At 49.8% G+C, this 142,224-nt stretch overlaps 1 protein-coding gene across 1 annotated transcript; it reads left to right on the forward strand.

The window, feature by feature from the left end:
• The first annotated feature begins 20,622 nt into the window (after positions 1 to 20,622).
• UNC5D (unc-5 netrin receptor D) lies at positions 20,623 to 105,694 on the forward strand. Its single transcript, XM_041424735.1, has 18 exons — positions 20,623 to 20,639; positions 44,523 to 44,671; positions 53,645 to 53,863; positions 58,907 to 59,050; positions 62,342 to 62,445; positions 78,364 to 78,544; positions 78,751 to 78,918; positions 79,351 to 79,515; positions 83,731 to 83,763; positions 88,333 to 88,518; positions 90,045 to 90,422; positions 92,134 to 92,218; positions 93,892 to 94,060; positions 95,020 to 95,247; positions 98,344 to 98,493; positions 101,375 to 101,539; positions 103,207 to 103,385; positions 105,493 to 105,694. The coding sequence occupies exons 1-18, from the start codon at positions 20,623 to 20,625 to the stop codon at positions 105,692 to 105,694; spliced, it is 2,922 nt and encodes a 973-aa protein (XP_041280669.1).
• The last annotated feature ends 36,530 nt before the right edge of the window (positions 105,695 to 142,224 follow it).

Below are 142,224 nucleotides of genomic sequence, written 5' to 3' on the forward strand. Positions count from 1 at the left end.
AATTCCTCAGTGTAAAACAGATCCACAACATCCCAATTCCTTCAGCTAAAACAATCCCACAACACCCCAATTCCTTCAGCTAAAACAATCCCACAACACCCCAATTCCTTCAGCTAAAACAAACCCACAGCATCTCAACAAACCCACAGCATCTCAATTCCTTCACGTAAAATCAACACACAGCACCTCAATTCTTCAGTTTAAAAATAACCTAAAGCACCTCAAATCCCTCAGCTAAAACAAACCCACAGCACCTCAATTCCTCAGTTCAAAGCAAACCCACAACACCTCAATTCCTCAGTTTAAAAAAAAAAAACCCAAAGCACCTCAAAGCCCTCAGCTAAAACAAACCCACAGCACCTTAATTCCTGAGTGTCAGACCCACAGCACCCTAATTCCTTCGGCTAAAACAAATCCAAAGCACCCCAATTCCTTCAGCTAAAACAAACCCACAGCATCTCAACAAACCCACAGCATCTCAATTCCTTCACGTAAAATCAACACACAGCACCTCAATTCTTCAGTTTAAAAAAACCCCAAAACACCTCAAATCCCTCATCTAAAACAGACCCACAACACCCCAATTCCTCAGTTCAAAGCAAACCCACAGCACCCCAATTCCTCAGGTAAAACAAACCCACAACACCCGAATTCTTCAGTTTCAAACAAACGCACAGCACCCCAATCCCTGAGTGTCAAACAGACCCAGAGCACCCCAGCTCCCTCCGGATCCTGGTTTGGGGCACTGGGATCCCCTCGGTGTCCCTGCTCTCCATCAATAGATGGAGCTGGCACCACACAGATCCTGGGAAGTCACTCCTGGGAGCCCACCGGGGCTCCTGCTGCCACCAGGATGAGGGAAGCACATCGAACAGAGCTGGCAGCCCTTTAAAACGGATCTGGAATTGTTATCCCACAAAAATGCGTATGGATGAGGAAGATAAGGGGTTTTTTAAGGACCAATTCATTAAGTTCTGATGAATTTCCATCTTATACCTGCTCCAGTGCTGGAGTTTATTGGGAGTAATGTTTTTATCAGCTGCCAACTCCCTTTGGTGACTTTTCTTTCATTATGGGGTTTTTTTGGGGGGTTTTTTGTGGTTTTTGTTTTTGTTTTTGTTTTTGTTTTTGGGTCTGGGAATGCATTTTAGGGAAGTTACTGATGACTCTGACATTTGCCCAGAAACTCTCTTTCTCACAGCTGCAGTTTGAAACCTATTTGGGGGTCTCAATTAACTCCTCCTTGTACAATTCTATTTTTTATTATGAATTTAACCACTATTACTGGTCGGAAACGTTACAAGTTCATTTGGAAGGGCTGAATTCCCAGAAATTTTGGGTTGTCTCTTCATCCCGGCGTGAGCAGGGGTGGGAGGGTTTTTTATTCTGCTGGTGGCTGTGAGGTCCCAGGAGCTGAGGTGGCTTTTGGGGGAGGACAGGAGCAGCAGCTCCTTCTGCTGCATCAGCTCTGGGCTGGTTACTGAGAAAGAAGGGTTGGTTTGGTGAAAAAAACACTGAAATGGGAGAAGCCTCGGGCTGCGACAGCTCTGCCTCACCTGGAGCTGCTGCGCTAAGCCCAGGAGCCACCCCGGGCAGTTTGGGATCCAGGATGGGATCAAGGCAAAGAAACCTGGCTGTGGCAATTCCCTGCCACGGGAATTATGTGCCAGGGGAGATCGTGAAACCAAAACTGGGAGAGGATGAAGCCTTTCCTGGGGAAACAGAGCTGGGATTGGGAAGGGGAGGCAGAGCTGGGGTTGGGAAGGGGAAGCAGAACTGGGTTTGGGAAAGGAAAGCGGAGCTGGGTTTGGGAAAGGAAAGCAGAGCTGGGTTTGGGTTTGGGTTTGGGTTTGGGTATGGGTTTGGGTTTGGGTTTGGTTTTGGGTTTGGGAAGCAGAGCTGGGTTTGGGAAGGGGAGGCAGAGCTGGGGTTGGGAAGGGGAAGCAGAGCTGGGTTTGTTTGGGAAAGGGAAGCAGAGCTGGGTTTGGGACGGGAAAGCAGAGCTGGGTTTGGGAAGAGAAAGGGAAGCAGAGCTGGGTCTGGGAAAGGGAAGCAGAGCTAGGTTTGGGAAAGGGAGGCAGAGCTGGGTTTGGGAAGAGAAAGGAAAGCAGATCTGGGTTGGGAAAGGGAGGCAGAGCTAGGTTTGGGAAAGGAAAGCAGAGCTGGCTTTGGGAAAGGGAGGCAGAGCTGGGTTTGGGAAGGGGAAGCAGAGCTGGGTTTGGGAAAGGGAAGCAGAGCTGAGTTTGGGAAGAGAAAGGGAAGCAGAGCTGGGTCTGGGAAAGGGAGGCAGAGCTGGGTTTGGGAAAGGGGAAGCAGAGCTGGCTTTGGGAAGAGAAAGGGAAGCAGAGCTGGGTTGGGAAAGGGAGGCAGAGCTGGCTTTGGGAAAGGGAGGCAGAGCTGGGTTTGGGAAAGCAAACACCGTCACTCTGCATTTTTAATGAACCATCCTGGCAGGCCCTCAGGAGCCATCATCCCCAGGAGTTAATTGATATTAAAGTTGGTGTTTCTCCTCTAATAAATTGCAGCAGAGAAGTGAAATTTTCCTAGGTGAGGCAGCAGCAGCAGCTCCTCCTTTTCTCTATGCGACCCGGGGAGAGGAAGGATCCCAGCGTGGTTTTCATCCTCTGCCCCCACAGGGAGCTATGGGGTTTGTTTGATACCATCCCCTTTGTTCTGGCAGGTAATCATGGGCTGGCCCGGATAGCATCACAAATCCGCTGCTTTCTGATAAGGGGATCTTTATCAGGGCTTCAGCAGCACCGGCCATTTCCAGGATGTGGCTTTAATTAAAATGACAATATGGGACAGCCAGGTGAGATTCCCCAGCCTGGCATCTCGGCAGCATCAGCCTGGAGAGGGACAGGGTAATAAATGGCTTTTATCTGGTGGAGGGAGAAGGCAGAGAAGGGTTCTGCTAACGCATTAATCAGCTGTTGCTGGATGGAACTTCACTTGGAAGTTGTAGGGGAAGGGAAGAACTCGTGAACTCTGCTGTTGGATCCCAAAAAGCCTAAAACCTAGAGCTGAAATGAACTGGGAGGCTAGAACTGAGCTGGTTTGGGACGGTTTGCACCTCTCCTTTTGGTCGTTAGTGATGGGAGCGTCAGGTTTTGTGATGCAGAACACAGGATTTTGGAGCACAGCATCCTCTGGGGCTGGGCTGGGACTGGCTGTGTTTTCACTGCAGAAACTGGGGCTGTAGGCAGCGCTCCCAGGGCTGCTTTGGAAAACAAAACGGGGCATTCCCGACTCACAGATTGGCACGTTGGTGATTCAGGGGTGAGGAAAGGCTGGATTTGCCCGGCTCTGAGAAAACAGCAGGAGGGGAGGGATCTGCTGGGCACTGCCCAGGGCATTGTGACACCTGGTGCCAGCCCTGCAGTGCTGGGGCTCAGGGGGGATCTCTGACCTCCGGCCTGCCCCAAATCTCCTTTGGCACCTTTGGATTTCCCACCTGGGAATCCCCAAATCCAGGGCAAGGCTCCTCATCTTCCTGTGGAACCAGGGCAGGGAGGGCGAGCCCGGCCTTATCAGCAGCACCAGGCTGCTTATCAAAAATCCCCCTCCCCTCCTGTCCCCACCCTCAGAGCCCCTCTGTGCCCGCTCCTGCTCCCCAAATTCCCGTGGATAAGAGCCCCCTGTGCCTCCCGTCCCATCAGGGAGCAGCAGGAGCTCACAGCCCTGGGGAGGGAGAAGGGCAGCAGGTGGAGAAGGAGGGTGGGGGGTTTAAAACCACACTGGACACAGCACCCTGTAGCTGTGATATTTTATTTAAAATCCTTTCCTAGGATTTCTCCCCTCCTGAGGAGCTGGGAACCCCAGGATAGAAACGTAAACAATAACTGTCTGCTGCTGTGGAATGCAACAGATGCATCTTCCATTGGTCCACGTGGATTGTTTTCAATTGATGACCAGTCACAGCCACCTGTGCCAACGCTGTGAGCAGTCACAGGGTTTTGTTATACATTCTATTCTATTGCTGTTCTTTGTAACCTTCTGATCTTTCTTTTCTCTCTGTTCTTTTAGTATAGTTTTAATGTAGTATTTTAGTATAATATTAACACAATAAACCAACCTTCTGAAGTGGAGTCAAGCCTCGTGTCTCCACACACAGAGTGTTTGCCTCAACAGCACGCAGCGCCACGGGGTTCTTGGTGAGGAGGTGTTGGTCATGGGCTGTGGGAGCTCAACACATCACTCTGAGTGTCCAGAGTCACCGCGAGAACCCTCGGGGGGCTCGGAAACCCTGGAATGTTGCCAAAAGTGTCTGGTGGCTTGACTTTGATCCACCTAAAGAGGAAAGATCTGCGTGTGAGGAAATGAAAAGTTCTAGGGTGTGAATAGTGTGTTTATGAGATGAAATATAGATTTTAGAAAATTAGGTACAGGGGGGTCATGAAGACAAGACGGAGGATTCAGGGCGTGGTCCTGGGTTCTTCTTTCTTCTTCATGTCTTCCATTTTGTGTGATGATGTTGGCACATTTGGATTGGTTCATGGTGAAGGTACACTTGTCTATAAGGGTGAAAAGTATTGGGAATTAAAGGCAAATATGATATACGTAATTTTCGCTATAAAAGACACAACCGTCCCGTGGCCGGGAGACAGTGCACTTGGCTGTCCTGCTGAACAGACCTCGGCTGGGCAGAGAGAAAATATTGTAGATAAGAATTAATAAACAAGATTGAAGACCGAAAACCTGAGAGTCCAGACTCATCCTTTGGAGCGCGGCCACCCAGAACCGCTTTTCCCAAATAACAGTGACAAATAACACAAATAACAACAAATAACACAAATAACAGCCAACCCCGACAACAGGCTGGGCTCCATGATCCGTTTGTGGCCGCAGCTCTCTTCACAGGGAGCAGCAGGCACAACTTCCCAAGGATTTTCCCTGGGAAGGCAGTGAGAAGCACAGAGAGAAGAAGAGAAAACAATTCTCTGTTCACTGCTCCTGTTTTCGCACACGCGGAATGCGTTACGGGGATTGTTTACCTGAAGTGATTTGTTAATTGGACACGAGTAAAAGTTGTTTTGAGCGGTGAGCCAGGCACTCAAAGCTGTGTCTGACTGCCTCAATCACAGTTTTTTCTTTAGTATTCTTTAGTATCTTTTTAGTGTGTAATTTACTATAGTATTAGTGTATTATACTATAGCTTAATAAAGCAACTGTTCAGCCTTCTGAATCACGGAGTCAGAGCACATTATTCCCCAGATTGGGATCCCCTTTCAACAACACTCATCCATCCTGGGATTCCGTGGGACCCCCTGAATTCCTCCCCAAGGCTCCCTCTGGGACGGGGCTGTGCAGCTCTCCAGGCAGGCGGGGAGCTCCGCACGAGCTCATTTCCCACTTTTGGAGCTCTCTTGCCTCTCCTCTGGGGCCCTTGCCAGCCTTTGAAGGCACAGAGGGAGCACTTCAAAGCAGGAGCTGCCCCCCAGCCAGTGCCCAAAGTTTTCCAGCACTAAGCATCTTCTAAATTGGAATTTCATTCTGTAACCTCCACAACGCAACCGCGGCGAGTTCTGTGAATATCCCAGAGAACAAGAGATGACAGTGGATGAAAAGGAATCAGCTGACTTAAGGGAAAATAATTACTTTTACTCAGCAAAGCTGAAGTTAATATTTTTGAAGCACTGAGTTGCCCGATAGAAACCTCCTCAGAGAAGTTTTTTCTGATTAATCTTAGCGTTTTTCCTTGCTTTACTTTGTTCCTTTGCGTGTATTTTGTATCTTTTAAAAGCTAAACAAAAGTGCTTCGTGTCATGATTGGCTTTGAAATGAGAGGTTAAAGGAAATCTCTGCTTGGCTGAGAATTTTTGGGGTTTATTCCCTTGCTGGGGATCACGTTCTAAAAGCCTGATGTGATGCTGTGCCTCGGTGACATAATTAATACGCACTGATGGGATTGGCTTTAATTTCTTTTTTCCTATCAAGGTCGTGTCACTTGCAGTGCAGATTTCCCTGACACCACGCTGGAAGAATTGGGTTTGTGTCTTACCCTGCAAAACTCCCGGATTTATTAAAATGTGGGTGTTTACCAGCATGGGAAACACAAACTTCCTACTAGAAAAATATCTGTGTTTTGATCTGAAAGCAGCAGTGTGCTGAACTGGAGCCCTGCACATTTCCTGGGTCTGGGAGAATTTTATTGCAAATCTCAGCTTGGCTCCAAACCCAAGAGCAATTTCCTGGCAGTCACATTCCCACCTTAAAATATAGTCCTGGTTTAGAAATGTGAGTCTCTTTGTCTTACTTCATTACAGCCACCCTTTAAATAATCAGTAATTACCAGCCTTTAACCTTTAGATCTAACCCGAGACAGCAGTTATTTAATATTATTTTACCTTAAGTGTTGAGGAAAGGAAGAAATCTGTATTTCAAAGCGATTTGGTCTTAGGGTTTTATCATATGATCTGGGCTTTTAACAGCTTCATAATTATTCCTACCTGGGCTGTCTCCTTCTGCCTCCCTTCCCACAAATCTTCTTTATAGCAGGATCAAGGAATTGTCTCCTTCAGATTCCTGGGCACAGGGCAGGAAGGGGAATTGAGGCATTAAAGGGGAATTGAGGCATTAAAGTGGACCCTGGCCCAAAACTGAAGGGAAAACCCCCTGGAAAACCCCAAAATTCCCAAATGTGTGCTCTTCAGTCCATGCTCTAGGGTTTGTTGTGTTACATCTTACACAAATTTATTGTCATGAGAGTTAAAATAGATCAGTGATGTCCCTGGATGATTCACCTGGGAATTTTGAGGAATGCTTGGCCTTGAAGCCTTCCTGTAGAGGTGGGGTGGGAGCAGGGCAGGTAAATCCCAGCCTTTTGGTCAGGAAAATCCAATTTCAGTGTCACAGCCGTCCCTGACCTGCCTGGGAATTGCAATCCCTGTGCAGGGAACACCTCTGGGGGCTCTGGTGCCTCCTAGAAACGTCAAGGGGCATTAAATGCACTTAATTCCTCTGATTTTTTGGAATGACAAACACCACAACTGTGGGAGAAAAGGAACCAAAGGTGAGTTTTATGCAATGTTTGGTTCCTGTGTGTAGGTATATCACACCAAAGACATAAAACGTTGAACTTTAAATACTTCAAATCTATTGTAGGCAAAACTTCCTACAAAAGGAAGTTCCTACAAAAGGATCCTTTATCTGCCAGCAGCTGGACCTGAGGATGTATTTCCATTCAGAAAAGCAGATTTACTGGTAATTCTTAAGAGACTCTCAAGATCTGATGAAATTTTTATATTTGCAGTAAGTTTTTCTGGTAAAACACCAACAGCTGGAGCCAGGTCTGGACAAACAAAGCAAAACCCTGCATCCCGCTTTGCTGGGCTCCTTTTCCTGAGCTCGGGGAGATTCCCTAAAGCCAGAGGAAATTCCTCTTTCTCTTTTACCCCCTTGCAGCGAGCCCAGAGCTCAGGCGTTCGTGCTGAGCAAATCTTTAAATCGGGTGGCCGAGCACGTTCCGGGGCCGGCTGCTTCCCTCTGCTGCACGCAGCCAGAAGTGCTGGGGAGCTCTCGGACAATTCCCTTTTCCTGACCCAGAGATGGGCAGCTGAGAGGCGTTTCCAAAGCTTTTATTCCATTTTCAGCCTCGCGAGGAGGGCGGGGGTGTTTTAATTCACGCCGCCACGATCAGAAGGGAAATATTTCCTAGTTACAAGACGCTGCCTCCTTCCCAGGCTCCTGGGGCTGCACAGGGCAGTGTCCAGAGGAAATTCAGGTTTTGTCATTGACCCCTTACACAATCCCAGGGTCTCTGAGGGTGGAAGAGCCCCCCAAGGTCACCAGGCTGTGCCCCATCCCCACCTGGTCCCCAGCCCAGAGCGTTCAGTGCCACCTCCCTGATTATCCACACCCCCGGGATGTGCCACTGGAGGTGGGAGCAAAGCAGGGATTTACGTGGACAAGTCTAAAAAAGGCCTGGAACTACATATTAATTAAATAATAATGAGTGCTGAAGTGGGAATTCTTCCTCGCCCAGCTGGAGGAAATGCTGCAGGTGAAATTTCAAGTGTGGCCGATTTTCCCCAAATTACAAATCCAAGAGCAAATCAGGTATGAAGATTATGACATTTTCTAAACACCGAGGTTTTAGCATTCCTAAAATCAATGAGTGAAATCCAGCTGTGACCTTCTCCCCCCTGGGGTGTAAATGCACATTCCTCATCCTGAGCTCCGCCAGCCACTTTTTTTTTCACAGCATTTTACTTTTTATCAGTTCCACTTTGCCCTGTGCTCTCTGTCGCTCTGTGGAACAAGAAAACACAGGGAAATGCAAATAATTGCATTGTATTTCATCTCGGATTAATGAATTTAAAAAATAATATAGATTTTCAGCTCATCAGAGCTGCTGGCTTGTGACAGATCAAATGAGGACTTCACTTGAAAGCAAGTGGCTGGGGATTGTTTAGAGAAACACCATGAGGGTTTTTAAAGAGTTTTTTCCTCATCTCTGAGGAGGATGAAGTTTATCCTTTGAAATAAAAGGGCTTTTATATATTTTTTTTATTATTTATTTATAGATATGGAAACAAAAGAACACAAAGCTTGAGGAGACTGCAAAATGCAAATGGGAGCTGCTCCCAAGGGCTGCAGTGCAGCCTGGGCTCGCTGGTTCAGGGCCACCAGAGGTGTTCTGATGAAATTCTGTGGCAATTCTCTGTGCCAGGGCTCCTTTGGGGACTGCATCCAGTTTGTGTCTCGCTGCTCGGGGCAGAAATTTGTTATTTTGTGAGATTTGCAAAGCCACACAAAAACACAAACTCCTGGGAAGCCCAGCCGCGAGGAGAGGAGGGAGGGGTGCTGCACAAGAGGAGAAGAAAACGATCAAACTTTCCTTTGGTGCCGTGAATTTTGAAAATTCCCTTATGAATTTGGAAATCCTGCAGTGTGAGCTGTGGGAATGTCACCTGAGAGGGGCAGGACGTCCCAGGAGGAGCCGTGAGTGCACAGAACCCCCTGGGCTGAGGAGGGAATCCCAGGGGCAGGGATGGGAAAGGGTTGCACGGAATATCCAAATATCCAGTCTGTGTTTTTATTGCAGCTTGCCAGAGCGGGATCCTGGATGGGGCAGGGATGAGGGAATGTTCAGAACTAAATCTCCAATATCTGATTTTATTCCAGGCCTGGCAGAGCGGGGCAGGGATGAGGGAATGTGTTCAGAACTAAATCTCCAATACCTGTTTTTATTCCCAGCCTGGCAGAGCGGGGCAGGGATGAGGAAATGTTCAGAACTAAATCATCTCCAGTCTGTTTTATTCCCAGCCTGGCAGAGTGAGATCCTGGACGGGGCAGGGATGAGGGAATGTGTTCAGAACTAAATCTCCAATATCTGATTTTTTTCCCAACCTGGCAGAGCAGGATCCTGGATGGGGCAGGGATGAGGGAATGTGTTCAGAACTAAATCTCCAATACCTGTTTTTATTCCCAGCCTGGCAGAGCAGGGCAGGGATGAGGAAATGTTCAGAACTAAATCATCAATACCTGTTTTTATTCCCAGCCTGGCAGAGTGAGATCCTGGACGGGGCAGGGATGAGGGAATGTGTTCAGAACTAAATCTCCAATACCTGATTTTTTTCCCAACCTGGCAGAGCAGGATCCTGGATGGGGCAGGGATGAGGGAATGTGTTCAGAACTAAATCTCCAATACCTGTTTTTATTCCCAGCCTGGCAGAGCGGGGCAGGGATGAGGAAATGTTCAGAACTAAATACCTGTTTTTATTCCCAGCCTGGCAGAGCAGATCCTGGACGGGGCAGGGATGAGGGAATGTGTTCAGAACTAAATCTCCAATACCTGTTTTTATTCCCAGCCTGGCAGAGCGGAGCAGGGATGAGGGAACGTGTTCAGGACTAATCTCCAATACCTGATTTTATTCCAGGCCTGGCAGAGCGGGGCAGGGATGAGGAAATGTTCAGAACTAAATACCTGTTTTTATTCCCAGCCTGGCAGAGCGGAGCAGGGATGAGGGAAAGTCCAGAACTAATCTCCAATATCTGATTTTATTCCAGGCCTGGCACAGAGGGGCAGGGATGAGGGAATGTTCTCTGTGAACACCAGCGGATCCTAAACTCCTCCACCTGTGTGAGTTTGGGACAGCAGGGGCAGCTGGCGGGTGTCCCAAACGCCAGGGCAGAGGAGGAGAAAGCTGAATTTCAGCAGTTTGGGGTATTCCCGGTGTCCTGAGGACACTTTTATCGGCCGGGCTGGGTCGGAGCCCTTCAGCGCTCCCGGAATTCCTGCGATTTGCCCTTGCCGGGGGGCTCTGCTCTCCCTGAATGATTTACCTGTCGCTCGGGTGTGAACACTTGCAGCTGCTCCCTGTGACGAACATCAGTGCTTCAGGTGCCTTTATTCTCTTTTATCCTGCTCACGCTCGGAGCAGCGGGGATGTTTTCACTTGCCAGAGCAGCAGAAGGAGGCAGCTGCCTTTCATCTGCGTCCCCAGCCCCTCTCTGACACGCAGGTGATGGAAATGCTGATTTATGGCACGGTGCAGGTGGGCAGCTCCGAGGGCATCCATCAAAGAGCCACCACCACGCTGAGCTCACCTGGCTGCAGAGCTTTGGGCAGAGACCCTTTGCAAGCCCAGCTGGAACGTCCTGCTGAGCCTCCAGGATATTTTATTTTATTCTTTATTTATTTATTTTAATTTTTAATTTTATTTTTTTATTTTACATTATTTTATTATTTCAGCCTGCAGCTCTCTGGGCTATTGACAACGATCTGGGTATTGGTATTTCCTCTGCAGCTGGGAAGTTCAGTGAGTTAATGAGGATTGCAGGAGCCTCCTCAGTGCCCAGCTGGCACAAGAACAAACCTGAGATGGGGGAAAAGGAGCCCAGGGGTTCCTGTGGGGTGCAGATTTTGGATTCTGAACGTTCCCAGGGCGTTCTCCAACTGGAATGAGGCTGCTGGGTCAAGGTGTGCAGGAAAGGCCAAACCAAAGCAACTTTCTCCTTTTTGGTTTTTATTTTATTTTATTTTATTTATTTTTTTCTGCTGGGGTTTTGATGCAGCTGCCTCAAAGCTGGGGCTCGGAGTTTGCAGGAAATGCAGGCTGCAGGTGTGGAAGGTGGACCGGGCCTCCCTTCCTGGAATCACTGAAGTGCCCTGCTGTGCACGGAGCTTCATTTCTCTGTTTATTCTGCATTATTGTTTATTCTGCAGCAGCGCCTAAAGGACAGATAACTTCAGCCTGAGCTGCAGCTCGGGAGGAGCTGCCTCTCCCCGAGATTTTATTTTTGTGGAATATTCTGCTTATTTCCATTTCCAAGTGCGCTGATTGAAGCCACAGCTGCTGCCCTTATTTCTACTTTTGCTCTCTCCTTCCCCATCAGAGCTGCGTTATAAACTGAGGACTCGGTATTTTTATCTGAAGCACCAAACACAGACTCCGTGGCGTAGGCAAAAATCCATAATTAGTGGGGCTCGAGGCAGAAGTGGCTGCACTGACGTGGGCAGGCTCGGGAGGATGCTCTGCCACGTGAAAACTTCCCCGTGGAGCTGCCCAGCTCTGCCCTTCCGTGGGGTTTTGGTTTGGTTCGGGGTTGTTTTATTATTATTTTTTTAAATTATTATTATTTTTATTTCCTTGGCAGCATCAAACACAGAGAAATGACCTAAAAGGCTGTTGAAGAAAATGTATTTTTCATATATTTGCTCCATGCCTTTGCTGCTCTGCTCCTCATTGAGAGCTGGAGCCTGACAAACACACGTTGGCGAGGCAATAAGGAATCTTCTGATGTGATGTGCTCACATATTGATTTTTTCCCCTTCCCTCTCTTAAAATTCTGTTTACAAATTCCTTTTGCTTTAATTATTTGTTTCCTCCTGAAGGCAGCACAAAAGGGCTGCAGGAGGAGCAGGTGCTGAGCCCTCTCTTCAGGAGATGGAACCAACCCTGCTGCATCCCCACTGCCTCTTCCAGGCAGCGACTGCAAAACATTTGGGGCTGACTGAGCCCCCCAAAACTTGAGAAACGAGCGGGGTTTGGGGTTGGGGAGGCTGGGATGGGGTGAGCTGGGTGCAGCTGCTCCAGCACGGATGGGGATGAGCCCCGAGCTCTGCCCCGTGGAAATGGAGCTGATCTCCAAAAGGGGGTGGAAATGGAGTTGATTTCCAAAAGGAGGATGGAAATGGAGTTTATTATTTCCAAAAGGGGGTGGAAATGTGAGTTGATTTCCAAAACAAAGGGCATGAACCCTGAGCTCTGCTCAACACATGATGGAAATGGAGTTGATTTCCAAAAGGGGGTGGAAATGGAGTTGATTTCCAAAAGGAGGATGGAAATGGAGTTTATTATTTCCAAAAGGGGGTGGAAATGTGAGTTGATTTCCAAAACAAAGGGCATGAGCCCTGAGCTCTGCTCAACACCTGCTGGAAACGAAGTTTATTTCCAAAAAGAGGATGGAAATGGAGTTTATTTCCAAAAGAAAGGGGATGAGCCCTGAACTCTGCTCAACACCTGATGGAAATGGAGTTGATTTCTAAAAGGAGAATGGAAACGGAGTTTATTTCCAAAAGAAAGGGGATGAGCCCTGAACTCTGCTCAACACCTGATGGAAATGGAGTTGATTTCTAAAAGGGGGTGGAAATGGAGTTTATTTCCCAAAGGAGGATGGAAATGGAGTTGATTTCCAAAATAAAAGGGATTACCCCTGAGCTCTGCTCTACACCTGATGGAAATGGAGTTTATTTCCAAAAGGAGAATGGAAACGGAGTTGATTTCCAAAAGGGGGATGGAAATGGAGTTGATTTCCAAAATAAAAGGGGAATGGACACAAAATTGCAACGTCTTGGCCGGGGATTCCGCCGTGCTCCCCTTCCACAGCCAGAATTCCCTGCAGGCACCACGATGCAAACAGGGCCTGGCTGCTCCTGCCCTGTGCTGAGGGAATCTCCACTCCTGAGCATCAAATCTCATTCTGTGCCTTCTCCTGCCCCGTTTCTGCAGGGTCTGTGTCCCACACAGCTCTGACACACCAGATTCCCGGTGATTTTGTCCCTTTCCTCTCCCCCTCTGCCCACTGGAAAGAAAACACCACAAATTCCCCAAATCCTGTGTCCTGGCTGGATCCAAGGGCAGAGCCTGGCAGAGCTGCCGTTCTTCATGGCCACAATTCCTCCTCCAGGTGCTGCCTCTGCTTCCCAACCTCTCCCTGGCTGGATTTATCCAGAGCAGAGCTTCACTCAGGCAGTTCCTGGGCTTGGACCCTCGTGGCATGTCCTGATCAGGCGTGTGATAAAAATATTGGTGTGCAATTAGCTGGGGAAGGGAAACTGCTGCTGCTGCTGGGGGCAAGAAACAGAATTTTAGATCACAGCCCCCTGCAATATTGATAACAACAGCCCAGGATGGGGGGTGGGCTTGGGGGGCTTTTTCATCCTGTTCCTGGGCACAGGGATGAGTTTAAACTGTGAGTTTAAAGGGTGAAACGATCTGGGGAGGATGGAAAGGGGCAGGGAGGGCACGGGGCCACCCTTGGGTGTCACCGCCTGGGTGTCACCGCCTGGCCTCGGGGCTGCGGGGGAGCCTTGGAGCTGCTTCCAGGGGCTCTCCCGGGGCGGGGCTGGAGGGTCCCGCACCTCCGGGGTGGGGACAGAGTGGGGCGGGGCCCTGGGCGTGTCCCTTTGCACCTGGGCGTGTACGTGTCCCAGCTCACCTGGGTGCCCCTCCCCCGCCGCACTTTGGGGGGAAGGGGGGGTGGGTGTCGCACGTCCCCATCCCCCCCCCACCCCACCTGCGCGCGCGCCGCCGGCAGGACCCGCCCCGCGCGCCCCTAATTGGCTGCGGGGGGAGGGGCGGCTCATTAGTGATGCGGGCGCGCGCCGCGGCCCCGGAGTCGGCGGCGGCCGGAGCGGGGAGCGGAGCCCGCACCGCGGCCCCGGAGAGCCGCATCCCCGGGAGCCGAGCAGCGAGACAGCGCCGGGGAGAGGAGCGGGGGAAAAAAACACCCCAAAACCGCCCAAAACCCCGGCTGATTCTCTGGCTGGAGCTCGGCTCCGCATCCCGGGGCTCCGCATCCCGCTGCTCCATCCACGGCTCCGCATCCCGGGGCTCCATCCCCGCTCCATCCCCGGTGCTGCGGGCTCAGCATGGGCGGAGGAGCCCCGCGCCTGCACCGGCGGCTGCTGCTGCTGCTGCTGCTGGGGCTGTGCAGCTGGACGGCCGCGCTGCGAGGTAAGCGGGGCTCGTCCTGCCCTCCCCAGGGCGACTGTGCGGGGCGGGGGTCTCGCACCGGTTGCTCCGGGGCCGGGGGAGAGGGAGCGATGCGGGGGGATGGCGGGGACCCGCCGGGAAAAACATCCGCTGTCCCAGCGCCGGGAGGATTCCCGCATCCCAGCGCCGGGAAAAACATCCGCTATCCCTGCGCCGGGAGAACCACCGGCATCCCAGCGCCGGGAGAAACACCCGCATCCCATCTCTGGGAGAAACATCCACATCCCGTCTCCCTGAGAAACACCCGCACCGCCGTGGGCACCGGAGGCGACGGCGCCGGGCTGCGCTGGGGGTCGCGGGATGATCCCGGGGTGGTCCCGGCCGTGGTCCCGGGGTGGTCGCGGCCGTGGTCCTGGGATGGTCCCGGGGTGGTCCCGGCCGTGGTCCCGGGGTGGTCGCGGCCGTTCGGGTCCGTGGGGCGCAGCGCATCCCCGCAGGCTGCGGAGCGCTCCGCGCTGTGCGCTGCAGCAGCCGCAGCAGCCGCGGGCATCCCGCGGAGCCGGGGCTGGCTCCGGCTCTGCTCCTGCCCGGACACCGCTCGGGCTGTCCCGGGACGGGCTCCGGGACCCCGCGGGCAGCCGGGTCTCATCCCCCGGGTGCCTCCGGCCGATGGCGGATCTGCTTCCCGTGTGCCAGCCAAGCACTGGAGATGCTCCGAGCCCGGTTTTTTTTGTGATTTTATTTCACTTTTCGCTGGTAAATCACCGGAGGGCAGTCACCTCTTCAGGGCAGCCAGGCAGAGGATGTCAGCAGCCCTCACCGCCCGGGTCCCGCACCTTGCCTGGGCTTCTCCCGGCGCTGGGAGTGCGGCGAGGTGCGGCCGGGGCTCTGTCCTCCCTGTCGGAGGAAGGCGCCTGCTGCGGTGCTCGGCTCTGCGATGTTCGGCTCAAACGCTCCTTTCTCGCAGCGCAGCGATCAGACTTTGCGGCTCCTCGCAGGTTCCTCACCAGCGGAGCTCTCCCTCTGCACGCCCGGCGTGTCCGCGCGTCCATTTTTCCTTCGGATGGAATTTATGGGCTCTGATCTCTGTAGGGGAGAGCATCCTCAGGTAGCCACGGGCTTGTGCCAGCTGGCCACAGGTGCCGAACCTCTCTGGCCGCCTCACCTGCCCGGACCTCTCCCTGAATTACGGCTCCAGCAGAGGAGGATTTTGTGCACCAGACAAAATGTGGTGTTTTGGGGGAGGAAAAAAACCCCAACCAACCCCCAGAACCCCACCAGCTTAGAGGGCAGTGAAATAAATGACGAGAGTAGAATGGAAAAGAATAATTCCCGGTTTTTATTATACTTTGATCGAGGAGCCCCGGTGCCTGTAGAGGGAACCGTGTGCCCAAATCAGTGATGGGGATGCTCGGTGCCTTCTGTGCCTCCCACCTGGGAACCTCTGGCAGCTCTTGCTCTGGGGGAAGCGCCGTCAGGAGCTGGAATTTCAGAGCACAGGGCTGGAGGATGCGTTTGGTGCTGCCAAGCAACAAATTCCAGCTCTTTAATTAAAACTCGCCAGGTTGGAGGTTTGGATTTCTGGGCTGGGGCAGAGTTTTGGGCATGGCTGTGAGGCAGAGCAGTGATTTTGGGGCACTTTGGTGGCGGTGCTGCCTGGCTGGAGCTCAGCTCCAAGCCCGGAGCTGGGAGGTTTTGGTTTATGAAGTTGTCTCAAAGCTGCCTCAGAGACAGATTGTGCTCAGGTTTCTGTTCTGAGCGGGGATTAAAGACAAATGGAGCGGTTGTAGAAACCCCTGGCAAGGCGTTTGAAATCTGTTGGAATGAATATACATGGATAGCTCTGGGCTTGTGTTTTTACAGGAAAAAAATCGCCCTGACAGGCTGCTAACTGGAGGAGAGAGTCACTAATATTTATTATCTCACCGGTGCCTCCAAACTCATTCTGAGCTGCACATCTCTGACTGGAATTCTGTGAATTCTGTAAATTCCCTGCTGCTTCTCGGTCCCCCCGAGCTCAGATCAGGGAGATCCGAGTGGGTTTGGTGCTAAACGAGCGTTGTTTGGCGATTTTCCTGTTGGGTTTGGTGCTAAACGAGCGTTGTTTGGGGATTTAACTGCTGATAAAACCAAGCCACCCGAAGGAATGGGGTGGGAGCTGTTGGAGCAGAGATCTCCGAGCGTTCCTGTTGTGGCTTTGGGGAGTTTTTAATTGCTTTTTTTTATTTTATTTTGGCCATGAGAAGCTCTGATCTCTGCTATTCAGAGAGCTGCGTGCTTACAGAGAAGAAATTTTTAAAAATTTCCAGAGAAACAAGGCTGGGTTTGGGTAAAACCAGCAGCTTGTGCTGGTGTGGGGATGAGCCTGGGGGTGTGGTGCCCTTTTGTCCTGCATTTAATGACGGGAATTGGATGAGCCCCCAGCTGTTCATCCTAAAGGGGCTGGGATTTGCAGCCACCAGGGGCTGCTGCTCCTTGGCTGTGCCCATTTCTGCTCCAGGGGCAGGTTTGGGGCAGTTTGGGGACATTCAGCAGCTCTGGGTGGGACATCTGTGCTGTGCCAGCCCCGGCTGAGGGCACAGGCCCTGTATCAATAATAACACAGGATAATTAATAGCACAGGATGATCAATAATAACACAGGCTAATCTCAATGATAACACAGGATAATCGATAATAACACAGGCTAGTATCGATAATAACACGGGATAATCAATAATAACACGGGATGATCGATAATAACAAAGGATAATCGATAATAACACAGGATAATCGATAATACAGGATAATTAATAGCACAGGATGATCAATAATAACACAGACTAACCTCAATAATAACACAGGATAATGGATAATAACACAGGCTAGTATCAATAATAACATGGAATAATCAATAATAACACGGGATAATCAATGATAACACAGGATAATCAATAATAACACAGGATAATTAATAGCACAGGATGATCAATAATAACACAGACTAACCTCAATAATAACCCAGGATAATCAATAATAACCCAGGATAATCTCAATAATAACCCAGGATAATCAATAATAACACAGGATGATCAATAATAACACAGGCTAATCTCAATAATAACCCAGGATAATCGATAATAACACAGAATAAACAATAATAACACAGACTAACCTCAATAATAACACAGACTAACAGGCTAGTATCAATAATAACACAGGCTAGTATCAATAATAACCCAGGATAATCTCAATAATAACCCAGGATAATCAATAATAACACAGGATGATCAATAATAACACAGACTAACCTCAATAATAACACAGGCTAATCTCGATAACAACCCAGGATAATCGATAATAACACAGGATAATCAATAATAACACAGGATGATCAATAATAACACAGACTAACCTCAATAATAACACAGGCTAATCTCGATAACAACCCAGGATAATCGATAATAACACAGGATAATCAATAATAACACAGGATGATCAATAATAACACAGACTAACCTCAATAATAACCCAGGATAAATGGTAATAACACAGGCTAGTATCAATAATAACACAGGCTAATCTCAATAATAACCCAGAATAATCAATAATAACACAGGATAATCAATAATAACACAGGGTAATCCAGTCCCTGATTGATTGATCTGCTCTCCAGGTGTTACCAACAGCCCAGCTGGGCTGTTGATAACCCAGGCCTGGGCTTGGCACGGGATAAACACAAACCCAGGCGGGACCTGGGTGCCCTTGGAGCCCCTCCTGGCCCTGCTCGAGCGGCTCCGTGCAGGAAATTCTGGATTTTGGCCTCGTTAGGACGAAGCGCTCATTAAATAACAAGCACACGCTCTGCTCCCAGCTGTCCTCCCACCCCCTGCAGTGCCCCATGTGGGCTCCCCTGTCAATATTTATATTCCTGAATTTCCCTTTTTTTGGTATTATTTAAACCTCCCAGGGAATGAGCTGCCCTTCCCTGGGGGTGCAGGGGCTGCCCCGTGGGGCCCATCCCCATCTCCCAGGGGTGCTGCAGGTGCTGGAGCTTTGCTGGCCTTTTTGGGGCTCTCAGCCTTTTGGAACAAGGATTATTTCCTCCAAACCACGGGAATTTGGGGGCTGGGTGTGCAGGAGTGCGAGGCTGGAGGGATTGCGTCGGGGCTTCTGCGTTTTCCCTGCGTCTGCGACGCGCTGGAACAGAATTTGGGAGAGGATTCAGAGTTTCTCTCTGACTTTGCACAGGAATATCTGCTCTGGCTTAGAGCACCGACCCTTTGTCAGGGTGTGTTCCAAACACAAATAATGTGATTTTTGCTGAGATGGAAAATGACAGAGCAGGGGAGGCCCCAGGCCCCTGGCTGTGGCTTTTCTGTATTTTTAGCCCTGCTTCTGGTTGAAGGTGGAGTGGAGGGAAGGAGCAGGATGTTGACACCAGAGGCTGCTGTTTCGGAGGCTTTGGGATGCTGCTGGAGCAGATGGTCACATTCATCTGCCTCAAACACAGAAATGCTTCATTTGCTATTTATATTTTTAATGCTCTGCTTGTGCCACGCGGGGCTGGGGGCAGGGGGTGGGGAGGCTTTGTGTCCCAGCAGCTCCCAGCAATAAATCACTTTTTGGAGCTGCCAGGGAGGAGCCTGAGCACCCAGAATTTACCTGCACAAAGGTGATGAAGGTTTCCATCACCTTCCCCTCCCCGCCTTTCGTGGCCTTTTGCACCACTCCAAAATGTTCTTAATTAAGAGATTTTTATTAAATCCAGTGACCTGTCCAATATTGTTCAGTGCCAAGTACTTCTAGGAATTTCCATGCAGTGAATTACCCTTAATTACACTTTGACATCATCATCCCTGATTAATTTTTATTTATTTTTTTTGCTGGCTGCTGCTGTGGGTAATTTTGCACGACCACTCACGGGGTCTGTCACTTTTATAAGTTCTGCTCCATTTGCATATTGGAGTTAATTGCCCAATTCCAGCTTTAGGTTATGAAGTCCCATCCTGCTTGTTTTTCCTCTCTCCAATTCAGTTGTTTATACTTTTTGGGCCTGGAGCTTGCCCTTGCTCTCAGGCTGGAAAAAGGAATTATTTTGTCTCCTCACCCTGTGAAGAGAACGTGCAAACACTTAACACCAAGCCCAGAATTACAGACTAATTACAGAATGTGAAAAATAAAAAAGCTCAAGGCATCGTTTCTGCAGGGAAATGTCCTCAGAGCAGGGAAATGTCCTCAGAGCAGGGAAATGTCCTCAGAGCAGGGGAACCTCCTCGTGCTCCTGCTGAGGCTTCTGAGAGCTGCAAAGCCTCTGCTGCAGACGTCTGGGGAGCAGGATTTGGGAGGATTATTGCTGTGAGATTTCTTTAAGAACTGATTATTCTGCAAAGACTTCTTCTCCTCTGGAAAATTACACAGTAACTGCTTGGAATTATTGGGGTTTGTTTTTTTTTTTTTTTTTTTTTTTTTTCTTCAGCAAACAGGCCCAAATTGTCCAATTCCAAGCTGGAATTGGACAATTAACTCCCAATATACAAATGGAGCAGAACTTCTAAAAGTGCCTTTTGTTCTGTTCTGACTTAGCCCCAGGGAGCCCAACATAAATCACATTTTTCCAGGATGAGTTCCACACCTGGAGGTGGGCAGAGCTGCTGCCATCGGAGTTTTCTGTGTGCCAGCCTGGCCCTGGCACATCAAACCCCCGGAGCAGCTCTGAGCACTCCAACTCCTGCTTTTAGGGCCACGGATATCCTCAGTGCCTGCTCTCGGAAAGGGAACTCCAGAGAATGTTCTCTGCCTCCTCTGCTTTTTATAAAAGCACTTTTTGGAGCCTGGAGCCCTCCAGTCTGCCTTGGTGGTGTTTAATGGCATTAAAGAGCTGGGTAAATTAAATACCAGCACGACTGGGCTGGGGCTGAGCCCTGGGAATGCCCCAGGAGCTCATCCTGCCTGGAAAACTGCTGGATTTAGGGCTGAGCTCCTCTAGGAGACACCCCTGGGCCAGAGCTGGAATAAAAGGGGGCTGGGGGTGGCAAATTGCTCGGGGAAGGCTCAACTCCCCATCCAGAAGCAGCAGCTCAATTCCCAATTTTCCTGGGCTCACTCAGCCTCTGCTCTCCTCGCTCCGACTTTTGGGAAAGGATTTTGGTGTTTGAGAGGTGAGGGAGAAAAAGAAAAGCTTCTAAAATGTGCTTATTGGAATGATTTCCCCTCCTGGACAGTGGCTTGGAGTGCTGGGAATAAAACAGCCCCTGATCCTTTTTGGGGGGATTCAGAGGGGGCAGGAGGTGAAACGTGCTGGGCTCTACAACCCCAGGCTGCTGGGAGTTCATGTCAGCTTTTTATTAAATAGCCCCAAATCAGCAAACCTCTGCAAGCTGTTTTATTAAATAGCTTTTTGTTAAATAGCCCCAAATCAGCAAAGCTCTGTAAGTGGCTGGCATTTGGTATAAAACAAAATAAAGTCAATTTTATGGCCGATGTCCCCACGGCTGAGGTAGGGGGGAAAGGCAGAGGATGAGCTGAAGGATTTTCCTCCTTTTCCCCTTCCCCACCTCCTGGAAAGGTGTGGGATGTTGGTGTTTGTCCTGCCCCCAAAAGCAGAGGATATTTCTGGGTTTCATGATTGCTCTGAGGGGGATCTGCTTCAAAAATCCCCAAAATCCAGGGAAATCCTGGCAGGGAAATTGGCCCAGCCCTGGCTCTGCTGCCGCCAGAGATTTCCTGTGATGCTCCCAGGGGTGACAGCGACTTCTGCAGCCCCACAGGAACAAAAACCTGCCCTCCTGCAGGCGATTTTCACTCATTTCCTAATTGTTCAGTCCGTGTCCAGGAAGGCAAAGTGGATCAAAGCCTAAATGAGAAGGAAATAACCAAACCTCGGCCCCTCCCTGCAGACCCAGGGGCTGGGATGGTGCAGGGCATCTCCAGGGGAGCAGCTTGAGCTGAATACCTTAAATTGCATTAAAATGAAAATGCAGGTGCAGAAATGGCCTCTCCTCAATGGCAGCTGCAGCATGGGGCTCCTCAGGCCTGTTTACCGATTTTTTAAACCCTGCTGAAGTTGGGGCTGAGGGTGGCAGAGGCTTTTCTGTGGCAGATTTGGTGAGAACCAATTAGTCCTGGAGAGCCACGGGCTCAGCTGGGAACAAAAGGGACTTTTTGGGAGCGTTTGAGGAGAATTTTGTCTAAAACTGGGGGATTAACACAACAAATGGAGCCCTGCACTCTTCCCTCTTGGTTTGCAGTGAAAGTGCTGAACTGCAGGGATTTCTATTCCTCTTTTCCTCCCTTTCCATGGGTTTGTATTCCTCTTTTCCTCCATTCCCAGGAGTTTGTATTCTTTTCCTTCTTTCCCAGGGATTTCTAGTCCTCTTTTCCTCTTTCCCCAGAGATTTTTATTCCTCTTTTCCTCCCTTCCCAGGAGTTTGTATTCCTCTTTTTCTCCCTTCCCATGGATTTCTATTCCTCTTTTTCTCCCCTTCCATGGATTTGTATTCCACTTTTCATCCTTTCCAAGAGACTTTTATTCCTCTTTTCCTCCTTTCCCAGGAGTCTGCATTCCCATTTTTCTCCCTTCCCAGATATTTCTATTCCTCTTTTTCTCCCTTTCCAAGGATTTCTATTCCTTTTTTTCTCCCTTTCCATGGATTTGTATTCCTCTTTTCATCCTTTCCAAGAGATTTTTATTCCTCTTTTCCTCCTTTCCCAGGAGTCTGTATTCCCATTTTCCTCCCTTCTCAGGAGTTTCTATTCCTCTTTTCCTCCTTTCCCAGATATTTCTATTCTCCTTTTTCTCCCTTCCCATGGATTTCTATTCTCCTTTTTCTCCCTTCCCAGGGGTTTCTATTCCTCTTTTCCTCCCTTCCCAGAGATTTGCATCCCTGTTTCCCTCCCTTCCCTGCCCAGGTCAGACCTTGGGAGTGGAAGTTTGGTTATCCCCAGGAGGCTTTGCCAGATGAAAAGCAGATTTTTGTTTCCAGAACGCTGCACAGACAGCGATCCTCTGTGCTTAATTAGGCTTCAGATAATTGGCACAACAGTGCTGCTTCACCTGGAGGTGCTGGAGCTTGGGGTTTTCTTTGTTCACACCCCCTCAGAATAATAAATAAATAAGTAAATAAATAAACCCAGCCTGCTGCAGGCTCCCTCCATCAGCTGCAGGGTGGATTTGTGGGCTCTCAGTGCGGACAATTAACACGCTCAGGGACTGCCCAGGGACCTAAACCCCAGCACCTTCTCTTTAATTAGCCCCAGAAGCTTCATTTCGTGCTTTTTGTGGATAAAAAAGACCAAACCCAGAACTTTGGGGTGAGCAGAGCCCTTCCTTGGCCATCCAAGAGCACCTGAGTGCTCGGGATTGGGGGGAAAAGCATCAGGAATCTTTATTTGGATTATTCCAGGCCCTGTTCCTGGTGGATCTGCCCGTTCCCAGAGCTCTCCTGAAAGCCCTAAAATCAGATTTCCTGTGCTGGCTGCAGGATTTTCCTGAAATGGGAGTGAGGGGTTTGGGGGGACTGGGAGTCTCCTCCTTTGGGGGACTGGGCCTGGGTTTGTGACCCCAAAACATTGCTGCCCAAATTCCCTGTCCTTTGGGATAAGAATTCCTGGCCACAGCCTCAGGAATGAGGGAAACTTTGGGGTAAAGGGCCCTGGGGTGTGACTTCCCCTTTTACCCTCAGCCTGAGAGCCTCAGGGGCTCCCCAGAACCCTCCTGGGGCTGGCAGCAAATCCCAACAAACAGGAAAAACCCAAAACGGGGACTCTGGAACAGGGAAAAAAACAAAATTAGGCACTCTGGAACAGGGAAAAAACCAAACCAGGGACTCTGGAACAGGAAAAACCCAAAATGGGGACTCTGGAACAGGGAAAAAACCAAAACCCAAACCCAGGGACTCTGGAACAGGAAAAAAAAACAAAATTAGGGACTCTGGAACAGGAAAAACCCAAACCAGGGACTCTGGAACAGGAAAGAAAACAATTCCAGGGACTCTGGAACAGGAAAAAACCAAAATTAGGGACTCTGGAACAGGGAAAAAAACAAACCAGGGACTCTGGAACAGGAAAAAACCCAAAACAGGGACTCTGGAACAGGGAAAAAACTAAACCAGGGACTCTGGAACAGGAAAACTGGCAGGAAAAAACGCCAAACCAGGGATTATGGAACAGGAAATCCTGACAGGAAAAAACCCAAACCAGGGACTCTGGAACAGGAAAACTCCCAAAACAGGGACTCTGGAACAGGGAAAAAACTAAACCAGGGACTCTGGAACAGGAAAACTGGCAGGAAAAAACGCCAAACCAGGGATTATGGAACAGGAAATCCTGACAGGAAAAAACCCAAACCAGGGACTCTGGAACAGGAAAACTCAACAGGAAAAAAACCCAACAACTGTGGACTCCAGACCAGGAAATCCTGGCAGGAAAAAAACCCAGAACAGGGACTCTGGAACAGGGGTAAACCAAACCCAGGGACTCTGGAACAGGGAAAAAACCAAAACAGGGGCTCTGGAATAGGGAAAAAACCAAAACCCAAACCCAGGAACTCTGGAACAAGGAAAAACCCAAACCCAGGGACTCTGGAACAGGGAAAAAACCAAAACAGGGGCTCTGGAATAGGGAAAAAACCAAAACCCAAACCCAGGAACTCTGGAACAAGGAAAAACCCAAACCCAGGGACTCTGGAACAGGTTAAAACCAAACCCAGGGACTCTGGAACAGGAAAAAACCCAAACCAGGGACTCTGAAACAGGAAAACTGGCAGGAAAAAAATCCAACAGCTGTGGACTCCAGACCAGGAAATCCTGGCAGGAAAAAAACCCAGAACAGGGACTATGGAACAGGGGAAAAACTAAAACACAGACTCTGGAACAGGAAAACTGGCAGGAAAAAACAGCAAACCAGGAATTTTGGAACAGGAAATCCTGACAGAAAAAACCCAAACCAGGGACTCTGGAACAGGAAAACTGGCAGGAAAAAACCCCAAACCAGGAATTTTGGATCAGGAAAACTCAGCAGGAAAAAAACCCAACAACTGTGGACTCCAGACCAGGAAATCCTGGCAGGAAAAAAACCCAGAACAGGGACTCTGGAACAGGGGTAAACCAAACCCAGGGACTCTGGAACAGGGAAAAAACCAAAACCAGGGACTCTGAAACAGGAAAACCCATCAGGAAAAACCCCAAACCAGGGACTCTGGAACAGGAAAACTGGCAGGAAAAAACAGCAAACCAGGAATTTTGGATCAGGAAAACCCATCAGGAAAAACCCCAAAGCAGGGACTCTGGAACAGGGGAAGTGCCAGCCAAGGGAGCCTGGGCTGGGCTGAGGCTCTGTGCTCAGGGCACAAGGAGGGTCTGAGCAGCACAGGGAGGTTTTTGGTGTTTTCTCATTTTTTAAATGAAATCTCTGGGAATATCCGCGGTGAGTTCCCCCTGGGTGGGCAGGGGCAGGTTCGGGGCTGGATCTCCGAGGTACGAACGGGACTCCAGAGTTCGCTCACGGTTGTCCTGCTGGGGTTTTTTTTTTTCCCTTTAAAGAGTGATTTAATTGCATGTGAATTGAGGTTTTTTCCGCTGGATTAGTGCTGTTAGTGCGTCCCATCAGCCACCAGCTCTGCCCCGCAGCCCTCCCTGACAGGACATCACTGTCCCTGTCCCCGTGCCGCGCCTGCCCTGGCTCTGCCGCCGCGGGTGGGAATGGGAATGTCACCAACTGCCACCGAGGGTGGGAATGTCACCCCGTGTGGGAATGTCACCAACTGCCACCCCGTGTGGGAATGTCACCCCGTGTGGGAATGTCACCCCCTGCCACGGCGGGTGGGAATGTCACCCCCTGCCACCGCGGGTGGGAATGTCACCCCGTGTGGGAATGTCACCAACTGCCACCCCGTGTGGGAATGTCACCCCCTGCCACCGCGGGTGGGAATGGGAATGTCACCAACTGCCACCGCGGGTGGGAATGTCACCCCGTGTGGGAATGTCACCCCCTGCCACCGCGGGGGGAATGTCACCCCCTGCCACCGCGGGCCCTGCAGCATCCCAGGCTGGAGCCCTGCCGTGTGCAGCAGTGTCCAAACCCCTCCGAGGCAGACCCCGGGCACGGAATCCTCCAAAACCAGCTCGGAACGGGCCCTCTCCTCACAGACAATTGGGGATAAAAATCCTCTGAGTGCTCGGGAGGAAATAATAAAAATAAAATAAAAATTAAAATAAAAATTTATAAAAATAATAAATTGATAATATCCACTTGTTAATTAATAATAATGATAATGAGGATGATAATTATGATGATAATGATAATGATAATAATAATAATAATAATAGTAATAATAATAATAATGTTGTGGTATTTGTGGGGTCCCCAGGATGAAGGAGGAATGATTGAATCTGACTTCATGTTTTTAAAAGGATATTAAATATAATATAATAAATATAATATAACAAATAAAATAAAAAATATAGTAAATATAATATAATATAGATATATAATAACAGACTTAGAAAGAATATTGCTGAAAAACTCGTGCCTTTTTAAAACCAAGCGACTGGCGTTTTTCACACAGAAGGAGCACTGAAGCTTTGGGCTGAGCCTGGGTTTGGGTCTGGCTTTAAACACTTCGAGCAGGCAAGGGCTGGCCTGGATGAATGAGAGCCAGGCGAATCTGCAGCTGGGCTAAATCTGCCTCTGCTGCGAGCTGGGGGTGCCAAAGGTTGCGTTTAAATGAGTGCTCAGTTAAAATGTTTTATGGGTGCCGAGTTTCTGCAAGCTCTTTGTTTTTTCGCTCTTTGTTTAACCTGGAAGGTGTCCTGAGGAACGTGGGGAGCTCTGGCAGTAAAACCCGCAGGAAATGGCAATTTGGTGATTTGTGGCCGTGTTTTCACAGGGTGTTTGTCAGGGGCAGGCAGAGCGCTGGAGGGACCACCCGGAGCTGTGCCAGGGCTGGGCTTTGTGTCAGTAAAAGACAAAAAAAGCCTCTGCACACACCAGCCCTGGGCCAGGTGATTTTCAGGTTAAAGCTGCTGGGCCAGAACCGAGCAATTATTGATGGTCAGAGGGAGCAAAACCTTTCAGAGCTCAGCCCTGGAAATGCCAATTCCTGCAGCTGCTCTGGGCCCTGCACTCTTGGGTTTGTTGTGATTTTTTTCTCCCTCTCTCCCCGTTCAAAGCAGTGATGCCGTGGGAGGAACACAGCTCTGAATGCAGAACAAATTATTGTCCTTAAAGAAGATAAAAGGGAAAATCGAGTGCTTGTCCAGGCCCCTGTTATCTGGCCCAGGAGCCAATTACTTAATTCAAGATGAGATTGGGTCTGGACAGTGAAAAGCTGCCCTGGTAACATCTGCTCTGAAAATTCACCTCTGGATCTGGATCCATTTTCTTCTCAGTACTCCGAGAGGATATTTGGCACGTACAAATTAAAAGCAATTAAGACACTTGTTGACCTCCCAAATTGTTATTTATTCATAACAATTTACATTGCCGCTGCTTGTAATTTAACTAATAATTCCATTCTAAATAATTGAAATAATTATTGTACTCCATTTAAAGTTGAATAATGTCCGTGGGAATAAATTGTGTGAAACAGTGGTGATCAATAACATGTCAAAAGGCAATCAATATTTAGGTCTCAGAGCTCTGCTAATGGATGGTGATATTAAAAAAAAATAACAACCTGCTTGAAGCACTGAAATTTCCTCCTGCTCTGAACGCCTGGATCAGAGTCCTGGCAGGGAGGCTTTGCAAACAAAGTCCTTGATTTTACACCTTTGAGGCACAAAAGCATCTTTAATATTAAAGGATCAAATGAGGGGGAAATTCCAGAGTCGGTGGGAAAGAATTTGCTGATAAAAACATCCCTCGTGGGGGGTTTGTGTCTAACCCAGCGTGGGTTTCACTGCAGCTTCCCCTGGGGCACCCCAGGGTGGGCTCTGAGGAGCAGCAGGGCTGGGGGGGGGCAGGGGGGAACCCCAAACTGCATTTCCCTGTTCCCAAACTGCATTTCCCTCTTCCTAAACTGCATTTCCCTGTTCCCAAATCCCGAGCTGCAGTTCCCTGTGGCTAGGGGGGGACAGGGGGGAACCCCAAACTGCATTTCCCTGTTCCCAAACTGCATTTCCCTCTTCCTAAACTGCATTTCCCTGTTCCCAAACTGCATTTCCCTCTTCCTAAACTGCATTTCCCTGTTCCCAAATCCCGAGCTGCATTTCCCTGTTCCTAAATCTCGATGTTCCCAAACCCCAAACTGCATTTCCCTGTTCCCAAACTGCATTTCCCTCTTCCTAAACTGCATTTCCCTGTTCTCAAAGTGCATTTCCCTGTTCCCAAACCCCGAGCTGCATTTCCCTGTTCCTAAATCTCAATATTCCCAAACCCCAAACTGTGTTTCCCTGTTTCCAAAGCCCAATGTTCCCAAACCCCAAATTGCATTTGCATTTTCCCTGTTCCAAACCCCAACGTTCCCAAACCCCAAAGTGTATTTGCATTTTCCCTGTTCCCAAACTCCAATGTTCCCAAACCCCAAAGTGCATTTTCCCTGTTCCCAAACGCCAATGTTCCCAAACCCCAAAGTGCATTTTCCCTGTTCCCAAACGCCAATGTTCCCAAACCCCAAAGTGCATTTTCCCTGTTCCCAAACGCCAATGTTCCCAAACCCCAAAGTGCATTTTCCCTGTTCCCAAACGCCAATGTTCCCAAACCCCAAAGTGCATTTTCCCTGTTCCCAAACGCCAATGTTCCCAAACCCCAAAGTGCATTTTCCCTGTTCCCAAACGCCAATGTTCCCAAACCCCAAAGTGCATTTTCCCTGTTCCATACCCCAGTGTTCCCAAACCCCAAGCTGCATTTCCCTGTTCCACCTGGGGCTGGGAGGGCTGGCGGTCAGGGGTGGCAGCAGCAGTGGCACTCTGGGGTGGCAGGGGGGACAGTCACCATCCCATTTGTCCCCAGGGCAGCAGCTCCTGCTGTGGAGGGTTTGGGGGAGCTCTGGGTCTCAGCCCCATGAGGGGTCCCTGGAATCTGAGGCTTCCTGGGGGCTCTGGCAAGGCTGAATGTTGGCTTTGCTCTCAATTTGTTGGTAATGTCAGGAAAATTAATCCACAAACATCAGAGGTTTGTGTCCAAAAAGGAGACAGAGGAGTCCTTTTACTTTATTCCAGTAAAGGGAGAGACTGTGGGGCATCCCCTGGGGTCTCTCAGATTTTTGGAGGATGCAGCCTTCCTTTTATCCCAGTTTCCTGGCTGCATTTCCCTTCTCTCTTTCCCCATTTCTGAGAGGTTCAGACTCCCCAGAACACCTGATACCAAAGATTCCCCTCTAATGTACAATCCTCCCTTTTAATTTTTAATTCTTATGGAATTTAGGGGTTTTCCCCATTGTTTCTTTCATCTTTTGATGTCCAGTTTCATTTATGAGCAACCCTAAAGTTTATTTGTAAAAGCAAAGATCTTTTTCCATTCGTCAATCAGTGGAATCCTCCCCATTGTTTCTTTTCTCTCCCAGTGCTGGTTTTATCCACCAGCAGACCCACAGCTTGTTGGGAAAGACAAATCCTCTGTTCCTCTCAGAAATCGGATTTGCTGGCAGCTGTGAAGATCCAGTGTCTGTAAAATGGTCTGGGCAGGGTCAGGACCCCCAAGTGGTTCCAGAAATCTCCATCCAGTTGATTCCTTTCTCTCCAGGTGCAGACCCAGCTGTTCCAGGTGCTGCTGTGAGGTGGGGGTGCAATTCTGGCAAGGTGGGACCAATCCAGGCAGGAATTCTGCCCTGAGCCGGGCAGAGCTCTGAATTTCCCTCCAGTGGAGCTGAGCAAGGATGGAATTGGAGTCTGGGGCTGTGCAGAGGGCAGGGGCTGCCCCAAACTGCTGAGACCCCTGGATGGCTTTGGGATGGCTCCCGTGGGATCAGGAGTTTCATTTTCCTCAGGGTTTGCTCCTGGCAAAGCCTGGGAGGAGCTGCTGGGTTTGCGTTTCCTTCCATTTTCCCTTCCCTTTTCCTCTTCCCTTCCCTTTTCCCCTTTTCCATTCCCTTTCCCCTTTCCCTCTCTTGGACCAAGCTGAGCTCTCTCTGTCCCTCTCTCCTGGCTCACCAGGACTGCTCAGGATTTTTCCCTCTGCACCGAGCAGCAGCCCTGGAATACCAACAATTTTCACGAGGAGCTGGGAGCTCTTCCCCCGACACCTCGGGGACAGCACCAGGTTCTTTGTAAACTCTTTAATGGCAACAATTTCCTAAATCAAAGCAATCTTCGCTTCCCCATTTACAATTTCATTTCCAAGCACTAAAGCCTCATAAAAGGGTTTACAGCACGGAGCCTTGGCTGCTGTGAAGTTTTCCAGCAGTGGTGCAGTGGCATTATCTTCAGTGGAGTATTTTATCTTTAAAATTACAAGGATTTGTTCTGCTCTCTTTTATGCAGAAATAGAATGCTAACAGATGCAAAGTTTATTTTTAAACTTGGCTAGGGGCTGGAAAAGCACATTTAGTGGAGGTGTCATTTGGTGCTCTGAATACATTTCAGGCTTTAATAGTAAAATGTTTCAAAAAATTACAGAGCTGATAATTTCTGTGGTGGAGGTGACACCGAGGGTGGACACCCAGAGTTCCTCCTCACGTTTCCTTCCATCCTTTCCAGCCTGGATGTCGCTGGAGAAGCAGGTTATTATTAATTATCATTATTATTAATGAACAGGAGAGGTGTGGATGCAGCCGTCCCTTCCTGGCTGTGGGGATGTGCAGCTCTGGCTGCTCCCAGAGGGGATTTTGGGCAGGACAGCAGCACTTTGGGGGATTATTTCCCTTTCCAAAGTGCCCAGCCTGGGATATTTCCATTTTCCTGCGGGAACTTTCACCAGTTCTGCCAAAAATCCTTTCCCTGTTTTGAGCTGGAATCTCCCTTTTAGGAGAACTCGCTGCTGCCCTGGGGAGAGGCTGCAGGGCTGGCTCAGGGAATGCCCCAAAGCCCCTGGCACCCCCAGAGCCCCGGGGAGGAAGATGGAAATTGGGAAATTGGGGAGCTGCAGCAAGGGCTCTGCTCATCCCTGCCAGGCTCTGCCTGACCCAGGAAAGGAGGATTTGTGTTCCCCACAGGAGGGGAGGGCTAATTTTCATTTTAATTAAATTTAAATTTAATTTTTATTTTATTTTATTTTTTATTCAAATTTTTATTTTATTTTATTTTAATTTTTATTCAAAATTTTATTTTATTTTGGTTTTAAATTGTTTGTTCAGGCTCTAGGAAGGTTCTGATGATTGGGGTAAATCCTCATCCCAGGTTTTGGGATAAATCCTCATCCTAGATTTTGGGATAAATCCTCATCCCAAGGTTTGGGATAAATCCTCATCCCAGGTTTTGGGATAAATCCTCATCCTGGGTTTGGGATAAATCCTCATCCCAGGTCTTGGGGTAAATCCTCATCCCAGGTTTTGGGTTTGAGGTTTTTGTTTGGTTTGGTGGCTTTTGGGGTTTTTTTGTCTTTTTCTTTTGTTTGGGTTTGAGGGTGGCTGCACATAAATTGATTTTTTTTTACTCCTGTAACACTGTTGGCTCGTTAAGGCTGGGCAATGTCACATTTTGAGGGCAAATAATGCCTGGAAACAGGACATTTTTGGTGCTATTAAGGCTGGGAAATGTCACATTTTGAGGGTGAATAATGGCTGGAAACAGGCCAGGGTGGGGAGGGGACGGCGAGGGACAATTTCCCAATTCCGGCAGATTTCAGCAGCTGTGCTGGGGCTGGATCCCCCAGCCTGGCTGGGCTGTGACCAGACAAACCCTGGTGGGAGATTAGGGAGGGAGGGAGGGAGGGAGGGAGGGAGATGCGCTTTGCTGTCCTTATCAACCCCTCATTTCCAGCCTTTAACACTCCAGGATTGAGGCTCATCCTCAAGGAGGAAAATGCTGGGATCAGCTTGGGCTAAGCCCATCTTTGTGTCTCCTGAGAGGGATTTTAAACAGAAAAGGAGCAAAACAGCGAGATTGTCAAACCCCCCGGGTTTCTTTTGAAGGTTTTTTTAGATTTTATTTCTTAAACCCAGGCCTGGTGTGTGGTTCTGGGGGTCAGAGCTGAGGGGGATGCTGGAATTCCTTGGCTGTGCCCAGATCCTGCCGTTTCTCCGGGTTGGTGCAGGGTCTCCTCTCCAGCCAGGCTGAGCTTTCCCATCTGTGCCTCTCCAGGGGGGTCAGGTGTGTGCTGTTCCCACCCACCCAGTGGGAATTTCTAATTTATTACATCTCAGTTAATTGGGAAAACCACCCTGTTGTCCTCATGAGCTGCCGGAGCTTCACAAATCCATGTTCATTGGGGGATGCCACAGAAACTTCAATGAACAGAAACTTCAGTTCCAAACGAACCTTAACTTCGTGAATCTACAACTTTAATTGTTGTGGATTCATGAAATTGTTATAAATAACAGTGAGCCAGAAAAACAAGGAATTCCCCACCTATCCAATTGGAATTTTTAATTTATTACATCTCAGTTAATTGGGAAAATGCTCCTTGGTCCCCATGAGCTGCTGGAGCTCCACAAATCCAGCACAGGTTCATTGGAGATGTCACAGAAACTTCACAGACTCCAAATTAACTTTCATCACTGTGGATTCATGGAAATTGTATTATAAATGACAGTGAGCTAGAAAAAAAAAAAAAAAGGGGTTCCTCACCTATCCAACAGGAATTTTTATTTATTACATCTCAGTTAATTGGGAAAACACTCTGGTCCTGGTGAGCTGGTGGAACTTCATGAATCCAGCACAGGTTCATTGGGGGATGTCACAGAAACTTCAGGAACTCCAAATGAACTTTAATCACAATGGATTCATGGAAATTATATTATAAATGACAGTGAGCCAGCAAAGCAAGGGGTTCCCCACCCACCCAGTGGGAATTTTTATTTATTACATCTCAGTTAATTGGGAAAATGCTCCTTGGTCCCCATGAGCTGCTGGAGCTCCACAAATCCAGCACAGGTTCATTTGGGGGATGTCACAGAAACTTCAGGAACTCCAAATGAACTTTACTGGTTGTGGATTCATGGAAATTATTTGTTATAAATAACAGTGAGCCAGCAAAGCAAGGGCAGCTGCAGGGAAGGAGTGCAGGAGATGCAGATTTTCCTGGCCACACCTGGGGATCGTGCCCAGGGCTCTGCCCCAGCCCTGCCAGGCAGTGCAGAGCGTGTGAGGCGGTGATTAAAGCTGGGTGTTAATTGTGGATCCGGAGCAGGATTCAGGCAGAGAGGAGCCTCAGCTGTCAGCTCCCAGCCCCTGGCATATGGTTCCATTAAGATAAAGGAACAAAAGGTAATTTACAGTAACAGATGGGCTTGAACTCTTTCTGGAGCTGCTGAATACTTTTTAATTTTTAATTTACGACGACTCTTGCGCGCAGCATTGGAGCAGCTCCTCTGTCGTGTTCTTTTAGAATCCACGAGCTGGGAAAATGTCTGTGAGGACTCACGGGGAGCTTTGTGTCTGCTGGGGGATGGAGCAGGGAGGGGCTGCCCAAGGCTTGTCACATTCCCATTTTCTGGAAAAATCCCTTTGCCCAGGATTTTTCTCCTGGGAAGCTGAGAAGCCTCAGAGAAAAAGGAAAACAATTTTATCTCATTTGCTTCTCCTGTGTTTTGCTCCTTTGGAATGTGGTTGGAGATTGTTTGCCCACAGGTGATTGTTTCATTGGTTTCATGTGAATTGTTTTCCCTCTTTGTCCAATCAGGGCCAGGCTGTGTCAGACTCTGGAGAGAGTCACGAGTTTTCATTATTATCTTTTAGCCTTCTGTAAGCATCCTTTCTGTATTCTTTAGTATAGTTTAGTTTAGTATTCTTTAATATAATATAGATCATAAAACAATAAATTAGCCTTGAGAACATGGAGAGTGATAAATCCTCCCAGTGCAGAGCTGGAGCATTGGAGAAATGTTTAACTGAGCAGGTACCAAACTGCCCTTGCAGCATCCCCATCCCCTCAGCCAGCTGGAACCAGCTTTGGCTGCTTCCAAACGCCACCAGAATCCAGGAATCGGCTTTTTTTGGGGATAGGAACTGCAGCTACCTTTGGAAAACAAACAAACCCAAAAGAAAAAGAAAAAAAAACCAAAAACCCAAAAAAGAAACCCCAAAAACAAAACAAACAAACAAAACCCACCCAAATAAACACCAAAAAAAAAAAAAACCCAAAAAACAAAACAAACAAACAGAAACCACCCAAACAAACAAACAAAAAACAACAACAAAAAAAAACCACAAACCACAAAAACCAAACAAAAAAAGAAAAACAAACAAACAAACAAAAAAACCCAACACAACCCAGGAATTGCGTGGATAGTTTGGGAAATAATGGAAAGTTTCCCAAGTGCCGTTGAGTTCATTGTGTGTTAGCTGGGCCCAGGAGAACAGCCACCACCTCCTGCAGTTGATTATGCAAATGTGGATAAATATGTGAATACCTATTCCAACTTTTTATCCTCTGCAATCTAATGTCTCCCCTGACACAATACTCTCAAATTATCTTCAGTGAGTAATGAAAAAAAAAAAAAAAAAAAGAAAAAAGAAAAAAACCACAAACCACAAAAACCAAACAAAAAAAGAAAAACAAACAAAAAAAACCCCAACACAACCCAGGAATTGTGTGGATAGTTTGGGAAATAATGGAAAGTTTCCCAAGTGCCGTTGAGTTCATTGTGTGTTAGCTGGGCCCAGGAGAACAGCCACCACCTCCTGCAGTTGATTATGCAAATGTGGATAAATATGTGAATACCTATTCCAACTTTTTATCCTCTGCAATCTAATGTCTCCCCTGACACAATACTCTCAAATTATCTTCAGTGAGTAATGACTTGCATTTAGCATTTTACACCAAACTGTCATATAGATCATTTTCTGTAATACTTTACATAAATTAGGAATCCTCCCCCGTGGAACGCGTGTGGCTGCCGGAGAGGTTTTTACAAGATTAAAAGTGCAAACAACACAATTCCGGTGTCATTTGGAAATCCGTGAAGTGGGAAACGTGGAGGTGACAGCGAATTACGGTGCCATCAGTCAGAGCCCTGCAGGGAGCCCCGCAGCCTTCCCCAAAATGGGATTTTTGCCTTTGGTGGGGCGGGCTGGTGGCTCGGGGTCGTTATCCCGATAATTGTTGTCCTGTTAATTGTTGTCCCGGTAATTGTCCCGGCTCTCCCTGGGAGCTCCTGAGCTCCCCTGAGCCAGGTGTGGGGCTCCGTGGGGTGGAGGGGATGATCCTGAGCGAGGGAGGCTCAGAGCAACTGGGAGCTGCTGAACTGGGCAAACTGGGAGTGCTGGGAGCTGCTGAACTGGGCAGGCTGGAGCTGCTGAACTGGGCAGGCTGGGGGTGCTGTACTGGGCAGGCTGGGAGTGCTGTACTGGGCAGACCGGGGGTGCTGTACTGGGCAGACTGGGGGTGCTGTGCTGGGCAGACTGGGCGTGCTGAACTGGGCAGACTGGGAGCGCTGAACTGGGCAGGCTGGGGGTGCTGTACTGGGCAGGCTGGGGCTGCTGAACTGGGCAGACTGGAGCTGCTGTACTGGGCAGGCTGGGGGTGCTGTACTGGGCAGACTGGGGGTGCTGAACTGGGCAGACTGGGCGTGCTGTACTGGGCAAGCTGGGGGTGCTGTACTGGGCAGACTGGGAATGTTGTACTGGGCAGACTGGGAGTGCTGTACTGGGCAGACTGGAGCTGCTGTACTGGGCGGACTGGAGGTGCCGATGGGCGCGTTTGTGGGAACGGGACCCCACCAGCCGGTATTTTCCCCCAAAGCAGCTAAATGCGGCTGAATCATCTGTTCCTTTGAGAGGCAGTGGGATTTTTGTTTCCTGTAATTATCATTTTAGCAACTTTCCGTGCCAGGCTAAACTTTGCTGCTCATTTTCCCTGCCGGGATTCTCCTTGTGCCGAGCCCTGGACCCGCAGGGTTTGGGGTTTAGGTTTGGGGCCATGCCGGCCCCAGAGCCGGATCGTTCCAGGATTGTTTTGTTCCAGGTGCCTCCGGGCTGGCCAGGAGGCAGCAAAAACCACCTCGACGTGCCTCAGTGTGGCACTAATGAATATTAAAGGCAGCAATCGTGCTGTCCCTGTCCCCTGACTGCTGTCCCGGCAGCAGCGGGGTTTACAGCCACCAGCACAGGTGATATTTCACAGGGACAATGCAGGGGCCATAAAAAGGGAGGTTTAGGAAACAAACAGGGCCAGGCCATCCAAATTCTCCCCAGGGCGGCTGTGTTTTGCTTTCCCTGTTTATGTGGCTACAGAGGAAGAGATAAAATTTTTATATTGCTTTTAACAAGAGATAAAAAGTGCTGGCAGTGTGACTGCTGTCCAGGGGACAGGGAAATGGGAACAACAGGGGAATGGGAATGACAGGGAAAAGGGAATAACTGCTGTCCAGGGGACAGGGAAAGGGAATGAGAGGGAAAAGGGAATAACTGCTGTCCAGGGGACAGGGAAAGGGAATGACAGGGGAAAGGGAATGAGAGGGAAAAGGGAATGAGAGGGAAAAGGGAATGACAGGGGAATGGGAATGACAGGGAAAAGGGAATAACTGCTGTCCAGGGGACAGGGAAAGGGAATGAGAGGGAAAAGGGAATAACTGCTGTCCAGGGGACAGGGAAAGGGAATGACAGGGAAAAGGGAATGACAGGGGAAAGGGAATAACAGGGAAAAGGGAATAACTGCTGTCCAGGGGACAGGGAAAGGGAACAACAGGGGAGAGGGAATTACAGGGAAAAGGAACGAGAGAGAAAAGAGAATTACTACTGTCCAGGGACAGGGAAATGGGAATGACAGGGAAAAGGGAATGACAGGGGAAAGGGAATGAGAGAGGAAAGGGAATAACTGCTGTTCCAGGGGACAGGGAAAGGGAATGAGAGGGAAAAGGGAATGACTGCTGTCCAGGGGAAAGGGAATGCCAGGAGCTTCAGGTGCAGCTCCAGGGATCTCGTCCTGCAGCGGGGACAAGGTGAATTTATCCTGGAATTTATTCCTCCCCTGGAATAAGCCCATTCCCCCGGCTCAGTTTGTGTTTTATTAACCAGTTTGTGTTTTATGAAGCACAGTCCTGGCCCAGGCTCAGCTGCAGCTCCCGTGGGCAGGGCAGAGGGCAGAGCAGGTCCCTGCCCGGGGCTGCAGCTCCCAAAATCGGTGTTTGCAGGCAGGAATGGCCCGGCAGGCTCGCGCAAAGGGCAGGGGCAGGGGGCACTTCTGCTTTTTGGTCAGGTTTGGCACCCCCAGCTCCTCTCCTGCCTCTGGAGCACAAAGCTCTGCTTAAGGCTGGGGACAAGGCTATCCAGACACGGCCAGCAGCCGCCATCAGGCTCCTCTCTGGCCTCCTTTTTATGGTTTTTTTTCCTCAAAAAGCACTTTTCTCACTCCCCTGACGATGCCACTGCCAGGCAGAGCTGTGCCCAGGTGAAAAGTCCCGCTCTTGAGCCAAAGAGAGAGCAGGCAAGAGTAAGGCTGTATCTATTCCAAACAAAACTGATTTAAATTCCAGGGTTTCAAACAGAAATGGGATAAAAACGAGGAAGAGATTTGTTACTCAGTCACTCTTTGACATCGCAGTCACTCACAAAAGGAACAGTCCATTGTTGCCTTAAAAACCAGACTGGATCCCAGTTTGTATGAGGATTTTTCTTGTAATTATGTAGAATTTCTGTGCCTTGCTCTCAGAAGCTCCAGCCAGAGACCAGCAGGACCTCATTAAGGATTGCTGAATGTGGTTTTTTTTCCTCCTTTTGCTACTTCCCTCCTGCTCCTTTTGTCCCTTTTCCCTGTGGGGTGTTGTGTTGTGCATTCCCGAGCGTGACAGGGGAGCACGTGGGGAATGAAAAGTTCTCCACAACCTTGAATTCGTGGCTGGACTCCAGAGCCAGGCACTGCTGGGTTTGCCAAGGATTTGCTGCATCCTGGCTGTGCAATTCCAGACAGGGAATGTGGTATTTGCGGGGTCCCCAGGACGAAGGAGGAATGATGAATCTGACTCTGTGTTCTTAGAAGGCTAATTTATTATTTTATTATATTATATTATATTAAAAAATACTATACTAAACTATACTAAAGAATACAGGAAGCATACAAACAAAAGGCTAAAAAGATAACAATGAAAACTTGTGACTTTTTCCAGAGTCCCGACACAGCTTGGCTGTAATTGGCCAATAAGTCAAAATAATTCACATGCAACCAATGAAACAATCACCTAGCACATTCCAAAGCAGCAAAACACAGGAGAAACAATCAGATAATTATTGTTTACATTTTTTCTCTGAGGCTTCTCAGCTTCCCAGGAGAGAAATCCTGGTGAAGGGATTTTTCCAGAGAATATGACAGTGACAAAGGAATCTTTCATCTCTGCTCAGAGGGTGTCCCTCAGCCCTGGAAATCCCTTGGATTAGTGATGATTTTGCTGCATTTGTCCTGTTCCTTGTGCTGTGCTGATGGAGAAATTCCCCCACAGGGAATTGCCACCTCCACCCTGGAATTCCAAATGGGATTTATCCACTGAAACCGTTGCTGCCCATCGTGCTTGTGGTGTTTGACTCCAGAGGGAAAAGGGATTTAATGTGCTCTGACAAACCCAAAAGGCTGCTCCTCACCTCTGCCAAACACTGCAAACTCCAGGCTTTGGGATTCACATTCCAGCACTGGGAATATTGGGGGTACCTGACCATGAATTGTTGCTTGGTTGGACTTTCTGGGGTTTCGTTTGGGTTTTTTTCAAAGCTGGTTCCGAATTTTCTTGAATTGAACCTCTGACCAGAGAGTGCTTGGCAAACCCGACCTCTGAGCATCCTTTTTTCCCCTTTTGCTTCATTTTATGGCCAGATTTTACACCACCACGAGGAAAACTTGTTAAATGTTCACCACCCAGTGCGCATTAGTTAAAAAGCAGACCAAGGGGGAGGTGGCCAGAATGGAAAATCCTCTCAGCCCTGCGAGAGCCCCTGCAGCAGAGCCCCTTCTCCTGCTTAATTCAGACACGGGGATTTCGTGGGGATTTTTTTTTCCCCCCCTCCCCTTCGATATTATTCTTAATTAGCCCTCAAAAAACAAGACAGGATGTGCCTTTTGGGGCTGAGCTCAGCCTAATTAACAGAGTATTCCACCAGATCTCGGGCTATTATTGCACTGCTGCTTCTCCCCTTAGGACACACATCCCCTGTTTGTGTAGTTAAGACTCGCCAAAACCATAAAAAGGGCCGAATTTGGAACTCCGGAGTTTTCAAACCCCTTTTAATGCTGCCAGAGGGGCAGCAGGGGGGTTTGAGCTGAGGGTCTGAGGCCAGCTGTGCCTGGGGATCCCTCCCCAGCACACGGAGCCTTTAATCCCCACGGAGTTAATTTATTTATTTACCGAATTAAGAGCCCAGCAAGCACAGCCTGGGTGGTGCTTCTGCACTTTTTACCCGCTCCTGCTCCCCTCCTGGTGAAGGAGGGTGGATGGGCTGAGGGCTGGGCTTTGGCAAAGGTGGGCTCGTCTCTGCTTTCTTCTCCTCGCAGGGACAGAGCAGCTCCTGCTGGGGCTGGGGGTGCCCGGGGGACCCCCAGGGCTGGCTCAGGGTGGGCACTGGGATCAGGTTTAACATCCAGCCCAGTGCTAGAGCCGGTTCTGGGTGTCCGTAAATCCCAAGACCTGTGTATTTCGTTCCTGGTTTTATAAGACACAAAACTTCACAGCAGAGGGGGCTGGCTGTGATTTCTGTCCTTTGTGGTTTATACTCAGCGTCCCCCAAATGCTGGCTGAGGGCACCCAGAGTGTGGCACTCCTGGGATTTGGGGTGGGCAGGCTCTGATCAATGGCTTTATTTGTGTTTGGTGAGGTCCTGATGGTGAACGTGCTGCCTGTGCCCACGGGTTGTGTTTCTCGCAAGAGATGATGGAGTTTTGTGATGAAAAACGGCTTTAAAATGTCACAGCACTGCCCTGATGAGGCCTGATAATGTTAATGGCATGCAGGGCTTGTTTTCTAAGCTTGTGTATTTAAGGTAACACCGCTCATCTTGGCACGTGGGCAAGAGCAAAGACAATCTCATTTTTACACTGAGTGTGTCTCATTTGTACCTGTTGATTTCTCAAGATCCAGAATGAAAGATGCCTGGATGGAGTTTAAATGTTGTTATATCTTCTTAAAACTCTATAAACCACATGTTAAGCACACGTGAGATCTGTCACTGCCCTGTTCCTGGATGCTTTCAGATCTTTTTAGTGAGCCTTTTCTTATGGAAATGCAGATTATTATCTCCATGTTGTTTATCTCCTCCTCGTTTCCAAATCAACCCTCGCTGTGATTTTGGCTATTTCCTGCAGCTCATGATTTCATAAATTCCTGTTCAGGCACTGCTGTTCCCTGCAAGAGGAGATCAGAGCTGTCAGACTTGACAAATAAATCTCCAAGTCTTGGAACAAAAGGGCTCCGAGTCCCCGAGCAGGCTGTGAGCGCGGGGTTAATAACGCTGCCAGAGGATGACTCAGGCAGCAGTGCAGTAACAAGTGATTTTATCATGCTGCAGATATGAAAAGGATGTTGTTCACAGGGCACTGGAGCAGGGCTCCTGAATAATTCCCAGTTCTTCCCAAGCTTTTGCTGACAGATGAGCAGAGCGTGGGGGCAGAGCCCGGCCGGGGCTGTTTGCTGCTCCCCGGGGGTTCTGCGGGGCCGCAGGGGGTGGCACGTCCCAGGGGGGCTTCTCCTCCCCTCCTAAAGCTCCAAGGAATAGCTTGGGGTGGAGGGGAGCAGCTTTCCATCCAGGGGCAGATCTGGGATGGGGTGAATGAGGAATGGAGGGATGGATGGATGGATGGATCCATGGATGGATGGCTGCAGCTCCTTGGAATGAGTTCTTGTTGCTCCTGGGACACTCAGGGAAGGCCTGGTGAGGATTTCTGCTCAGCAGCATCCATGGATGGATGGATGGCTGCAGCTCCTTGGGATGAGTTCTTGCTGCTCCTGGGACACTCAGGGAGGGCCTGGTAAGGATTTCTGCTCAGCAGCCTGTCCCTTTCCAAGGCACGGCCCCAGTGACATTCCCAGGGCTCTTTAGGATCAGCTTCCATCCAGGGACAGTTCTGGGATGTGGTAAATGATGGATGGATGGATGGATGGATGGATGGATGGATGGATGGATGGATGCATGGATGGATGGATGGATCCATGGATGGATGGATCCATGGATGGATGGATCGATGGATGGATGGATGGATCCATGGATGGATGGCTGCAGCTCCTTGGAATGAGTTCTTGTTGCTCCTGGGACACTCAGGGAAGGCCTGGTGAGGATTTCTGCTCAGCAGCCTGTAGGGACAGGCTGCTGAGCAGAAATCCTCACCAGGCACCAAGGCACGGCCCCAGTGACATTCCCAGGGCTCTTTAGGATCAGCTTCCATCCAGGGACAGTTCTGGGATGTGGTAAACGATGGATGGATGGATGGATGGATGGATGGATCCATGGATGGATGGATGGATCCATGGATGGATGGATCCGTGGATGGATGGATCCATGGATGGATGGATGGATCCATGGATCCATGGATGGATGGATGGGAATGGATCCATGGATGGATGGATGGATCCATGGATCCATGGATGGATGGATGGGAGCAGCTCTTTGGGATGAGTTCTTGCTGCTCCTGGGACACTCAGGGAGGGCCTGGTGAGGATTCCTGCCCAGCAGCCTATCCCTACCCAAGGCACGGCCCCAGTGACATTCCCAAGGCTCTTCAGGATCAGTTGGTCTTTAGAGGAAACCCTCTGCACTTTGTTTAGAGATGATGTCACAATCTGCTCTAGGAGTGGGGCTGGTGATGGTTCATTTTACTGATCTCAGAGTGCAGAAACCACACGGAAAAGGGGATTGCAGTCAATCAAAACAAATGCCCCTTTATTGAATGACCACAGGGGTGAGGCAGATGAGAGAAACTTTGGACAGAGACTTACAGACGAAACCCTCTGCACTTTGTTTAGGAGTGCAGCTCTTTGGGATTTCTTGCTGCTCGTGGGACACTCAGGGAGGGTCTGGGGATGATTCCTGCTCAGCAGCCTGTCCCTTTCCAAGGCACGGCCCCAGTGACATTCCCAAGGCTCTTCAGGATCAGTTGGTCTTTAGAGGAAACCCTCTGCACTTGGTTTAGAGGTGATGTCACAATCCGCTCTAGGAGTGGGGCTGGTGATGGTTCATTTTACTGATCTCAGAGTGCAGAAACCACACGGAAAAGGGGTGCCTCGGAGCAAAGCCCGGGGACGCCTGTGTCTGTGCCAGGCTGGCTGAGCTGCCGAGGAAGGGCTCTGTACATTATTAATAACAAATTGTCACCGCTGTCACTCCTCTCTGTTCTCCACTCCCAACATGAAACGTGGCACCGTGTGCTGCTCCCACGGGTGACAAAAAGCTGAGGCTGCAGCCCCAGAACAGATTTGCTGCTTTTGTTGGAGGTTTGTGTCCCTTGACTCTGCAGTGGCTGTGCCCTGCTGCGTCTCACTCTGGCTCGTCAGGGCATCCAGCTGGGAAGCAGCAGGAATTTGAAGTTCTCCAGCAGGAATTTGAAGTTTTCCAGCAGGGAAAACTCGCAGGGATGCTGCTCCATCACAGCTGGTGCCACGGGGGAGGAACAGGGAGGGAGGAATTCCAGCCTTCCCTCGTGTGTCTGAACCCAGCTCCAAATTCCGGGGGGCTCAGACACCCCCAGCAGTCCCGGAGTGCATTCCCAGATTACCTGGGGTGGGACAGGAGCTCAGCACAAGCTGAAGCCAAGCAGCTGCTTCAGCCTCCTTGACTTTTGAGCTGCAGTCTGAGACCTGCTCGGGGCTGAACTGGGGCTCAGTGCTGCTGGCACCACCTGGGGGCTATTTTTTGTTATCTTTTGTTATTTTGGGGGGTTTTTTTGGTTTTATTTTTTGTTGTTTTGGGGGGGTTGTTATTTTTTGTTATTTTTTTTTGTTAATAATTAATAATGTTTATAATTTTTATTTTAATATATATTTTGTTAATAGTTTTAATATTATTATATTATATATTATGTCTTATTATATTATCTATTATTATATATTTTTGTTAATAATTTTTGGGGGGGTTTTTTGTTGGTTTTTTTTTGTTTTGTGGGCTTTTTTGTTGTTGTTTTGGGGTGGGTTTTTTTTTGTTGTTGTGGGAGTTTTTTGTTGTTTTTGTTTTTGGGGTTTTTTGTCATTTTTTGTTATTTTCAGCTGCTCGCAGCACCAGGAAGGGAAGGTTCCATGCAGGGTTTGGATGAGCTGGCAGAGCTGAGCCAGCCTCACCTGCTGGCACCTCCCAAGGGTGTCTGTCTCAGCAAACTGAGAACTGGGAGAGCATCCCAAAAAGCAGGGATGGGGAGGGAATGCAGCGGGGTGTGAACGTCCACGTGGGGAAGGATGGAACCAGGGGGACACTGCTGGGTCACCGTCTGTTGGGAGCTCTTCATGTGTGCAGACACCGGGCTTGACTCCATGTTTTCAGAAGGCTGGTTTATTATCTTATGATATCTATTATATTAAAATGCTACACTAAAACTACACTGAAAGAACAGAGAGAAAAAGATCATTAGAAGGTTTGAAAGAATGCGTAATAAAATTTTGTGGCTGCTCACAGGTGGCTGTGATTGGTCATCGAGTGAAAACAATCCACGTGGAGCAATGGAAGAGGCACTTGTTGTATTCCACAGCAGCAGAGAGTTCTTGTTTGCATTTCTTTCCTGAGGCTCCTCAGGAGAAAAATCCTGGCGAAAGGATTTTTCAGAAAATGTCATAACTGCAGTCAATCCTGAGAGCTGGGCTGAGCTGCTCCCAGGGGAGCTGGATCCTCACCCAGCACTGGAGCCTTTATTGCACCCCATGAACCCCACGTGTCCCAGCACTGAGGAGCCCAACTGAAATATCCTGTCCAGGGAGCTGGAAGGAGATTTTCATGTCAGCCTCCATAATTTTTGGCGTGCTGGGGGAGAAAAAATGGGAGTGTTGTGGGATGTTATTGCTGCTTTTTGTTCTGAGAGCGGCTGGTGAGTTTGGGAGCGCAGAGGTGGCTGCTCGCCCTCTCGCCCTGTCCTGTTAGGGACAAAAAAAGCAGATTTTCATCAGGTTTCCAGCTCTGGGTGCTATGAACCCCCCCAGCATCCACTCCCAAGGTGTGTGTTCTGTATTTCTGAGCCATTCTGCTTTCAGTCCGACCGCTGCCTCTCCAGCCGTCAGCCTCCACTTCCAAATTGGAATATTCCTGCTCCTAATGCACGAAAACCCCTGCAAATGGGTGCTTGTTCAACATAAAAATTACCAGCAATTTGAGGATAAGTCATGGAGGATGTAATGACTTGTATTACAAGGTTCAGGAAAATTGAAGTGTGAATTGGGATCTGAAGGGGCGGCTTTGTTCTCTGCCAGGAGTTCAGTCCTGAGCAGGACCTGAGGAAAATCACTGCCCTCCCTTCCCTTTTTCTCAGAGCCTTTTATCTGCTGGAAAAGCTGTTTGGGTCGTTTTTTCCCACGCAGAAAAGAAATTGGGGTTGTTAGCTGAATGACAGCAGGGGAAATTCTGATTTCATGGAGGCCAAAAAAAAAAAAAAAGGAAAAGCAAAAATATTCCTTTAGAAATCAACCCAAAATCTCACCCTCAAAGTTTCCTCCAGTCTTAGGGGGTAAAGGAGGTGTTCTCAGGATGCTGGGCTGGCCCTTCATGAAACAGAGAAGCAAAAGGGGTTGGTCTTCCCTGATCCCACAGGCAGGAATTTTTTCCCATCAGCAAAAGCTGGAGATCCCAGAGTTACCTGCAGGCATCTTCGTGGAGATCTGGAACATTCTGTAGAATTTTGTAAAATTCTTTTTAAAAAATTGTCATAAAAACCTTGTAGCCATTAGCAAATCCTGGACCTCCCAGAGCTGGTGTCACCTGCAGGCACCTTCGTGGAGATCTGGAACATTCTGTAGAATTTTGTAAAATTCTTTTTAAAAAATTGTCATAAAAACCTTGTAGGGATTCTGTAAAAGATCAGAAACTGCAATGTCTCTGTGATTTTTATGAAAAATCCCTTCACCAGGACTTCTTCTCCTGGGAAGATGAGAAGCCTCAGAGGAAAAGAAAAACAATATTATCTGATCACTTCTCCCTGTGTTTTGCTGCTTTGGAATGTGGCAGGTGCATCTGTGATTGGTTCCATGTGAATTGTTTTTAATTAATGACTAATCCCAGTCCAGCTGTGTCAGACTCTCTGGTCTGTCACGAGTTTTTGTCATTAATTCTTTTCTGGCCTTCTGTCTGTATCCTTTCTCTGTAGTTTAGTATAGTTTTAGTATATTATTTCTTTTAATATAATATCATAATGTAATACATCGACCTTCTAAGAAGTATGGAGTCAGATTCATTCCTAGGACCCTCACAAACACCACCACCAACACTGCAATATTGAGTAAAACTGCTCGAAGCCAGGCTGGAAATGGGGAAGGGGGAGCTGGGACAGCAGGAAGGGCTTTGCTTGGAGGGGAGGTGGGGAAGGATGGGAGAGCTGGAGCTCTCCAAGGTGCCTGAGGATCTCAGGGCTCGGGAAATGAGGATCCTTTGGGATCCTTTGGTGTTGGCAGCACCGGTTCCTCTGCAGAGCCACCAGCTGGAAATCCGCCGGGTCTTTACCATGACAAAAGCGTTTTACCAGCCTAAAATGCCCTTCAGCGTGAGAAGCAGCATGGAGCAGGATATGGAAAAGATTTCTCACAAAAGTAGCTTGTGATTCAGATGGAAAATGTCAGGTTTTGAAAATTATTAATCTTTGTGCTGCACAAAACCGTCAGCTGTAGGGGCGGTGGGTGTGGGAGGCTCCTGCGGGAGAGCGTTTCCAAATGGGGCTTTTTTGGGGGCTGTTTTTCTCTTTCCCTTTGTTTTTTTGGGGGGTTCTTTTGTTCCTTCCCCCACGGGGGGCTGAGTAAACAGGCAGCTGAAGCTGCTGATGGGGACAGCAGCAGAAGTGACAGGGAGGGGAGGTGAGGTGGTGACAGCAGAGTCAGGGGAGCGTCACCAGCCCGGGCTGTGATTCACTGCCGAGGGAAATGGGGTGGGGGTAAGGGGAATGAGTTGGGAAATGGGAAAACAACTCCTGGGGGATGGTTTGGGGTGGGTTTATCACAGAAATGGGACTGGGATGGGGGATGAGCTGGGGAGGTCTCAGGTGGCTCCGTCCTGCTCACCCTGGGCTGGCTTTAGGCAGGAAAAAGGGGAAAGTTCCAGAAGATCCCTTGGGGGAAGCCCTGAGTGTGAGGCTGTGATGTCCTGGGGCAGGCAGCGAGGTTTTCTCCCTCCCAAACCAGGGGATGGTGGGGTTGGCTTTGCTCTCCTGTTTCCTGTGGGATATCTCACTGCTTTATCCAAAATTACCTGACTGGAAAGGGAAGGGTGAAAGAAGAACTGCAAAATATTCCCTTATCCAAACATTACCTGGAGGGCAGCTCCAAAATCTGCACGAAACAGCTGATGGGAGCTACAAACATCAATAAATCCAAGGCCTCACAGGTCTGTAACAAAATTATTTAGCAATATGCTTTGCTATTTAATTCTAGTTGCATGGAGGTGCTGTTTCAGGAAATCTTTGTGGCTGAATACCCTGAAAAAGCACAAAAGGAGCAGCCAGAACAGGCTGGGTGTGGAACCCAAAACTGCTCCAGTGCCCAGCTCCCCCTCCTTGTTTGCTGCGTTCAGCTGCTGCAAACACAACATTGAAATATTCCTTAAATGTCACTTGTTGCTTTGATGGAATTTACAGAGAGATCTAAAACATCTGTGGCTCAGTCTCTCTGCGCATGTAGAAAACATCAATTAATTGGATCTTTCCTGTTGTCAGGGACACTGGGCACTTCAAAAACTGGGCAGAAATCCCAAATTTGTTCTGTTAGAAAGAAAAAGCATTGTAAAATTTTACATCCCAAACTCTTATTGTTTAACTGCAGATAAAGTTTGTTTCCCCAGTCACAATGAAATAAAATTTCAGATCATGAAGATTCATCATTAAATTCAATTTGTGCAAAGTGCAACGAGGACTGGAAATTCCTGCCAATACAGCCAGTAGAGGATTTTACAGGAACTGGGAAATCTGGGTTCCAAATCTTCTCCTCTAAACTCCTGTTTAAATTGGGCACTGCATGTTGGAATTATGTCTATTAATACTTAATGGGCCCAATTTCCTCAGCAATTCAGAGTCACCTGGAGGAGCTGCAGCATTGCTCAGTCCAGTTTTAATGAGCTCGTCGGGGATTTCGGGCTCAGTTGTTGAGAGTTGCACTGTGATGTCTTACTCAGCCCTGAGTGTCCCTAAATTGTAATTCCCTCATTTATTATTGCTGTGCTCCCGAGCTCTCAGCACTGGAATGAAGCCCCGTTTTTGGAGCCTGGTTTCTCTCTCAGCCTGGCTGAAATGATGCTGAATTTCTCTCTGAGCTCCTTTTGTGGGGTTGTTTTTTACCAAATGAGCATTTCCGTATCATTGTCTCAGTAATTAAGATTAACTGAACCCAGATCTCATCAGAGGCAGGAATCCACATTAGCAGGTGAGACATGAAATTTGGAGCAGGAGAGGAGTTAATTTGGGGAGTCCCCTCCTTGCTTTGCTCACCCACTTCTCCTGGAGGTCTGGAGCCCACGGAGGGGTTTGTGGTGTGAATTCAGCTGGCTCAGGGTGAGCTCCGTGCTCTGCAGCCTCTCTGCTGGGCCACAAATGGCATTTTTGATGGCTCTGGACAGAAATGCTCTGCTCAGAGCTTCTGGCTGGAATTGTTGAGGGCAGCAGGTCAGGTCAGTCATTGAGAGAAGTCTGATATTCCTCACACACCCCGTGCTGGGACACTCTTAGTTACAGATCTGTTTGGGGTGCTGGAGGATCCTTCTTCCCTTTAAAGATTTATATTGCTTGCATATTGCTCAAAGGAAAAAAAACAACTAGATGTTAAATAAATGTATGAAAGATTCTTCAAGTTTGTAACCCACTTAATATTTAATAAATGTAATACATCATTTTTATAAATAAGTGGAGCTGGGATATAAATAAATTCAGGATGCAGAAGGGATTACAATAGGATGCACATTCATCTCTGTGGCGCAGGAAGGGCCAGCAATGTTTTATCAACAAATTAATCCTCTCTGGGGAAAATAGATGCCCTCCCCTCCTGCAGCCAGGGATGGGGTGGTTGGTGGAAATTCCCTTCATAAATTCCACAGAATTGCAAGTTCATAAAATGGGTCTGACATTCTCAGAGTGGTTCTGACAGAGCCAGAGGAGAACTGGGCTGGAATTGGTGGGTAAGGGGGGATGTGTTAAATTTCCTTCTCTTTGCTGGGAACAAAGGTGCAAGGGAGGGGGGGCAGGGGCACAGGGATTGAGGGCTGGGGCTTTGGGAGAGGAGACAGGAAAGGAGGAGATGAGGATTGGGGAAAGGAGATGAGGACTGGGGAAAGGAGAAGATGAGGATTGGGGAAATGGCAAAGGAGAAGGTAAGGATTGGGGAAATGGCAGAGAAGGAGGAGATGAGGATTGGGGAAATGCAGGAAAGGAGGAGATGAGGACTGGGGAAAGGAGGAGATGAGGATTGGGGAAATGGCAGAGAAGGAGATGGGGATTAGGGAAATAGCAGGAAAGGAGGAGGTGAGGATTGGGGAAATGGCAGAGAAGGAGGAGATGTGGATTGGGGAGAGGAGATGAGGATTGGGGAAAGGAGGAGGTGAGGATTGGGGAAAGGAGATGAGGATTGGGGAAATGGCAGAGAAGGAGGTGAGGATTGGGGAAATGGCAGAGAAGGAGGTGAGGACTGGGGAAATGGCAGAGAAGGAGATGAGGACTGGGGAAATGGCAGGAAAGCCCTTCCAGAGGAGCCCTGCCTGCAGAGGAGCAGTGCTGTGTGTGACAGGGCAGCCACAGCCCGTCCTGGTGCCACTCAGGCAGGCTCTGGGTGAGCAGGGATTTGGGTGCCCTTGGTGCTGGGGGGAAGGGGCTGTGTGGGGAAAACGCCAGGACTGGGAATGTCTGGGGAGCAGAGAACATTCCTGCTCCGTCAGGGACACCGGGTGTGCTCCTGGCGGGGACAGGAGGAGCTGGCCCAGCCCTGGCTTCGCTCCCAGGCACAGAGGAGAGTCCAGGGGCTGCTCCCAGCTCCTCCTGCCCCTCTCAGTGTCCCACCCTGACCCAGGCAGGGTTTGTCCCTTTCCCTTCCCCACAGCCACCTCCAGGCTGGCTCCAGAGCCACAGGGAATGTCCCCAGGTGTGCTCAGTGTCCCCAAAAACCTCAGGATGATCCCAGCAGCAGAGGTGACAGCCTCGAGTGTCTCAGCCTGGCACTCAGCAGGAGAAATGAGATTTTTAACTCCCAGATAAGCGGGGTTTGTACCTGAAGATCCCCAGCTCGCTGCTGGGGGATTTGCTTTTTCTTTTTAAGGTCCAGATTTATTTCCACAACTTATTGCACGTTCATTTTTTGGAGTTTTCACTGCGGAAAATTGCCGGGAGGGATGGATTTTGTCTTCTTCAGCTGGCAGAACAATTTTCCACCTGTCGCCCAAATATTTGATGGGAAGGATTAGGCAGAGCCACTGGAAGTTTATCCTTTATATCCATGGGAAGCAGGGGAGTCTGGAGAAGTTAATGTGGGATATCAGGGGTGGGGTGGAGCTGCAGCACTTGTGGATCTCAGTGTGGGCTGGGAATTCTGGAGTGATGGGAACACAGGGATGAGCTGGGCTGGGAATTCAGGAACACAGGGATGAGCTGGGCTGGGAATTCAGGAACACAGGAATGAGCTGGGCTGGGAATTCAGGAACACAGGGATGAGCTGGGCTGGGAATTCTGGAGCGATGGGAACACAGGGATGAGCTGGGCTGGGAATTCTGGAGCGATGGGAACACAGGGATGAGCTGGGCTGGGAATTTGGGAGTGAGAGGAGCACAGGAGTGAACTGAGCTGGGAATTTGGGAACACAGGAATGAGCTGGGCTGGGAATTCAGGAACACAGGGGTGAACTGAGCTGGGAATTTGGGAACACAGCAATGAGCTGGGCTGGAATTTGGGAGTGATGGGAACCCAGAGATGAGCTGAGCTGGGACTTTACAGACCCCTGAGGAGCACCTGCCCCTGGAAGTGCTGGGTGTGCTGAGGGTTTCATTGATCTATGGAGGATTCATAGTTTTATTGAGAATTCATTGATTTATTGAGAATTCATTGATTTATTGAGGGTTTGGTGATTCATTGAAGGTTCGTAATTTTATTGAGGGTTCATTGGTTTATTGAGGGTTCATTGATTAATTGAGTGTTCATTGATTTATTGAAGGGTTCATTGATTGAGTGTTCACTGATTTATTGAGGGGTTCATTGATTAATTGAGGGTTCATTGATTTATTGAGGCTTCACCAATTTATTGAAGGTTCTTCCTCATAGGGAGAATATAAATATCCAGTAAAAAATCCACTGTATTGTTGAGCAGAGGCATTTAAAGTTCATTAATGGAACTAAATCTAGCTTTGGGCTGTACAGCAGCCAGGAAAAATCAGGAATTCTGCTAAAAGCATTGAAAAAAATAGGAATAAATGGAGAAAAGTGAGCTGGTGTGGTGGGAGGTTCCCTGCCCGTGCAGGGGTGGAGCGGGATGAGCTGGGAGGTCCCTTTGGAGTGGGAAGGGGTTTGTTCCTGGCTCTCCCATTTAGCCTTTGCTACGTACCCCGTCCTGGGGCCTCAGCAAAGCAGGGCAAACAACAGAGGCAATCCAGGATTTCACGTGGGCAACAAAATCTGCCATTTCCACCCATTTCTGAGCTCCTTCCAAAAAACCCACTGTGCGTGGGGGCCGGGGTCATCTGATTAAGCAAATGTAGGCAAATCTCACCAAGCTGCTTTCCTGACTGAATAATGACTCCAATTTCATCATGGAAACCGTTCCAGGCAGGAGAAAATGCTCTGTTCTGGAACAGGCTTTTTATTTTTCCATCCCCTGCCTTCCCTGGCAAAGCTGACACTTGAATTTGTTTGGTGCTGGTGGAAATTCAGTCTGCAGGGGGTGAAAGTCCAGCAGGGATCAGGGGGTGGACAGATGGAAAGGGAGGAATGAGAATATTTGGAATATTGATCATCTCCAGTTGTGTTTCTGCTCCTGGATGGGTCCAGCTGGGAAAAGGCTTTTTCCTTCTGGACTGGGGCAGCAGTGAATAACCCAGTGCTGCTGGCAGGATTTATAAACTCAGGGAAAAGGAGACAAAAGGGGAGGAATTCCTGAGCGGGACAAGGAGGTTGGAGGGAACTGGGAATGTTTTTATGTGGGAATGGCTCCTGTGTCCCTGCAGGAGGAATTGCTTCAGGGCAGCCCCATAAATCAGGGAAATCCCAAATCCGGGGCAGAGAGAGGGAAATCCCAAATTCTGGGCAGAGAGGGGGAAATCCCAAATCTTGGGCAGGGAAAGGGAAATCCCAAATCCTGGGCAGAGAGGGGGAAATCCCAAATCCTGGGCAGGGAAAGGGAAATCCCAAATTCTGGGCAGAGAGAGGGAAATCCCAAATCCTGGGCAGAGAAGGGGAAATCCCAAATTCTGGGCAGAGAGGAAAAATCCCAGATCTTGGGCAGAGTGGGAAAATCCCCAAACTCTGGCAGAGAGGGAAATCCCAAATCCTGGGCAGAGAGGGGGAAATCCCAAATCCTGGGCAGGGAAAGGGAAATCCCAAATTCTGGGCAGAGAGAGGGAAATCCCAAATCCTGGGCAGAGAAGGGGAAATCCCAAATTCTGGGCAGAGAGAGGGATATCCCAAACCTGGGCAGAGAGAGGGAAATCCCAAACTCTGGGCAGAGAGGAAAAATCCCAGATCTTGGGCAGAGTGGGAAAATCCCAAATCCCAGGCAGAGAGGGAAATCCCAAATCCCAAATCCCGGGCAGAGAGGGAGGAGAGCTCCCTCTGATCCCAGCTGCTGGATCAGAGAGGGGAATTCAGCCCCATTTGGGATTTTAGAGCTTTGTTTTTTTGGTACCACAAAGTGTAAGAGAAGTTTGTGTGTTTGGACACTTGGGAAAAGTCTCTGCACAATTTATTGCCAGATTTATTTGCTTTTATCATGAGTTACTTGGTTTGTTGAGGACACCTTAGCTTTCGTTTGGGTTTTTTTAATGCAAAAAGAATAATGCTGTTCACTTTTAATAATTCTTAATCTGAAATAAAAAAGATATTTCAGAACTCACAACTTTTCACTGGTTTAAGATCTCATTTTAACATCTAAATTATCCTAATCAGTTTTGAAATACTGACTCATCCCTGTCTGCTGCTGTCCAGATCTCCTAATGTGTTCTGACAACAGCAGTGTGTTTATTTCAGAGAAGAATTTAATGTTTGTTCCTAACTTTTTTTTTTCCCCCCTCCTTTCTTTTTCATTCCTATTATTGTCATAAAAAGATTTAAAGTCCCTTTTGGCCTCGCGTGCAGAGCATAAAACACAAAACCCTTCCTGAAAGGTAATTTTCCAGGAATGAAACCCACAAGAATTGTGTGCCAGGCTTTGCTCTTCTGTCATTTGCTGCTGCTACAAAACAGATTTCTTTTGGGTAGCTCTGAAGGACCTGAATCCCAAAAATTGACATGGAAAACCTCAGGGATTTGCAATCAGCTCTGGGGGAATGTGAATTCTGAATTCGAGTTAGGGCACAATAGAGGTGATCACAAGAGGAAGAGGCATTGAGGTAAAATCCTGAGTATTAAGGGCACTTTGGGAGAGGCTGCTGCAGGTAAATGGGAAAATGTTATTTATTCAGGAATAAATAATATCCTCCACCTGAGCAGGAATGTCCTGCCAGCAGGAATTCAGGCAATTCCAGGTGTAAAACACAGAAATATCTGTGTGAGTGTGAGGGGATGGGGAATCATTCCTGCTTTTGTGTGTGCTGCTTTGGATTTCCAAAGGAAAATGTCAAAGGGAAAAGATGCACCTGGATTTACCTGGCCATGTGAGAAGTTTTCATGGAGAGGGAGCCACTCCCAGCCCCAAAATCTGCCTGACACCCAAAAAAACCCAGATCACCCATTCCAGACACAACCAGCAGGAGCAATCCGCCCTGGGTTTCGGTGGGGCTGGGATTTCCTCCTCCGTGCCTTGCCCTAAATAGCAAATTCAGTGGAATAACTCGGGGTCACTGGGAGTTCTCCAGCTGGGGGATCCTTACGGCTGCTCCCCCTCCACTCCAGGGCTGCTGGAGCCTTGGTGGGAGCCTGGGAGTTCCCAGCCTCACCAAAATCTTAAGACATTTTTTGTCCTTTCCTACAAAACTCGCATTGAATAAAGCCTGCAGGGATGCAGCGCTGCTGAAGATTGACAAGATGGAAATTGGCATCAGCGCTGGGGAGGAAAACACTGGAAGTTGTGATGGTGTTTTGTAAAGCACCCTGAGAAGGGGCTGAAAGCACTGCAGTCCTTTGAGGGTGGCTGTGATTTCCCAGCACAGCTCGGGGGGCGTTTGCACACTCAGAGCTCCGTGCTGAGGGACAGCTCCCTGATTTAATAGAAATAAAACAAAGTTCTCGTTCTTCTGTCGCCTCCTAGACAAGGGGAGGGTTCAGTTTTCCTTCACAGCACCACAATTCCCTTTCATCTGCCTGAATTTCATTGCTTTGGGCTCCATCAGCTCCTCGTGCCCTCAGCTGTTCCCTCCCGGCTCCCTTCATCCTCACACTCCTAATTTGAAAAAAAAAAAAAAGGTTTTTCACGTGTCCTGTTCTCCCCCCTGGCTGTGCTCGCTGCTCTCTGATCTCCCTGCAGGAATCAATCCCTTCTCACCCACATTTGTCGCTTTCCTCTGAATTTTCGCCAAAAACAGACAAGGTGCTGAAATGAATTCAGCATTGCCGGAGATCAATGGGAATTTCCTGGGTTTGACAGCAGCAAGGAGGGTTTGACAGGGTGGGAGCTGTTCCAAAGGAAAAGCCTCTGCTCCAGGGCCTCTGGAATTTGGGAATTGAGGGACCTTCCTCATCCTGAAGGAATGCCCTTGGCCCCTGATGGCAGCTGAGGATCACAATTCTGAGAGGACTTCTGCAGCTTCTGAACCCTCAGTTCCCCCCCGTTTTCTGGTGGTTTTGATGCTGGTTTGTGGCATTTGGCAGCCCTTACACTTCAATTATTTGATTTTTTCCCTCCATGTGCGTGTCCTTTCAAAGCCCAGCCCAGCGGCTCTGCAGGCACTCCCGGTGCAAAACCGACCCTAAATAAAACCTGGAGTAAAACTGATCCTAAATAAAACCCAGAGTAAAACCGACCCTAAATAAAACCCGGAGTAAAACTGATCCTAAATAAAACCCAGAGTAAAACCGACCCTAAATAAGACCTGGAGTAAAACTGATCCTAAATAAAACCCAAAGTAAAACCGACCCTAAATAAAACCCGGAGTAAAACCAATCCGAAATAAAGCCCAAAAATTGATTTTTCACTCCAGCAATAAAACGAGATGCTAGAAACAACATGAAAAACGGAATTTTCCTCTGGTTGCCTTTCAGGAAATGAGAACAGTGAGGCCCTGCCCGAGTCCATCCCCTCGGCCCCGGGGACCCTGCCCCATTTCCTGGAGGAGCCGGACGATTCCTACATCATCAAGAGCAACCCCATCGTGCTGCGCTGCAGGGCCGTGCCCGCCATGCAGATCTTCTTCAAGTGCAACGGGGAGTGGGTGCACCAGAACGAGCACGTGTCCCACGAGAGCCTGGACGAGGCCACAGGTGAGCAGGGGCTGCTCCCAGGTGAGCAGGTGTCACATTCATGGTTTCCGAAAATCCCTTCGCCGGGATTTTGCTCCTGGGAAGCTGAGAAGCCTCTGAGAAAAAGGAAAACAATTCTTATCTCATTTGCTTCTCCTGTGTTTTGCTCTTTTGGAATGTGGTTGGAGATTGTTTACCCACAGGTGATTGTTTCATTGGTTTCATGTGAATTATTTTGACTTATTAGCCAATCAGGGCCAAGCTGTGTTGGGACTCTGGAGAGAGTAATGAATTTCATTATTATCTTTTTAGCCTTTCTGTAAGTATTCTTTGTGTATTCTTTAGTATAGTTTAGTATAGCATTCTTTAATATAATATAGATCATAAAACAATAAATTAGCCTTGAGAACATGGAGTCAGATTCATCATTCCTTCCTGCCACGGGGGACCTTGCAAATAGAATAAGCAGGAGCACTCCCAGGTGAACAGGAGCTGCCCCAGGTGAGCAGGAGTTACTCCCAGGTGAACAGGAGCTGCCCCAGGTGAGCAGGAGTTGCTCCCAGGTCACCAGGAGCTGCTCCCAGGACAGCCCCAGAGGGAATCCCAGTGCTGACCCCGTCAGGCAGCTCTGCAGGGACCTGGGGTTACTCTGCTTCCCTTTGGAGCAGGAGCTGGGAATAGGGAAACTTGTTTTTATGGGATTTTTGTTGGGTTGGAGCCTGGCGTTTGCCCCCAGCCCCAGTTTTGATGAGACTTTCGTTGGGTTCAACCCTGGGGTTTGCCCCCAGCCTGTTTTTATGAGATTTTTTTTGGGTTGGACCCCAGGGTTTGCCCCCAGCCCCAGCCAGGGCAGGAATTGGGGTGGGAATAACCCGAGTAGTTATTCTCCCCAGTGCCCAGTATGTGTGGATGAGAAGAGGAGAAGGGAGAGATTTGGGAGTGATCAAGAGATTTTATCAGCTCAGAGCAGAGCCTGTAGCTTCTCTCATTTAGCTGATAACTATTGCAGACCAATTTAATGCTGTGGCTCCACAATTCTGGTTGTTATTGCTTTCTCCCCTCTCCCCTCCCAGCATTGCTAGGCAACCCCCAGCCTTGGCAGCAGCGCTCTGTGTACAACACCTTCTCCAGCAACACAAGAAATTCCTTTTTTAGAGGCAAAAATGCCATTTAAAAAGAAGTTACACCTCTTAAAGTAGTGCTTGGCATTCTTTTGAAGTGACACATTCTGAAGAAGTTTCGTATTAGAGGGGTTTTTTTTTGTAAATGCTAATCTGAATGAATTTTAATTTTTGCAGTTACCTTTTCAGAAATAATTTAATAGGCATAACCTTTACTTCTAAAGGCACTGCTGAATCAATATGGGAGAAATGTCGTCCCTAAAAGCTTTCCTTCCATATGGTTACAGAAAATCTCTCTGTGAGTGCTGCAATTATGTTTTCTAAGCATTGGGTTAATAACAGAACAAACCAAGACTGGTAACGAGCTGAGGGTTTGAGACACGGAGCAGCAGGGCTGGGATCATGGAATGGTTTGGCTTGGGAGAAAATTCATCTGGTGCCAGCCCCTGGGCCAGCTCCCCTGACCACAGAAACGCTGCAGGGCTGGACTTAGCCCAGGGGTGCAGATGCCCCACAGGTCTGGACCCAAACCCACTGCAGGGCAGTGTCCAGGTGCTCCCAGAATGGTCCTCAGGGCACAAAAATGCAGAGAGAGGCAGCACTGAGGGGAATTCTCTCACCATGGTCCTATCCATGGCCAGGAATTCCTTTGGAACTCTTCCTCGGCCTCAGGGGAGCAGCAGCTGTTGGGGTTTTTGGCAGTGCCCTCATTTCTGGAGTCCAGTCTGGGCCACAGCTGAGTCTGTCCCCAGGCACAGCCCGGCTCTGCTCCAGCTGGAAAACTGCTCTGGGATTGGTGCCAAAGGCAGGGATTTTGGTTAAAGGGGGTTCTGGGGCCTCACTGCACCTAAAGGGTCTGACCCTCTGCATCCTTCCCCTGCTTGTGAGGGATCAAAATCCCGAGAGCTTGTGGGGAAGTGCTGAAAAGCAGCACCCAGAGCCCCAGGCTGGAGGAGTTTGCTGCTGGATGGAGGGAACGGGGGCTCCTGGCAGAGGGGCTGCAGTGGCACTCGGGGAGTCCCAAGGCAGGGACTCCCCAAGGGTGGCTTTGTCACCGTGATGGGCACAGAGCCCAGTTTTCCATGATTTTGGTTGTACAGGCGAGGAATAAAGCCTCAGAGCAGCCCAGTGAGCAGGAGCAGCAGGACAGGGAGGGTTTTGCAGGGCTCTGCTGCTGCCTGGGGATGTCTGGAAGGTTTTGCCTGGAGTGTCCCCGTGGTGGCTTTGCTGCTCTGCCTCTGCTTTTCCTGTTTATTCCCAAGCGTGGCAGAGCAGGGACTTTGTTCTCTCCCAGCTCTGCCTCATCAAGGGAGAGCTGAGCTCGTGGATGCTGCTGTGATGAAAGTCTGGTAATTAGGGGCTGATGAATTTGCCTCTGCTGCATTTCCTGCACGCTCCAGAACCTGCCTGGCTGTTTCAGGCTGGGGTTCAGCAGAGGCTCAGCCCCGCTCGCAGAGTTTCCTTGTCTGATAACTGGAAGGATTACAGCAATAACTGCTGTCAGTGTTTTTCTCATTTAAACAAATAAAGCTGACAAATGCCGAAGTTCTCTGCAGCTCCGTTGTGTTTAGTACACGGAGAGCAATTATTCATCTGCTGCCAGCACCGGTCTGTGCAGCTCGAGCATCCAGCAGAGCCCATTAGCATTTCAGTGCCACAGCCAGCACTTGATATTCTGCACGGCTCTACTGTAAAACAAAAGATGATGGTTCTAATTTGCACAATAATTTAAAGGGTTGGGCTCACAGTGCTTATTGGAGTTATTGGAGTCGCAGGTAAATGTCGCGGTGCTTTACGAGGTGCCTGCTTTGATTTGCAGGGATTTTTCACCCCGTGTCACTCCCCATGAAGGATTTTCCCGGTGGTTCCCGAGGTGCAGAGGGGAGGTGGATGTGTTCGCTGGTGAAATACGGGGGTGATAAATGCAGAATATTCCTCCCCTCCCAATAGGTTTGCTGTGTGTCGTTGTTCCTAAAACAAATGGAAATAGCTGTACTTTCTCCATAAACAAAGCATAACTTCCCCCAAAGACCCCGTGTTCTCCAGAGGTCCCGTCCGGCCCAAACAATTCCGAGATTCTGCAGTTTTGGATGCATTTATTTTGTCTATAGGTGAACTGGGAGACCTTTAAGAGGACCTGAATTCCTACCTGGCCCATTCTCAAAACGCTGAACCACCAGCTTCCCCAAACTGTGTGTTCTTTGTTTGCCACATTAAATACAGGCTGATTTATAGATTAATTAAACGCCATATCAATGAAAGGAAGAGCTGGGCTGGAGAATATTCCACCTTAATAAATCTGGAGCTGTAAATGCCTGAATTCACTGACGCCTGCTCAGAAATTTGCAGCACCCCGGAGCCAAGAAATGGTTTCAGCTTCTCCAAAATTCATCATCAAGTGATGACTTTCTCTTGTTTGGTATCAAAATCCTGTCACTGTGGGCAGGGGCGGTGCTGGGGCAGCTCCCACACCTCTGCCTCTCTTTGCTGCTTCCCAAAATCCCCAGAGCAGCTCAGGAGGGAAGGGAGCAGGGGCTGGGGGTGTGAGTGGGGTCAGCACAGCTCTGGATAATCCAGGGAGGGTTTTCCCCCAGGAAGCTGCTCTTGGTGGGAATGGGATCCCAAGCCCTTGGCCAGGGCAGCCCTGCTCTGTCCCCAGCACTCCAGCCCTCTCTGAGGGAACTCCCTGGAGCTTCTCTTACCTTAAACCTGGACAGATCACTCTGCAAAACCTTTTCATGCCAGAATCCAAGGATTTTTGGCTGGCAGAGCAGCGCAGGGATGGTTTGTTCAGGGGGTGCATTTTCCTGGCAGGGTCTCTGGCAGAGCCTTTGTTCCTCAGGGTTTGTTGTCACCGTGTCAGGAAATAAAGGGAAGCTTTGTAAACAGTTTTGTTAAAAACAGCATCAACACGGGGGAAACAAAAAGCAGCCAGAAAACCTGTGTTTGTTTGCTGCATGGGAATAAATATTTGAGGGACTGAAGGAGTTCTGGAGACAACTTGGGGAGCTGTCAAGGGTTTGTCCCTGTCTTTGGGTTTCATTGTAAGCCAGGCTTAATGAAAAGAAGTAAAAATCCCCTTTTCCTGTCGCTGGAAAAGTATCAAATATTCTGTATTTTTGTACAGGATTTAAAGCTTGTCTGAGCTTCCCCTCTTGGAGCGTCCCCAGTGAACCCTGTCCCTCCTCTTGCCAGAGGAGCACAGTGACTTCCCAGTGCCTTTGAGGAGTGCCTGCCCAGCTGTTAATGACGCCTGAGATTAAGTGGAAGCCAATTTTTATGGAGTTCAGGTTTAGAATTCTTGCTGCTTTATAAACTCCACAGGCATGAAATACGGTGAGATTGGGTTTGCCTCCATTTCCAGTGGAGGGGAAATAACTGCCAAGGGACTGTGCTGGAGGAGAGAGGAGGAAGAACAAGGCCTGAATGTTTTCTATTTTCATTTAATGTTTTTCTGACTCTTTCGAATGGTTCCCAGTGCCAGGTTTGGATTGGATTTCCTCTCCCAAGGCTGCCATGCCGAGGTGGCCGCAGGTCTGGGGAACATCCCAGGGGTGCCACAGGAAAGGTGTGGGAGGATCCTGGAGTCTCGAATTTGCCTTTGGGCTCTGTCTAGGGGGAATGCTCCTGGTCTGAGGGGTCACAGGTTTGCAAGGGCATGGAGATGTCCTTTAAAGACATTTTTATTGCACATGATTGAATCCAGACAAACATCCTGGCTGAAGGAGGCACCAGGGATGAGAATTCTGAGGGAGGAGTTGCAAAGATCGCGGTGGGGGCAATTCCTGGAACTCAGTGCATTACGACCCGCTCATCTTACAGAATTTAATTACTGGCACTACATTATTGTGCAAGTAATTAACGCTTTGCCCTGATTGAAAAGGGCATTGCTGATTAAAGGACAGGTTTGTGTCCCGCTGATTCTCTGCCTCTCCCCTCTCAGGGCTGAAGGTGCGGGAGGTTTCCATCAACGTGACGAGGCAGCAGGTGGAGGATTTCCACGGCCCCGAGGATTACTGGTGCCAGTGCGTGGCCTGGAGCCACCTGGGCACCTCCAAGAGCAGGAAGGCGTCCGTGCGCATCGCTTGTGAGTAAACGCTGCTTCTCCGGGGCTCTGAGGGGTGGGAATGCTGCCTTTGGGGTTAAATAGCAGTGGATGTGCTCAGGCACCTCTGCCCCTGCAGGAACATCCCGGGAACCACAGGTGTCAGCAGAGGGAAAAATACCTCCCGTCCTTTCTTGGGATAAAGCCATCCCGAAGAGAGGCAGGCTGCCACGGGAATCCTGCAGGGCCCTGAGCTGGCCTTGGCAGGGAACGAACCATGGGGCTGCTGTCCATGGAGACTTCTGGGGAAGGTGGGGATGATCTTCCTCTCCTCATGTCCTTGATGTGCTGTGGGGTCGTCACTCATCACACACAGACCCTGCTGGAGCTGCAAAAAGGGAAATGCTCCAAATGCCCCACAGCCAGAGGGATGGCAGGGACACAACCCCAAACACAGCTGACTCTGGGAGCTGCTAAAGGAGAAATGCTCCAATTGCCCCACAGCCAGAGGGACAGCAGGGACAGGATCCCAAACACAGCTGACTCTGGGAACTGCTAAAGGGGAAATGTTCCAAATGCCCCACAGCCAGAGGGACAGCAGGGACAGGACCCCAAACACAGCTGACACTGGGAGCTGCTAAAGGGGAAATGCTCCAATTGCCCCACAGCCAGAGGGACAGCAGGGACACAACCCCAAACACAGCTGACACCGGGAGCTGCTCCAAGCCTCATCCCACTCCTGGAATCAGACCTGGGGTGTTTTCCTGGTAGAACCAGAGCATGACACCGCCCCTGCCAGAGGACAATTCAGGGATTGCTTCCCCCAGTCTGTGGTGAGCCCTTTTCCTTTGAGCCCCCAGCTCAGATTTTTCCTTTCCTCTCCTGGGAAAGGATGTGCAGCCTGCAAAAAGCTGGGAGAAATGTTCCCTGGGAGAGGAAGGCAGGAGCAAAGGGAGAACCGGAAGGGAGACTTTCCAGGGAGTGTTCCAGCACCTCCTGACAATATAAAAAGGTGTCTCTTACCAGGGTAAACATTTAACAGGATAAAACAAACATTTGTCAGAAGTAAAAGGACAGTGTAAGAAAAGCTTCATTTCATTAACGGTGGATTTTTTTGTTGGCTGATTCAGTCTGAATGTCTAAATACGTGTAAATTCAATTTTTTATTTCACTGCATTAACTGTCATAACACTGAGCCAATAATTCCCCTGCATTGCCGAGCTGAAAGGACCTTTATCTGAATTGAATTTTTATTGACTTTTCTCTGCGCTGTGATTTCCCAGCCCCACAAAATGGCAATTTGAGCCAGGCTCAGCCTGAGCAGGAGCAGGAGGAGCCGTGTGCTGGGGCTTTTCAACCCCTCACTGTGGGAGCAGCTCTTCTTGCCAGTGCCCCGAGACCCCATTAACCCCAGAGCGCTCTGGAGAGGCTCTTCAGCTCGGCCCGGGGGGCTCTGGGGGTGCCTGGAGGCTTTGTGTGGGAGCTGAGCTCCTCTCTGCCCCTTCCTGGGCTATTTTGTGCTCAAAGCCGAGTGGTTTGCTGGGAAAAGCAGCAATTCTGGAGGGCAGAGCTGAAGGGGCTTCTCAGGCATAGCAGGAACATGCTGGGGTGGGATTTATGGCTTGGGGAACACCCTGGGAGGATCAGGGATGAGACCCTGCAGGTCCAACCTCTGACAGAACCCAGAACGTTCTCCCAGCCCCTCTGGGATGGGCACTGAGGAACTGGCAGCTTTATTTCATCCCTTTTTTTTGGATTTTGCACTGAAATCCCAACGTTTCTGAATTGTGAGTCAAGTCCACAGTGTTGCAGCACTTTATATTTCTCCAAAGAAGCAGGTGAGTATTTCTTTGTGATAGTGGGGAAGGCAGAGCAAAGGGATCCTGCTCCATTTTTCACCCTAATAAAGGCATTTGTAGGCACAAGCGCAGCCCGGCTGTTAATGAATGCCTTCTTAAAGAGAGCACTGGAAAAGAAATTGGTTGTCTGAGGGGAGAAAAATCAACATTAACAAAGAATCATGGAAAGGAGCATGCAGGCACTGTGAGCATCTTTCTGCAGGCAGCAGCTTGCTCAGATAATTCTGAATGCATTTTGGAAAACGCAGTGCCAGGGCCGTATTTCATCAGCCGTGAGCAAGGCAGGGAATGAAGTCAGTAAATCCCCACCGTGGAGCCTGAGACACTGCGAACACAACGAGAGCTCCTAAAGGAACATCCCCCAGCAGGAATCACATCCCCGAGGGTTTGCTTTGCTCCCACAGCCAGGGAGCTCCAGGGATTCCTGGGCGTGTCTGTCTGAGACACTGCGAACACAATGAGAGCTCCTGAAGGAACATTCCCCAGCAGGAATCACATCCCCGAGGGTTTGCTTTGCTCCCACAGCCAGGGAGCTCCAGGGATTCCTGGGCGTGTCTGGGATCCCAGCTGGATCAGGGCTCCCTTTGTGTCTGTTCTGTCTGCCCTGACACCCCCAGGTGCTGCAGCAGCTCTGAGACATTTCTAAACCTCAAAGATCACCTGGGCAGCGGTGTCCGGGGTGGAGCAGTTTGTCCCCAGTGTGGAATTAGGTCACAGGTTGGACTTGATGATCTCAAAGCTCTTTTCTGAGCTGGTTCATTCTGGGATTCTCTGAATTGCTCCCAGCCCCTTTCTCCTTCCCCCTGCAGTTCTCAGGGTGAGATCTGCACAGATCAGGGTGTCAGACACTGCTCTGAGCAGGGCATGAGCATGGCCCAGCAGGCTGGATCCAGTTCAATTCCAGCCCACTGAATTCACCCACAGCACCCTGGGGATTCCACGCTGCTTCTGCACGGAATTCTGAATTGTGGGAAGGTTCTGGAGATGGGGTGCAGGGCTGGAACCCGGGGCTTGGGGGTTCTGGCCTTGCTTGTGTCAAACACAGGTGGGTTTGGAGAGGGGAGAAATGGGAACACAGCTGAAGGTGATGGGATCCAGGGATGGGGCTGGCCTGGAGCTCTGGGATTGCCAGGGGCACCCACCCTGCAGCCCCCTGGGGCTTTGGGGCAGGAATGCCAGTCCTGGTGAACCCTTGAATCCAAGGAATGCCAGTCCTGGTGAATCCTTGCATCCAAGAAATGCCAGTCCTAGTGAATCCTTGAATCCAAGAAATGCCAATAAGTGATAACCCCAGGTTAATAATAATGCCAGTTCTGGTGAACCCTTGCATCCAAGGAATGCCAGTCCTGGTGAATCCTTGCACCCAAGGAATGCCAGTCCTGGTGAATCCTTGCACCCAAGGAATGCCAGTCATGATGAATCCTTGCACCCAAGGAATGCCAGTCATGATGAATTCTTTCCTCCAACCCTGCAGATCTACGGAAGAACTTCGAGCAAGACCCCCAGGGCAAGGAGGTTCCCATCGAGGGGATGATTGTCCTGCACTGCCGGCCCCCCGAGGGCGTCCCCGCGGCCGAGGTGAGGTTTGGGGTGGGCACAGGGGCACAAGAAAAAGCTTTGGGACGGGGGAAGCACAGGGCTCAGCTCCTGTGAGGTGTCGGTCCTGGTGCTCTTCTCCCCCAGAACGCTTCAAGTGTCCTATTTTGATTTGCTAGGTTTATAGAAGTGTGGCTTTTTATCCAAATTCTGGACTGTTTGCTGAAAAATACTGGTTTTCAGACAATTTTCAAGTCCTGTGCTTTCAAACTGAAAGCAGATTGTTGCACATTTTCCCAAGAATTACTTTTCTCCTCGAAAAACAAGACAAAGTAAAAGGCAAACCTAAAAATATTGTGATAAATGGTTGCTGGGGAGAGAAAATCTGCTGCAAGTATTAATTTGGTGGGGTTTGGCTTTGCTTTAAACAGGCTTTTTGCGATGAGAGCTGGATCTTAACAGGAAAACCACAGGGATGCCTTAAAATGGCAATAACCAGGCTGCTCTTGGAGGGAGAGGTTCGAGTGGGTCGTGTTGAAAAATCTGCTGCAGGGGCTTTAAAACCCAAGGAAACGTTGAATTTTTAATTGCACCCTGCAGTTCTCTGCAGCACCTTCTGGGGAATGAGAGCACTTGGATCACTCAGGAGTTGGTTTTGCCCCTTATCCCCAGAGTGGCTGGGGTTGGTAATAACCGAAAGAAGAAAAGGAAAATAAACCCCAGAGAAATGTGTGCTTTTAGTTAATGAGAAGGGATTGGAGCAGATGTCCCTGGAAAATAAAGAGGAGAAATACAGAGGCACCATCAGTGAGGCAGAAGTGCTAAAGGAGAGGAAAATGAGGCAGAGATGGGCTCAGTGAGTGCCTGGGTTTATGTTCAGGTTTCTGGTGTGCTTTATTGTCAGTGCTCCCACCTTCTCCTCGGCTCTCTGGTATTTTCACTCCTTACCAGGAGAATGGGTGTTGCATTGCAGGGAATTGCCAGGATTGCTGAATGTGTGCTCTGGAAAATGGATCTGGTTTGTAGACAAAATAAACCTCCACAGGTGTGGCTCCCCAAACGCCCTTGGTCTCATTGAATTTTACTGAGAATTTTAGATTTCTTTGAACTGGCAGCTTTACATTCCCCACTTACACAGGGAGTCTGTCTTCTGTGGAAGGTAGGAATTATGTCCAATGAAAACCTGACATTTTAATTGCTTGCTCCAGATAAAAGTGGTGGAGTTCCCAACGAACCCTGATTTACTGCTGTTGACAGTAAAATTGTTATTGCTGCTAATAAAGCTGGTAAATCTCACCAGGTCACATTTGCTTTGGCCAATAAAATGTCCCATAAAGGCTCGGGCTAATTCTGGGCTCATCGAGGTAGAGTCTGCTGGAAATAATTCAGTGTCTTTAGAAAGTGGGTTAAACCCGTTAGAGCAAGCCTGGCTCTGGGCTGGGGGGATAAACTCAGCTTTATTCAGAGTTAAAGCACAGCCTGCCCTGATTAACACTGGGGAATAACTCAGCCACAAAGGCTCCCTCAGCGATTGTTCTGTGGGTGCTGAGCGGTGCTGAGGGTTTCAAACCCCCGCGCTGGCAGCGAATCCCTGGTTCTGATCCAAGAATTGATTTCATTAGAGTTTGGATGCGGCCCTGGATGGAAACATAAGGCTGGAAATAACCGGGGACAAAGGAGCTCGTCTGGTGTTTCACGAGATGCAGAGTGGGTGCTGATTGGGGCATTGTCGGTGTTTGTTCAACCTAAGAGAACTGGAAACAAGGGGGAGGAGGCTCCAGCCCACCCCTGCTCAGTGCCAGAGCCCCTCCCTTGGGGAGGGTTTGGTTATTCCAGTGCAGAACTTCAGGAATGCTGTCAGAGTTTGCTTATTCCAGTGCAGAGCTTCAGGAATGCTGCTGGGGTTTGGTTATTCCAGTGCAGAGCTTCAGGAATGCTGTCAGGGTTTGGTTATTCCAGGTGCAGAACTTCAGGAATGCTGTCAGGGTTTGGTTATTCCAGATGCAGAGCTTCAGGAATGCTGTCAGAGTTTGGTTATTCCAGTGCAGAGCTTCAGGAATGCTGTCAGGGTTTGGTTATTCCAGTGCAGAGCTTCAGGAATGCTGTCAGGGTTTGGTTATTCCAGATGCAGAACTTCAGGAATGCTGTCAGGGTTTGGTTATTCCAGATGCAGAGCTTCAGGAATGCTGTCAGAGTTTGGTTATTCCAGTGCAGAGCTTCAGGAATGCTGTCAGAATTTGGTTATTCCAGTGCAGAACTTCAGGAATGCCGTCAGAATTTGGTTATTCCAGATGCAGAACTTCAGGAATGCTGTCAGAGTTTGGTTATTCCAGATGCAGAACTTCAGGAATGCTGTCAGAGTTTGGTTATTCCAGGTGCAGAACTTCAGGAATGCTGCTGGGGTTTGGTTATTCCAGATGCAGAACTTCAGGAATGCTGTCAGAGTTTGGTTATTCCAGTGCAGAGCTTCAGGAATGCTGTCAGGGTTTGGTTATTCCAGATGCAGAGCTTCAGGAATGCTGCTGGAGTTTGCTTATTTGGGGCCAGTGGTGCCTCTCTTTGTTAATCCCATTACTTAATTATTTATCTGTGGGGTGGGACAGCACGGAAATCCCAATCAGAGCTCCCTGGAGCAGAATTCCTGCAAATGAAGTTTTGTGGGGAGCAGTGTCTGTTCCTGCCATCTGCTCCAGAAGGAGACAGCAGCAATGGGAATACCCAGATTAAGTTTGCTTTTACACGTGTTCATTTCTGCACAAAACAAGCATAAAACCAGTTAGGGGAATATGGATTAAAGGGCTGGATCCACGGTTTGAGCATGTCTGAAGTGAAAACGGCTCAAAACCCAGCTTGTGTAAAGGAATTTCCCAGCACTGGGGAAATTCTGGGGCTGCCCTGCTCACACAGCTCAGTGTGGGACACGGTCTTTAAGCTGAGGAACACAGCAGTGAGAGCAAAATCCAGGCATTACAGACAGGGAGCAGCAAAATTCCAATTCAGTTCTCCCAGGGCTGCTTCAGACCTGGCTGGGCAAGCCTTGGCTCCCTCAGCAGCACATCCCAGCTGCTCCTGCTGGCCACACCTGACCAAGGAGCAGCTCCCCGAGCCTGCAGCCCCTTCCTGAGGATTTGGTGGAGCCAAAGTCCCCCTCTGGGGCCTGGAACTCCGTGGGTGTCCCTGGCTTTGCGAACACCAAATCCTCCTGTGGCAGCAGCAATGGAGAGAACGCAGTGACTGAGGTTTTACCTCTTGTTTTACCCTTTCAAACAGTCTGGGAATGCTGAAACCATCCTTGATCCAGGGACAGGCACCTGCCTATAAGTGATAACCCCAGGTACCACATCCTGGAGCACCTGGCTCTACTCCTGAAGCTGCTGCTTTTCCTGGGCAGGTCCAGATCAGCCGCCCTCAGCCTCTCTGCATGACACCATGGGTTTATTTCTGTCCCTACAGGCACCCCCCCAGTTTATTTCTGCCCATTCTGGATTTATTTCTGCCCCTACAGTCCCCCTGGATTTATTTCTGCCCTTATACCCATGCTGGGTTTATTTTTGCCCACCCTGGATTTATTTCTGCCCCTACAGTCCCCCTGGGGTTATTTCTGCCCACCCTGAGTTTATTTCTGCCCCTACAGCCCCCTTGGGGTTTTTTCTGCCCCTGCACTCTTTAGGAGCAGGTTTCCCATCTCCAGAGTTCTCTACAAAGCCGGGAATGAGACCCTTTTACACAGCTCTGCTTTGGGATGGTGCTGGGCTTTGGGGCACCCTGGGTGCATCAGCACCGCAGGAAGAGAGGAAGAAAACCCAAATCCCAGCGCTGGGCAGGTTGGAAAAGGCTTTTAAATCCTCTTCTCATGCATTTACATAGCAAGCAGAGAGAGCTGGTGAGCAGCTGTGCTTGCAGGCATCGGCACCCAACCCAAATAAATTCAGTTTTTATGAGTTAAGCATCGAAATGAAAAAGAAAATTCAGCATTTAAATAGAGCAGCTGAAAATCCCCCGCTGAGGCAAATGTTGATTCAGCTCTGGAGAGTCTCTGCTGGCACGGGCTCGGTGGGACCAGAGCCTTTTATTCACTATTGATGGGAGCTGGCCTGGGCAGGAGTCAGCTCTGGACTGCAGCTCAGCAGCTTCTGCAGGGAGATATTGAGGAACTGTGAGCAGGAATTGTGTCCTTTGGCTGGAGTGTACTCCTCCAGTCCCTCAGCAGCCTCTGCAGGGAGATATTGAGGAATTGTGAGTAGGAATTGTGTCCTTTGGCTGAGGTATGCTCCTCCAGTCCTTCAGCAGCCTCTGCAGGGAGATATTTAGGAATTCTGTCCTTTGGCTCAGGGTGTGCTCCTGGGGGACCCTCAGGGAGGTATTTAGGATAATAATATCTCAGGGAGATTTTGAGGAATTGTGAGCAGGAACTGTGAGCAGGAATTGTGTCCTTGGCTCAGGCTGTGCTCCTCCAGTCCTCAGCAGCCCCCATGGGGAAATATTGAGGAATTGTGTGCAGGAATTCTGTCCTTTGGCTCAGGGTGTGCTCCTGAGGGACTCTCAGGGAGACATTCAGGATAATAATAATATCTCAGGGAGATTTTGAGGAATTGTGTACAGGAACTGTGAGCAGGAATTGTGTCCTTGGCTCAGGCTGTGCTCCTCCAGTCCTCAGCAGCCCCCATGGGGAGATATTGAGGAATTGTGTCCTTGGCTCGGGCTGTGCTCCTGAGGGACCCTCAAGGAGCTATTTAGAATAATAATAATAATAATAATAATAATAATAATAATAATAATATCATCTCAGGAGATATTGTCAGCAAGAAGTGTGTCCTTGGCTCGGGCTGTGCTCCTGAGGGACCCTCAGGAACCCAGGTGGGGACATGGCCTCTGAGCCCCGGGCCCGATGGCAGCCCTGGGGTGTTTCACTCCACAGGGCTCAGGGGAAATAATTCTGGGCCCGATGGCAGCCCTGGGGTGTTTCACTCCACAGGGCTCAGGGGAAATAATTCTGCTTTTGTCACTGCTGAAAATGAGGGGGAAGGGAGGGAAGTTCCCTCAGAGACGTGGAGTGGAATGTTGATTTTGCCACAATTGGGCCTTGCAGGCCCCTCCCAGGGCCGGCCTTGCTCCCTGGGCACAGCCGGTGCTCTGGGGAATTTCGGGGAGGAATCTGCGAAGGGAACACTGGCTTCTCTGTCACCAGGACATTTCAAAGCTGTGTTTGCCAGGGAAGGGAACAGTGACTTCTCTGTCACCAGGACATTTCAAAGCTGTGTTTTCCAGGGAAGGGAACAGTGGCTTCTCTGTCACCAGGACATTTCAAAGCTGTGTTTGCAGGGACACAGCGCATGGGGCATTTCCTCCGGGGCCATCACCTGCAGCTGTCCCTTAACTCCTGCCCTCGCCACCAGGGAAAAACCCTCCCTCAGCCTGCGTCATTCATTAAAAAACATGGAATTATTGAGGCAGAGCGTTCCTCACCCTCGGGCAGAGCTGGTTTTGGGGTGTTTGCTGTGTCCTGTCTCAGTCTGGGTTATTGTAACTCTGTCATTCCCTCAGCACCTGCTCGCAGCCCCGAGGAGCCTCACGCTGCTCTGAGGTGACTTTCAGGGCACATCTTTAACCTCCAGCCTGGCACAAAATGCCCCCTGTGCTCATCTCCTGGCCCTGAGAATGGCTCAGCTCAGCCTGGAGGCTCAGAGAGGGAAACTGCAGCAATTGAGGCTCAGCTGAGCCCACAGAGAGTGGAGGGGCCATTGGGGAGCCCCAGCAGAGCTCAGAGCTCTCTCTGTTTGCTCCCCAAAATCTCCTTTTCACTCAGCCCAGCCCTGATCAGCTTTACCAAGGGCCAGTTGTGCAGCCCTGCCTGGGGTCAGGCACGCAGGACCCTCAGAGCCTCAGGCCATGGGTTGGGTTTGCTTCCTGTTCATGCAGTTCTGACCTTTCTGTAGACTCTGCTGCATTCTGCACAGTGCAGTAGAGAAAAAGAGCTTTTGTTACTTCTCTTTCTTTATCTTTTGTTCCTCTCCTCAAGCGAATTTCATGACACATTCTTTGCTTATCTTCTTAGCTGACCTTTAAGCGTTTCTTTATATAGTTTTTCTCCGGTCTGTGCCCTCTTCAGCTTCTTGAAACTCTTCATTTTTTGGGGTGGGGGAGAAGGCACAAAGAAAAGAGACTGGAGTGGTGTTTGGCACTGCTGGCAGGCTGTAACCCTTCCCTTGCAGGTCACAGAGACCCTGGCAGTTCTCACCCCTGAGGCAGCCAGGTGGGCTCACCTGGCTCACAGAGAGCCCTCAGCTTTAAATCATCCCCAAGTGCAGTGGAGAATGCGGCTGTGAGTTCCTCAGTGGGTACAGAGCCCTTAGCCCTGAGAACCCCCCATTGTCTGTGATGTTCTGTGTCCCTGACGTGGCGCAGAGCTGCTCATTCCCATTTCCCCACTGCCCAGAGCAGCTCTGGAGGGATTTCACACCCACAGTGCTGGCAGGTCACCCCTCAGTCACCCCTCAGTGCTCCCCTGAGCTCTGCCAGAGGGGTTTCCTCTCCCTGGGCTCAGCTGGAGTCAGTGACAGGAGCATTTCTCTGCAATGAGGAGCAGGGACAGCTCTGTTCTGTCACCCTGAGCAGCTCAGGAGGCATCAGGGTGACTGACAGGTCCTGCAGCAGTGGCAAACACAATGAATTCCACCCTCCTCGCTGGTAATTCCTTCCAGCTCCTGCTTCCCCCAGCCCTGAGGCTGCTGTCAAAGCAGGGCTGAGCTGTAACCTGGAAAATCCTTGGTCAACACCCATTTAATGAAGTTTGGGATAATCTCTGAGCTGTGTGTTCGGCCTTATTTGCGCCTCAGAGTGTAAAATATTAATTCTGTCAGGTACAGCAGCAAAAAAAAGAAGTGTTTAGGTAGCTAGTAATCCTTCAGGCAGGTGTGCTGGGTGCTGGGGAGTGTCACTGCTGCCTCCTCCATCGGTGACAAATGGCATTCAGATTTCTCAGCTGTCAGGGCTTGTTCCTGTTTCATTCAGTGGGCTTGAAAATCGGGTTTTTAAATGTTCCCTCGATTGGACAGGGAGCTGCCATTCCTTGCACTGGAGTGAAGCTCCAGGAGTGGTTTGTCACCTCCTTGAAGCCTGGGTGTGATGTGGGAATGGGACATCTGAAATCTGCAGGTGTGATGTGGGAAGGGGATATCTGAAATCTGCAGGTGTGATGTGGGAATGGGACACCTGAAATTGGGACATCTGAAATCTGCAGGTGTGATGTGGAATGGGACATCTGAGTCTGCAGGTGTGATGTGGGAATGGGACACCTGAAATCTGCAGCTGTGAGACTGAGGGTGCTGTGAAATGGGGCTAAAGCTGCCCCAGGGGGGTTCAGAAATTCTGTCACCACTTCTCTGTCCTGTCCCTCAGAAACGTCCCTGCCCTGGTATTAAAGTACCACATAAACCTGATAGTAGAGATAAATGTTTAAAAACCTCAGGATTTCAAATTAATAAACCCAAACTCGACCTTTAGCTTGCTGGACTCTGCTTATCTTCACTGAACGATGCTGAGGGCCTTTGGACCTGCAGGGAGGAGCTGGGGGAGCCAATTCCCACCTGGAAACCTTGGGATGGAGAGGGGATCTGCAGGGAGGAGCTGGGGGAGCCAATTCCCACCTGGAAACCTTGGGATGGAGAGGGGATCTGCAGGGAGGAGCTGGGGGAGCCAATTCCCACCTGGAAACCTTGGGATGGAGAGGGGATCTGCAGGGAGGAGCTGGGGGAGCCAATTCCCACCTTGGAAACCTGGGGATGGAGCAGCAGCCAAGCCCGTTGTGAGGCACAAGGTGCGAACCTGAGCCCTAAAATTCACCCTAAATCCCTTTTTATGAATGAACCCTCAGACCAAACCTGATATTTGAGCGTTAGCAGGAACTCGCAGCTCTCCCTACACCTCCTGTCTGCTCTGCTTGTGGTGGAGTTCTCAGGAGTTTCGAGTTTCAGGTTCTTTTTGTTTGCCTTGTTTTTGTTTTGGGTTTGGGTTTCTTTTGTAATAAAAGGGCAGCTGTTGTGCTAAACGATTACTGATAGTTTACTGTTACTGAACTATTACTGTTGAGTGCTCTGCAGAGGTTTGTGAAATACTCTAAAATATCTTTATCACATAATATATGCATATATTTAAGATTTAAATGTGTTGTATCCACTGCTGCTTTTTCAAATGTTTAACACAGATTCTGACATTTTAATGGAGTGCTGTAGATGTTCCCAGGAATATCTGCCTGAGTTCCACAGGTTTATTTACTGCCGGGGCTTTTAATGGAAATGTAAAATCATTTCTCTTCTGGGCAGCGCGCATTTCACTGCGAGCACATCAGCACAACACGAAACCCACATAAAATTCAAAAGCTGCGAGGACTCCAGAAGCAGGGAGGGCCTGTTTTACATAGCTTTGTGTATTTATGGTCTGACACACGCTCACTAAAACGGGCAGGATAATGGGGCTGCAGTAAAACACCCCAGCAAAGGTGGCTGAGAGTTCCAGCCTGCCGTGAATCCTGCTGCAGTCACAGAGAGGGGTGGGATTGCTCAGTGCAAACAGCCTGCATTTGGCCAGGTGCTTATGGATCTGCAATAGCAATATTTGCTTTGCTTTTAAGGGATATTGGTTACAAGTACAATAAATGTGATTCATTTCTCACCGGAGATATTTCACTCTCAGGACCCAGCCTGGCTATGTGCAGTGTCTCATTTGTGATTGATCTGATATTTAGATTGAGCTTTTAAGAGCAAATTCATAATTTTTTTTAGCGCTTTTAAGAGCAAATTCGTAACTTTTATAGTTTCCCATTCAGCAAAGATTAAGAGCTGCCATGGCTCGTACAGGACTGGTCTGGACTGATTTTATAACCAGGGTGTCTAATGATGTGTCAGCCTCTTTATTCTATAAAACCTGGCCTCAGTTAGACTTGTTTTGTTTGAGGTGTTTGTTGTGCACAGCACAAAACCAGTTCAATATCCAAATTCCATTTATTTTGTTTGCTGTTACACCTTCAGCCACACTTTGCCCTTCCTCAGCCGCTGCTCCGGGTGTTCCTGGAGCAGAAATCCTGTGGGATTTCTGCTGGCAGCAGGGGAATTGGGGGTGGTTCGAGCTCCAGGAGTGGTCAGGACTCCCCAGGGCTGAGGACAGAGCTGCTCCTCCAGCCTGGAGCTGCTCCAGCCCTTCCCCTCCCAGTCCTGGGTTTGCTCCAGTGCTGCCCCAAGGCCCTGCTGGACACTCTGGACTCTTCCCTGTCCTCCTGAGTGTGTTAAACCTGTCACCCCATTTGTCCCCTGTGTCCTTGCACCAGTTTCCCCAAGCAGTGGCACTCCCAGCCCTGCTCCCACCCCATCAGCAGCATCTCCAGGTGCCTCTCCTGCTGATTTTGTCCATTTTGCAGCCCTTGGGGGCTCTTCAGTCCCTGCACATCTCCCTTTTATTGGACACAGCCCTTGGATGAGGGCTGTGCTGCCTCTCAGGCAGGCAGGGGAGCTGTGCAGGGTTTTCTTCCAGCAGAAAAAATGTTTGTTTTCCTTCTGAGATTTGTGAATAAATCAATACAGCCAGGAGGTAGCGAGGTCATGAAATAGAAATGCTGGAGCAAAGCACTTCTGAATTAGATTGCTAAACTGAAAAGAAGAAAGAAGGGAGATAACTTTGTAGTTCCCCTGAATAGATAATTCCTTTTTATACAGACATGTGCTCTGGGGCCTCTCTGGGTTTGATGTGCTGCTTTGCAGCCGTGTCTGTTTTCTCTGGCCCTGTTGCCAGAAATGGTTTTAATTTTGAATGCTTGAACATGAAAGGAGAAGTTGTGAGACTTTATCATTGTGTTTGTAATCATGGGGATGATTGTGTGAGCGAGTCCTGCAGGGATTTGGGAAGTTCACAGTGATGGAGGTGGGGACTGAACCAGCTGGAGGCCCCACCAGTGGTGACACTGAAATGCTTTCATGGTTCGGGGAATGTTCTGCCTCTGGGCACAGAGATCAACACCTCTTTTAATTGTAAACAGCATTAAAAGAGAAAGCGGGAAGTCGGGTGCCTGTTGCATTCAGTACTCGGTGACACAGTGTCACACATTTGTTAACTAACAATTGTATCTCTGTAGAGTTTGGGGTTTAGCAGGTGAAGATCATAAATACTGTTTCCAGCGTGTGCAAAAAGATGATTCTTTAACGAATCTAAAGGTGTTCAATGATCTCTCAGGTCCCTCCCAACCCAGGTCGTTCTGTGACTCCTGTAAGATCTCGCGGTTGCGTTCTTGAATTTCTCCCATCTGAAGGTGCAAACAAAAATGAACATTGTCAGGTATTGCTGATCCCCCAGAACGCGAAGGAACGGTGAAATTACAGCCTTGGAAGGCTTTGGTTTCAATTACTGAAAGCTTCCTGTGATGTTTTCCTTATCTCCAAGCATTTCCTATACAAATGTGATCCTGCCTATCAGGACAGGCAGAACCTGCAAACATCATCACCAACAGCCTTATCTAAAGAGGGCTTTTCAGTGTCAGCAGCGCTTTAATTACTGTCCGAATGTCGTGCACTGAGAACCAGTTTCAAAGGAGATCCGTGGGTTTCTCTGTATCCTTCCGTTCGGAGCCATTTAGCAAAACAAAGGGTGAGGCTCAGCTGCTCACCTGCACTCGGTAGGGACAGGGATCTGAGCTGCAGCAGTTTCAAAGGAGATCCGTGACGTGGGTTTCTCTGTATCCTTCGGAGCCATTTAGCAAAACAAAGGGTGAGGCTCAGCTGCTCACCTGCACTCGGTAGGGACAGGGATCTGAGCTGCAGCAGGATCCTTTATCTCTGCTCACCATCCAGTAACTGAAGCCAGGCCATGTGTGCTCTGTCCCACTGGGAAACTCCCACCCCGAATGACCTTTGGGGTTATTAATGCTGATTTGTTCCTCGTTTGTGCATGGAGATAAAAAAACAGTGCTCCTGTTAATGGTAGACACTCCAAAAATAGGAATAAAGATAAACTTATTTGGGATCTGATGATGTCTTCACCAAGCAGACAAGATACCATTAGCAGTGGCATTTTTAGCAATGGCTCCTTATCTCAGGGATCCAAAATAGCCTGGCTGAGTCAGCTCCTTGCCCACCTCTACCACTATAAATTGATGCACACGTCCAGGCTGTCACCTCTCCCTTCATACCCATCCCAAACCACATTTTAATTGAGTTTTGACTCACCCCCTCCCATGCTGGCCTGCATTCCCTCCTCTGAGTCTTTGGTTGGGATTTCAGAGGGAGCAGAGCTCAGAGGAGGAGCTGTGGCCACAAACGAGGATTTCTCCCCTTGCTGGTGGAGGTTTGTGCAGCAAACCCTCCCTGGAGTGGGAATAACCACCCAGAAACGGGCATGGGCAGCACTGGAGCTCTCAGCTGATCCCTCTGGCCACCACCAAGTGCCTCCCCTCGGAGCACAGCCTCCTCCAGCTGATTTATGGGTTAGTCAGCGTGTCAGATTCCTGTAATGAGATTATATATTCAATCTAATGAAGGAAAAATATGCTTACCAGCCTGGTGTGACAGCGCTGCGATTAAATGATTCAAGAGCAGAGTTCCCTCAGTGGATTAATTTAAATGGAATGCAGCAGGTACAGCTGACCTGCTCCGGCTGTTGTGAGGGGCTCTGGTGCAGGATTAATGGCTTGTGATGGTGTTGATAAAATCACAATAATAAAGGCAGGGAGGAGTGTGTGCAGCACTTGGGTTCCTGTTAAACCAGAGGCTTCCCCTCCTGGTTTGAGTCTCAGGGTGGAAAGGAAGATGAAACTGTGACAAGGGAGGACCTGCCCTGCCCATCCCCATCCTAATTCCAGCTGCAACAGCGAGGAACGTTCCTCCAGCCTGAATTTTTAGGAGCAGGAGTTCCATGTTAGAGGAAGGTGAGGAGGTTTTTGCTGCTTTTCCACTTGAGAGAGAGGGGAAAACATCACCATGGACTGGAACAAGAACCCTTTGTGCTGTCCTGAGTCACCTTCCCCATCCCAAACCCTGAGCTTTTACCTGGGGTCAGGAAGCCATTGGTTGCCCCCAGTTGTATTTGTGGGGTGCCCCGATGAAGGAAGGAATGATGAATCTGACTCCATGTTCTCAGAAGGCTAATTTATCATTTTATGATACCATATTATATTAAAGGACACTAAACTATATTATACTAAAGAATACAGAAAGGATACTTACAGAAGGTTAGAAAGATAATAATGAAACTCGTGACTCTCTCTAGAGTCCCAACAGCTTGGCTCTGATTGGACAATAAGTCAAAATAATTTACAGTAGAAACCAATGAAACAATCACTTGTTGATAAACAATCTCCAACCACATTCCAAAGGAGCAAAACACAGGAGAAGCAAATGAGATAAGAATTGTTTTCTTTTTTCTCTGAGGCTTCTCAGCTTCCCAGGAGAAAAATCCTGGGCGAAGGGATTTTTCAGAAAATATGAATGTGACAGTCCCCTGAGGAGGAGCTGGCACTGTCACCGCGTTCTCTGGGGTGTGGATGTGTCTGGGACTGGCCATGGGGAAGGCACAGGCTGTGTTTAAAGGGCAGCAGAAGATAACCCCAAAGCAGGGACAGGAGGCCCTTGTCTGCTGACCTCCTGAATCATCACCGTGCCCACAAGGGCTGGGAGCTACCTCAGGTGTTAAATCTGGTTGGAATCTCAAACTAGGTCACCAAAAAGAGCCAAAAATTCAGGCCGAGGTTTTGGGATGTTTGAGTGTCCAACAGAGGTGACTGGTGAGGAGCTCTTAGTGGATGAGTTGGGATAAGCTTTGTTTTTCAGGGAGAAGAATTCTCTAACTCCCACAATCTACCCAGGCTCTGGGGTGTTGAGCTGATTTTGTTCTGATAATGCCATAAGCTGGTCTGTGGTAATTGCTTTCTGTAACTGGGACAAATTTATGATGATGCTAATTGGGCTGCTGCCACCCAGGGAGGGGCCCAGTTAATCCCTGGTGCCCCCGAGCTGCAGATCCTGATGTGATCAGCCCTCCTTGGAAACTGGGGAGGGGGGGTTAATTCTGAGCAGATTGAATTTAAGAGGAAAAAAAAACCAGATATTTTTCTACAAACCTACAGCATTTTATAACAGGTTAAAGTCTGGCTCCAGATCATCAGATTAATTCTTAAAAAGAAAATATTTTAATTCTGGTACAAGCAACTGTGTGACCTCTGGGGTGAGGGAAGTGAAACTCTGAGGAGTTTGGGGTTTGCTTTTCAGACACTGCGGTCCAGACCCCATCGTTCATCCCAGTGGGGAGATGTTTTAGGTTCTTGGCTGCTTTTATTTTCCCTGGTTGCTTTGTGAGTGTTTGTGCGGGGGCTGAAGTTTCCCAAAGGTTACATCCCTGCCAGTGACAAACATCTTTTGTCATCACGACTCCTTTAAATGTATTTTTATCCCATAAATCCATCCCTTGGTTCTCCATCTTTGAAAGCCTCCATCTGCTGAGGCAGAGCAGGGGATGGCCTTGGATAAACCTGGTTTTCTCAGGGAAGGGGGGCTGGAATGAGGGGAGCACTGGCAGTGCCATCCTCCCTGACAAATCAGGGTTTGATCTCACGTCCCGACACTTTGGTGTTTATGTTCTGTCTGCTTAATGTTCTCCCTTTGCTGGGATCATCATTCTTTGAAATGCTCTGCTTTAATGTAAATGTTTTAATGTTTTCTGCTCATCAAACCCCACATTCCCAGAGTCAGCACACACGGGATCAGTGTGTGCTCCCTCCAAGGCTGAGGCTGACAGGAACGGGGCCCTTGAACCTCTCTCACCACCCAGAAATCCCCTGGCCTGAGAGAGTCAACATTTATAAACACACTTGTGAAATAATGGACTCTGGGAATGCTGGCCGTGTTTGTCATTTCTCTGCCCGTTTCACTGCACATAAAGTGTGTTCACCATCGAACTCCTGTCACTTGATTTATGCCCGTGCGGCTGCTCCATAATTTAAATTGAATTCCTAATTTCTTTGCTGAAATCCCCTCGGATAATTACTGTTAAGGTTAACTGCAGAAGGGAAACTGAATAGTGAGTGGATTAGTTGGTTGTTCTGTGTCTTTAGACCACAGGGAAAGGGAACAAAATCCAGGGGATGTTGTCCAGGGGAAGGTCTGGCATGGCTAAAATCCAGGGGATGTTGTCCAGGGGAAGGTCTGGCATGGCTGGAACTCCCAGGATATTGTCCAGGGGAAGGTCTGGCATGGCTGGAAGTCCCAGGGATGCTGTCCAGGGGAAGGTCTGGCATGGCTGGAACTCCTAGGGATATTGTCCAGAGGAAGGTCTGGCATGGCTGGAACTCCCAGGGATATTGTCCAGGGGAAGGTCTGGCATGGCTGGAACTCCCAGGATATTGTCCAGGGGAAGGTCTGGCATGGCTGGAAGTCCCAGGGATGCTGTCCAGGGGAAGGTCTGGCATGGCTGGAACTCCTAGGGATATTGTCCAGAGGAAGGTCTGGCATGGCTGGAAGTCCCAGGGATGCTGTCCAGAGGAAGGTCTGGCATGGCTGGAAGTCCCAGGGATATTGTCCAGGGAAAGGTTTGGCATGGTTGGAATATACTCCCAGGGATTTTGTCCAGGGAAAGGTTTGGCACGGCTGGAGCACACTCCCAGGGATATTGCCCAAGGAAAGGTTTGGCATGGCTGGAGCACACTGCCAGGGCTTTTTTCCAGGGAAAGGTTTGGCATGCCTGGATTTAGCACAGCTGCTTGGTCCCTGCTCCTGAGCTGTGCCCAGGCTCCTGCAGGCACAGAGGAAGTGGGAGGGAGGGTTGGATACAGGAAGGCAGAGAGATGGCAAAGGGATCACAGAGCTGGAATCTTTCCCCCGTTTTCAGTGTGAAATGTGTGATTCTGAACCTCCCCCTCAGGTAACACACATTTGCACAGATGTGTCAAATCATGATTTCATTCCATAGCCACCGTGTGGGATGAGGTGCCCCAGACCTGGAGCCTTTTCCAGGTGAGTTTGCAGCCCTTGGCCGGGACGTGCAGGGCTGGATCTGTCCCAGCAAAGCCGGGAGTGCTGCTGTGGAGGGGAATCTGCTGCCTGGCACAAAACGTAATTGGCTTTGATGGTCAGCGTTTGCAGATTTGTTTAGGAACTGGAAAATGTACAAATTGCAGCCCATCTGCGCAGAGCTGAGTGCTAATGAATGCCTGCAGCTACCACAGCCATAAGCTCATTACCACAAAGTTCCAAGTCCTTCCACAAGTTGCTAAACAAGGTTATTCATCTAAAGGGAGTGGAGAAGGGAGTCTGACTGCAGGGCACAGCCAGAGCTCCTCCAGATCTACAAAAGCTGTTAAAACAACCCCCTGCTCTTTGGTCTTTTAATAGAATCCGTTGATTTTATTTCTATTTTTAATTTTGCTCTCCTGTGACAGAAGCTTGCCATGCCTTAACTATTTTCTGTTAATGTTTCGAGCGGAAAGGCGCCTTGCGGTGATTCCTGGGCGTGCTCAGAGATGCTGGGTGGTGAACTGGAGAAGATGGATTGGAACACATCGTGCACAGCCTTTCAGGGGGTTTATGGGCCGTGGCAGCAAACACTAATGGCCTCTGTTCTCAGGGTGTTTGTGTCAGCTGGGAATCAGTTGTGATGACTCGGCTCTTCCCCTGTGCCATGTCAGGCAATTTCATTTTCTTGTTTCTTCACAAAAAAGTGGAATTGATAATACTTATTATCTGTTTTATAGAACTGGTAGTTGTCCAAGTATTTGAACATCCAATGCATGGTGCAGCAGGAGTAATATGTAAAAATATTGTCGGGAGGATTTCCTATTCTCTCTCGGCTGAGATTTTATTCCATATTCCTTGAGGAAAAATCAGCTTTTCTAAGTTACGAGCCAAAGGAAGCATTTCCCCATCCAATTAACGAGGTCATGAGGTGCCTTTGGCCTGCCCCACGTTTTCCTGTGCTCCTCCCTGCCAGGTGGAGTGGCTGAAGAACGAGGAGCCCATCGATTCCAACCTGGACGAGAACATTGACACCAGGGCCGACCACAACCTCATCATCCGCCAGGCACGCCTGTCCGACTCGGGCAACTACACCTGCATGGCTGCCAACATCGTGGCCAAGAGGAGGAGCCTGTCAGCCACCGTGGTGGTCTATGGTCAGTGACGGGGCTGGGGGGCAGAGGTGGCTGTGCCTGCTGTGCCCTGCTTTGATTTGTGCTGCTGTCGCTGCGCTGATTCAAACCTGGCACACTCAGGATCACCCAGCCACGCCCTTCCCGCTGGGATGGGTTTGGGTTTGGAGCTGGGGGGCCCTGGAACAGCCCCACAGCCCCTCAGCCCCCTTCATGTTGGTGTTTTGCAGTGAACGGGGGCTGGTCCTCGTGGACGGAGTGGTCCAGCTGCAACGCACGCTGCGGCCGGGGCTGGCAGAAACGCTCGCGCACCTGCACCAACCCCGCGCCCCTCAACGGGGGAGCCTTCTGCGAGGGCATGTCCGTGCAGAAAATCACCTGCACCTCCCTCTGCCCCGGTGAGTGCCCAGCCAGGGAGGGCTTCGGGGGCCGCAGTTACGGGAGAGCTTTCGGTGGGAAGCAGCAGCAAGGAATTGGGAAGGGAACAGGAAATGCAGGCGTGTTTAGGCTGAGCCTGGTGAGGGTGTGGGTGCAGTGCCAGGCACGTGTGGGCAGGCTGGATCTTACCCTGGCACCACCAAAACCCTGCTCGGGGGGAGAAATCAGGGACCTGGGTGGGGTCTGGGGTTAATGCAGAGAGGGGAGCCGATGTTAACAACACCAGAAAGAGAAACACGGAAACCCGAGCTGAGAACTTCATTAAAAGCATTATTTACCTTGCGAAAGCGTGCTTAGAAGCGGAGTTATGGAGGGGAGAGATGAAACGAGGCTGCTGCAGGCACTCCCTGGCGAGGCAGGCAGAGCTGACTGTGTTTCCCCTGGGCACGCAGTGGACGGCAGCTGGGAGGTGTGGAGCGAGTGGTCGGTGTGCAGCCCCGAGTGTGAGCACCTGCGCGTGCGGGAGTGCGCCGCGCCGGCCCCGCGCAACGGGGGCAAGCACTGCGAGGGCCTGAGCCAGGAGTCCGAGAACTGCACCGAGGGGCTCTGCATCCAAGGTGAGCTGCCACGGGGCTGGGAGCGGGGTTTGGGATGGCCTGAGAGGTGGGCTGAAGGTCAGGGAAGCTGTGTGGGTGGGGCTCTTGTGTCTGAGCTATTCCTGTGTAAAGGGACATGGTTTTTTGGTTTTCCGTGCGGAGTTTGAAATTTTCCGGATCTTTGGCTTTGTGTTGCTCGTTCTCTGCCTATGAATGATCAGGTGATGCTCAAATCCCAAATCCAGGGGGTTTGCAGGGTGGAACTCACACCTCCGCGACCAAATGTGCTCTCTCAGCCTTGCCCTGCAAGCAAACGGGCAAAGCCCCCTGGGAGAGGTCGTTTTTTGGTTTTCCGTGCGGAGTTTGAAATTTTCCGGATCTTTGGCTTTGTGTTGCTCGTTCTCTGCCTATGAATGATCAGGTGATGCTCAAATCCCAAATCCAGGGGGTTTGCAGGGTGGAACTCACACCTCCGCGACCAAATGTGCTCTCTCAGCCTTGCCCTGCAAGCAAACGGGCAAAGCCCCCTGGGAGAGGTCGTTTTTTGGTTTTCCGTGCGGAGTTTGAAATTTTCCGGATCTTTGGCTTTGTGTTGCTCGTTCTCTGCCTATGAATGATCAGGTGATGCTCAAATCCCAAATCCAGGGGGTTTGCAGGGTGGAACTCACACCTCCGCGACCAAATGTGCTCTCTCAGCCTTGCCCTGCAAGCAAACGGGCAAAGCCCCCTGGGAGAGCTGCGGGAGCAGGAGCCGGTCAAGGTCGGAGTTTGCTCCTTTTGCTGCCTTTAGCAGGAGTTAAACCCAGGCAGATCTGCAGCTCCCTGGGAAAGGCTTTGCCCTTCACCAGTGTCTGGGAAGCATCTGGCACTGGGAAGCTGCTGCTGTCCCCAGCACGGGGAGCTGGGCAGAGCAGCCCTGCGGCTGCGCAGGCTCCGCACACGGGAGGAATTTGTGAGTTTATCCCTGCCCTGAGCCTGCTCCTGTCCCTGTGGAGGGGCTGTCACCTCGTCAGGTGGAACAGCAGCCCTGGGAGCCATCAGGAGTGCCAGGGCTGGGAGATGTAAACAAGGATGTGTCTGTTTTCTGTAATGTTGTGTTTAACCAGCCCCCTGTCCTTGTTTCTATGGTTCTGCATTGCCTTTTCTCTTATAAACAAAATGAACTCTCTCTTTCTTTTGCCCTGAGATTTTAATAGTTTCCCAGTGGCAGAGAGCATCCTGTGTATTTATTCAGGCTTCAGAGATACCTGAGCTGAGAGCTTCAATGAGATTTTGCTGGGGTTTGGTGGGAGGGAACACTCAGCACTCTGGCTGTGGATCCCAGCACTTAAAATTCCCAGGGCTACAGAACAGCTCCAAGGTATCCAAGGACAGAAATGTAATTTAATTTCTTTTTCCTTCCCTGTGTTTTAAGAAAGAATAACCAGAGAGGGTTTGGGAGCAGTGCCATTCACTCAGCTCTCAGGGACTGATCCTGGGATGTTTCCTGGGGTCTCTCTCCTCCCTGTCTGTTGATGAATTCCTGTCCCTGTCGATGGCTGGCTCAATCCCAAATCCGTCCTGGTGTCTGTCAGCGTAGACGTGTGGGAAGGGCGTGAGGAGCAGCAGCTGAGGCTGCAGGTGGGGGTGTGACAGCAGAGGGGACCTGCCACCCCCGTGCTCTGTCTGTGGTGTCCCCAGGGTCAGCTCAAGGTGGCCCCACTCAGGTCACTGCCTGCAGGAGAACTACCAGTGGGAAATGCTCCTGTCCTGCCCCAAATTCCCTCCTTTACCCACTGTGGGGTCCTGTGGGGGCACTGCCACACCCTACCCACGCCTGGGGGCACAGGGACAGAGCCAAGACTGTGCCAGGGAGCCTCTGGCACTGCGGGAGCTGGCTCAGCTCTGCCCTGCGAGGCCTTTGGGGTCACACAAACTCATTCCCTCCTTTTCCTGGAGCTCCAGAATCCTGATTTGGGTGGGAAAGGACCTTAAAGCCCTGCAGTCCCACTCTCCTCCATGGAGACACTTTCCATGGACACCTTCCCCTGTCCCAGGTGGCTCTGAGCCCTGTCCTGTGCTCCAGGAGCTGCATTTCCCTGTGGGCCCAGCTGGATTGCAGTGTTCTGTGTCTCCTGCTCCTTCCACCCCCAGGAGTCATCCTGTCCCTCCAGGAGTCATCCTGTCCCTCCAGGTGTCATCCTGTCCCTCCTTCATGGCTCGAGCTGTCCCTATGTCCTCGTTGTTCTTAGGGCTGTAATTGCTTCCTCAGCTAACACGAGTTGATGCAATTAGCCTATTTTTTAAAAAATCTCTTCTCCCCTGTTCATCTTCCAGTATGTGCCTTTCCTGCTCCGCTCCTCATTCCGTGGGGAATTGTGGAGGAAATGCAGCCCTGAGCCACAGCAAACCAATCTCTTGGAGGTTTTTTATCAGGCACAACTCGTTAACTTTGCTCCTTCTGTGAGGCAGAAATAGCAACAGTCCTTTGGTTAACAAATAAGGATGAGCTGAAGGGGAGGATGGGAATGGAGGGTGCCAGGGAAGAGCCAGCCTGGAGCTGGCTGGGAAAATCCTGATCCTTGGGAGGCAGAGGATGGAAATGGGGATAAAATGGATCAACTCTGGGGTTCTTTATTCAGTCCCTGACTGGAGAGTTGGGGAATAACCCCAAGACACCACAGGAACATCCCAGAGCTCCCTTTGGCCTTGGATCCCCTGGGAGGATCCCAAAGGTCCAGCCCTTGCTGAGGAGCAGCTGGAAGAGCTTTTCCTTCAGGGATTTTCTCCTGGAACTGACAACTCTTGTGTAGATCCAGACTTGGATGCAGGAGGAAGATTCGTGTGGGGATGAAAGGTTTCCAGGGGTTTCCAGGGCTGCCAGATGGATTCCCTGGGATGCAGAGGTCGCTTTGGCCCCAGACAGTCCCACTACCTCACTGGTGTCCTGCATGTTTGTTCTCCCAGTGTTTATTCCCTCCCAGTATTCCCAGTTGGATGCTTTGCCAGGCTGGAATTATTTCTTTCATGCAGAGGTGAAAGCTTTCTCTTTGCTTAATAAAAGAGAGGGGTTTTTTTTTGAGAGCTTTTTGTTTTACTTTTATCTGTTTGCTTTAAAGTTATTTTTCCTGACTTCAAAACCTATTGATTTCTTCTCTCAGTGCCCAAAACCAAAACAAACAAGTAGGACCACAAGGACTGACCTGCAAACATGTTTTTACTAATGCACCCCAAATAATCACAGCACAATCCCAAATCATTTTGTTTTCCATTTTCCAAGCAGTGCTGCTGCTGTTGCCAGGAGGCTCCTGGACCCAGGAATCTCCATTTCCATGGGAAATCTTTGCAGTTTGGTGCAGACAGCCCCTGCCAGCAGCAGGGAAGGCTTTGCTCCACTGCAGACTCCAGTCTGACCCTCCTCCCTGGGTCTTTTTGTGCCTCATTTTCCTGCAAAACCAAAACCAGGGAAATAAAAACCTCATCCCTCCCAGTTTTTGGTGAGGAGCCAAAAATCCAGTGATCTTCTGGGTTAAGTATTTCTAAACTGAGCATCCTCACAAGCATTAAAATGAAGAGAAGGAGCCTCATAATGTGCCTGAGTCTCCCAGTTTTAGGGATAACTTTGGCAGGTTTTAGGTTATAAATGATGACTCAAGTGCTTGGCATGAGGGAGGCAGAGAAGGGTAATTTTTGAGAGCTGCAGTCCCATAGAAAAGCCCTTTTGTCTCATATTTCCATCTGCTGGGGGCACATGGACGTGTGCATTCATGTACACAGAGAGGTGCCATTATTGGGGGTGTTTAGTACAAAAATGTGAATAAACTGGGCATTTTTATATCTTGTAACTAATTGAAGTGGCCATCACCAGCCTTTCCATAGATCAAACACACAAAGGAATCATTAATTCTGACCTGAGTCTCTTTGCCAATGATCCACTGCAAGGTATTGAACTTCCTTCTTGCTGAGGTGTAAATAAACAACAGCATCCAATAGAGCCAACAAATAACCTGAATTAACCAAGTGAGAAATTGCTGCAAAGGAACTTCCTGATAGGGATTTAGGGGGGAAAAAAAAAAAAAAAAAAAGAGAAGATGAAGAGAAAAACATGGACAACATAAAATATTCATATTGTCAGCAAACGAGGAGAAAATGTTTCATTTATAGAGTGAGACAGAAGCAATATAGGAGATAGATATGCTCCATGTAAATTTATTAAGTGCAACTTTCTCCCTTTCTCCCTCTCCTTCTCCCTCTCAGATAAAAAACCTCCTCATGAAATAAAACCCCAAAGTAAGTTCTTTTTTTTCTCTTGTAAATATGATTTTCCTCGTCTCTTCTGCCATTTGGGTTATTTGTTTAGGAGCTAAGTAGGAGCCAAGGTTTTATGAGAGGTTTTAGCATGTGCTGAAAGCAGCTGTGTGATGCCAGGTTCAGTGAGCCAGGGGAGTGCTCATCCTCAGCAAATTCTGACAGGGAGCCCTGGCTCGGCTCGGGATCGACCTCTGCAGCACCTGGAATTAGGAAAAAAAGGAATTTCTGCAAGAGTTTGGGGTTCCTGGTGCAGATCTGGTTCTGCTGCTGGCTCTGACCCTGCTCAGCTCCCTCCTGTCTCACCTGGAGGGTGTTTCTGTGCTTGGGATCATCTCAGGGCTGCCCTGGGGCTTCTGTCCTGCACTGCAGCTCTGCCCACCCCAACAGGGCAGGAGACCAGGGGGACAAGGGCCAGGAGGAGAGGGAATGGCCTCGAGATGTGCCAGGGTGGGACATCAGCAGGAATTTCACCATGAAAAGGGCCTTGAGCTGTGCCAGGGCTGGAAATCAGCAGGAATTTCCTCATGGAAAGGGCCTTGAGCTGTGCCAGGGCTGGAAATCAGCAGGAATTTCCTCCTGGAAAGGGCCTTGAGCTGTGCCAGGGCTGGAAATCAGCAGGAATTTCCTCCTGGAAAGGGCCTTGAGCTGTGCCAGGGCTGGAAATCAGCAGGAATTTCCTCCTGGAAAGGGCCTTGAGCTGTGCCAGGGCTGGAAATCAGCAGGAATTTCCTCCTGGAAAGGGCCTTGAGCTGTGCCAGGGCTGGAAATCAGCAGGAATTTCCCTGTGGAAATGGTCTTGAGCTGTGCCAGGGTGGGAAATCAGCAGGAATTTCCCTTGGAAAGGGCTGTAGAGCATTGGCCAGGGTGGGACATCAGCAGGATTTCCCCCTGGAAAGGGCTGTAGAGCTATGCCAGGGTGGGACATCAGCAGGAATTCCCCCTGGAAAGGGCCTTGAGCTGTGCCATGGTGGGACATCAGCAGGAATTTCCCTGTGGAAATGGTCTTGAGCTGTGCCAGGGTGGGATATCAGCAGGAACTCCCCCTGGAAAGGGCCTTGAGCTGTGCCGGGGTTGGAAATCAGCAGGAATTTCCCCCTGGAAAGGGCCTTGAGCTGTGCCAGGGTGGGACATCAGCAGGAATTTCCCCTGGAAAGGGCTGCAGAGCATTGGCAGGGGCTGCCCAGAAGGTGCCCACTCCTGGAGGTGCCACCTGGGGCCGTGGCTGGTGCTGTCCTTGGTGGTGCTTGGTGATCTCTGAGGGCTTTTCCACCCTTGGTGATTCTGTGATTTTACATTCCTGGTTCTTAGTTTTTTCTCAGGATACCCAAAATTAGTTTAGGGAGCTGCAAAAGGGGCTGAGGGTGCCTTAAACCTTTGGGTTTGTCTGGGTGTCCCCAAAATCAGCCCTGATGGGTCCCTGCTCTGGGCCAGGCTGGGCTCTGGCAGTGGGCTCACTTTTTTGTCTTCACAGAGTAAACTGAGAGAATCCCAGTGAAATCTCTGAGATTTTGTGATTTACCCAAAAACGAGCTGCAGTGGGGATGATTTGGAGATGGAAAGGGCTCGGTTCCACCCCGGGGCAGGGACACAGAGCTCACGGAGCAGGAGCTGCTCCAGGACTTCCCCACTCATCAGGGATGCAAAATCAGAGCCAGTGCTGAAGATCATGGAGGGACAGCCTGTTCCACTGGAGGATTTCTTCCCTGAGCCCCTGACTCGTGATCCCTGTGCTCCAAGAGTGAGGAGAACGACTTTGGGCTGTGGGAGGGGTGGGGAAGAGCCCATCCCTGGGAAGAACCTCTGGGATCTCCTGCCCAGAGCTGGGGAGGTGGGTCCTGCCCAGCTCCTGCATAGCTCTCCTTGTAAATGAGATAATTTAATCAATTACCTCTCCTAATGCACTAAACCAAATGTTTCACTTTCTGCTCCTGCACATCTTAAATTATCTTCAGGTGCTTTATGAAACTTAATCATAGTTAATAGAAACTTCATTACCATCAAATGTGCTTTCAATAAATGTTGTGTAACAGTGGCAGGAGGTGGAGTGAAAAATGGGTTGCAATTACCACAAACAAGGATCCTGGAGCAGAAAGGGATAAAATTTGTGGTGCCTGCCAGGGTCCCTCCCACCCCTGGGCCAGGAGGACACAGCTCATTAAGGAATAATTGGTGGACTATAAATGTTTGCTTTTCTGGTTTGTTTGCTTGGTTTCCACTTTGTTCCCTTCTGGGAAAAAAGAAAAGCAGAACCTCACCCTGCTCCCCCAGATTTCCCACGCCTTCCTCCTTCCCTTAATTTCCAATCATCTCCCATGGAAGGAATTCTCCAAAAGAAAAGATCAGAAGGGGAAGAGGTAAAAATTACTTAAAAAAAAAAAAAAACCCCAAACAGTTATTGTTTCTAAAGAAACACCAAAATCCCAAACCAAAAAGAAAGGTTCCTTTCTCATGGAGTTGTGTTCCATGGAATAATTCACGGAATGCTGAGCGGCTCTGGGTTTGCCCTTTTAGCATAAAGCTGATAAAAACCCCACTAAAGGCTGGGAAGGATCCTCTGCCTCTGGGCTCTGTGTTCCCCTGAGGTTCGTGGAGCATTTTCCTGGCCGTGGGGCAGCTCTGGGAGCAGAGCAACGACCAACTCACTCCAGGGAAGGAACCTCAGGAAGAATTCCTGGGAGAGGTTTTAATCATCAAATTTATGGACCAGGCTCCAGTTCAAGCCCTGGAGATACTTCAGAGTCAATGAAAAGAGAATTCTTCTCCTCAGAAGGATTTTGCTTGAGTCAAACTGCTCCCAGTTTTTTTGGATTTCACGCCCTCCCTCTCATCTTTAACCCATGTACAACAGTTTAAAAGTGGGGAAGGGGAATTGCCCTTCGGGAATTCGATGGAAATCAAGGGAATCGATGGAAAAGGAGATGCTGAAGCATCTGAGGGGATTTAGGGCCAGAAATGGCAATTACTGTGAGCACCTGAGGAGGGGGGCAGGAGATCAGCTCTGGGATCCTCCCCTGCTGCAGTCCTGGGGCTGGAAGCTTTTCCTGCCAGGATATTTCTGCATCTCTCAGACTCGATCATTTATCATCCCAGCAAGGCAGGAAGGGTAATTCCCATTTTCAGCACTTTCCTTTTTTAAAGCAATGATCCAAAGGGAAGACTTAGAGATGCTTTGTGCTGCAAAACCCACGAGCTCTCCCTGGGAAGGGAAAGACCCCAATTGTTCCTGGGATTGTGGAGATCCATCCCCTCCCTCCTCCTGCCTCATACATTGCTCTAATTACCCACAGAAATTAACTCAACAATAGCATTTCGTAATTAATTCCCTGTAACAACAAAGCAACTTGGGAATAGGAAATTGGAAGAAATAGAAATGTAATTATTGCCTGCACTTCCTTTTCTGCACCTGGTGCTGGGGAACAAAGCAGAGCTGTGGGAGTGGGGCTTTGAACGGGGCTTTGAGTTGTTTTGGTCCCATCTGAGACGTTTCCAGTTTGCCTTTGTGACCCTGGGGCTTTGCATTTGCTTTTTCTGTCTGGCCTCTGCCATTGTTACATCGTCAGGCAGTGTCTCGCTCTCTGCAATCCCTAACTGAGCTTAAAATTCTCTTTACAGCATTTTTCAAGGAGGGATCTCACAGAAAAAAAGGTTTCAGGGGAAAAAAAAAGCAAACTCTTCTCTTTTCGTGATTGATTTGGTGGAATTGTGTGACAATGGAATTGTTCTAGGAAGCTGAATTTTGTCACCTTACAAGTTTGCTCAGTGTGGGTTCCTGGCCTGCCACAGAAGGAGGATTCCTCCTCAAAGCTGATGTTTCCATGCAAACTTGGTGGTTTTTCTTTTTCCTTCCCAGCAAGTTGTGAACCTGTTAAAAGCAGAACCGGTTTTTATTTGGAGATTACTTGAAAATACAGCAGAAATTTTGCAGGAGTATTTTCTTGGTTAAATGGTCCTCCCACATCCTCCATGTCCCCGTGTCCCGTGTCCCTGAACGGTTCTTGTACCCCCACGTCCCCCATGTCCCCACATCCCCTGTGTCCCCCATGTCCCCCATGTCCCCTGTCCCTGACACCATTCTTGACCCCCATATCCCCCACATCCCTCCTATCCCCATGTCCCTCTGTGTCCCCTGTCCCTGACACTGCTCTCATCCCCACACACCCCCATATCCCCATGTCCCCTGTCCCTGATACAGTTCTTGTCCCCCCACATCCCCCACAGTCCCCTGTCCCTGCTGCAGTTCTTGTCCCCCCACATCCCCCATGTCCCCCACACTCCCCATGTCCCCCTGTCTCCGTGCCCCTGTCCCTGACACTGCTCTTGTCCCCCCACACCCGCCATGTCCCCGTGTCCCTATCCCTGATACGGTTCTTGTCCCCCCACATCCCACACATCCCCCACATTCCCCGTATCCCTGATGCAGTTCTTGTCTCCCCACATCCCCTGTGTCCCCTGTCCCTGCTGCAGTTCTTGTCCCCCCCACATACACCATGTCCTCCACACCCCCCATGTCCCCCCGTGTCCCTGTCCCTGACACGGCTGTCTCCGCAGACGTGGAGCGCGGCGGGGACGTGGCGCTGTACTCGGGGCTGGCGGCGGCGGTGCTGGCGGTGGCCGTGCTGGCGCTGGGGGTGACCCTGTACCGGCGCAGTCAGAGTGAGTACGGCGTGGATGTCATTGATTCCTCTGCACTCACGGGAGGCTTCCAGACTTTTAATTTTAAAACAGTCAGACAAGGTTAGTGCGGCGATTTCCTTTCTTCTCTGCAGAGCTCCCGCTGCTCAGGCTCGCCTGCGTTTGGGGAGGGGGTTTGGGGCAGCCAGGGCAGGGACAGGGACCTGGAATTGGCTCTGCTCTGGCCCACAAACAGAGGATCCTCCTTGGCCACACTGCAGATGCTTTAGGAGTGCTGTCCAGCGTCCAAAATCCCCATGTCCCTTCCAAAATCTCCATGTCCCTTCCAAAATCCCCAGTTCCTACACTGATTTAGGAAAAGCTCAAATTAAAGCAAGGCAGCCAAATCAGAGCAAGCCCAGGCACCACAGCTGGAGCTCCTCCTGTTCTCAGTTACAGAGCTTTCCTTCACTCCAATAAAGGGAATTATTCTTTTCCTGATAATCTCAGCCCCCCAGCTGGAAGTGTTTTGTAAGCTGCTGTAACACAGGCACTGAGGGAAATCAATGTGTGTAAGACTGGACCCCTAAAGCTCTAGAAAACACCACCAGTGCCATAAAATATGGACAAAACCTTTACTAAAAGCAGCTCTCAGGTTTCCAGGAATGTTATTCCCTCTGAACAGGAAGGTGGGGAGGGAGAGAAACGGGGATGAAAGCAGGATGTTTATTGATTCTGTGCTGCCATTCTACCTCAGACCTGCCTGATTGTGGGTGGGTGGGAGCGTGGGCAGGGTGTGAAAGTGTCCCCATGTCTCTGTTCTCTCTTCAGAAAAGGGAAATATGTTGCAGAGTTTGTTTGGGGGGGTTTTGTGGGGTTGTTTTTTACAGTTTCTTTATTTCCTGAAGACGTTCCTCACCAAGCATGACTTGCAAGAAATTGGCAAAAGGGCTTGGCAGACAAGGACGTTTGAAGGAAGTTCATTCATCCATTTCTAAATCCAAACCTTTAATTAGGGCTGTGTAAATCTCAATGACTGTCTCAAACAAGAACGTTTTCCTTTGTGGTTCAGTCTGAATCTTGTTTTGACTCTGGGGAATTGTTTGCTTGGCTTAATGCTTAAAACCTTTCGTTCTGGATGCTCTGAAAATACCCAACTAAACAAAGAAAAAGACCCCACCACAAAACCAAACAGCCAGAGGATTCAGGCCATAAATCCATCCACTCCTCATTTTTCAGAGTGTTTTCTGAGGTAAAACACCTCAAAATGAATAACTGTTGTGTTTTCCCTGTATCACTCTTGTCCCACCCCCCTTTCAGCCCGGTTTCCCTCAGGCATGAAGTTGTGGGTTTGTGTAAAAGGTCTGCAGGAAGATGTTGTCACCCAGTGGGGTTTAATGTAAGGAAAGAAAACAACAAGAGAGGCAAAAGGACAAACACACAGACGTGAATCCAAACCAAAGGAGGCTCCTCCTTGGATTGTTCTGCACTCTGGAGCTGCCTGAGGCGTGGCAAACACAGAGTGTCAGATCCTGGCGCAAGTTCCTCTGCTCTCTAACGTGGCCTGGTGTGATTTTGGGCTCTGAGAGCTCGGGGAGGGAGGCAGGATTGCTGAGGTGTCCCCTCCATGCCTGCTGCTGTCCCCACAGGTAACTCCCTGCTGCTGAACTCGTCCCTGCAGCCCGAGCTGACGGTCAGCAGGACCTACAGCGGCCCCATCTGCCTGCAGGACCCCCTGGACAAGGAGCTGATGACCGAGTCCTCCCTGTTCAACCCCCTGGCCGACATCAAGGTCAAGGTGCAAAGCTCCTTCATGGTGTCCCTGGGTGTCACCGAGAGGGCCGAGTACCACGGCAAGGCCCACCCCGGCACCTTCCCCCACGGCAGCCCCAGGCCCTTCGGGAGCATCCAGGCCAGGAACAAGGCCATGTTCATCCAGAACCTGGCCTCCATCTCCAGCAGCAGCGAGCTCAGGAGCACGGCCCTGTTCGGGCACCTGGGGGGTCGCTTGGTGGTCCCCAACACAGGTGGGTGGCTCCTTTACTCTCAAAGCACATGGGAGAATTTGAGATGAGGCTGCCTGATGTAGTGTTTTATAACTGAATTTTTTTTAAAAAAATGAATTTTTTAAAAAGAAGAAGTAGGGGCCCCCGTTAATGCAAATTTTGGAAGTAGGGCACGTTGCCCACACAGGACACGAGTGATCAGAGGGAAGCTTGGGCTGAGGACTGAAGAGGCATTATGCCTGTTTGAACTGTTTTAAATTACTGCCTCTCTTGATGTCTTCAGCATGAAAGTCACATTAATCAAAGCTGTGCCTTGCTTGGATGCTGCTCCAAAGGAGAGGCTCCCCAGGAAGGGTCGCTCCTGGATCTTACGTAAAGCGCTCACGTTCCAGCAGCAGCTCCAGCCCCACACCCCTGCCCCACGGGGGGACACAGGGACAGCAGCCAGGCCTGGGGACAGCCCCACTGCCCACAGGCTCCTGCCCCTCCTGCCTGCCTGTGTTCCCCTTTCTTGGAGCAAAAAGCTCCCCAGATTCCCACAGCAGGACCCCTGTTCCAGGCTGAGATGCTCCCTCTGCTTTGTGACAAGTTTTGTGACCTTGGGGCTTTGTGGGATGTGTTTAAGACCTGCAGGGTTGTTTGTGGAATGAGCTCAACAGCAGATCAGAGCCTGGCAGGGTCACAGCCCTGCAGTTGTACCCCAGGGCTGTGTTTGCATCATCCCAAATCCCAGCCCTTACCCTGGCTGTTTTCTCTCCCCAAAAGGCAGCACAAAAAGCCAGATGCCCCATTGCCAGCTCGGTGTTATCATCCTTCAACTCCAGTGATATTTATTCACTTTAAATTCAGCTCTGTTCTCGTTTGAGCAGTGGCTCCAGGATTATCTGCTGCTCTCTGGTTGAACTGGATGATTTAGAGCTTTATCCTTCATGTCCCACAAAACGGGTGCTTTAAAGGTTACCATAAAAAACGTGGTTTGTGTTTAGAGAGGATTGATAACAGTGACAACCCAGGCATGCACAATGTGGGGAATGTTTTCATTTCTCCACAGACTGGTTTTGTGCTGAGGAAGGAACATTGCAGAGGCATGAAGTTAAGGCTTGAATTAAGAATTCCCTCATACTGTATATTTAGCTACTTTATGTAATGATAGTCCCATCAATTAGATTATTAAAATATGTATTTGGTCCACTTGAAATTTATGTAATTCTTGCTGCCTTTATGTAAGATCAGCTGTGCCAAGCAGTTGTAAATTCCAGTGTGATGGAGTCAGTGCCTCACCAAGGCTCTGCGTCGTGTGACAGATGCAAAGCCAAACACATCCCCCCTCTCCTGAGAGTGAGCTAAAGCAGTTTAATTGCAGTGGTACCCAGTGAAAAACTGCCCTGTTAACTTCTGATCCACTCTGGTGGTGTGGAAGGAGAATGGAATCACTTGGGTGCAGGAGTTGGGATGTGTGGGGACAAAGAGGGGATCACCCACTCCATGGGGAGATTCCCTGGGATCCCACAATGATCAGGTGTGATTTCAAAGAGGAAAGAGCTTCCAACAGGCTTTTTGGGACATAAGATGTCTTTTTTCTTTAATGGAAAAGCACCAGCTTTATTTCCTTTGTTAGTTTGTGTTCCTTTGTGAGAAGCGGGAATGCAGAGGAACATTCCCTCAGGGCTGCTCCCTATCCCTGACACCCCTGCCCTTCCCAAGGGTCAGCCCTGCCCTTGCTCTTTTCCAGGGGTCAGTCTGTTGATTCCACACGGGGCTATTCCAGAGGAGAGCTCCTGGGAAATCTACCTGGCCATCACCCAGAAGGAGTCCAGGTGAGAGATCCGGGCTCGCGGCTCTGCCTCCCTTACCGGGTTTGGGGTGGGACGTGCAGGAGCCACTGCTGGTCCCCACTGCTGGGGTCACCACCCTGCTGGCACCCTGAGAGGGACACAACAATGGCCTTGGAGTGCTGCTCCTGTGGAACCCTTGGAATTCTTGTGCCTGCTGCCCCCTTCTCCTCTCCCTGCTCAGGAGGAGCTCAGCACCTCAGCCTCTGGGGCTGCTTTGATTTTTTTTTTTTTTTAGCCTGAGAATCCTACAGACACGTGGAAGCACTGAAGTTTCAGCAGAATTTATTATTGTGGCACTTCAGAAAGGGAAAGAAGGAATTGGCCTTTTGCTCTGGGGGTGCTTTGATTGTTTTTTTTTAGCCTGAGAATCCTACAGACACTTGGAAGCACTGAAGTTTCAGCAGAATTTATTATTGTGGCACTTGAGAAAGGGAAAGAAGGAATTGGCCTTTTTTTATTACCCCGTTGTGCCTTTTTTTCCTCCCCTGCAGCCTCCCTCTCACCAACACTTGTACACACAGCCTGGAACATTCCAGCCTCTCTTCAGCAGGAATGGTGGTTGGAAAGGGCATTTCCTGGGCACCCACAACTCCAGCTCCACGTCAGGGTGTCAGCACGGGCACTGGAATGGGGTGCCCAAGTCACGTTGGGCTTTTCCCCTTTTTGTATCCTGGTTTTATTCTTGTACCTTCTTATTTTTACATTGTTTGAGATCCTTTCCCTAATTTTTACCTTGGTTGAAGTTCCTCTTATTTTTTTATCTTGGAAAGACCATTTGCTTTCATTTGAAGAGGGAACTGCATGCCCAGTGATTTAGAAACCAGTCATGGGGATCACACCACCCAAATGGATTAAAATACAACCAAACAGCAGCAAAACCAGCAGGGCAAGAGGTTTCAATTGCTGGTTCAGTGTCCAAGGGATTCTCCTCCACTCTGGCACCGCTCCTGCTCGGGGATTTATTCCAAGAGACACAGAAAACACTTGGGTGTGGGAGTGGGTCCAGTTTGTTGGAGTGGGAGAGAAGAGAAGCAGATTACACATCTCTGGAAGGCAGCAGGCAGAGGATGCAGCCATTATTTGAGCCCAGGTGAATCCCTGGAGCTCAGGTGGGATCTCCCCTGCCTGTCCCAGAGCCACAGCCACGGCTCCACCTGGCCCAGCCCTAATTCCAAGCACAACCCTGCCCCTGAGTCTGTAAAAGTCACTGAGCTCCTTCCTCCTGCCGAATACAAATGGGTTTTCAAAGTAGGGAGATCACACTCAATCTGCAAGAATTTATGAGCCTGTGTTTTTTAAGCCATAATTTGTTTTATCTTCGCTCCTGCGAAAATATTGTTGATGGCAGCGTTTGAAGGCAGAGCACGGTGGGGACGGGACCAGCTGGTGCTCGGAGCTGGGCTGGCTGGCACAGAGCAATTTCAGTGCTGCATTTGGGTTAAACAAATTGAAAGGTATTTTAAATACCAGAGTCCTAAACTGACCGGCCTCTGATTGGAGTTAGATGGGGTCTAATGGGTTTGTTTCATCTCCAGCTGCTGCTTCCACGTGAAACGAGCAGAAATGAGCAGATGAGGCAGGTGCTTGGATTTGAACTGAAATATTTTCAGTGAATTCTCACTCCTGACAGCCACTCTTGTCTTTGCTGCCCCAAGCCTGGAGCCCGAGGGCCCCGAGGTGCTGCTGGGGCCCGAGGTGAGCTGCGGGCCCCCCGAGCTGGCCGTGAGCACCCCGTGCGCCCTGAGCATCCCGCACTGCGCCCACGCCGACCCCCAGCACTGGAGCATCCACCTCAAAAGGAGGACCCAGCAGGGGAAATGGGAGGTAAGCCCAGCCCCAGCCCATGGAAATGGAGTTAAGCCTTGGTTGTGCAGAGATTCTGGCGGGGATAGATGCAGAGAGGCGCCTGGGAGAAATAACCACAGCGAAAAGGCTTTGTGTTTTGTGAAGGAGCAGCAGAATTGGTTTTGGGTGTTTCACCGAGATGTGCAGAAGTTTATGGGTACAAAGCCCTGCCATGGATCCCATGGCTGCAGCCTGTCCTTCTGTCCTGTCCCTCTCTGAGCCCCTGCCTGGGTTTTGCTGTGTTTTAAACCATTCCCAGTCCCATTTTCCTGATTCACATTTACTCAGCCCTTGGGCAGCTCAGACAGCCTGGGTCACTGAGGAGAAGGACACAGGGACACAGGGACATGGGGACACAGGGCAGGACTGCTCAGTCCTTGGGCAGCTCCAGCAGTGCTGGCCTCAGACAGCCTGGGTCACTGAGGAGAGGGACAGAGGGACACAGGGACATGGGGACACAGGGCAGGACTGAGCAGCAGAGGCAGGGCAGAGGGAGTTTTTGAGGAAGGGAAACGTGGCTGTAATGGGTGTTCTGGAAGGAAGTCAAACCCCAGCCATTGTTCAAGGTTTGCTTATTGACTTTAACCTTCAAGGTAATTTTTTAACTTGACACTGGGGGGAAAAATTAGCCAGAAAGTCAAGAGCACTTGAAAAAAGCTGCTAAAATTGCTTAGGCATCATATTATGATTGTATGTACACAGCGAGCTCTGTGCAGGGCATGCCCATAAATCCTCCTGCTGACTCAGGGCTAAATTGGGAATATTTACTCAGGGAAGCAGTCCCCCTTCTCCCCTTCCCTGAGAGTGCAGCCTGGCTCCCAGCAACACTCTGCATTCCAGTTGAATAAAAATAAAGAATTAATGCCATGACTCCTATTGTCGAGGCCTATTGATTCGACTTCGCTTTATTCTCTTTAAACCTGAATTTCATTTTGCAGGAAGTGATGTCTGTGGAAGAGGAAACTACTTCTTGCTACTGCCTGTTGGATCCTTATGCCTGTCACATTCTCTTAAACAGCTTTGGAACTTATGCCCTAATTGGGGAACCCATCTCAGACTGCGCCGTTCGACAGCTGAAAGTCGCCGTTTTTGGCTGCCTGTCTTGCAATTCTCTGGATTACAATCTGAGGGTTTATTGTGTGGATAACACCCCTTGTGCATTCCAGGTAAATGGCTTTGCTTTGCTCCTCTGGGCTTGCTTTATTTTCCCGTTAAATCCTTTTACTCCCTGGGCATCCCCAGCCTTAACCCAATGAGAATAGTGGATTTTTTTAAGCACTGCTGCACCATTAGAATAAATCCCTTAAATTCCCTGCAGTTGTGGATTTACACTGAGAGCTCTAGAGCAGCCAAACTTTCTTGTTTGCTCTCTCATTTTTTTTTTTTTGCCACATTCTCAGCTACCCAAACTCACCCAGCCCTGGTTTACAAAAGTTCAATTATCCTGCATCTCCTTAAACAAAAAAAAACAAAAAACCCCAATCCCCACGTGGCACTTGGGATGAGAATGATTTTCCTGCACCGTGTTCCAGGACACAAAAATGACATTCTCTGGCTTTTGGTAAACTCAGGAGCTTTAACAAAACGCTGCTCTTTGGGGAACTGAAATGCAAACAGTTGTGAGATGAATTTTTCCTTCCTCTTGCTGTGGCACAGGAATGGAAACACGGCTCTGACTGGAGCTGCTGTCTCCGTGCCTCCAATAAAAGCTTCTAATAAAAGCCAAGGCACCAAAAGGATTGTTAGAGGCTCACAATGGCTTCCTAATTATCCTCTTTATAACACTTAGACAATTAGTGGGTGCCGGTGTCTTCCTGATGAGTCTGGAGGAAATGATCAGAAGAATAATTACCAGTTCTCTGCCTCGCCAGGAGTGAGCAGGGTGTGTGCAGGGAGTGAGACAAGCGTGCGTTTGTGGAGTGAGGCAGCCCTGAAAGCGCGACGCGATGAGTGGGGAGCACGGGGAATTACACAGGTTTTGGGGTAAAATATGGGGAATTCCAGAGGTTTTGGGATGAAATACGGGGAATTTCAGAGGTTTTTGGATGAAATATAGGGAATTTCAGAGGTTTTGGGGTAAAATATGGGGAATTTCAGAGGTTTTGGGATAAAGGATGGGGAATTTCAGAGGTTTTGGGGTAAAATATGGGGAATTTCAGAGGTTTTGGGGTAAAATATGGGGAATTTCAGAGGTTTTGGGATGAAATATGGGGAATTTCAGAGGTTTTGGGATGAAATATAGGGAATTTCAGAGGATATGGGGTAAAATATGGGGAATTTCAGAGGTTTTTGGATGAAATGTAGGGATTTTCAGAGGTTTTGGGGTAAAATATGGGGAATTTCAGAGGTTTTTGGATGAAATGTAGGGATTTTCAGAGGTTTTGGGGTAAAATATGGGGAAATTCAGAGGTTTTTGGATGAAATACGGGGAATTTCAGAGGTTTTGGGATGAAATACGGGGAATTTCAGAGGTTTTGGGATAAAGTATGGGGAATGTCAGAGGTTTTTTGATGAAATATAGGGAATTTCAGAGGTTTTGGGATAAAGTATGGGGAATTTCAGAGGTTTTTGGATGTAATATAGGGAATTTCAGAGGTTTGGGATAAAGTATGGGGAATTTCAGAGGTTTTGGGATGAAATATGGGGAATTTCAGAGGTTTTGGGATAAATTATGGGGAATTTCAGAGGTTTTGGAGTAAAATATGGTGAAGTACAGAGGTTTTTGGATGAAATAAGGGAAATTCCAAAGTTTTTTGGATGAAATATAGGGAACTTCAGAGGTTTTGGGATGAAATATAGGGAATTTCAGAGGTTTTGGGATAAATTATGGGGAATTTCAGAGGTTTTGGAGTAAAATATGGTGAAGTACAGAGGTTTTTGGATGAAATAAGGGAAATGCCAAAGGTTTTTGGATGAAATATAGGGAATTTCAGAGGTTTTTGGATGAAATATGGCAATTTTCACAGGTTTTGGGATAAAATATGGCAAATTTCAGAGGTTTGTGGATAAAATAAGGGGAATTTCAGAAATTTTTGATAAAATATCAGAGTTGGAGTTGCCAAGTGGTGTTTGGCAGTCAATCCTGCACAGTGCAGGTTTATATGAGACAAAATTCCCTTGGTTTTGACTTTTTGCCTGGCTGAAAATTCTCCTTGCTCCTCCAGCAGCTGCTTTGGGCCTTTGGGAAGTTCTGAGTGTGCTGGAAACTCCTGGCTCTCAAAATTGAAGAGATCCAGGTCCTTTTGGTGTTTTGCCCCAGTGCTGCTGCTGGAGCAGTCCCAGATGTGTCACTGAAGGCAGAGCAGCACTCACAGAACATTCAAAACCATCCAACATTCTCCAGAAATTCTGAGAATAGTTCAGAAATAATCTGCTCCCTCTGTGGCTGGAAACCAAAAACTGAAGTGTCCCATTTTTTTCCTCCATATGAACCCAACCACCAGGGGTTAAACCAACCTAAATGCCTGGAAAAATCAGTTTATAATAGAAATCCATTAGTGCAGTTTCAGAGAGCTGGAGCATTGAATTTGCAGAAGGTCACAGTGATTCCAGGAGCTCCTCTAATGACAACTTTGGTCCTGACAAGCACTAAACCCCTGGATGGACACACATTTGATATAATTTATGTGGATTGAGAAAGGTAATTTGGAAGCACTGCTTGCCTGCTGATTTTTAAAGACTTCTGCAACCTTTCCTCCCTTGCTGGTGTTTTTACTGCAGCAGCACAGGAATAAACATTGCTTAAGTACCGGCAGGGGTGATTTTTTTTTTGCCATTATGTTTTAAATTCACCAAATTTCATAAAAATTTCTCTTGGAGCAGAGCTCTGGAGGGCTGTAGTGCAAACCCCTGCCCAGAGTCTGCCCTTCACACTGCTCAGGGTCTTGTCCAGTGATTCTGGAAGTGCCCCTGAGGTGGGAAATGGAAGTGAATGATTTCACCTGAAGCATTTAAAGGCTCTGAAAAGCCCTGAGAGAAGTTCCCCAGCTGTGCTGGGCTGCACTGAGGGTGTTGGAGAGCCAAAAATTCAGTGTCCAACCAGCATTATCTGTCCAGAAATGGGGTTGGCAGTGCCCAAACTCAGCCTTCTGGGAAATATCAATATCAAATATTTATAAATATAAACACCATCAGCTGCCCACGAGAGAGACTGCACTGTGCTTTCAACAATGGGGGGGACTGGGACCCCCACAGAGAGGGATTCTCCCTGGGTTTGGGGTTTGTTCCTGATACTGGAAATATTCTCTCCTCCTCCCTTGCAGGAAGTGGTTTCAGATGAAAGACTCCAAGGGGGACAATTGCTGGAGGAACCCAAACTTCTGCATTTTAAAGGCAACACCTGCAGCCTCCAGATCTCAGTGCTGGATGTGCCTCCCTTCCTGTGGAGAATCAAACCCTTCACTGCCTGTCAGGTACCTGGCACTTCACTGCTTCCCTCTGCACGGGGGGAGAACCCAAATGAACCAAGGTTCCTTTGATTTAAAAAGCTCTAAACCCCTCGAGCATTTAACAAAAACATGTTGCCTTTTGATTCTGACAAACACAGATTTCGTTTACACCAGAATGCTGCAAATTTGTCATTTTGCAGAAATGCTTGTGCTTTCCCCCATTTCAGTTGCCTCCAACAGAAGGCAAATATTCCTGCTCAAACTTAACCACTCCTCAAGATGTTTCTAATATCTGTCATTCCAGTTTTGATATAACTATGGAAATATGGCTCAAAATGACATTTAAATGTAACCATGAGTTCAAATCACAGCACGCAGAGAGCAAGCATTAGAACTGAAGGGCAGCAAATTGGTTTTTCTCTTCTCCATTAATTAGAGAGGCTGTTGAAAACCGAAAAGGAAAAATCAAAACAAAAGAAGAATTTCCAAGGATTTTGATGACTGGAAATCCTAAGGAATGTGCTGGCACATGGAGTGGGCTGGTTTTAAAATACAGCACTCAATTAGAATGTACACTCTCCCTTCTCCCAGAAGCAGAGACACAGTTATGCATCCTCCAGGATTTTGGCAAAAATCCTGTTTTAAATGTGTTGCCATGTTCCCCAAAACATGAGGGTAATGGGCTCTGAAAGTTATAAACACAGAGGCAGAGCCAGAGCAAGCCTGTCCTCATTAACAACGTGGGGATAATTTGGGCTACAACTTAAGAAATTAAATAAATTAATCCTTTTCAGCTTCTTAGGGAGAAGAGCTTTTTGATGTTTAGCTTGTTCCTCTCCTTCACCTGTATTTTAAAAGCCAAACCAAGCAGGGTTAGGATGTCCCAGTCCTGCCAGTGTGTGCCCAAAAGAAAATCAAATCAGAGGAGTTTCCTCTTAATGCAGCAAATTCACTTCTGCCCTCAGCAGATTATAGGGCTCCACACTTTGATTATTTTATTGTCTCCTAATCCCCTCTCCAAACATGAATAAATGTCTGGAATTCAACCTCCAAGTGCCACTTAGAGCCTGATCAGAGCAGGGTCTCGGGGATGGAAAAAAGCCTGTGCCAAACCTCTGCTGCCAGAATGGGCTGACCCAGGGCTGCCCTGACCCAGAGGAATATTTCCATTTTATAACTGGTGTAACTGGGATGGCTCAGGCAGCTCAGAAACACGATCACTGTTCCTCAGAGGAGCTGCAGAACCTCCCCTGGCTCGGTGCTTCCCTCGCAGTGAAAAGTCTGGTGACAGCTCTGGTTTGCTTCCAGCCTCTTTATAGCGAAAAGGAGCTATTTTTGCACGTGGAGTTTCTTCCAGTGTTCCCTGGGTTCCTCTCCTACATCCCACCCTATGAGAGCAGCTGCTTGTGCTGCCTGGCAGGAACAACTGAACACAGGCTGTTCCAGGAATGTCTCTGGTCCAGCAGCAGAGCCTCCCCGGGCAGTGTGGGGAGGAGGATTTATGGAAATGATGTCTCAGACAAGCAGCAATCCCACTCTGAGGCCGAGCAGATGAATAAATCACACTGAGGAGCTGCTGGAAGGCAGCTGGTGGCAGGTGGCACCAGGATTCCTGCAGATCCTGCTCAGAGCCTGTGTTTGTCCTGGCCTGGCACGAGCAGCTGCCCAGGGCTTGGCTCCCTTCCCGCAGGGGATCCCTGCAAGCTGTGGGTGGTGCAGGCAGAGCAGGAGCTGGGCAGGCACCTCTGGCTGCTCAAATCTGCCTCCCATCCTGCATCTCCTGGAGGATCCAGCTCTGCCTGGGGCCATGAGATGATTTACAGCCCCTCTGTCTGCAAGGAGCTTAATTATAAACTCAGAGTGGAGCTGAAAGCATCTCTGGATTACTCCAACCACTCATTGTTCCAGCTCTCCTTGCTGCTCTGCTTTGTTTCACACAACTCCTTTCAGCTGAGTGATTCTTCCACTCAGAGTGAAAGCACAGATCATCACCCTGAAAAAAATCTAATTACAGTTGCTCCACTTCTAATATTTTACCAATGCTTCCTTTAGCACTGGGAGCATCTTACTACTGCTGCTGGAGATCCAGCCTGGGGACAGGCAGGGAGCTGGGACAGGAGGGAAGGGCCAGGGCAGTTCCTGGTGGGAAGTTCTTTGGGATGGAGAAGGGAAGGCTGGCAGGGCCAGGGCAGTTCCTGGTGGGAAGTTCCTTTGGGATTGAGGAGGGAAAGCTGGCAGGGCCTGGGCAGTTCGTGGTGGGAAGTTCCTTTGGGATGGAGAAGGGAAGGCTGGCAGGGCCAGGGCAGTTCCTGGTGGGAAGTTCCTTTGGGGTGGACAAGGGTAGTCTGGCAGGGCCAGGGCAGTTCGTGGTGGGAAGTTCCTTTGGGATGGAGAAGGGAAGGCTGGCAGGACCAGGGCAGTTCCTGGTGGGAAGTTCCTTTGGGGTGGACAAGGGTAGTCTGGCAGGGCCAGGGCAGTTCGTGGTGGGAAGTTCCTTTGGGATGGAGAAGGGAAGGCTGGCAGGGCCAGGGCAGTTCCTGGTGGGAAGTTCCTTTGGGATTGAGGAGGGAAAGCTGGCAGGGCCAGGGCAGTTCTTGGTGGGAAGCTCCTTTCCTTGGATCCTGGTTACAAGGTGATTCCAAGGAGACACAGAGAGGAATCCTGATCCTGGCAAGGGGGAGGAAGTGACATGCATCTTTTTGAAGTCTCTTTAAGCATCTTTTTGTAAGAGTCTCCCATTACTTGTTCCCCTGAGCTCTCGGTCACTGCCACACCTCAATCCCATCAACACAATCCTCATTTTTTAGCTTTGCTCGGAGCTGCAGGAGCCGTTACCGAGCTCAGAGCAGCACCGGCTGTGTCCCCCCCAGCACGTCCCCATTGCTGACGTGTCCCTGTCCCACAGGAGGTGCCGTTCTCCCGCGTGTGGCGCGGCAGCCCCCGGCCCCTGCTCGGCGCCTTCTCCCTGGAGCGCTTCAGCCCCGCCACCACCCAGCTGTGCTGCACCGTGTGCGTCAGGCAGCTGCAGGGCCACGAGCAGCTGCTGCACGTGCAGACCTCCATCCTCGAGGTACAGCCACCAGCACCCCCTGCTCTGTAGGGCACCATGGTCGTGGAACAGAATCCTGGGGGGTTGGGTTGGATTGAGTTGGGTTGGGTTGGGTTGAGTTGGGGTGGGTTGGGTTGAATTGGGTTGGGTTGGATTGTGTTGGGGTGGGTTGGAAGGGTCTTGCAGTCTCACCCCTGCCATGGGCAGAGCCACCTTCCACCATCCCACCCCTGGACCCTCCCAGGGATGCGGCACCACCTCTCTGTGCACCGGTTCCCTCGCCGGTTCTGTCCTTTCCCCCTCCTGCAGTTTTTGCTCAAAGCTGGAAGCAGTCTTTAAAGCCTTGCAGATCCCATTTCCAGCAGAAATCAAGGCACAGAGACTCTGCAGCACTAACAATAATTTGTCAATAATTTAATAATTCGTTGTTTGGGTTGGCAGCTGCTGTTTCCTAGCAAGAAGCCCTTGCAGAGCACTGAGGGTTGGGGACAGGGGTACAAACTGTGTCTCATGAGCACTGGGCCCTGCTCATGCTAAAAGAAATCAGATCTACAGCTGAGCAAGCTGCTGATGTGTCCCACAGCCATGAGAACGTCAGCAGCTGCATTTTTTTAGATTTTTGAGCATCTTTGTTCATTAATCCAGATTAATACTTCTGGATTAGAGCTCTACACCCCTAAATGCTCTGAGCAGTGAGTGCAGCAGCTGGACAAGAGCATCATGAACATCATCCTGTGTAAAAACTCCTCAGGACTGGCCAAGTGTTTTCTGCTCCTTTATTGTTATTTCATAAAACCCCTCTGTCACTCTCTGTGTCTCCAGCCCGTGTTGCTGCTGCCTTGCTCTCCCTCTCTGCTGTGTTTTTAAGGGCCCTGTCTGCACACAAGTCCCCAGAGCATGTTCCCGTTCTGCTTCAAGCAGATTTGCTGCTGTGGAAGGCTTTCTCATGCCTATCTCCAGCAGTGATTGAAGAGGGAGGATAATTTGACTGCAAAATAAATCTGTGAGTGACAACTCCCCCCCGGAGCCGCTCCGTGCGTGACAATCCCCGCAGCGCCCGGGTCGCTGTGCTTATCTCACACGTGCAGGGCAGGAGCTTCTCCCGCTCTGCATCTTGAGCAGAGCCCAGGGCAGAGCTGCAGCACCGGGTGCTGAGCCTGCCTGGCCCTGGGGACCTGTCACAAACGGTGGATGGAGGCTGCACCACGGCTGCTGGTTAATATTGATGCTGTGTCACTCTGGGATGAGTAATGCACTGAAATTTGACTCTGTTATGCAAGGCTGGTGTGATTCCATGAGAAAAGAGGGGCCAGATCCGCAAAGGACCTGGATTCCAGAGAGGCTGGGAGAGCTGAGGTTCTTGTGGAATTCAGGTGCTTAAAAATGCCAAAGAAAGAGAGAAACGAACACAAATTTGTGTGTCCGTGTTTCAGGTTTAAGCAATTAAAGATTTAGAAACCCAGCACTGCTCTGCAACACAAAAATAACCAAAAAAGAAAACTCGTGGAAGGAAAACCACCATTTTAAAGGTTTTTTTGCACAAATCCTTGTGATGGTGCAGTAACACCTTCCAGGTGCTCTTTCACAACTCACAAAAGCACCTCTCAGCTCAGCCATTTTCTGTTGCCACTTCAATCGACCTGAGGTTTGATTCTCCCTTCCCTGCTTTGCCTCGCCGTTCCCTGCAGGCTGAGAGAGAAAACATCCCCTTCTTTGGCCACGAGGACAGCGCCTTCCCCGCCCAGCTGGGCCCCAAGGCCTTCAAGATCCCGCGCTCCATCCGGCAGCGCATCTGCGCCACCTTCGACGCGCCCAGCGCCAAGGGCAAGGACTGGCAGATGCTGGCCCAGAAGAACAGCATCAGCAGGTGATGGCAGCGCCCTGGCATGGGGTTGGCACCTGGAACGAGGATTTTGGGCCGTTCAGGGGTTGGTGGTTGGTTGGTTTGCTGCTGGTGGGAATTAGGGGCTGAGTGGGGCTCGCTCCTCGTTTCAGCCCTCTGGATGTTCTTCTGTCCACCCTGAGGAGTCCAAGGCTGCAGAAGGACTTTGTCCATCATTGAACTGCTGTTCAAAGCCCTTAGGAGGCTGCACCTTCCCCCAGACAAATCCCCTTGGCTCTCATGGGTGCATTTCCTATTCCAAAATGAATCCTGCAGATTTTTTTTTTTTTTAAGGGAAAGACATCTTTAAAAGAGACAGTCATGCTCTACTGTTAGGAGTAATAATATTATGATTATTAAAACTGAAAGATGCTGTAAAAACCAATTTACTTCTTACTTTGCTTTTTCTGCTTGGCTAAATTAAATTGGCGGAGGCAGCTTCCTCACAAAAATATTTTCTGATTGTCACAAACTCTATAAATGCATTCCCAGGAGAGCAGAGGAATACTTAAATCAAGCAAAGTAACTTTCCATTGGCTTCCTGCTTTGTGTGGGAGCCTCAATAAGCCAAAGGAAAAAGACTTTTGGATAAACACTTTGTTTTACTAAATTCTTTGCAAATCACCACTGCAGGGTCCTAAAACCAGCAACATTAACAAAATAGAAAATCACAGATAAAAGGTGTTGTGTCTTTGTACAACCCAAGCGTCACCTGCTGTAAATTCCTCTCCCTGTCACATCCCTGCTGTATTTCCTAGTGATGCTTCCCAGAAGGGATTTGTTTGCCCATCCCAGGGGCAGAACTGCTGGACCTGGGGACACCCTGGGCTCGTGGTCACTGTCCCTGTGCCAGCTGGGCAGGTGCCACGTGAGGAACCACCACCCCCGGGGGCTCCTCAGCTCATCCCCAGCTCTGCTGGAGGGTTTTTATTTTCCAAACACGTGGATGGTGCTGGGCACAGGGCACAGCTGCAACCCAGGCTGCTCCTCATCCCCTTTTCCCTCCCTTCCCTGCAGGAATCTCTCCTTCCTGATGACTTTTTCTTCTTTCCCTGCAAGAATCTCTTTTTCTTCCTCACCCCATTTTCTCTCCTTTCCCTGCAGGAATCTCTCCTTCCTCATCCCCTTTTCCCTCCCTTCCCTGCAGGAATCTCTCCTTCCTCATCCCCTTTTCCCTCCCTTCCCTGCAGGAATCTCTCCTTCTTCCTCATCCCTTTCTCCCTCTGTTCCCTGCAGGAATCTCTCCTTATTCCTCATCTCTTTCCCTCCCTTCCCTGCAGGAATCTCTCTTTCTTCCTCATCCTTTCTCCCTCCTTTCCCTGCAGGAATCTCTCCTTCACCCCTTTTTCTCCTTTCCTTACAAGAATCTCTCCTTCTTCCTCACCCCTTTTTCTCTCCTTTCCATGCAGGAATCTCTCCTCCTTCCTGATCCCTTTTTCTCTCCTTTCCCTGCAGGAATCTCTCCTTCTCCTCATCCATTTTGCTCTCCTTTCTCTGCAGGAATCTCTCCTCCTTCCTCACCCCTTTTTCCGTCTCTTCCCTGCAGGAATCTCTCCTCCTTCCTGATCCCTTTTTCTCTCCCTTCCCTGCAGGAATCTCTCTTTCTTCCTCATCCTTTCTCCCTCCTTTCCCTGCAGGAATCTCTCCTTCCTCACCCCTTTTTCTCCTTTCCTTACAAGAATCTCTCCTTCTTCCTCACCCCTTTTTCTCTCCTTTCCATGCAGGAATCTCTCCTCCTTCCTGATCCCTTTTCCTCCTTTCCCTGCAGGAATCTCTCCTCCTTCCTGATCCCTTTATCTCTCCTTTCCCTGCAGGAATCCCTCCTCCTTCCTGATCCCTTTCTCTCCTTTCCCTGCAGGAATCTCTCCTCCTTCCTGATCCCTTTTTCTCTCCTTTCCCTGCAGGAGGAATCTCTCCTCCTTCCTGATCCCTTTTTCTCTCCTTTCCCTGCAGGAATCTCTCCTCCTTCCTTATCCCTTTTCCTCCTTTCCCAGCAGGAATCTCTCCTCCTTCCTGATCCCTTTTTCTCTCCTTTCCCTGCAGGAGGAATCTCTCCTCCTTCCTGATCCCTTTTTCTCTCCTTTCCCTGCAGGAATCTCTCCTTCTTTGCCACCCAGAGCAGCCCCTCCGCCGTCATCCTGGACCTGTGGGAGGCGCGGCACCAGCACGACGGGGACCTGGACTCGCTGGCCTGCGCCCTGGAGGAGATTGGCAGGACACACTCCAAGCTCTCCGAGGTGGCAGAGCCCGAGCTGGAGGAGCCCGAGTTCCCCTGCAGCAGGAAGGGGCTTTAGTCCCTCTGCCCCACCGGGACACACGGCCAGCCCGGCCCTGAGCCCGGGCCAGGAGGGTTTGTGGGGATGGAACTCACCCCACTTCAGTGGCAGAAGCTAAAAACCCTCTGGTGATGAGGAAAACGAGCTCCTCCCTGTCCTCCTCCACTTAAAATCCATCTTTTGGTGCCCCAAACAAACCTGCACTTGTGTCAGTGCCGGGGCAGGAGGGAGAGAGACACAGAGCCATAGGAGGTAAATGTTATTCTGTATTTAGGAACAGTCATGTTCATGTACTGCCTAGTGAAAATCAACAAATGACGTTGGATATTTCGAGCCACTGGAGGTTGGTCCTGGTTAAAAGGTTTCTCACTTCGAGAGTGGTTTAAAATCCTATCACGTTGTCACTTTATGTCTGCTACAGGAAAACTGAAAATTTGGCCTTATCCTGTTCAGATGTTTGAGGAATTAGAAGATCTCATAATTATTTCACATCATGTGTATTCCAAATAATTTGTTTTAAAAATTCAGCCCCTTAATGAATGTACATTTGCTGCAGAGCTTTGCTGCCTGCACTGTTACCAAAATTCCAGAACAAACCCCTTCTCTCTGAGACTGGGGGGTGTGCACACGCCAGAGGAATTTTCTAATTTTCTACGTCTGCAAACTTTCTTAGTCAAAAAACTGTCTTTGGGGGTGGATTTAAATAACCAAATAACACACAGGAAATTTCCAGCCCAATTTTAGCAAGTTGAGACATTTATTTTTGTTACTTCATTCTCTGTGGCTGAGCTGAAGGTGAAGGCAGTCAGCACAGTTTCATTTTGGCTTGGTTTGGTTTCAGACTGAAACCACAAACCCCACACAGCCCTGCCAGCACTGGCCTGGATTTTGTTCCACAATTTGGGAATTTCACAGGGTCCAGAGCCGGCTGTGTAACCTTGCTTTAGCTACAAATTGCATTTACCCCCAAAATCAGGATCTAACTGGAGAATTCACCTTTTTTTTTACCCATTCCATACAAATATGATTTATGACTTCAAACCAAACCAAAAAGAGCTGTCACTGTGAGCGAGGGCCTGGTGGAGCTGGTACTGAGCCAAATGTCACCATTATTTTGTCCATTCTTTGCACTCACATCCTTCACCATAACCGAGGTGCTCCTCAGCCCGTGGGGCTGCCAGGGCACAGTCAGGAGAAACAGGAACAGAAACGAGGCTTTGGGAGCTTTGTGGAAATGCAGGAAACCCCACCCAAGGATTTGGGGGCTCTTTTAGCCTCGTGTTTGGCTGGGAGCAGCACGACAGCCCCAAGGCAGGTCCAGTGTGGAGCTGTTCCTGCGCCCAGGACTGCGGTGCGAAAATCTGAACAGCAAACAACAGCAACACCAGCTCTGTCCTTGCTCCTGCCGCTCTGAAATCACCAATGTCACCGCCTGCCCAGCTCAGGAACAGGCTGAGACTTGGAAATCTTGAGACTTGGAAACCCTGAGACCTGTGCAAACCTTTCCTGCAGCTCAGCACCTCCCGCAGCCTGGCAGGAAGCTCCTGGCGCAGGTTTCGGGGCAGACAGAAATACCGGCTGCAAGCTGTCACTGCTTTCAGCAGCACATGCTCCTCCAGTTCTATCTCCACTGACTGCCAGTCCTCCTCCAGAAACCTGTTCTTCGTTGGACAAAATGTCAGGCATTAGAAAAAACAAAACAAGGGATGGCACTGGGGAGCCGGCAGAGTCTGCGAGCTGCCGTTGTCGGGGAAACCAGCCCCGCTCTGCCTGCAGCAGGGAGTTTGTTCCGAGCACCCAGGGCTGCTCTGCTCCTGCAGCAGGCTGGCTCTGTGTCCCCCAGCACGGCCCAGGTGCTGCAGGGGTTCCTGAGAGCTGCTCTGCTCCAGGGGAGCTGCCCCGACACCCCAAGGGAGCCCCAGGGCCGCGAGGGCTCAGCCCCTGCTGCCTTTCCTCAGGTTCTGTCCAGCCCTGGAGCTCTGCAGACCCTCCCAGGGCAGGGCACCCCGCTCAGAGGGACCCAGCCCTGCCCCAGAACCCCAGCTCCACCCACAGTCCCATGGGGGTCATGTCCTGAAAGGGAATAAATGTCCGAACTGGACAATTCCAGAGGGAAGCTGTTCCCCCGTGCCCGGGGCAGGGCTCAGCTGGACGCTGCCCTTTAGGTTTTGTTCCCTGGTTTTTCTTCCCTTTGTTGCCGATTTCACTCTTTGAGAACCTGGATCAACAACTCTGGAGCTTTCCTTCCAATCCCTGACTGCTTTGATGCTCTTGTGTTCTTCAGATGAACCAGAAATGCCCCAAATATTTATTTCCTTTCTCCCTTTCTCTTAAAAGGACCTTTTGGAAATCTGTGCACGTATTCATATGATTTGACCCAAAACACAGATGTGGAGGAGCACCTGGAAAAGGATTAGAGGCCAGAAATTAAAAATTCATTCCTTTCTTCTGTTGTATAAATTATGATAATTGAAAAACAATTTTCCCGAACTAGAAAGTAAAAGAAGGAGAAATGTGAATTTCCCCCCTGTAGATTCCACGTGGCTGCCCTGGCTCTATTCAGGGGAAAGAGCCATTCTGATTTTACATCACCAAAGAATCTGCTTTAATAGATTTTCATTTTCCTGAGCAAGTAACTTTCCATTGGCTTCCTGCTTTGTGTGGGAGCCTCAATAAGCCAAAGGAAAAAGACTTTTGGATAAACACTTTGTTTTACTAAATTCTGTGCAAATCACCACTGCAGGGTCCTAAAACCAGCAACATTAACAAAATAGAAAATCACAGTTAAAAGGTGTTGTGTCTTTGTACAACCCAAGCGTCACCTGCTGTAAATTCCTCTCCCTGTCACATCCCTGCTGTATTTCCTAGTGATGCTTCCCAGAAGGGATTTGTTTGCCCATCCCAGGGGCAGAACTGCTGGACCTGGGGACACCCTGGGCTCGTGGTCACTGTCCCTGTGCCAGCTGGGCAGGTGCCACGTGAGGAACCACCACCCCCGGGGGCTCCTCAGCTCATCCCCAGCTCTGCTGGAGGGTTTTTATTTTCCAAACACGTGGATGGTGCTGGGCACAGGGCACAGCTGCAACCCAGGCTGCTCCTCATCCCCTTTTCCCTCCCTTCCCTGCAGGAATCTCTCTTTCTTCCTCATCCTTTTCTCCCTCCTTTCCCTGCAGGAATCTCTCCTTCCTCACCCCTTTTTCTCCTTTCCTTACAAGAATCTCTCCTTCTTCCTCACCCCTTTTTCTCTCCTTTCCATGCAGGAATCTCTCCTCCTTCCTGATCCCTTTTTCTCTCCTTTCCCTGCAGGAATCTCTCCTTCTCCTCATCCATTTTGCTCTCCTTTCTCTGCAGGAATCTCTCCTCCTTCCTCACCCCTTTTTCCGTCTCTTCCCTGCAGGAATCTCTCCTCCTTCCTCGCCCCTTTTTCCGTCTCTTCCCTGCAGGAATCTCTCCTCCTCCCTGATCCCTTTTTCTCTCCTTTCCCGGCAGTAATCTCTCCTCCTTCCTCGCCCCTTTTTCCGTCTCTTCCCTGCAGGAATCTCTCCTCCTCCCTGATCCCTTTTTCTCTCCTTTCCCGGCAGTAATCTCTCCTCCTTCCTCGCCCCTTTTTCCGTCTCTTCCCTGCAGGAATCTCTCCTCCTCCCTGATCCCTTTTTCTCTCCTTTCCCTGCAGGAATCCCTCCTCCTTCCTGATCCCTTTCTCTCCTTTCCCTGCAGGAATCTCTCCTTCTTTGCCACCCAGAGCAGCCCCTCCGCCGTCATCCTGGACCTGTGGGAGGCGCGGCACCAGCACGACGGGGACCTGGACTCGCTGGCCTGCGCCCTGGAGGAGATTGGCAGGACACACTCCAAGCTCTCCGAGGTGGCAGAGCCCGAGCTGGAGGAGCCCGAGTTCCCCTGCAGCAGGAAGGGGCTTTAGTCCCTCTGCCCCACCGGGACACACGGCCAGCCCGGCCCTGAGCCCGGGCCAGGAGGGTTTGTGGGGATGGAACTCACCCCACTTCAGTGGCAGAAGCTAAAAACCCTCTGGTGATGAGGAAAACGAGCTCCTCCCTGTCCTCCTCCACTTAAAATCCATCTTTTGGTGCCCCAAACAAACCTGCACTTGTGTCAGTGCCGGGGCAGGAGGGAGAGAGACACAGAGCCATAGGAGGTAAATGTTATTCTGTATTTAGGAACAGTCATGTTCATGTACTGCCTAGTGAAAATCAACAAATGACGTTGGATATTTCGAGCCACTGGAGGTTGGTCCTGGTTAAAAGGTTTCTCACTTCGAGAGTGGTTTAAAATCCTATCACGTTGTCACTTTATGTCTGCTACAGGAAAACTGAAAATTTGGCCTTATCCTGTTCAGATGTTTGAGGAATTAGAAGATCTCATAATTATTTCACATCATGTGTATTCCAAATAATTTGTTTTAAAAATTCAGCCCCTTAATGAATGTACATTTGCTGCAGAGCTTTGCTGCCTGCACTGTTACCAAAATTCCAGAACAAACCCCTTCTCTCTGAGACTGGGGGGTGTGCACACGCCAGAGGAATTTTCTAATTTTCTACGTCTGCAAACTTTCTTAGTCAAAAAACTGTCTTTGGGGGTGGATTTAAATAACCAAATAACACACAGGAAATTTCCAGCCCAATTTTAGCAAGTTGAGACATTTATTTTTGTTACTTCATTCTCTGTGGCTGAGCTGAAGGTGAAGGCAGTCAGCACAGTTTCATTTTGGCTTGGTTTGGTTTCAGACTGAAACCACAAACCCCACACAGCCCTGCCAGCACTGGCCTGGATTTTGTTCCACAATTTGGGAATTTCACAGGGTCCAGAGCCGGCTGTGTAACCTTGCTTTAGCTACAAATTGCATTTACCCCCAAAATCAGGATCTAACTGGAGAATTCACCTTTTTTTTTACCCATTCCATACAAATATGATTTATGACTTCAAACCAAACCAAAAAGAGCTGTCACTGTGAGCGAGGGCCTGGTGGAGCTGGTACTGAGCCAAATGTCACCATTATTTTGTCCATTCTTTGCACTCACATCCTTCACCATAACCGAGGTGCTCCTCAGCCCGTGGGGCTGCCAGGGCACAGTCAGGAGAAACAGGAACAGAAACGAGGCTTTGGGAGCTTTGTGGAAATGCAGGAAACCCCACCCAAGGATTTGGGGGCTCTTTTAGCCTCGTGTTTGGCTGGGAGCAGCACGACAGCCCCAAGGCAGGTCCAGTGTGGAGCTGTTCCTGCGCCCAGGACTGCGGTGCGAAAATCTGAACAGCAAACAACAGCAACACCAGCTCTGTCCTTGCTCCTGCCGCTCTGAAATCACCAATGTCACCGCCTGCCCAGCTCAGGAACAGGCTGAGACTTGGAAATCTTGAGACTTGGAAACCCTGAGACCTGTGCAAACCTTTCCTGCAGCTCAGCACCTCCCGCAGCCTGGCAGGAAGCTCCTGGCGCAGGTTTCGGGGCAGACAGAAATACCGGCTGCAAGCTGTCACTGCTTTCAGCAGCACATGCTCCTCCAGTTCTATCTCCACTGACTGCCAGTCCTCCTCCAGAAACCTGTTCTTCGTTGGACAAAATGTCAGGCATTAGAAAAAACAAAACAAGGGATGGCACTGGGGAGCCGGCAGAGTCTGCGAGCTGCCGTTGTCGGGGAAACCAGCCCCGCTCTGCCTGCAGCAGGGAGTTTGTTCCGAGCACCCAGGGCTGCTCTGCTCCTGCAGCAGGCTGGCTCTGTGTCCCCCAGCACGGCCCAGGTGCTGCAGGGGTTCCTGAGAGCTGCTCTGCTCCAGGGGAGCTGCCCCGACACCCCAAGGGAGCCCCAGGGCCGCGAGGGCTCAGCCCCTGCTGCCTTTCCTCAGGTTCTGTCCAGCCCTGGAGCTCTGCAGACCCTCCCAGGGCAGGGCACCCCGCTCAGAGGGACCCAGCCCTGCCCCAGAACCCCAGCTCCACCCACAGTCCCATGGGGGTCATGTTCTGAAAGGGAATAAATGTCCGAACTGGACAATTCCAGAGGGAAGCTGTTCCCCCGTGCCCGGGGCAGGGCTCAGCTGGACGCTGCCCTTTAGGTTTTGTTCCCTGGTTTTTCTTCCCTTTGTTGCCGATTTCACTCTTTGAGAACCTGGATCAACAACTCTGGAGCTTTCCTTCCAATCCCTGACTGCTTTGATGCTCTTGTGTTCTTCAGATGAACCAGAAATGCCCCAAATATTTATTTCCTTTCTCCCTTTCTCTTAAAAGGACCTTTTGGAAATCTGTGCACGTATTCATATGATTTGACCCAAAACACAGATGTGGAGGAGCACCTGGAAAAGGATTAGAGGCCAGAAATTAAAAATTCATTCCTTTCTTCTGTTGTATAAATTATGATAATTGAAAAACAATTTTCCCGAACTAGAAAGTAAAAGAAGGAGAAATGTGAATTTCCCCCCTGTAGATTCCACGTGGCTGCCCTGGCTCTATTCAGAGGAAAGAGCCATTCTGATTTTACATCACCAAAGAATCTGCTTTAATAGATTTTCATTTTCCTGAGCACTTTGCCCAGGTATTTCTGTGCCATGACTCATTGCAGACTAATGGCTGCATTTTAAAAATGACTCCCAGCTCCGCCAGCACCATAAAGCTCATTTCCATTTCGTACCGCCCTGCACTCCCACAGAAATTTTATTGGGATTTTTGTAATAGATGAAGAGATACCAACACAATTCTCTTAGAATCCAGTGAACTGCTTTTGTCATTGGTTTTATCTGTGGCCACAGCTGCTCTCCCTCTCTCTGGCCTGGGCACTGCTGGCTTCCAGAGAATCTTATTCAGCATAAATCACCAGAAAGGGATCTTGCAGGGTCCAGGATATTCACATCACACTGCAAGTCCATTCTTCTTTTCCACCTGCAAGGCAGCGCTGTGAGAGTTTTAAAGCATTCAATAACTGATCAATTCCAATTTTCCACAAAAGGAAGGCACAGCTCAGGTCCATGGTGAGTTAAACAAGGGAGGGAGCGGGCTGGGCTTCTGGTCACCACCTGAATCCTCATTTTCCAGGCTGTTTCTGCCTGTAAAACACAGACTGCAGCAAAGAGCTGTGTTAGTTCTTGGCTGGTAATTAACTGAGTGGAAAACAGGAAATGAGATTTGAAGTCCTTGACAACCAGGGATGATCTCCAGGGTTGCCTCTCTGGCCTTTCCTCGGCTGATTCCCCCAGGGAGTTCTCTCTCACCTTGGCACAGCAGGAGAGGTTGAACACCCCTCACCCAGAGCCTGCCCACGGTGTCCCAGGGGCTGGTCATTCCTGGGATGAGATTTGGCAAAATTCCCCCCTGGACACCGCTCCTGATCCAGCAGGGGCTGGGTGTGCACAGCCCTCCCTGCCCAGCCCCAGGATTTGGGTGGAATTGGTGAAGTTTGGGGTGCCCTGCACCCAGCCTGGCACAGCAGGAGGGGAAGGTTTGGGTTTCCTCCCAAACCCTCCCAGCACTGCCCAGCCCCTGGGTCAGGGAGAGTGGAACATCCAGCCCCTGCCATCCCCGTGCTGGAATTGGGAATATTGACCCATGGTTGGGATATCTCCTCAAGGAATCCCTCCAGGTGTCCCTGACTGGGATATCCCCTCAAGGAATCCCTCCAGGTGTCCCTGGCTGGAATATCCCCTCAAGGAATCCCTCCAGGTGTCCCTGACTGGGATATCCCCTCAAGGAATCCCTCCAGGTGTCCCTGGCTGGGATATCCCCTCAAGGAATCCCTCCAGGTGTCCCTTGTTGGGATATCTCCTCAAGGAATCCCTCCAGGTGTCCCTGGCCGGGATATCTCCTCAAGGAATCCCTCCAGGTGTCCCTTGTTCGGGCATTGGAGGGGGAGGCAGGAAACCCCAAAGCCCAACCTCAAATTTGTAGGTGAAGCTGTGGATTTTTCCATCCTTTTCCCTCTCAGCCCCCACTCCAGCTCCCCCTGCTGAGCCCCGGGTCTCCTGAGTGCCTCTCCCAGCTGGGCAGGGCTCACACAAACCCTGGGCTCACAATCACAGCTTTGGGAACACAAACTCCATCCCCTCACCTGGCGCTCCTCCAGCTCCCCGTCCCGCTGTGACTCCGATATCCCAGCTGATAAATGGCTACAAAAACGTGAAATGTGTGAAGCGTGCTCCTTCTGTTGATTTGGAGAAGATAAACTGTGGTGCTGGTCAGTCTGGTGAGACTCTGGGCAGTGTCAGACAAGAGATAACAAAATTCCCATTGCATTTTCAACTTGCAGAACCTTGGACCAGCTCTTAGGTGAAAACGGGAGGAGGAACTTTGACCCAGCCCAACACGAAATATAAATAATTCCTAAAAAGAGAAAAAAAACCCCACAAGTATTCCTCTAGAGAGAGCTGTTTTCTCTTCTGCTCCTTTGTTTTTGCAGTGAAAAGGTTGTGAAAAGGTCGGTTCTTGGCTGCTCTGCCTGAGCATCCCTCCCTACCCCGGGCTCGGCGTGTTTGGGGTGAAGGAGGGCAGAGCTCCGAACCCTTCTTGGGGTGAAGCTGAAGGAGTGGGGAAGGGAGACAGAACATGGGATCAAAAGCATGGCCTTGGCTTCATACCACACTTTCTGTGCCTTGTTCTATCAATGTAAATTCTGAATGTTGTACAGTGAAAATACTTGGGAAAGACTCCTTGGAAAAGGCTGCACTGGCTTCTTTTTTCAGCACATGTACATATATAAATATATATACATATATATATATATATTTGGTAATGCCAACCAGCTGTGTTCTATTGTCCTGGAGAAGTCAAAGTGGACACTTTGGGTGTTTTCTGTAGAGTTTCAGAGCTGTGTGGCCCCGGCCTTTGGGGAGAGGTGTACAGATTGGAATTCTGGATATCAGCTATTTATGAATAAAGAGTCTTTTACTGACACCTGACCCTGCTGTCCTTTCACTGCTGGGGTCAAACCAGGCCAGGCACGGGGAAGGGCGGCTCACACGGAGCTTTGGGGGTGGCTTTTTGGTTTTAATCATTCATTGAATTATTTATTAATTGAATCCTTCAATTTATTATTCAATCCTCCCCAAGCAGTGGTGAAAGGCCCCCAGAACCCTTCCTGTGCCATCCCAGAGACTGAGGGAGGGACAAAGCCCCAGCACCGTGAGCCCTCAGTGGGTGACAGTGAGCTCCTGGCCACGGCTCTCACCTGGGCAGTAAAACCTGTCATTAATCCAGGCAGAGCAGGGCTCGGAATCTCTGTGGTTGAGTTGACCCTGAGGTGTTAGAAAGTCTCTTTTTCCCAGCCCAGGACATCCCAGGGACATCCCAGGGGCACAGACTTCCCCAGCCAGGGCCAGGCTGTGCCCAAAGCACTTGGGGACATCCCAGGACGTTCCAGGACATTCCAGGGGCATAGAGATCCCCAGCCAGAGCTGGCTGTGCCCACACTCAGGGACATTCCAGGACATCCCAGGGACATCCCAGGGGCACAGACATCCCCAGCCAGAGCTGGCTGTGCCCACACTCAGGGACATTCCAGGACATCCCAGGGACATCCCAGGGGCACAGACATCCCCAGCCAGGCCCGGGCTGTGCCCAAAGCACTTGGGGACATCCCAGGACGTTCCAGGACATTCCAGGGGCATAGAGATCCCCAGCCAGGGTCAGGCTGTGCCCACAATCGGGGACATTCCAGGATATCCCGGGGACGTTCCAGGACATTCCAGTACATTCCAGGGACATTCCAGGGGCACAGACATCCCCAGCCAGAGCTGGCTGTGCCCACATTCCAAGGACATCCCAGGGACAGTCCAGGACATTCCAGGACATCCCAGGGACATCCCAGGGGCACAGACATCCCCAGCCAGGGTCGGGCTGTGCCCAAAGCACTTGGGGACATCCCAGGACGTTCCAGGACATTCCAGGACATCCCAGGGGCACAGACATCCCCAGCCAGGGTCGGGCTGTGCCCACAATCGGGGACATTCCAGGATATCCCAGGGACATCCCAGGACATTCCAGTACATTCCAGGGACATTCCAGGGGCACAGACATGCCCAGCCAGAGCTGGCTGTGCCCACATTCCAAGGACATCCCAGGGACATCCCAGGACATTCCAGGACATCCCAGGGACATTCCAGGGGCACAGACATGCCCAGCCAGAGCTGGCTGTGCCCACATTCCAGGAACATCCCAGGGACATTCCAGGACATCCCAGGGACACAGACATCCCCAGCCAGAGATGGCCGTGCCCACACTCGGGGACATCCCAGGACATTCCAGACACATTCCTTGGCACAGACATGCCCAGCCAGGCCCGGGCTGTGCCCAAAGCACTTGGGGACATCCCAGGACATCCCAGGATATTCCAGACACATTCCTTGGCACAGACATCCCCAGCCAGGGCTGGCTGTGCCCACAGTCAGGGACATCCCAGGACATTCCAGACACATTCCTTGGCACAGACATGCCCAGCCAGGCCCGGGCTGTGCCCAGCGCCCACCCTGAGCCCCGGGGTGTGCGGGGTGCCAGCACTGCCCCCTCTCAGCTCATTAAATCTTCCCACAAGGTGATTTTATTGCCGGCTGCCAGAGCCGGGATTTACCGCCCCATTCCCCACCTGCCCTCTCGCTGCCGCCCGTTCCTTTGTATTTGTTAATGGCCTTTTCTCTTGTTATATAATCCTGTCAGCAGTGTAAAAATGTCTCTCAGGACTGCTCAGGGCTGTAAATCTCCCGGGCCCGGCGCTGACAGCCCTGAGTGTTGGTGGCAGGAGCCCTGGCCTGTCCTCCAGTAATTGTCACCACATGATAGGAAAGTGTAAGATTTAATAAGGTCATAAAGCAGAATGGCATCAGCCCGGCTGATGGGGATTTTTTTCATTAGCATTCAGAAGATCTGGATTCCGTGGGACAATAAATTACAGCGGCTGAGCAGAAATGACCCATTTGATTATTCAAGACTTTCCAGGAACCCGGGGAGAGTGGCAGGGCCGGTGGCAAAATTCCCACGGCAAAAAGAATTCCTCTGTGCCCTCAAAGCTCTGCTCATGGAGCTGAGTTCAGCTCCAGGACCATGTTCTGGAGGGGGGGAGGAGAGGCTTTGCAGCTAATTTAGCTTTGAGTGGAGTAAAATCAAATATTCCCATCAAACCCGGTGCGCGTTGGTGGCCAAGAGCTCCGTGCTGATTGCAAGTTCCAGCGCAGAGCCCTAAATCAACACCAGTGAAGCAAAATCTGGAAAAAAAAAGAAGAAATTAAAAGAAGAAAAATAGAGATAGTGCCTTCCCCACCTGAGTATTTTCCCCTCAGAGCAGCCACAGCTCCCTTTGTTTGATCCCATTGTCCTCAAGCTCTGGGCAGGTTCTGAAGCCTCACCTGGAACACAACCCGACCTGAAAGCCCTTCCCAAAGCCCAGATCCACGAATTCCCCTCGAGACCCAGCACTGAGAAACACCCGAAGCACTGCTGTCACTCCTGTGAGGGTCTGCGAGCTGCCAGGACGTCTTAGGGTAAAAAATCAGATTTTTAAAGGTGCTAATTAGCAGCTGAGCTCTTCTGAGACATGCCAGCCAGTTTGTGGGTGACAAACACCTCGCAGAGCAGGACCCTGGATTTCCCCTGCCCCACTGGGTGGATTGAAGATAAATTTTCCCCCTCATTACCTGGAATGCTCGGGTTCCTGCTCAGACACTTGCCCACAGCTAGCAATTATTTACTGCTCATTATCACGGGCACCTGTCAGCTTCAGGGAGCCGGGGCTGAGCAGGAAACGAGGAACAGAGATCCGGCCTTGTGGAAACACCAACAACATTAAAACGCAAGGCAGGAAGAAGTACCTTGAGCTCCGACTCGATTTACAGACTCGCCGAGGAGTGACAAGCGCTCCTGGAAGGATTTGTCACCATCAGACCCGTTTAAGGGGCTGTGACAGCGCTGACACCTCCGCATCCCACGTTCCTGGGGAGAGAACTTCACCGTTTGGCGAGAGGAAGGGCAGATTCGTCTTTCCAAACAAGCCGTGGGTTTTTCCCAGGGTTGTGCTGCTGTTTGTAGCTTGAAACGCTTTCCTTTTGCACTGTGCGCGGTATTAAATTGCCGTTATTCCTTCCCAACCCCAATCACCAATAACGGGCACGCTAATGACGGTAATTGCGGTGCGAGCAGCCTGACTTTGGCGCTCAGTGACCCAAGCCGTGTCCATTTATTCGCCTTGCCGGCTGCGCTCAGCTGAATTCACCGCTCTGCAAAATGCTGAGCTGGTCCCGGGCTCCCGGCACCTCCTGGCTGGGCTGAGGTGACGCTGCTGCTCTTTGTCCTTGGCGGTATGAATACTCCAATAATTAAGGAAATTTATTAAATAATCAAAGTATATGTTATGAGTAAAAAGTTATCTATTTTTTTTTTAAGGTTGCAGAGTTAAAACAAGTTGAACCAGCTGCTGTTAACTTCATGTTGCAGCAAATATTGTTGAGAGTTCTTCTTCAATTTCCTGTTAATGGTTGGTGATCAGCCATTGTCCCCCTGGAGCTCGCCAGGGAGTGACACCAGACCCGCAGGTAGCAGGGCAGGGGAGTGGCATCAGAGCTGGTATGCAGGTGAGAATGCATTTCACCAATTTTGTAACTTTCCAGGAAAAAACCCTAAAAACAACGAGCCAACATAGAATTAAGAGACCTAAGTGATGTCTAAAGATGAGGAACTTAATCCAGTACCTGCTAAGATCCTTTTTACTTTTCACCCTAACCTAAAAAGATGTTAACTAGAGAGGACCCGAAATGTTCAACCAAAAAAGCGGAATCTCCTGATCTCCCGTGAGGACGGAAGCCCCAGCTCTGCCTGCACACCAGCGGACACAGCTGCATCATCATCATTCTCCTCCCAGGGCACGGATGGGTGGTTTTGGTGCTCCTGAGATAGGGATGGGTGGTTTTGGTGTTCTCAAGGCAGGGGTGGCGTTTTTTGGTGCTCCCGAGGTGGAGATGGGGGGTTTTAGTGCTCCTGAGGCAGGGATGGTGTTTTTTGGTGCTCCCGAGGTGGAGATGGGGGGTTTTAGTGCTCCTGAGGCAGGGATGGTGTTTTTTGGTGCTCCCGAGGTGGAGATGGGTGGTTTTAGTGCTCCTGAGGCAGGGATGGTGTTTTTTGGTGCTCCTTTCCCCGAGCCCAGCCCAGTGAAGGCTCCCCACAAACACAGTGCTGGGGAGGGAGGAAAAACCCTTCATTTCTACTTTTCCCTGGTTTTTAATCTGCTCTGTGACCTCCCCCCCACCAGAACATTCCCTGGTGCTGTTAGCGATAAAAATGGAGATAATGAGGTCATTTCCCTGGTCAGAGATAACAAAAATCCCTGGAAGTGTTGGGAAGGATGGAGGGAGCTGTGAAATTCCTCCTGCAAGGTGTCAGAGCCAGCAGGAGCCTCCCTTGGCCTGTCAGGAGCTCAGGGAAGGTTTTTATTCCACGGGTTTAATTCCCTGCTCTGCCCAGGTACCACCCCCTCCCTTTTTTATTAATGTCAGAAGACGTTTCCAGCCCTGCAGGGCACAGGCAGCATTTCCCAGCTGGGCTCATTATTAATTCAGCCCCAAAATTTCAATTCCAGCCAGCCCGAGGTGAGGCTCTCGCTCCAGCAGGGTCCCCAGTAACAACCTCTGCTGCCTCATGTCCTCTTTTTATCTGTAATAAATAGAATAAAATAATAAATAATAAAATAATCCCAGGTACTGGGATTTTAAAAAGGGTGGAAAAAACGTGCTCTGCCTGTCTGGGATATTTCCTAAAGGACTCAACAGCTGTTTAGGAAAATGAGCTGGGGTGTAAATCATCCTTGAAGGAGAGTCAGGGAGAAATGCACTTTATAAAGAGCAGCTTTTTTGGGTGTAAGGCTTTTGCTGTAATCTGTGTAAACTCTGGAGCAGGGCTTTAATGAGCCCCGTGTTTGCAGAGAGCTCCGAGTGCCCTCCACAGCAGGGAGAACCAAACACAAACAGCCAGGGAGGGACAGGGCGTGGGGAAGGGAATCACAGCACCTTTCCCACCGCCGGAATTTTAATTGACTTTCTGCTGCTGTTAGGAAAATTAATCCACAAACACCAGAGGTTTATGTCCAAAATGGAGACAGAGGAGTCCTTTTACTTATTTCAATAATTCTGAGGTGCTCCCCAGCCTGGAGGGGGTGGAGAAGCAGCAGAGCTTTAGCAAACAGGGCATTCAGCAAGGGATCTCTGCTGGTAGAGATGAATCTGGACACAGCTGCAGGGTTTGGAAGTGGAGAGCTCCGTTTGGCTGGGGGGGATAACCAGGAGATGATTTTGCTCGGAGAGGTTTCAAGGGGGAACATCCCAGTCAGGCTGAGCAGGACACCGGGGAGGGCTGGAGGGGAGCAAGGATTTTGGGGTGGCATCTCCTCCCTGCCCCAGAATTCAGGTAAAAACGTTGCCCTGCAGAGGCTCAGCTGGGTCCCTTCCATCCTTGTCCCTTGCCTGTCCTTGGGTTTGTCCTTGCAGGTGGAAGTGAGGAGCCTGAGAGAGGCTGAGCTTCGCAGAGCCCAGCCCGAGGCGATGCCGCTCCACACGCAGCAAATGCCAAGAAAATTAAAACTTTCCTCCTTTCTTCCTTATTTTTTTCTTTTTTTTCCCCTTCCCCATTGAAATTCAGCATCCACTCCAGCGGAGCTCTGTGCTGCTGGGTGACCTTTGGGTGACATTTGCTGTGCTGGGAGCAGCAGGGAGGATGAGCCCAGCCCCGGGCAGGGAGGGAAGGGCTGGGGTGCAGGGAGGAAGCTGAAATCACAGCCAGGGCACAGCACACGGGTCACAACTCCCAGTTTTATTGATCATTTCTTACCACACCAGCACAGTTTCCCCCTAGGAGAGCTCCAGAGCCTCTGGGATCAGGGCACCTCCCTGGTGTCACCAAAGAAAAGCGACAATGGGCCAAAAAAGTTACCTTAGAGCTCTGTATATTTAATATATTTAACATATTTAACCTCTATTTATTCTGCTTCCAAACTCTCAATGCCAATAAGTGACTCCTCCTGCTTAAAACAAGAAAGAGGTATAAAGCATATGAGAGATAGAGCAAAGCCCAGCAGAGCCATCCAGGGAACAACAGAGAGAAGAATAATCCACCTTCCAAACTTTTATAAGTCGTAAATGGGTTGGTGTTTGGGTAAATTCTGCAGGATTCTTGATTTAAAAAAAAATACATAATTAGAAAATGAAACCTTTCTAGCAGTTAGCTCTCAACAGTTTGGGAGTTTAAAACACTTCTGTAAATAGAATTATCTGCTTCAGAGACATTAAACCCACCAGTGGAATCTCTTGCGTTCCCACATCGTGAACATCTGACCTCCAACACAGGGAAATAATGAAAAATTAACGGCTCCAGATGTGCCAACCCTGCCGGTGGCAGATGTTCATTTTACACACCATTTAGAAATCCCCAGTGCATTGGAGTACACGAGGATAGAACGATGGAATAACGGGGAGGAAGGGAATAACGCCGGGGGGTGAAATCCGCACCTTCCGGGGGTGGAAACGCAGGCGAGGGCAGGAGATCACCCCAGGAACGGGTCCCTTTCCTGGCAGCAGCTTCAACTCAGGGGCTTCTCTCAGACACTGCTGGGGCTGTCCCCAACCCTTCATCCACCCATTCCTGAAGGTGCCAGCACCAAGAACAAGAGGCAGAGCTTGAATTCACAAAACTCGGTCCAGACTCACCCCCAGCAGGTATTTGCAGGTGTTTGCCAGCCTGAATCCCTTCCTCTGCCACAAACAACCATCCATCTTTTCTTCTCCTTTTGCATCTGCAGTTCTTGTCCTCTTGGGGATTATTTTTGCCTCTTTTCTGCCTGTCCCACCTGGCACTGAGCCCCTGGTGGAGCTGAGCTGTCCCTCCTCAGCTCTGCCCATCCTGCCTGGGGCTTTCACTGCATCACAACCCCACAAATGCCCCCAGATTTAACAGGGATCAGCTGCTCCATCCTGAGGCTCCACACTGAGTTCCTGCAGCCCAACAAAGCAGCCCTGAGCAGGAGAGCCTCGGACAAGCTGCTGTGGGAGTGCTCAGGTGTGCAGGGGCATTCCCAACCTCTCCCCCCACACCTGTAGCCCCTCCTGGAGCTCTGAGGCTGCCGGGGACCACCTGCAGGTGAGATCCTGGACAATTTGTCACAGCAGCAGGAGGTCCTTTGTGCTTTGATAACGACTCTGGTGAGCCAGCTCAGGAGCTGATGGCTTTTGAAGATCGACTCAGTAACTCAGTGCTCAAAGCTCGGCGTTAGTCCTGAATCTGTGCCTTTGATTTGCACACGGGTGGCAGAGGCACAGCTGTACTCACCCGGCAGGCTCCACTAAAGTCCTGCACGGAAATGTTCTCTGGGGTGCTCTGCCCTCCCCTCGGAGGGTGGGAGGTGCTGCAGGTCCATCCTGGGGACAGAGCACATCCAGTTCCTGGGGATCTGGGCCACCACCCTCCCTGCAGGAGGCACAGCAAGCGCTCAGACCACCTGAGCCTCACAGAGACCCCAGAGAGCTGAGGATGGAGCTCTCCCCAGCCCAGAGCAAAACCAAGAGGAGCAAAGCTGGCATTGAAAGGGAAAGAACCAAACCTGGAAAGCGCCGAGACCTCCCTGTGCCATTGGCAGCTCCAAGGGCAGGCGCGGGGCACGGGGCTGGGCACGGGGGCACTGCCCTGCCTGGCTGCTGATTTTCCTCCGTAAAACAGCCCCCAACGAGCACACAAAGCAGGGCAGAGCCTGGGCACTGCTGCCTGCCCAGGTCACACATTCTCACACATTTCACCTGTGGCTGGGAGTGCCCTGTCCTGGCAGAGCAGAGCCAGCAGCACCCGCAGTGCCCCAGCCAGGGGACAGGAGAGCATGGGGACAGTGGCCTGGGCTGCCCTGGGAAGGCTCATCCTCTCACTCAGCATTCTGCAGGTGGACACGGACTGCAGGGACTTTATTTACCCACTTTATGGGCAATAACTCAGTTGTTTATCAATCCCCAGAGGGGAAAAAAAAAAACGGGGAAAAAAAACCAAAACAACTCAATTCTTCAGCTGAGATTAGAGGAGAACCAGGGAAGGGGCAAATCCTCGGAGCACAAACAGATTGCACTATTTATATATGAAAATGTTTTCTGCATCTATAAACTTCCCGTGCCCAGGCACTTTAATTAATTGCAGGGGTTGCCATGGTAACCTCCCTAACTCAATTACAGCTCTGCAGAGAGGTGAGTGTGCCCGTGACAGAGCAGGTGCCTCGTGCTGGGCCTGCGGTGGGAGCGGATCCCACGGAAAGGGGAGTGGATCCCACAGAAACTGGAGAGGATCCGTGGAAAAGGGGAGTGGATCCCACACAAACTGGAGAAGCTCCCATGGAAATGGGAGCGGATCCTGCGGAAAGGGGAGCGGATCCCACGGAAACCGGAGAGGATCCCACAGAAACGGGAGCAGATCTGTGGAAAAGGGAGTGGATCCCACACAAACTGGAGAGGATCCCACGGAAATGGGAGCGGATCCCACAGAAATGGGAGCAGATCCTGCGGAAAGGGGAGCGGATCCCATAGAAAGGGAAATGGATCCCACAGAAAGGGGAGCAGATCCCATGGAAAGGGGAGTGGATCCCACAGAAAGGGGAGTGGATCCGATGAAAACGGGAGCGGATCCTGCAAAAAGGGAAGCGGATCCCAAGGAAACAGAAGCATATCCCACAGAAATGGAAGTGGATCCCACGGAAAGAGGAGCGGATCCCATGGAAACAGGAGAGGATCCCACAGAAAGGGGAGCAGGTCCCATGGAAAGGGAAATGGATCCCACAGAAAGGGGAGCAGATCCCACGGAAATGGGAGTGGATCCTGCAGAAAGGGGAGCACTGCAGCTCTCTGTCAGGAGCTGACCCCCAACACCTCCAATTATCCCGATTGCCCCCGAGGGATGGCACAGCACACGGGAGTAGATGGGCCTGGTCTTCCTCTGGAAAGGCAGGGCAGGAGAAAGCTGCTCCTCTGGGAATGCAGTGGGCAAAGGCTGCTGTGGCTTTCCAAACCTCAGATTGTATCCAGGTAGGAATGCTTGGCTCCTCCCCTGGGCAGAGCATCTCCCAATGGGATGATGGAATTTTATCAGCCATGCAGGGACACTCACTGGCCATGAACAGAAGATATTTGATAATTAATGGCCTATTAACAGTAGAGATCTCCTGGAGGGAGGATGGGTTGTGGAAGAGGGAAAGAAAACTGCCCAATGAACAGGAGAGAACTGCCCCAGCTCTGACAGATGGTGATTGAATCCACGCCCAGCTAAACCTGAGGCAAAAGCTCACAGAGTCTTGTACAGCTTTATACAAACTCTGAGATGAGGTCTGCTGGCTTAGGAGGGCCATGGAATAGAGATGACATTGCTGAGAGGGAGATTGGACTAGAAATAAGTCTCAACAAGTTTCAAAACCTGGCCTTAAAAAAATACTAGATAATTTAGAGAATTAGAACTGGGAAAGATGCTTTGTAGCAAGACCACATGGAGAAAAAATACAAAAAAACCAACCAACACCCCTCCTGACTCCTGACCAGCTCCAGCACCAGAATTACCCTCAGCTGCCCCCTCTCCCAAAGGAGAAGGCCTGTCTGCAGTTCCTGTCAGATTAGTGATCGATACCGCAGGAGTTGCTATTCACTCCGAGCCTCACAAAGACCGAGTTCCTTCCCCGCACCACATCAGACAAACCATCTGCATCACAATCACCGTTTGCCTCCAGACAGCTCAAAAGCAGCGGCTGTGACCCCTCTTTGTGTCACAGAGTGATCAACAGGACAAGAAAGGCAGGGAAAAAAGAGGGGAGAAATGACATTTCCTCCCAGCACTATCACCTGCAATCTGCGCGGTGATAACCTTTCCATCCGTTGTGAAAAGTCACTTGCCACGTGGGCTCGTTCTCCTGCACCTGCCCTGCTCTTATCTCCGTTCCTCTGGCACCTTTTCCAGGGCTGTGTGACAAAAGGGACACTGCCACTCCAGCTCCTGCGCCTGTCACCGCCTGTCCTGAGCGTGCCTGTGGCAGGATGTTCCTCTGCCCCTCTCCAGCTCCTGTCACTCGAGTTAAGTGTCCTTTTCTCCCGTTTGAAATTAAATGTCTTGTTAGGTACTTCTAAAGGTGTCTCTGGCGAGACACTGTGATATTTCTTCCCCTCTCTGCCCCCATGCTCCAAGGTCACGGACAGCGACTTCAGCTTGTTTCTTAAAGGTTAAATGCAACTTCCAGAAGAGGAGCTTGAACTTCGGAGAGCGAAGGCAGAGGAAAAACAGCCCCCTCAGAGAATACAAATTGTTCTGTGAGCAGCAGCTGGACAGAAAACAGCAGCTCCATCCTGAGCAACAGCTTCATCTGTCTGTGCAGAGCCCTGCTCCTCTCCCTGCAGAGCAGGAACTTGCCAGAGGCTTTTCCTTTCAGCAGAGCCCCCACCAGCTGTGCCCGAACTCCCTGAAGGATGCAGAGTTAACTCTTCAGAGCTGGCATCTCCAGCCTGGCAGGGAATGATGTTCGCTCAAAGTCTGGGCAAATTCTGCTCTGCTCTTCACCAGGAACCTTCAATCACAAACTCCTGCCCGGCTTCCTGCACCCCTCTTGTCCTCCCCGGGCTGGGATTAGCCCAGTTCAAAGGCTCTCACTCTTTAGGAAAGGTTTTTACTGCGTTTTTAATTCTCTGCTTGTTTTCCTGTGCCCACCCAACTTGCTGGGTTTAAAACAGAGAACTGCAGAAATTACTGCAAATTCAAGCTCAATAAATTCCCGGGGTTTACTGCAGCTCAGGCTCAGGGATGTGCTTTCCCCAGGCTTCCCTGCTGATGTTCTCCCACCCTGAGGGAATGCTGCCCACAGCCCCAGTTTGTGGGCCCCCACTTGTGCAAAAGCCCCTCAAACGAGTGCCTGCAATGACAGAAACCCCAAACTCCTCCAGTTAAATCATGAACAACAGGTTTTCTAGGGAGAAATTGGCCAAGCAGCTCCAAGTATCCTGAGTGGGCTGTACTACACTGAGGCTGGGTTTAGAACACATCCAGAATTTTCTTCAGTCTATCCAGGTTCCATCTTTAAAAGTTGTTGTGGTTTTTTGGTTTTTTTTTTTTTTTTCTTGTTTTGTTTTGGTTTTGGTTTTGGGTTTTATTTTTTCCTGTTCCTCAGCCCTGTACTGACAAAGTGGAGGTAAGTGGATGTGATTTTTCCTTGGCAGGGTTTGTGGAGGCCGAGGCTGGCAGGAATGAATCCCTGGCAGAGCAGCAGCCTCTGGGGGCTGGGATTATCAAGGTTGGTTTAGCAGCAAACTCTGCTCAAGCACATCAGACATGACTGGACACCTCCGAGGGCCAGCCAGCAGTGCTGAGGAATTCCAAAAACATCCTCCTGCGAAGCACAGCCTGCTCTCTTCATCCCAGTTTAACCAGTTAAAGGCACAGCAAAGCTGTGGTGGGTGCCCACCGTGGCGTGTAGTTGTTTCTGCAAATTCAGGGTTTACAATTTCTTCATTAAATTCTACGAGATTCCTCCTTATCTCCACTTGACTGCACTGAAATCACTGGTGAAAAGGTGCAGGATGTTTCCATGTATGTTTTATATCTATATCTGTGTGTAAATATAAGTGTCAAAGAGACACTGGGTTAAAACAGGTGCAAAAGTGGCAAATCAGACACTTCCCTCTCCAGTTCTCATTATTCAAGAGCAAGGCAGAGCAGTGGACCAGAAACAAAACTCACAAAACCCCGGACATGTTCTGTGCCATTTGCTGAGCAGCAGCAATCAGACAGCAAAATTCTAAACAGATAAAAAAGCAAAATCAAGCTCACACACTGAGAAAGTTCCAACTTTGCACGGATTTAAGGAAGGAAAAGAAAAATTGACCTTGCTTCAAGGCATAAATCGACCTCTAATGGATTAGGATTTCTTCTGCAAGCAGCTCTTAATTAAGCAGCGCACCAAATCACTTTGCAGCATCGCTGTGAGTGGGAGCCACTGCTGGGGAGTTGTTAAATTAAAGCCCTGCTGGCTGGATTGGGCCATCCCAGGCCACCAGGGATCGGCTCCACACAGCCACAGCCCCGTGGTCACACTGCCGGTGGCTTTGGCAAAACCAGGGGACAAACCCTGGTGACTGCCCCGCCCATCCATGCCCCTGGTGCTCCTGGAGCTGGCACCCACAGACCTGCAGTGAGGGGTGTGGGGCGCTCTCAGGGCTGGGGGGGCGAGGGTTGGGTTGGGGTGGTTCGGTTTGGTTTGGCTGCAGGGCCAGCCAACAGCAGGGACACAACGGGACACGCCCAGCAGGGGACACACCCAACAGCAGGGACACAACAGGACATGCCCAGGACAGGATACGCCCAGCAGGGGACACACCCAACAGCAGGGATCCAATGGGACACGCCCAGGACAGGACACACCCAGCTGTGGACACACCCAACAGCAGAGACACAACAGAACACGCCCAGGACAGGGATCCAACAGGACACAGACAGCAGGGGACACACCCAGGACAGGACACGCCCAGCAAGGGTCATGCCCAGCAGGGGACACGCCCAGTAGCAGGGATCCAACAGGACACACCCAACGGGGACACACCCAGGGCAAGGATCCAACAGGACACGCCCAGTGTGGGACATGCGGCACCAGGCTTCCAACAGGACACGGCCAGCACAGGACATGCCCGGCATGGGACACACCCAGCAGGAGACACGCCCAACAGGGGACACGCCCAACAGCAGGGACCCAACAGGACACACCCAATGGGGACACGCCCAGGGCAAGGATCCAATGGGACACGCCCAGCAGGGACACATCCAGCACAGGACACGCCCGGCATGGGACACACCCAGCAGGGGACACACCCAGCAGCAGGGACCCAACAGGACACACCCAGGACAGGGCACGCCCAGCAGGGGACACACCGAACAGAGGACATGCCTGGCATGGGACACACCTGAAACAGGACACACCCAGCAAGGGACACACCCAGCAGCAGGGATCCATCAGGATACACTCAGCAGAGGACACAGCTGGCACAGGACACGCCCAGTGTGGGACATGCCCAGGGATCCAACAGGATGCACCCGGAGGGGGACACAGCCAACAGGGGACACGCCTGGCATGGGACACGCCCGGCACAGGACACACCCAGCACCAGGGATCCATCAGGACACAGCTGGCATGGAACAGACCTGGCCCAGGGCACATCCTGCCGCCCCCAGAGCCCAGCTCTGCACCCCCTCCTTGTTAACTCCTTGTTCCCCCCAGCCCAGCACGGGGGGGTGCTGCAGAGCCCACCTGCTCTCCCCCTCCTTGTTAACTCTTTGTTAACTCCTTGTTCCCCCCAGCCCAGCACGGGGGGTGCTGCAGAGCCCACCTGCTCCTGATCACAGCCTGAGCAGCCCGGGAAGGGCTCAGACCACCCACACCAGGGGTCTGCCCACTGCCACCAGCACAGGTCACTGCCACTCTGGCCAGAGGCGTTCCCTGCACACAGTTGTTGGGACAATTACTCCCTGGAGCATGAGCATCTTTCATCTTCCAGCAGGAAATTCGGAGAAGGAAGTACAAAGCCACTGAGAATCCAGCTAATGCCACAGGAAAAGGTCACAGAGGCAGCTGAGATCACAAGCAGTGTCAGGATTATCCCTCTTCCATCTCTATTTCAGCTGGTTTTTTTATAAAAAGCCAAGTCTGTGGAAACTCAAAGCTTAGTGCTGAAAGGTAGATGCTCATCTACATCAACAACACCGCCCTTGGAGCACCAGCCTTTGAATCTAAACCTGGCTGTGAACCTCACACTTGATCCCACACTTTGATTCAGTACAGAATGATATGCACAGCATCATCTGCGGGTTTAAAGAGGTTCTGTAAAGGGATTTTCAGCAAAGGCAGTGAACAGCTCTGCAGAAATTGTCTCTCCTCGGGTGGAACAAAAGCCGCTGTGGGCAGGATCCTGTGGCCAGTGCCAGAACCCCAGAGCTGAGCCTGTGAGGGCTCACCCTGTTGCACACCAGCTTCTGAATGAATTTCACCCAAATTCCACCTGTTCTGATGAATTAGCTGCTCTCCACCTGAGAGCTACTGAGAACCCGTTTGGGGAAAAAAGCTCCAATAAAAATCCCAGCAACAATAACCACTCCAAACCATTGAACAGTGGGGAAAAGCTTAATCAGTGATTTTTGTTTGCCCTCCCCTCCTCTTGTCAGCAGCTCTTCAGAGGAAATAAACATTCCATGATCTCCTTTTGTAAATTGAGTACAAGCAATGCTTTTTTTTTTTTTTTTTTAATAACAATCCCCCAACAAATTATTAAAAAAAAAAAAAAAAGAAAGAAAGACAGGCCCACAGTGGGATTCAATTTATTCTTCAGGCTTACACTTTACCCCACTTAATTACTCCACAGGAGTAAATTCCCTGTTAATGGCAGCTGACAGCTGATGACCTTTACATCACAGTTTTTTCCAAACTTCTGAGAGGCCCCCAGATTTCCTACAGGTAGTGCTAAGCTGGTATTTAGGTGATGCCATCTAATTGTTTCCATGAGATCATCCAAGGGAGATCCTGATGCATTATTTACATCCCTGGATGGACAAACCATTGTGTAAGTGCAGTAATAAAATAACAGTAAAATAACTGTGGAAGTGCAGTAATAAAATAAAGTAACCATGATGTTCCTCATCCTGGGCAGCAGGAGGAAAGCATTTCCAGCACATTTAATGTTAAAAGCATATTTTCAGTTTTTACTGGAGTCAGTCTTTGGTCAATCACCTGTCACACAGGTGTGAGAGTACCCAACCCCCAGCTGGGGTGCCATTCCAGGCTGCCCAGTGTACACAAGGAATTGTCATTAGCTCCTAAAAAATGAAACAAATGCAGAAACCAGAGAGGGTGAGGAGGGAAGAGCAAGTGGTGACTAAACCTGGCAGGAGCAGCCCCAGATTCTGGGGTTATCCCTCGCCTGCCTCCCACCCAAAGCCAGGTGATTCCAGGAGCAGATGCAGGGCTCTGCAAAGCCAATGAATCAAGGCACAGTTAAATTACACAGCCCGTGAAACTCAACGGCAGCACAAGATGTAACACCAGGACATAAAACTCCTGCAAACAATAAATAAAGCAGAGCCACGTTCAGGCACTGCCTTGTTATTTATCTGAGCAGGGCTTGGGCACATTGCTCACAGCTGAGCACATCACTCCCCAAAAAATGAGAGCCCACAGTGCAGCTGCCCGCATCTCCCATTTTCCCTTAAATGCCAGATATCCTCACATTTGCAGCAGTTTCCTTTACACGCCTCGGAGTTCCTGGATGCAGCACTGCCCCCTTGTTCCCCTTCCCCAGGGTAACAACCAATTCCCTCGGGATCACTGCTGCAGGGACTGCAGAGCCCTCAGAGCCCGTCACAAACGCTGCACCCACTTCAGGTGTGACACCTCCAACACCTCAGGGTTCATGTTTGAAATCCTGCTTTTCCTTCGCTCCTAGTTCTTTCTCAAGACAAAGCGTCGTGGTTTAACTTTGGTTTTTAGTTAGAGAGAAAATCCATCTTTAGTTAAAAATCTTTAGAAAATCCAAGCTTTAGTTAAAGCTTGGTTTTTAGTTGAAGAGAAAATCCAATGGTTACGGAAGGGACACTCAGTGCCAGGATCCACACTGTCCAAAAATCCCATTTTTCCTGTGTCTCCCTGGCTGGAGACAGGGCTCCTCTAGCCCTGGCTATCATTTTTTTCCCTGGGCACACATACCAGAGGTTCTGATGCCTCAGGTTTGAGCTTTTATATTTTTCACATTCTGTGTTGCTTTACTAAGCTTCACATGAGGGGATGGTGAGCTCTGTGCACAGAGCAGGGAGACAAAACAATTCCTGCTCCGGCTGGGCACCAAGGACAAATGATCCAAATCTCAGCCCAGGAGCACAAACCCCGTGGGCTGGAGAGAGAAAAACAAGGATGGGACTGCAGGGGCTGCAGCTGGAATTGGACAATTAACTGCAATATGCAAATGGAGCAGAGCTGATAAAAGTGACAGACCCCGTGAGCGCTCGTGCATTTTGTGACGCTTTCTTCACCTCCTTCCCTGACACCTTCTCACCAACCCCAGCAGCCCCTGCAGGTCCCACTCCAGTAGCTCCTTCTCCATCTTCAGCTTCCCAGTTCCAGCTGTTGGAGTTTCCCAGCCACTTGTAGCATTTTTTGCCCAGAAGCTGCTAGGGAACACTGGGTGCTTAAGAAAAAGGAAAGAAGTGGCCCAGCTCAGGGGAGGAGGGCAAACTGGGTACTATGAAAAACAAAAGTGGCCAAGCTCAGGGGAGGAGGACATCTGGTTGCACTTCTCTTCCCTGGGAGTTTGTCTTGGAGGGGCAGAGTTACCCAAGAATTGGGAGAATTGGGGTGAGCCTCTGCTTGTGAGGGCAGCGTGAGCTGGGACCTCATTGTCCCCCAGCTCACTAACAAAGGGACCTCTCGGGTGCTGGGATCCTGAGCTGGCCTCTCCCTGCTCTCCTCAGAGCTGGGCTGCCTCTCACACCTTTGCCTGAGAGCCATTTAATTTCAAATTATAATAATAATAATTTGGAGGGAGGGGTTTACATTTCCATTCCAAGGGAGATCCTGCTTTCCTTAGCAGATCCCTGTCTTTCCAACCTAGACACAAAGCAAGAGAAAGAGAAGTGCAGGGAAATGAGTGTGTATTTATAGCAGGCATTGATTGCACTATTTATTCCTGCTCTTTCTGGCAACTCAAATCAGCCCCGTGTCCTTAAGGGGCTCTGATCACTGGGAGCCTCCTCCTGAACGCTCTGAGCAGCTCTGTGGTGGCACTGATTGGGGTGGCACAGCTTCTCTCCACACACCTCAGTCCCTGTTGGGCTCCTCAAGAGGCCATGAGCTTCCTACAGGAGATTTGGAAGGATTTTGGGGCGTTCTGCTCAGAGAAGGCAGCGTCCAGAGCCTCTCCCCATCCCACAGAGAATGGCTGGTGGGAGCTTCAGCGTTCCTGGGGAATTCCCAGCTCAGATCAAAGCCACATCAGCCCTTGTCCCTGTCCCACAGACACCTTTCCCAGCTCCAGAAGCCTCTGGGATGTTGCCCAAGGAGGAGGGGGCTGATGGGGGGTTCTGCTCCAGCCCCCAGCCCTGCAGTGACACCAAGGTGGCAGTGGCTGCACAGCCCCGTCCCCAGAGGAGAACCCCAGTTTCCTTCAGCTCCCAAGGCCAGAACCAGCAAATATTTAGTCCAGATCAAAGCTGAAGGGCTGAAGCTCAGTGCCAGGGGCTGTTCCTCTGCCCCTCTCACCCCTGAGCCCTCCAACACTCCTGGAGCCTGTGCTCATTATCCTTTCATGAACTGTGGGGTTTAAGGCATGTTTGTGTTGCAGCTGCTGATGTTCAGGTAACACTTACCCCGAAGCTGTCATAAAACTTTCAGAGCTGCTATTATTTTTAACCTGCTGCCAGAGGCAAATCTTCCAGGAGGAGGCAGCTCAGGGAGCTCCTGGGTTCCTCCTGGCAAACAGAGCCAGTGTCCCCAGCAGGGCCAGGAAAGTGCCAACCAGTTCCCTCTCCCAGTGCCACCAGGGCACAGCTTTGGATCTGTGGTGACCAGAACAGGAAAGTGCCAACCAGTTCCCTCTCCCAGTGCCAGCAGGGCACAGCTTTGGGTCTGCAATGACCAGAACAGGAAAGTGCCAACCAGTTCCCTCTCCCAGTGCCAGCAGGGCACAGCTTTGGGTCTGCAATGACCAGAACAGGAAAGTGCCAACCAGTTCCCTCTCCCAGTGCCAGCAGGGCACAGCTTTGGGTCTGCAATGACCAGAACAGGAAAGTGCCAAACAAAACCCCCTCCCAGCGCCACCAGGGCAGAGCTTTGGCTTTGTGGTGACCAGAACAGGAAAGTGCCAACCAAATCCCCTTCCCAGTGCCACCAGGGCAGAGCTTTGGATCTGTGGTGATCAGAACAGGAAAGTGCCAACCAGTTCCCCCTCCCAGTGCCACCAGGGCACAGCTTTGTCTCAGTGGTGACCAGAACAGGAAAGTGCAAACCAAATCCCCCTCCCAGTGCCACCAGGGCAGAGCTTTGGATCTATAGTGACCAGCACAGCAAAGTGTAAACCAGTTCCCCTTCCCAGTGCCACCAGGGCAGAGCTTTGGCTCCATGCTGACCAGCACAGGAAAGTGCCAACCAGTTCCTTCTCCCAGTGCCACCAGGGCACAACTTTGCCTCCCTGGTGACCAGAACAGGAAAGTGCAAAACAAAACCCCCTCCCAGTGCCACCAGGGCACAGGTTTGGCTCCATGCTGGTCAGTGCTCCATGCTGGTCAGCACAGGAAAATGCCAACCAGTTCCCTCTCCCAGTGCCACCAGGGCACAGCTTTGGCTCCCTGGTGACTAGTACAGAGCTGCCAATATCAACTTTTAGGGAGGAAAATGCCAGCAGGATTGCCCAGCTCCCCTCATGGCAGAGGGATGTTTTCATCCGTCCTGGGTTAATGCCTCTTGCTCTTGTTGTGAGCCACACTCAGATCCTCCAAATTCATCATTTAATTCCGATTGCCCTGCGGAAATAGCAGGCTCTTTTGAAAACTCAATTTGAAAGATCATTAAAACGTACAAAAGACTTTATCTGTTGGGGGAAAAAAACGCTGTGTATACAGAGGAGGGGGGAGAGATCTCACCCATGGAAATGACAGCGATTTCTACCTGAACCTCTTCAGCTGGAGTTGCTAAGTAACCGTGACACACCACTGTGCATTGTCTGCAGCCTCTGGTCTGAGCCTGACAGGCTGATTCATTCTCTGAGTGCCCAACCTGCTCCGGGAGGCTTTGAAATGCTTCAGCATTTACCTGGACAGCAAGAGAGGAGCAGCAAAACAAAACAAAAAAATAAAAACCTACAGACAAAACCCCAAACCCATCTATAATTTATGAATTAAGTTTTATTACCAGGCTGCCGTATTTAGACAGAAACCAAACTCCGCTTCCACAGAAGAAGATGATGTATGAAGTGGTTTGTCCCTCTGATATCTGTGCCTCCCACACCAGTAAATCCATCTTTCCACCTCCAAAGGATGTAAATTTAATTACAGATCCTGTGTGGCAGCGTTTGGAAAGAGACAGTGAAAGAAAAAGGCTCCACTGTCCCTGCAGTGCCCCCAGAATCCCCACTCCCAGGGGAGGAGTTTGGGGAGGTCAGCAGAGACCCAGCCCTGGGTCAGTGCTCACCTGAAGCAAAACTCTCTGCAGCTCTCTGTGTACTCCAGGGGTGCCCTGGGACAGCTGAGCAGGACATCAATTAACACGGGGAGCATTAATCACCGGCTGATTATCCACCATCACAGAGGGGAGAGCCAGGCAGACCAAACTTCACAGCCCCAAACTTCTGCTCACTAATGCAGCCAGGGCCAGGAACTGGTCTGAGAGCTCCCACCTCCTGTTTCCCTAAGAAACCCCCCTGATTCCCAAAGACATCCTTGTGATTCCCAAAGATATCCTCGAGATTCCCAAAGAAACCCTTGTGTTTTCCAAAGAAATCCTCAAGATTCCCAAACAAACCCTTGTGATTCCCAAAGAAACCCTTGTGTTTTCCAAAGAAATCCTCAAGATTCCCAAACAAACCCTTGTGATTCTTGTTTCCCAAAGAAACCCCCCTGATTCCCTAAGACATCCTTGTGATTCCCAAAGAAACCCTCATGTTTCCCAAAGGAACCCTTGTGTTTTCCAAAGAAATCCTCGAGATTCACAAAGAAACCCTTGTGATTCCCAAAAAAACCCTCATGTTTCCCAAATAAACCCTTGTTATTCCCAAAGAAACCCCCATTTCCCAAAGAAATACTTGTGTTTCCCAAAGAAACCCTTGTGATTCCCAAAGAAATCACCGTGTTTCCCAAAGAAACCCTTGTGGTTTCCAAAGAAATCCTCAAGATTCCCAAACAAACCCTTATGTTTTCCAAAGAAATCCTCAAGATTCCCAAACAAACCCTTGTGATTCCCAAAGAAACCCTTGTGTTTTCCAAAGAAACCCTTGTGATTCCCAAAAAAACCCTTGTGTTTCCCAAAGAAACCCCCGTTTCCCAAATAAATCCTTGTTTCCCAAATAAACCCTTGTGATTCCCAAAGAAATCATCGTGTTTCCCAAAGAAACCCCCGTTTCCCAAAGAAATCCTTGTGTTTCCCAAATAAATCCTTGTTTTCCAAAGAAACCCCCGTGATTCCCAAAGAAATCCTCGTGTTTCCCAAATAAACCCTTGTCATTCCCAAAGAAACCTTTGAGTTTTCCAAATAAACCCTTGTGATTCCCAAAGAAACCCTTGTGTTTTCCAAATAAACCCTTGTGATTCCCAAATAAACCCTTGTGTTTCCCAAAAAAACCCATTTCCCAAATAAACCCTTGTCATTCCCAAAGAAACCTTTGTGTTTTCCAAATAAACCCTTGTGATTCCCAAATAAACCCTTGTGATTCCCAAAAAAACCCTTGCCATTCCCAAAGAAACCCCCGTTTCCCAAAGAAATCCTCGTGTTTCCCAAATAAACCCCCCTGTTTCCCAAAGAACCCCTCCCACCACGGGTAACCAAAGCAGAATCCCCTTTGTGTTCCCACTGCAATGCATTTGTGCCGTGCTTGCCAAGCGCAGTTTGCCTTGATTGACTAACGAGGCACCGCAATCAATCTGTCTGGCCGCATTAAATATTTCCTCTTCTAACCCCGAGGAACTTTTGTGGGGACCAGAGGCCACTCGAGGCATCTCCACGTGGCCGAGGGGACACTCCCACGCTGGTGGTGACCTCTGCTGCTCGGTGTCCGTGCTCTGCTTCTCCATCTCCATGGATTTTCCACCAGGCATCCGGGCTAACCCAAGGAAAACCCCCTCCCTGCTCACGCTGAGCGCACTGGGAGCTTCCCGAGCTCTTCACCTAACGCCTCACGCTTGTTTTGCCCCCGTGTTTTATCCCTGCGAACGCGGAGTGCGCGGCGTTAAATCCTCAGCGCAGATGCTGCAAATCACCTGAGCTCGGGCGTGTTCTGTGCATCTCCTCGGGGTAATGAAGGAGCTCAGGAAAGAAATAATTCATTTACAGCAGCTGCAGGTGAGAAGCACAAGGTGCCTTTAACTCAGCAGAGCCGGGGGTGCACGCGGGCACCGAACACGCCGCAGTCCTTGCCTGCCCTGATGTTAAATTAATTAATCAGGAGATAATTAAACATCCAGGACATACTTGTGTTCGATAAGTGGGACATGCCTGGTTTTCCTCCACGTGAATTCCTCCTGATAAAGCACTTTCTGCTGCACCACGGAAATAAAACCGGGTCTCTTGGTGATTCAGTGCAGATCCAGCAATTAATTCCTCTTCTCCGAGATTTTGTTTCAGAAGTTCAGTTTCATGAAGGGAAAAAAAAGCACAAAACCCTTAATTTAAATCTCTGTGTGATAACCGATAATGATTTTATTTCACTCCCACTGGGGCAGGATGGGGAGTGTATTTTAGGCCAAACCCAGGGTGGTTTATCTAAATACCTTCAGAGCTCAAGTGAAGGTTGCAGATGAAGGAGAGGTGGCTGCTCCCTCTTTATCCCCTTCACCTCCAGATAAATCAGATTTTGGAGGGCTCCTGTCATTGCAGAGCTCTCCCAGCTTCTCTCCCATGTGGAACACACTTCTGGCTGCCTTCACCTGTCTAGCACCTCCCAGAGACACATTTTCCTTTTTCCTGGATTAAAAAAGGAATAGTTGTCAACCATCAAAGAGTAACTGGAGAGAGGTTTAGCCCAGGAAAGTTTCTGATGAGAACAGGCAGGTGGAAATGGAACAGAACCAGTTTTGTGAGGCAAAGGGGTGTAAAATGAGCAATAATGGGGTGGCTGAGCTGCTGCTCTGGTTTCAGGAGGAGAGATCCCATCCTGGGAAAAGTTGGGCTGCTCTGCCAGGCTGGATTCCTCCCTCTAGAGCTGGCTCTGCATCCCCACATCAATTAAACCAGGAACACCTCACAGGGCTGCTCAGAATTACTCATTTCCAGGCAGCTGCTTCGTTCTGATTCTGGGCTGCTCTGCCAGGCCGGATTCCTCCCTCTGGGGCTGGCTCTGCACTCCCCACAGCAATTAAACCAGGAACACCTCACAGGGCTGCTCAGAATTACTCATTTCCAGGCAGCTGCTTCGTTCTGATTCTTCTCCTGGTGCTTAGTGAGAAAATTCCCTTCAAAGGAGCAAGGCCAGGCTGAGGAGACTAACCCACCTGCACCACGCTGAGCTCTGCGCCCCATTTTCTATTTCCCAGTGTAAAGACACACAAACTGTAAATGAAAATGTTTACAGAGGGCGTCCAGAATGGCGAAGAAGCAGTGACAGCATTCTGAAGGCAGTCACAGGATTTTGGAGGCAATCAGAGGAGTTTGGAGGCAATCAGAGGAGTTTGGAGCAATCACAGCATTTTGGAAACAATCACAGGGTTTTGGTGGCAATCACAGCATTTTGGAAGCAATCACAGGGTTTTGGTGGCAATCACAGCATTTTTGGTGGCAATCACAAGATTTTGGAGGCAGTCACAGGATTTTGGAGGCAATCAGAGGAGTTTGGAGCAATCAGAGCATTTTGGAAGCAATCAGAGGATTTTGGAGGCAATCACAGGATTCTGAAGGCAATCACAGCATTTTGGAAGCAATCACAGCATTCAGGAGGCAATCACAGCATTTTGGAAGTAATCACAGCATTCTGAAGGCAATCAGAAGATTTTGGAGGCAATCACAGCATTCTGAAGGCAATCAGAAGATTTTGGAGGCAATCACAGCATTCTGAAGGCAATCAGAAGATTTTGGAGGCAATCACAGCATTCTGAAGGCAATCCGAGGGGCTTGGAAGCAACCACAGGACGTTTTCCTCATCCAGCACCGGGCACAGCCCAGGTGAGGGCTCTGCTGCTGCCCCTGGCCAACGCCTTTGCTGCACCCCTGTGGTGCCCTGGCATTCCCAGGTCCCACAGCCACCACAGCCCCTCCAGCTCCGGGGTCTGTCCCCTCCCCTGTTTGTGTCCCTGCACTGAATTTGTAACGTTTTGCTGTTTTTCTATGGGATTTTATTAACCGTGTCTTCTAACTGACCCAGCTCCAAATTCACTGCTGCAATGGCTCCTCTTGAACCATTCCTTATTTCTGAACATCAGGATCTGCTTTCCCCCCCGTCCCACAAAGTCTGACACATCTGCAGTCCTTTTACCTCACCACGCATTTCCAGACTGATAGTAGAAAAGAAAACTTATTCTCACTTCCAACAGCAAAAAAGGCAGAGAAAAATAAAAAATACAAGGTATTGCTGTAATACAAAGGAATGTGTGCAGCTGGATCAACATTTCTACCCCAAAAAACCCAAAAAAAAGCTAAAGAGACTGTAAAAAGCCTTGCCTTGCGATGTATTTATGTAAATAACAAAGGCAAGAAAATGAATATTCATGTACCACGTGCTGCTTAATGGGCTCCTGCCGTCTGTTCCCGGAATTCTGCCCTGAGCCGGGAACTTGGAGCTCCGAGGAGCCCGCGAGGGCCAAGGGGGACAGGGACTGGGATGGACTGGGATGGACTGGGACTGGGAGAGGGACTGGGATGGACAGGGAATGAGATGGACAGGAAATGGAATGGACTGGGATGGACTGGGACTGGGATGGACAGAGCCTGGGATAGACAGAAACTGGGATGGACAGGGACTGGGATGGACTGGATGGACTGGGATGGACTGGGACTGGGAGAGGGACTGGGATGGACTGGGAATGAGATGGACAGGAAATCGGATGGACTGGGATGGACTGGGATGGACGGGATGGACTGGGATTGGGATGGACAGAGCCTGGGATGGACTGGGACTGGGACTGGGAGAGGGAATGGGATGGACAGGACATGGGATGGACTGGGATGGACTGGGATGGACTGGGATTGGGATGGACAGGAACTGGGAGAGGGGCTAGGACAGACAGGGAATGGGATGGACAGGACATGGGGTGGACTGGGATGGACTGGGATGGACAGGGACTTTGATGGGGATGGACAGGACATGGGATGGACTGGGATGGACTGGGATAGACTGGGATGGACTGGGATGGACTGGGATTGGGATGGACAGGAACTGGGAGAGGGGCTAGGACAGACAGGGAATGGGATGGACAGGACATGGGGTGGACTGGGATGGACTGGGATGGACAGGGACTTTGATGGCGAAGGACTGGGATGGACAGAGCCCAGGATGGACAGGAACTGGGATGGACTGGGACTGGGATGGATTGGGAGGGACTGGGATGGACAGAGCCACAAAAAGGACCTGAATTTAGGCTGGCTAATCACAAAAATGTTCCAATCGTCAGGACAAGTGCTGCAGTAGCTAACACACAAGCAGGCTCAATTAACCCTAATTAGTTCGGAGTCGGGCTACAAAAGCCTTCATTAGCAGTGTCTGAATGAGAGAGGAAGGGAAATAACATTTGGTTGTGAGCTGTACTTAGGAATCAGCCGGTGGATGAAGAGGGGGAGGGGAATGAACCTTTCTCTTGTGGGGCCAGGGGGCTGCTGGTGCTGGAAATATTGATCTGACACCAAAGCTCTGCTGATGCCACCCAAAAACGTGTTTGGAGGGGTTCATTTTTATAATTTGCCAGAGGAACACACATTCAAACAGCAGCTCAGATCAGGTTCTTCAACATCTCCCAAGAGTTTTTCTTTATTTTTGCTCTTCAGAAGCTCTGGACACGTTTATTTCCTGACAGAACAGGGAAATATTGCAGTTTAGAAGTTTCCCAGTACAGGAAGGAAATCTTTTTCACCTGCTGGGCTGATCCCTGTCCAGCAGTGGTGCTGTGCTTGTGTTCAGTGAAGAAATCAACCCCGAAACGCTTTCATTCTGCTTTGAAGGCTGCAAGGACAGAGGTTTTCTCTTTGGAGTATCACCCCTGGGGGGAACCCACAGAAGAAGAGGAGGGAGCCCCAGCTGTGCCAGGGGGCTGCTGGAGGAGGTGCAGCCCTGCCCAGGAGCTGCAAAACCCTTCCAGCCCCAGGGATCCTCTCTCTGCCTTTAGCTGGGCCTCCAGTGCTGCTCTCCTGCACGTTCCCCTCCCTGGGGGCAGGATCCCCATCCCATCCCCAAGGACAGGACCCCCATCCCATCCCCAAGGAGAGGATCCCCATCCCATTCCCCTCCCCGAGGGCAGGATCCCCATCCTGTTCCCCTCCCCAGGGCAGGATCCTCATCCATTCCCCTCCCTGAGAACAAGATCCCCTTCCCAAGGGCAGGATCCCCATCCCGTCCCGTCCCACCCTTCCCCTCCCCGAGGGCAGGATCCCCATCCCGAGCTGCCTGCAGCCCATTCCCAGCAGGAAATTCCCCCGGAGGGAGCAATGCCATTTGATGCCACCTCAGCCCCTCAATGCCAGTCCCTCAGTGCCAGCTGCAGCCCCTGGCTGATCCCTGATCCTCCTCATCCCCATGCCCTCTCCTTAATCCTATTCCAGGCTTTTGCAGATCCCTTGAGAAGCAGCAAATGCAGGATTTTCAGGAGATAAATTTGCTTTCAGCAGCTTTAGCCTTCAGCTTCCCTTTTGCTGCCCCTTTTCTGGGTTTGGTGCAGAGGCACAGCTGCCCTGGCCGGGGCTCCTTGCAGCATTTCGGGTGCCCGGGGGTTCTTTGCAGCCCTGCTCAGCTCCCGCTGCACTGGTGGCAGCTGGAAATGCTTTAGGCACATCAGCTCCATATCTGAGACCTCTAACAGCCCCCATCCCTCCTTCCCACCTCCCATCCCTCTTTCCCAGCTCCCCAATCCCTCCTTCCCATCTCCCCATCCCTCCTTCCCATCTCATATCCCTCCTTCCCAGCTCCCCATCCTTCCTTCCCAGCCCCCCCCATCCCTCCTTCCCACCTCCCATCCCTCCTTCCCAGCTCCCATCCCTGTTTCCCAGCCCTCCCATCCCTCCTGTGTGTTTTCTCAGGCAGGACCCTCCTGATTTTCCCACTGTCCCCTAAACCATCAAGGCCCCCACCGGAGCACAGCCCTGGGGTTTTCCTGCTGCTCCCCATTCCCCTGTGCTTGTTGCAGGCTGGAATTAACGAGCTGGGGCTCTAAATTTGGGATTTGTGTGGCTGGGATGCAGAGGGTGAGGAGTGCTCAGGGCTCTGCTCTCCTCCCTCTCCTGAGCGTTAAAAACAATATATTTATATGTATCATATAAATATATGTATAATACATATCAGCAAACAACCCTCTTAATATTTGGTGGGACTTCACTTATAAATTTTTTACCCAGACACAAATTTTACACCTGTTTTCATTTCACAGGAGCCCATTTAAAAAAATAAAAGAAAAAAACCCCAACTTCTGTGTTGTTAATGCAACTTCAGACGTGACTGAGCTGTGCTGTGCTGCCTGCTCTGCACATTTACATGGGATATTCTCTGGAAAGGTGGATTAAAATACCTCAGGGACCAAAAAGTCTACTGTAAAAAAAAAAAACCAAACAACATTCCTTCCTTAACTGCAGTAACACATTCTACCATTAACTGCAGTCAAAAATAAATTAAAAGTTGGTGCTGCCCATTCTGAGACAAGACGCAGTTAAACAGAAGTGCCAGTAATTCTATAGATTTCTTGAAATAGTTCTATATATTTATTGAAATAATTCTGTATATTTATTGAAATAATTCTGTATATTTACTGATATAACAGAAACAGCTAAGAATAGAAGTTTGGTTGGTTCCCAGAGTCTGTCTTTTATTATTTGGTATGACCAGAAGGGTTTCTGCAGGTCACAGTTCCATTCTGCAGTGCCAAACACCAAAGGCAGCTGCTCAGCCTGATGCAGATCTCCCCACGAGCTCCACGCAGTAAAACTCCTGCAAAAGGCATTTGAAAATCATTCTGGAGCTCCGAGATAAATCTGTGTGTCCTTAAGTGCAAATCCTCCTGTGCTGGTATTAAAGCAGAATTAGGTTTGCATTAATTGGAGCTTGAAAGATGCTCTGATAATGTTATTACAGGGAAAATGCAATTATGTGTGAGGATGTTTGAGCAGAGGAATAGTTCCTGTTTGAGTTTGGGTTGTAACACTTACAAACATGCTGTACATTGTTGGGAATAAATTAAACTTTAATAATATATAATAAATTAAACTATATAATAAATTAAACTACAAAATATATCAACTATTTATATTATATATATATAATTTATATATTCTATTTATATATATTTTATATATAATATAAAATACAGAAAAAAATATAAATTAAACCATACAATAAATTTTGAAAATCATTCTGGAGCTCCGAGATAAATCTGTGTGTCCTTAAGTGCAAATCCTCCTGTGCTGGTATTAAAGCAGAATTAGGTTTGCATTAATTGGAGCTTGAAAGATGCTCTGATAATGTTATTACAGGGAAAATGCAATTATGTGTGAGGATGTTTGAGCAGAGGAATAGTTCCTGTTTGAGTCTGGGTTGTAACACTTACAAACACGCTGTACATTGTTGGGAATAAATTAAACTTTAATAATATATAATAAATTAAACTATATAATAAATTAAACTACAAAATATATCAACTATTTATATTATAT

The sequence above is a fragment of the Onychostruthus taczanowskii genome, unplaced genomic scaffold (genome assembly GCF_017590055.1).
Source record: "Onychostruthus taczanowskii isolate IOZ18803 unplaced genomic scaffold, ASM1759005v1 scaffold84, whole genome shotgun sequence".
Taxonomy (NCBI): Eukaryota; Metazoa; Chordata; class Aves; order Passeriformes; family Passeridae; genus Onychostruthus; species Onychostruthus taczanowskii.

Excerpts from the sequence above, each read along its gene's own strand:
- UNC5D (XM_041424735.1), top strand. Across the intron at positions 78,919-79,350 it reads CTGCACCTCCCTCTGCCCCG|TGGACGGCAGCTGGGAGGTG; the intron begins GTGAGTGCCCAG and ends CTGGGCACGCAG. Across the intron at positions 92,219-93,891 it reads ATCACCCAGAAGGAGTCCAG|CCTGGAGCCCGAGGGCCCCG; the intron begins GTGAGAGATCCG and ends TGCTGCCCCAAG.